Consider the following 102921-nt stretch of genomic DNA (forward strand, 5'->3'; position numbering starts at 1 on the left):
GTAAATCGATTGGCTTCCATAGCGCCAACCAACCAACCAACCAACCAAAACAAGAAACAAACAAGTTTAGCTCCTATAACCATAACTCATGTTTCCAATTTAAAATTTATTTATATAAATGTCATCATATTTACTTATTGTTTAATGTAAACCAGATTGTAAATAAAACTTTGTAAAAAAAGCCAAACCAACCAACACCGACAGACAGAAGAGAGAAGACAGAGATAACAAAAACTACTAGCCCTAGCCTAAAAGAAGAGGGAAATATTTTATTTTATTAGGTTATTTAATTTATTTCAACTTTGTTCCTTTTGATCAGTTTCATGGTGCATTGTTATGGAGGAAATATACAAAAATGCAAAGGGCATCTAAACGCTTTTAAAAGTAAGGGGGGGGGCGGTAATTTATCTGGCGTTGCGTAAGTTACTGGAATATTAATTTTAAAATTCCTCCGTAATTTAAGTTCTTATAAATTTATCATGCTGGTTATCAGCCTTACTGTAATTGGATTATAAACATTTTCAGTGGCAAATTTCATGCCATTTAAAACCTCGTTTAACCAAATAATACGATCTAATCATAAACAATAACTTGTCCCCTAGTTATATAACCAAACAGTAAAGCACAAATCAAGAAATTAACCCTAAAATAATAGAAACAAAGTTTCGTCGACACTATCGCCTTTGTGTCACGTACATGAACTAGACACGAAAAACGTGCTTCAAAATTTACAATGGGATGAGAAGTCTACTTGTGTTGGTTAGTCTATGGTAGAAATTAGGCTTTAGTTATGTAGATGTATGACAATCTGTTTTAATTAATTGTATTAATCATATGACAACACCCATTTCACGTACATGATCAACGGTAAATAAATCATTTCATTTCATTATAGGTTGCCGACTGCCGTGCTTGCAACACTACTTGCGACGTTGCTACTTTGAAGGCCGCATCCTGGAGTTAAAGGTGGCCGTGGTTACTGTAGGGGTTCTCAAAATCAATTGTAGTCTTACGTGGTTGACTGAATATCAAATATCTGTGATTTCTTTGATTTTGAATGTCCTTGACTTAATTTTCGAGTTAACCAATGAACTACTGACAAATTTTACCAGTGTTTACAAGGAAAGGAACTGTCAGTTCAGTGTCAGTAGACATTTCAGTAACCAATAAGTGACTCTGACTCTGACTGACTAAACTTTAAACTTAGGTTTGTGGTGTGGTGACCGATGTCAAAATTTGAGTTTTCTTTAGAAGTGACGGGCTATTACTCCTCATTAAATAATTCGCAAAAACCCGACTCTTAGGCTTTGAACAATTTTATCTTCAACACATCGTAGTGTTTGTGTTCCCCTTAATATGAGAAATTTTCAAAATAGTTGTTCCTACAGGATTTATTATTGCATTGGTTTTTTGTTTTGTCTGCTATCAATAAACAATGTTTATGGTAAGATTAATATTTATTTAATACAATATTTAATAATCTAGATAGCCTAGAGTAATTAAAAAACAAAAGCTTCATTAGGTTAGGTTGTAAACAGAACGTGGTTGTGCTTAGCCCATTATTAGCCTACCATGACAGAAGACAGAACTTTTTATGTAGGCCTAGGTACAACTCCGCCGGTAAAACATAGGCCTATTGTTAATATGTTATAGTATATTACGGTACTAGTCCTGAAAATTGGTGTTTACCCGACAAGTGTAGTCGTTACTGAGTCCCGTAAACACATTTTGGACGAGTTACATAGGCTACGATATTTTACGCCATAAGCCTTAACTCAATAACTCATTTATTTAACCAAAAATAACAATTACATGCATTGGTCATGTCATTTAGCAAAACATACAGTTTCTTGACTTAAATAAGAAATAATAACTGTTCTTTTTTTTACACTAAGGATACCTATGATCAAACAAGTTTGATAGTTTATTTTAGCCGTCAGCCAGGAACTTACGGACGCTGTAATAAGCTTTTTTTAAAAGAAAAGATTTTAGGGTTTTTTTAAATTTCAGATGGTTTGATACTGCTTTGAGGTGAGAGGGAAGATGGTTGAACATTTTTATTGCATTATATCGGAGATGGTTTTGAAAGAAGGAAGTGTGTTGTCTAGGAACTGGGAGGGTAATTGTGGATCTCAAACTATAATGATGGTCTGTTGGAGAGTTAAACTTGCCAGTGTTTTGGTGCAGAAAGGATAATGTCTTGTAGATGTAGAGACATGGGAACGTTAATATTTCGGATGATAGAAAAACTGGTTTACAAGTCTGACGTCTATTCATTGAAAAGATGGCTCTGATTGCCCTCTTTTGAAGGCGGAATAAAATTAGAGTTCTTTTGTTCTCACACCCCCAGATAGGCAAGGCGTACACGAGATGAGGGAAGATGAGACCGTAATAAGCAGAAAGAAGGACATCGGGCTTAGATAGCTTTGCAAGGGTGCGGATGGCAAATATCCCTGAACTTACCCTATTGATGACGTATTGAATGTGGTCATGGAAATTAATCTTCTCATCTAAGATCAGCCCAAGAAACGGTGTCTTCTCTATTGGGTGTACTGGAACTTCATCCAAGTGAAAACTAAAATACTTAGAAGATCGATCAGAGATATGAAAATTGAGAAGTTGAGTCTTTTGAGAGTTTATCGAAAGCAGATTATTCTCAAACCACTGAACTAGCTTGTTGGCTTCAGAGAAGGTCAATTGCTCAAGAGTCTCTACATCAGGGCTGGACAAGGAAAGAGATGTATCGTCGGCATAAAGAATGGTCCTGGCCGATTCAACACCCAAGGGAAGGTCGTTAATGAACAGGAGAAAAAGTGTAGGGCCTAAGATGGAGCCCTGGGGCACACCTCTCGAGACAGGGAGCTCAGGTGAATTGAATTTCCGCAGAAATCCATGCTCATCGACTGACGATACCCGTACACACTGCCTCCTGTCCCTCAGGTATGACCTGAACCATTCTAACGCCAAACCTCTTATCCCATAGTTATGTAATTTTTCTATTAGAAGGTCATGATTAACAGAGTCAAAAGCTCTACTCAAGTCAAAAAGCAGTCCCGTGGAACAGTTTCCTTTATCAAGAGAGCAGACTATGTCATCAATGAGGGCAAACATTGCACTCGTCGTAGATCTATCTTTCACAAATCCGTGTTGGTTTTCACATATTATATTATGTTGTTTAAAAAAATTTGTCAAACGAATTGAAACAATCTTTTCAAAAATCTTCGAGATAGCAGTCAAAATGGATATAGGCCGATAGTTATTGAGGTCTTTTTCATCACCCTTTTTATGTACTGGTCTGACTATCGAAAGTTTTAAGGCATCTGGAAAACAACCCGAGACAAAAGAGAAATTAATCAGGTGGCTAATTGGTCCAGCTAGTAGATCTGACATACTCTTTAAGATTTGTACTGAAATTTCATCTGAACCAGCAGAATTTTTGTTTTTCAGAGAGGCAATGACTTCTTTTACTTCTTCCTTTGATGTTGGATGGAGGAAGAGTTCGAGCCTTTAGGTCGTCCTACCAATGCCACGCTTGTTTTCAATCCATTCTCTGAGTTATTAACATTGTCTTTGACAAAATTATCATTGAATCTGGAGGCAATGTGCAAGGGATCGTAAGTCGGCTCACCGTTATCATCTCTGATACACATTTCTTTAAAATCGTTTGATTTCTTTGGTCTTCTGCTATTGATGATTTGCCAGATTTCTTTCGCTTTGTTATCAGACGACTGAATTCTTTTAAATATCTCATTGGACCTCTCTTCTTTAATGACTGCACGGTATTTATATTTTAGTCGCTTATAATATTCCCGCATAAAGTGGGTGGACTCTAAGTCTTTTGTTTTCAAGTAGAGATCATTCAGTTCAGTCTTAAGCTGTAAAGCTTGTGGACTAAGAGTTAACTTCTGTACTTTCCTCTGTTTAGTCTTTTTTATGGTCTTAGGAAAAGATAAGTCAAGATAGTATTTTAACTTGTCAATGAACGTGTTGTATTTTAGATTCATTTCGTCAGAATTAAAGACATCAAGCCATTTCTCATAGGTCAGATAATATCTAAATACATTCAAATTAGCATCGTCAATCTTTCTAACTTCCTTAGACTTTATACGGTTATGGGTGGCAGGAATTGTTTCCACTATTATCGACGTAGCGTGGTGGTCTGATAATCCAGTTACTGTGACTGAACCTTTATTATTTCGTTCATTTGTGAAGATTGGATCTATAAGAGATTTAGAACACTTAAACTCCCTTGTAAAAGATGTTATCACATTGTAAAGGTTAAAAGTTGACATCAGTGACACAAAACGTTGACTTATAAAATTGTTTTTGGAAAGGTCAATATTGAAATCTCCCAAAACAACAGTTGAGCTGTGTTTATGAACATATTGATTTAGACAAGCTGAAATCGTGTCAAAAAACTTGTCATACTCTTTGTTAGGTGGTCTATAACCTGCAATAATTAGCATTTTCCCATTGTTTTCTAAGTTCAGTGACACTGCGACCAACTCACATACTCCCTCCATCACCTCACAATCAAGTTGTTGACATTTTATTTCGGGTCTGCTCCAGATGCCAACTCCACCCCACTTCTTAGTAGATCTACAAAATGCAGCTCGACACTCGTAGTTTTCCAAGCGAAGGTTCTGTAGGTGATTTTCTTTAAGTAAATGTTCAGAAAAACATATAAAGTCAGGTTTCTCTTCATCTAGAAAGATTTCAGTCTCGTTAAGTTTCTTAAAAAGACCTCTAACATTTTGGTGAGCCAACTTTAGAGATTTCTGCTGTGCCCTAACACCCTCCCGAGATAATGTGACCAAGGGACTCCGCGAGGTTTCAGGGCAGCTCCTAAAAAATTATTATTGAGGAAGGTGCGGGTATGATAAGTCTCTCTGTTAGGTGTAGAGGGGATAATTTTTGGTAAAGGTGTTCTGGTGAACTTTGAAGTTCGAGCAGTAGGCTTAGGAACTTCTGCGAAGTAGGCAGAACATAGGGAACAGTAGGGAACAGTAGGCAGAAACCTTCTGCTCCAAACTAACTTAACATAAAAAATCTATACAAATCCTAATATATTCCCTTCGACTAAAGGACTAACAATTTTAAGTAAGGTTATGTTTTTATTTATAACCACTCATTTCCAAAATAACTATTTAATCAGAAGGTTTCTGTCAGGTGAAAACCCATTACAGAACAGTATAGTAGGGAACTTGCGTAATGAAACCCCATTTGATTAAAAGCTAGCGGCAAACAGCTGTTTTCTGGACTAAGTTCTTGAGTGGGAAGCTCAGTAAAACAGTGTAACTTTGTGTGGCGTAATAGTATATTGTGTCCCTGAAAATATGTGCTTACCGGACAAGTGGGACCGTTCCCGTGCGAGACAAAGTTGAGTGCGGGATTACCATATGAGTCTGGTAAACACATTTTGGACGAGTGACGTAATAGCTATTTACCTTACAAGTGTAGTAAGAGCGTTTTTACATCAAGCAGTGATTAACTGCTTTAAATTACGTGATTAGCTTTTAATTGCGTAACGTGTAAGGTACAAGATTTTACCTGACCTGACAATATACAGGAGGTTACGAACAATATTTTTCATTATCCATTTCACTTGTCTTCTAACAGTAACGTTCATTTAGAAATAAAAGCTAGGTTAGGAAAATTCTTCAAAACATAAAAAATTCAACATAACAATTCATTTCTAGCGTTGAATGTCATTGGCTCCATAGAGGTATATTTTTAAAGCTAAGCACTCAATGTTATTTAAATGGGTTTCATTACCTCACCGAGTGAGTTTTTTTCAACTTTACATCACTCGAGAAGTAAAGAAGTTGTATACATCACGCTTGGGATAGGGAAGTTTAACATGGCGGGTTAGGTAAAATAGTTTACGCCGTACTACTAAATCTGTTCAAATCCTTATACTAACTTATATTACTACCAACTAAAGGACTAACAATCACTAGTCATAACCTCTAAGAGTGTGTGTGTCTTAAGTGTTTTTGTTTAATAACCACTCATTGCCAAATACAATATAAGTTATCAGCTGGTTGGTGTCTGGCAAAACTCATTACAGTACAGTAGTACCATAGACAAAAAGAAATAAATATACACTGTCAGCTGTGCTGCGGTTAGTGTATATTCCGGCGCCGACCGCTAGGGGTAATGTGTAATTATGGCGCACACCGCTGCAGCATCAAGCGCTAGCGACCGTTTCCATAACAACTTGGTAGTTGGGAGTAATGTTGCCAACTTTGGAGGAATTCCCCGGAATTGGAGTTTACCTACTGACTTATTTAATACTAAGCAATACATTAATTTAAATGCCATCATTTATTGTATTTTTTTTTAACATATATTTGTTATACTTTTGTAGTTTCATTACAATGATTCAAAGTTTTTCTTTACTAATCCATAATTTTAGGAAGTGGTTTATTGGAAGGTTTTGTTTCATATTTGCAAGGTTAAAATCTAATTAACCAGGGTGTCTAGTAGTCGGGGAAAACGGGAAAGTCAGGTATTAGTATTGAATTTCAAAATGTTCTTAAAAAGTTGGGATTTAGTATTTATTTTGATATCAAAGTCGGGAAGTTTAATGATTTTACCGCTATCGCGCTAGACACCGATCTCGTTTCCGTGACAGCGCAAGATGATGATGATGTCTACACGACTGCGGGAGATGTTCACCATTTTGCCGCAATTGTGGACGACGATGACGTTTCAGGATCACAGCATTCAATGATGATGTCTACACAGCCGGGGAGGATGTTCATGATTTTGACGCGATTGCAGAAGACGATAATAGCGATATAGTAAGCATTTAGTTTGCAAGAGTGGTAGTGCTGGTAACAGCTGGCGAGTAGTCGACGATGAAACCGAATAGAATACCGATAACCGATATCGAAAGGCGATAACGCTCTAGCGGGAGATCACAAAACCTTTCTTTGACAGTCTATATTTACTCTATTGTCTATGGTAGTACTTAATGAAACCCCATTTGATTAAGCTGGCGGCAAACCCCCTGCTGCTGCTGTTTTCTGGACTAAATCATAGCGTGGGAACTTCGTCAAAATAGTGTAGTGTGGCATAAAAGTATTTATTTTCATCTTGATCAATCTTAGTGATGCTTACTACGACTAGACTGTAATCTATTCAATGCATAGCCTAACTTATGTCATATTGTTTATTATCGTAATGCTGTGTAATCATGGGATGAGTTTGGTTAAGGTACTTAGTTTTTGTGTAGTGATATAATAGAGCGGGAATGAGTAGGGACCATGTTCCTCTTTGCTTTTTCCTAAGAACCCAAAAATTTATAGGCGAGCTGTATTTTTTCTAAGTTACAACAATGGTGAGCGTAACTTACCCACACTGTTCAATTTTTAACTAGGCCTAACCTACACCAATGATTTTGTGCACATTAGTTTGTTATGTTCTCATTCAGTGTATCAAAATAAAGATGGGATGAAATGATAAGCTAAATTAGAGTAGGCCTAAGTAACATACTGTTGGGACCATTAGGCTGTGCGCGCAGCTGGCTATGGTGTGAGAGGAGGGGGGATGATATTACTGGTTGTATAGGTACATTAGGTGGGGGGTCTGAGCCGAGCATAGACTAAAATGTGCCCAACAGTTCCATTCTAGATTACATGGATTGATGCAAGTGAATATCAACAGTTTTTGTTTAGATAATTTTGTAGCCTATGCATGATGGCTTGATGTACATAGTCGGATAAGTTTTACCCCTACCACTAAAAATGAGGAGTGGCCTTTGGCAGTGGCGTAACAGAAGGGCCTGCAGCGCGGGGGGGGGGGGCTGAGGGGGCCCGTGAACCGGAGAGCTGGAAATGGTAAGAGGAAACGGGCGAGCAAAGATGCCCGTGAGACGAGTGGGGCCGAAATATTGGAGTTCGTTCTTAATGAATCATTCAATAATTGTATGTATTGAACAAGTAGGCCTAATAACATTAATGTTATTACTAATATGTTGTTAACTTTGTTAGGCCTATTCAGTGATGACGAACTAAGGTACAAATTTGACGTTTTTTAATGTGGGTCATTGGTTATTGTGCAATCTTACTTTTGTCAAAGAGAAGTTTCAAGTTATTTTACTTCTCTGTGCTTTCGCACACTGCTTGGCCTATGCCTGCAAACATTATGGAACATTTATTTATACTAATACCATAATTTATTTACTACTACAGTATAATTAATTATGATGAATCTGTTTGATCATTGTATCGGTGCTCCAAAAATAACTCATGGAGGGGAGAAGGAGCTGAATCTCTTGAGATTGTTGCCATAACATCAACATATTTTGAGATCACAGTTACACTTATCAATTAACAATCATTGAGATGAAGATGTTATTTAAACATCATAATTTAAATTATTTAATCAAATTTTACAACCCTGACCGCTACAATTTCGCCATTGATATAACGTTATCAAAGAAATCAGCTTATTCAAAATTCCCACTAGGCCTAATCCGAACAGGGTTCAGTTCCAGTAGATCGAAATGAAAGGACTATAATTACATCTGTACCATTATTTGTTATCTTCTATATATATAAAATCCAATGTATGTTTGTATGTTTGTCCTTTATGGACTCCAAAACCGCTCGACAGATTGTAATGAAACTTTCAGGCATTATTAAGCATTATTCAAGGATGGTTTGTGTGAAGTTTGGTGCAGATCCGTCAATAGGGCTCCGCCCCAGTGGCTCTGGAGTTTCCCATGTTAACCTTATGAGTACTCATATTTAAATGGAATTAAAGAATCTTAACAGCTGGTGCAACTAAACAATTTGATTCTGTGATGTTCGATAGCATTAAAAAGTTAATAGGTTTACCAACAGGGTGCAGCACTATATTTATTTTTAATTTATGAGAACAGTTAATTTGCAACCAAAAGGTGAGTGAGCGTAGCGAACGAACTTCAACCTGGAGGCGAGTTAGCGTAGCGAACGAGCTAACCTGAAGGCAAGTGAGCGCAGCGAACGAGCTCCAACCTAAAGGTGAGTGAGCGTAGCGAACGAACTTCAACCAGGACGTGATTGAGCCATGCGAACGAGCTCATCTTGAAAATGAACGAGCATGTGACATAAAACCACAATAGGACAGGACGACGTCTGTCGGGCCAGCTAGTTAAGAATAAAATCCAATTGATTACAGTTCAATCGCATACCTCTAAGATTTTTGGTTTTATTAGGGAAAAGTTGGAAAATGTTTTTACACAGGTGTTCAGCCTGTGCGGTGTGGGACTCAAAAGAGTTTAAGACCCATAGACTCATCCGAACTAAATTGAGTTTGCCTACACCGACAGGGTATCCAATCCGTTCTGGCCAATATTGTTAAGATCCATTAGGTGCTCTGAAAAAATGTATTATTAATGGTTTTAACCAGTGGAATTTTATATCCAAGTTCATAATATCTTTTATAAACTGTTCATAATAATCTATATTTATTGTACTCTCCACATTTTGTTTTGCCTAACATTGTAGCAGCAATCTCAGTAACAACTAGTTCTGCTTTGTAGTCATACACTCATATCACTGTTAGCTGAAGCATAAACCAGAAATCACACCTTTTTTAATAAATGTATTGCAGTTTAGGTGGAGATCTCCCAGGATTAAACCTGGCAGAAACATTTCAGTTAGAATTCACACCTAATTATGTTCCTCAGGAAAAGCTGGTGAATTTGTGACCATCGGTTCTGTTCTGAAGCTCCTCAATACTGACTACAAGGTCAGACTGCACTCGCACGATGTGAAGTACGGAACTGGTAGTGGGCAGCAGTCAGTCACTGGAACTGAATCTCAAGAAGATGTCAATTCTCATTGGGTCATTCGAGGTGAAACCAAGAAGCTAGTGTCTCGAGGGTAAAAATTATGATTTTCCCGATCCGTAAATATAATTAACCCTTACCGTACCTGAAAAAATATTTAGTATAATAGAACACATTTAATTTTTTTAATATTAAAATTAAAAAAAAATTTTTTATATACTTAAAAATCAACAATTAAGTTCTTAGAATGCAAATATTATTTTACTTTTAAATAAAATGCAGGTGTATGCGCACTATTCCCCAAATATCTGTACTGTAGCCTACATCAGATAAGGGTTTCACATTATAGTTTTACCATTTTGGCAAATTAACCGTATTAAGCTATTATCACAGGTCTTATTATAAGACATTAGCCTGGAACCGATTTACTTTTTAGTTTTTTGTTTTGAGGTACCCAGAGGTCAAAACACATCAAATTATCTATCCTCTAGCACATCACTTCCAAAACCTTTTTTGGAGGAATTTTCGGTGACCCAAAACGGGTATTCCCACCTAAACCTTTAACCAGGAATATACTCACTGTTTAAGAAAATGTTAAAAAGTTTCTTCTTAGACACAATATTTTTATTGACTAAACTGATTAAACGATTTTTTAGTTAAATAAAATGTTTTTCCTATATATTGCTGCACATTTTATAATTAAGTAAGACTGTAAATAGGCAGTTATGGTTGTCTTGTCGGATGTCGATGAAAGTCCAGATAAAATTAAACAGGCACTAAAGTAAAATATTAATTTTTGAAAAATGGTCCTCTTCCCGTTCCCTCTTCATTGAGTTCAAACCCGACCCTTTTCCCGCCTACATTGTTACTATCACACACTTAATGATCAACTTGCGCTAACAGTATCACATTCCTAAAATAACTCAGAAATGTTCATAAACTATTGTTCAAAGACCGGTCGGATTAACCAAATGTTATTAGGGTATGTGATTAAGGTTTGGCAGTTTTATTTTGATGTGCTAAAAATAGTTATTTTGTAATAAGGGTTAGCAAAAGGTTGGTTGTTTCAGTGACCCTGTGAAATGTGGAAGTGTTGTTCGGTTAACACATTTAGCTACAAACAAGAATCTGCACTCTCATCACTTCTCCTCCCCCTTGTCGGGTAACCAAGAAGTCTCGGCGTATGGCACTGACGGTGAGCTACATTTAACAAACTTGTAGAAACTTACAATATAGATATATAACTTATAGGGTTTCAGAAAAAGAGTGCTGGGATTTTAAACGGTCATTGCTTGCTAGTCAAGATAAACACTTGTATGTCAATTTTTAGTGAAATACCTATGCTTTTTTTGTGTAGCAAGGGAGGAAACGGTGAGCTAGACATGCGCCAAAAGATATGCGGTGACAGCCTGCAGTTGTGTGACTCACATGCCAGTCGGCAGTACAATACTTCCGGCTGTGATCTTTTGCAGAGTGAAATCGATTGTTAAATTAAATTTTAGAAACTTTGAATCCACCTGATGATAAAGCAATTTTGTTGCTGGTTTAATCTATTTGGTGTCAAAGAAAGTGTTTTGAAAGGTCACAAAACAAGTGATGACAAAGTTGAAGAAATCCGACGATCCTGCATTATTAGCAAGAAAAAAAAATCAATTCCCTGAAGTCTTTAGTAGTGTTGTATTAAAAAATATCTAAATCGACACTATACACCATGTTGTTCATAAAAGGTATAGACTTTGTGCCTACACAATTCATTTAAGGCATCAGATTAAACCTGCCGATCACCCTTAGCGAACAGACTTAGCCAGTTTTATGTTCATACAAAATTGATGACAATTTAAAATTTAATAAAACTTTCTGAATTATATTTAAGTATGAAAAAAATTAAATTAGTTGTTCATCAGTGACATGCTTCTTCCACCACTTGAGATTAACAATTTTTATCATGAAGCTTTTCTTCACAGGTGATGGTGACACTGGTGACCATTGGATTGTCATTTGTGACGGGGATTTTTGGGAGAGAGATGAGAAAGTAATGCTCAAACATGTTGATACAGATGTGTAAGTTTATCTATAAACTTAGTTTGGTGTTAATAGTTTTCTGGTTTATATTAAGAGTTTTACTCCCTGTTAAGAAATAATTACCTATTGAACTAGTGAAATTCATGGTGGAAGGAAAAAACATAGGTGTGCTTATTCCCATCATATTCTGACGTCACTCGGATTGCAAATAAAAGATCACCTGATTGTAACTGTCAAATTAGTAAATGTATTTGTTTTGATTTGGTTGTTATTGTTTTTGAGTGAAATTGGTATTTTTCAAGTAATGGCGATTTTGTTGAGTTTACAATGGGCACTTTGATCACGAATTGCACTTTGTATTTTGTCTACAGTTTCTGGAATGAGACAACTAAAGTATATTTCATCACTAGGGCTTAAAGTGGCTCTTTTCAACCTCGGAAAATGGGCTAGGGTAGAAAATACACTTTTGCCAGGGGGTGAAATATATATTTTGTAGAAATATCCCTACATAAATCCCAAAGTACCCATGAACTTTTGAGAAAACTAACCTTGCCTCTTAAGGTCGTAATTCCTTTCTAAAGGGAACTTTCCATATACCTACCTAATGTTAAAAATACCTCAGCTTCAGCTGTACTTATTATTTGTTTGTCATTCTTTCAATTTATTACCTTATTAAAATCAGGTGTGATTATTTGTTTGTATTACTGTATTCTGTTTTTTTTTCAGCTCAACTTAACCAATCAATTGTTTTATTAATACTTATGAAGTCAAACGGAGTGAAGCCCATGGGTAACAGCATAGACAAAAAGAATTAAATATAGACTGTCAGCCGTGCTGCGGTTGCCATGGTTACCATAGGTTCCGGCGCACACCGCTGCAGTTTACGTAGCGCGTACGCCGTAACTACGGTGGTGCTCCAAGCGGTGTGCGCCAGAACCTATGGTAACCGCAGCGCAGCTGACGGTCTATATTTAATTCTTTTTGTCTATGGTAACAGCTAGTTTGAATTAAATTCGAAACTGGCAATTGGAATAAATATTGGTGTTTTAGTTATGTTTACTTTGTACTATGCCCATAAATTCAGTTACATTTTTGTATTTAGCTAAAACAGTAAATTTCATGTAATTTATACTATCTTACATTTACATTGGCAATTGCATATTAAGAAGCTATTTACTTTTCTCAGGTATCTGTCTGTGACTAGCAACACTTACGGACGGCCAATCAACGGACAGTACGAGATCGTAGGAGTCCAATGGCCGAACTCTAACCCTGTGCATTGGAAAGCTTTGGAAGGACTGTTCATCCATCCTTCGGACTTCAATCCTAAGAAACAAGTCCACATTGAACATACGGAACTGTAATTTAGATCTGTAACCCTGCAATCTATTTATTGTGGATACCAAAGTGCACGGTGCAAGCGTTAAAGTGATGTACCTACAGGTAAAATTGTGATATGTTTCAATAGTGAATGACATTACCAGTAGAATGAGAACGTTTTGTATCTAGAACAGGTGGGATAATGATTACAAGCTGTGTATTATTTTCATGACTAACTTATATCAACTTTTAAAACGGTTGCAATACAACTGTTTTTTTTTTTTATCGAGCTACAGTAAATTTAATATTGAGTAAAAAACTGTAATAAATGTAGTTTGATTTTCGTAGGAGGATAAATTCTCCACTCTCAAGAATGGCTATATTATTTTTGTTTAATTCCTGGTAATTTTAATCTTACCTTATAATGGTCATCGTCTAAATTGAGACCGCCTAAAATATTTCACTTGTTCATTTACTGTACTGAAATATCAAAGTTGAAAATTTAAAATATCAATATAGAATAGGCATGACATTCCTTTTAAAGCTGAACTTGAAAGCAGTTATAAGTCTGGGTTCTTTTTTTGTGTGTAATATGTGTTTTTGTTGATTCTTTAAATGTAAATACACTATAAATATTTTAATTTTTTCTGTTTGTTTAACCTCTAATCATAATACTTATTTTGCCACAGATATTACATAGCATTAAATTCAGCTTTTTAAAAATATTTGTGACTAGCATATTAAGAGTGTATTTTCAAGATATACTGACAAAATTATAACGTTTATAAAATAAGAAATAACATAGACCTACTGCAGTCTGGAAAATAATTGTTCTGTACTGGGAGAAGACTTTGATATATTGAAACCTACTTTCATCACCATATTAACTAATTGTAGTTCATAATAATACAGATTAACATTTAGGGTCACTTTGAAAAATTGTAATCCTGACTCATAACAACACGGGTAACAGACCAATGAGGTTCAAAGATTTAGAGAGAAGAAGTAACATTGTAATGATTCAAACTTCAACTAATCAGCTGTTCAGGCCAATTTAATTGTTGAGTGGCACAATTAGTGTTTGGAACCATTTTTTGTTTCATCACTATCCAATGGCAATGAGAGGTTATAAACAAATACATAACCTACCTGTCTGAGGAGCTATGAACAGTGATTTTTAGTAATTAAAAAACATTCGTAGATAAAATAGTGTATGCAACCCGCGTAAATAGTGTTAACGACACTCGTAGAAGTTTTTAAGGCTCTCGCCAAGGCTCGTACCTCAAATTGTGTACTTGTGTCGTTAACACTATCTTTACACAATTGTTTACTATAATGTTATTGCTATGGGGGATAATAAAACTGTGGCAATTTGCTTTTTTACGGATATATTTTGATCAAACTTGACAGATTTATTCCTATCATCTTACTATACTATTAACAACTTAAAAAAAAAAAACATATTCTACTACCTTTCCCGTAGCAGCAAACCTAAATACTTATTAAATCTAATGATTTTAAAATTAGGAATAAATATTACTTGTATTGAAATATTGCAGTAAAAATCCAATTAGACTTATTGAAATTTGCTAGCCTGCAGGTTTGCTGCGGCGAGGGTATTTACTGTATTATCCAATAACTCCATTCCACACATTACAGGACATTCTCCTGGTCCTGTAACCACCCTATTATCAGAGCCAGTAAACTACATACATTTCGCTGAAACATTGTTTACGTGATTTTGTATTCCCGTGGCAGTTGTGCAAACCACTGTTTTTCCAGAGCGGCTCCGTCCATAGTCCAAATCTGTGTGAGCAGTTGCCACCCTCCTGCTTGGGTGGTGAGGACATATTCATTGGAAGGATATAAGGAGTGAGTGTAAAGACCAAGGACCAAGCTTTGACAAAGCCTGGCGCACACACACACCTGGAACAGAAATCTTTATCGAACCAACAAAGCGTGTTAACAATACTTTACCTTAATTTCTCATCTCTCATGAAAGGATTTCTTTAGAAGGTTAAAATATCTTTTTAATTTGACAATTTGAAAAAAGTGTTTTCATCACTCGTAACGAAAGTAACTATTTTTTATAACAGCTGACATTAATGAAAGTAGTCGGTTCCCAAGCTCTAATTTAGGGCGAGGGAAAATCGATCAGCTGATTTTCCCTCGCTCTCAATTAGTTATCCATTTATTCTCTACGCGCGCTAGTGTTTTGTAACGGTTTAATTTAATGATTTGAATCAGCTGTATGTAATGTTAAAAGTTGTTTTATTCTTTTGTTTTCATGTTTAAACACAATTTATTGAGAAATATACGCAAGTTTTCTTTTAGAAGATTTTATTTTATTTTGATGTTCAATCAAATTAATTGAGGAATAAAATATTTGTAATATTACTGAGGTCTGCTAATCTGTGTTTGTGTATTTTTGCGTCGTGATGAAAAGTATAGTTCATAACTCGTACCGAAAGTTATTATCCGGCACTTGCTCCATTATTCCCGTCCTCGGCTTCGCCTCGTACGTGAAAATAGCTCTCACATACTCGGCTTCGCCTCGCACGTGAAATTGGGGTTCCCTGTGTGAGGTGAAGCCAAACACAAAAACTTGACACGCGACGGAAAATGCCACTTTCGGTCCTAGTAATGAAATATACTATTATTTGGTGAGTTGGTGGCCTCGTCAGTTGCATGAAGAACTGTGCCTTAGCAGTGATGGGCGATCCCAGTAACACCACTTAAAACTTCATACCTAACACTGAAGATCACTCTAGTTTTGACATTTTTATCTTCAACCTACCTTAGTAGAGGTGGTGTTTCTTGTTATTTCAGTCATTTAAAACCTCGTTTAACCAAATAAAACGGTCTAGTCATAAAGATCAACTCACATCTTAGTTATATATAGCCAAATAGTACAGCACAAAACATGAAAATAACACCCTAAAATAATAGGGAAAAAAATTGTCGACACTAGTGATCGTAGCGTCACCAGCATGAACTAGACATGAAAAACAAGCTTCAAAATTTACAATGGGATGATAAGTCTTTTAGTGGTGGTTAGTGTATGGTATTAATATCATTTATTTTTTATATCAGCGTTAGGAGTTTAATTTATTTTATTGTTTGTCGTTAAAAAAAACATGTTTTTATATTTAAATAAAACGTATAGTCACATACTGGTGTTATCTTGTTAGGGTTAGGAGTCCAATTTCTTTCAGTCTTGGTTGTGTATTTTTCTAACCTTAACCAGGTACGTAAAAACGTTTTGCTTTCAGACCAATTCGTAAATTACAAGGAAAAATGTGGTTCGGATTCCACTATAAACTGTAGGTCCCTTAGTTGCCATTAGCTGTATGGGCTATTAATTAACAGCTGTGTCTAAGGAACATGTCGGCCTTAGTCACTAACAAGACTACAAGATCGCGCCACTCATCCTACACTCATCCTTCACTCATATTTGGGTTAAAATACGCACATAGTGGCGTCCCCATCTTAAATAATTGATATTGATATATATATATTGGTATCCAGTTTCAAGATTGTATTTTAAGTTTTGATTTAGGTTGTGAGATATAAAATTTCTGGTTTCCACCACTATTTCCTTGTACCACTTTACCTTGAGCAATTTGAGCTCATCAAGTGGCAGAGGAAGTATGGAACAGTAGCCAGCGATAACGTGTGTTCCTGACTCCACCAGACCACTCTGCAGTATCATGTAGGCTGTGGCCAACGCCAGTTCTATCACGTAGGCGGAGTAGTGTGAGTCGCCGAAGTCTAGCACAGCGTTGATGCTCCATTCTCCATCAATCAGCTGGCACAGTAGGTTCTGGTCGTGGATATCTCCGTGGATCATCCCTGAATGATAATCACATCACTTCATACAACATAATAATTCATTTTTATAGCCCCAGGATTGCGTAATATGACTAATAATGGTTAAAAACGTACCTTGTCAGACAATCCTTGTGTTAAATGTATGTAACAACTCTGACGGCACCTCAAGAAGTGGATCCTTTTGTGTGCCTGACGATGGTGGAATTTAATAACCACCGAAACATGTAGCAAGTTTATTATCGACACTATAAAACATGTCAAGGATTGTCTGACAAGGTACGTTTTTAACCATTATTAGTCGTACAACATAAGTTCTAGACGAGGATGAGCAAAAGGCTGTCCGAGATAGAAAGATAAAACAATAAACGGTATCTGCAAACTGACTCACACTGTCTTTCATCAGCTAGATTTTGGTAAAATAAGACTGCATTAAAATGGAACATTCTTCTAATTTTGTAAGGAAAAATGTTAAAACAATTACAATGGGTACCTAACCAGAAGGATTAGGCTTTTTATGGAAAGAACAAAAAACATTCTTTAATTTTAGAATTGTAATTGTGAAAGGATTGGGGGTTGAATAGTTTTATTTAGAGTTCAAAGGACTACAACGTACTAAAGTTTAATAATAATCTATGAAGCCTTTTTTTTATATCAGATATTTCTTTTATTTTATTAATTTTTACTTTATGGGAAAATCACCATTAAAAATCAAAATTTAAAAATGTCTGGAGATATCATGGATTAGTACCCACGAACTAAATCATATCGAACTCGAACGGCAGGTGAAGTCGTAGCTCTTCGCATCCACACACAGATGTCACTTCAAAAACCACTTTTTGTGTTCATGGGGATATTTCCACCCATAACACAAACTCAAAATATTGACAAAATCTATACTTTCTCCAATATGTTTGGTTAAATATAAGGTTGTCATTCTTACTGTTTGATGTTGCATCTCTATCTTACTTATTACTTTAAGGGTGTAACATAAAGCACAAGGGCCTAGGTTTTTAGGATTTTTTAGAGGATAGCAGGCTTACCTGAATGGGAAAGAGTCCAACCTGGCACGGGAAACACAAAACTTTACACTATATACTCAAATCATTAGAATATTTCACTGTCACTGACAGCATTTTCAACTAAGGAAGAGAGAGTTTTCTACATGTCCAAAATGGTGGCCAGTGAGTTATTGAGTCAGTGTTGCCAATAGTATGAATTCAAAAAATACAGTTTCAGTTTATGTTAGTCAAAGGTTATATACACTATACATATGAATAAGTATGTAATCCTGCTTGTTTCTTATTACTTTGATAATAGTATAGTTTTGTGTGTACAAAGCAGATGCTTAATTTCATACAAAAGAATCTTTTTCTATGAATTTTTTATAGTCAGCAAATTTGATGACTGTTGATCTATACCTGATTTTAGTGAACCTAAGTTTTTTAAGACTTGGTCTTTGAAACTCTGCACAACCTCTTTGACCATTTCAATCCTTTTGTCGGTTTCTTTAAAAACAAATAAATAGTCCTCGATTGTCGGCATGTTCTTCAGCATCCACAATGAAGAGTACTGTTTATAAGCTGGATGAGAGAAATTCTGGAAAATAAACATTGTATTTTAGTTTAGTGTGTATACCATGTTTCAATAATTTGTTTGTAATTTTTCTTAATCTAAAAAATGTGTTAGTAAGCAACGATTTAAGACAACAAAGATTCAATAATGGCATAGTTTGACTTAACTGCTTCATGGGAATCTGTTAAAAATTAATTTAACTGGGTATGAAGTTGCTTTTGAAACAATTACTTTACTTAATTGAGTTATCAGCCATACACAAGCACACACACATATTTATTTGTATTTGGCCTCTAAAGACAACGAAACAAAAAAGTAAATCGATCCTGGGTCTAAGTTTACTATCATGATTGATTTGTAGCAAACGGATTGATGTTTTAATTAATAATTGTAACGTCAATCAATCCAGTTGTGTATTGGAGGGACGTACGTTTCGACCTTTAGGCCATCTTCAGCCCCGCTGTTACACTAAGTTCCATCCTTAGTTGCATTGTTGGTGTAGCAACCGCGTCAAATATTAACAATTAAGAACATAAAAAACACAAAAACACGACATTGACGAAGACGAACACATATTAATAAAACTATCACCGTGCGCACGGCTGAACGGGCTCGGAACTGCGGCGGCACTGACTTGTCTAAGTGCCCTGCTTTAGACTTTGAACCATGACGTCACTCACTCCTTCTTGCATTATCTGTCAGTCGAATAATGGTATCATATACAGGATTGGCGTCTGAATGAATTCTTTCATTTAAAATATTTTTATTTAGCTTGAAACCCTTGTATATGGCCATTTCTTCTAGTCTGTCAAGCCGCTGTCCTTTCTTTTCCCTCGCTAAGATTTCCAAACTACTGCTTATATTTGTATAAGTGTGCCCCTGTTCACTTAAGTGCTCCGCATATTTTGATTTAATATTTGTTTCTGGTGTTCTACTAATATTCTCAAGCTCTTTAACATGTTCTTTAAATCTCAATTCAAAAGATCTGCCCGTTTGTCCTATATAAAATTGTACAACAAACAAACAAACAAAGGTTCAGGTGTATACCAACTTAATTGTAACGACTGCAACGCATTTTATATATGGTATTTTTTTTATTTTCCAATTTTTTGGCGCCCCCCAAAAAGCCAAATTGTCTCGTGCACTAGGCATGTGCCTATTCAGTAAATCGGCCCCGATCAGAGGCAACAAAGAATAAGGTTGTAGGTACAGTACTTTAATTTAATTATTTTGTACCTGGAGCACCAAGTCCAGTCTTGCCGTGTACACCCCAACATCAAAGTGGAATTTTAAAGTCCATGGTAAATCCTTCAACATCTTTCCATCCACAAACGTTAAAAGTCTAACAGCGTGCTTCTTTGATGGTTTGTTATCTGAAATGAAAGTTTTTCAATAACTGGTATATTTTTACGATCAAGGTAATTTTAGTGAAGAGAAAAATCAAGTTAAGAAAATAAAATGGTAACAAAGTAGCCTACATAATGCAATGTAATAAGTTATGTATAAATAAATGTCCAAGAAGTATATTACCTGTGCTTGATACTGAATTAAAGCTGGATTTTTCTTGATAAGGTGCTGAAAACACCATCAATGCTCTGACCCATTCGCTTTTTAAGTTCCTATTTCATTAAAAAATCATAAACTGTGAATTGAAGGTAATTAAATGAGAATATAAAGTTTTTTAAGTTTGATACATTTAGTATATAAGATAACATTTTAATATTCATGAACCATTTTACTCAACTTGAAACAACATGCAGACTTCTACAAGATTAATTTCAATAAAAATTCTCTACCTTTATTATTTTGAGGCAGGTCTTGAATACAGAACAATCTTCCATCCGTGCTTTTTTGAGGTTGTGGCGTTTGTATTCCATTGTTTCCTGAATAAAGCAAAATATTTAGAAAAATTAACTTAAACATAAAAGTGGACGTTATGCCAGATATGAAATTCTACAGCAAAGTTTCTTAAAAAATGGTCTCTAAACAGCAGAGAGGTCCTTATATTTTTAGGGGTCTACAAAATTATTTCTATTTCTTCAAAATGGTAACATAAAAGCTTCATGCTTTGGCCAATACACATTTTACTTTGTGTTGAAAGTTTGTACTTGGAAAGTTCAGATCATGCATAAAAAATATATTTTTTAAATTCGATGAAATTGACAAGACAATTAATAGTTTAGTCCTGCAAATAACCCTTTCCGGGATAGGTGGTTTAAGAGTGAGGCAAAGCTGAGCATGGAAAACAACAGAACTATCAAGCCTTGGAATGGAACTTAGTGATGACTAGTGAATAAAATTTTTCATCACGTTGCAAATAATCACACAAGTGTCTATTAATTCTCTTTATGCCACACTACACCGTTTTGACGAACTTTCCACCCAAAGGAAAACAGTCCAGAAAACAGCTGTTTGCCGCCAGCTTAATCAAATGGGGTTTAATTACGTACTACTATTGTAATGAGTTATTAATGGACACCAACCAGCTGATTATATTTGACAATGAGTGGTTATAAACAAAAACATAACCTCTCTTAGATGTTATGAGTAGTGGTTGGTTAGTCCTCTAGTCTATGGAAATATAAGGATTTGTACAGATTTTTACAGTTAAGTTAGCTTAGAGTAGTATGGCATAATAGCTATTTACCTTACAAGTGTAGTAAGAGTGTTTTTACATCACGCAGGTGAATGTTGTGCAACGAGCGGAAGCGAGTTGCATAATTTACCTAAGTGATGTAAACACGCTCTTGCGTAACGTGTAACGTACAAGATTTAACCTGACCCGACAATATACAGGAGGTTACGAACAATATTTGTCATTATCCATTTCACTCATCTTCTAACAGTAACGTTCATTTACAAACAAAAGCTAGGTTAGGAAAATTTTTCAAAACATAACAATAAAATTCAAGAGCACAGCTGATTTCTAGCGTTGAACGTCGTTGGCTCCATAGAGGTATATTTTTTAAGTTAAGCACTCAATGTTAATTAAATGGGTTTCATTACATCACCGAGTGAGTTTTTTTCAACTTTACATCACTCGAGAAGTAAGGAAGTTGTATACATCACGCTTGGGATAGGGAGGTTTAACATGGCGGGTTAGGTAAAATATGGTACGCCACTCGTCCAAAATGTGTTCACCAGACTCGTATGGTAATCCTGCACTCGACTTTGTCTTGCACAGGAACGACCATACTCGTCCAATAAACACCTATTTTCATAGGACTAGTAACGTAGTATACTATTAAAGCATAGCATAGTTTTACAATTTATATAAAAGACAGCTGTTTGAACAATACACAGTCTTAATAAAAGATAAAGAATAGTAGTGCTCAACCTGATGAGCTATTTGGGAATTTAGTTTTAACTTTTTGGGACAGGTAAAAGTTGTTTGGACAGGTAAAAATCACATGTTTGGATTGCAACGGAATGTGTATTTTACGGTTGTATCTTTGCCATGTGTAGATTGCCAAAAATGTAAATATAAACTTGTGATGGAAATATAGCATTTGTGATTGCTACTTATACTTACCAAGGTGTATCATAATTTCACACTGGGCTTGTACGCAATCTATTTTTTCGGAATCAGAAGAGTTCATAATCTTTAGGACATACCCATGTGGTGAAATATGTGGTATGTTTTTATTATTTGTGATGGATTTTGCCTGAAATCATCATAATGATTTAATTAGTAACTCCACAACATATGTATTTTTGTACATGAAGTACTATATTAAGCCGGGTTTTCCTAGGCGCGGAAGTGGAGAGCGGAGAGAGTAACGCGGAGAGCGGACTCCACTTGTCTTAGGTAATTTAATAATACTGTTTTCCTAGAAGCGGACCGGAACACCATATTAATCTCTTTTCCGCTCTCCGCGTTCCTCTCTTCGCTTCCACGCCTAGGAAAACCCAGCTTTTAAGTATTTTGAAATTTTGTTTTTTCTTCTGTTTTTAGCTAGAAATAGTGTGTTTTTTACTTTTATTGACTGGAATCTTGCTCCGTCTAAGCTCAAATAAACACAGTAACTATATTTTATACAAGTTGTAAAATAGCATTTACCTTACAAATGTAGTATGTGTTTTTTACATCACATCACGCACCTATATATTGTCGGGTCAGGTACAATATTTTTCATTATCCATTTCACTCATCTTCTAACAGTAACGGTCTTTTACAAACAAAAGCTATGTTAGGAAAACTCTTTAAAGCATAACAATAAAATTCAAGTGCACAGCTGATTTCTAGTGTTAAACGTCGTTGGCTCCATATAGAGGTATAATTTTTTAAGTTGAGCCCTCAATGTTATTTAAATGGATTTCATTACTTCACCGAGTGAGTTTTTGAAACTTTACTTCACATGTGAAATAAAGAAGTTGTATACATCAATCTTGGGATAGGGAGTTTTTATAAACATGGCGGGTTAGGTAGACTTCCTTAAAATCATAACTCTAATATGTTTATGAAAATATAAAGGACCCCAAAGAAATAATCATAGCTCCTGTTGAAAAAGAAAACTGGAATTTAAATGATAGTTTTACCCTTTATATAAAAAAATATCATAGTTGATTGTATCTATTATGAATTTTTATGAATAATAGGGCTAATTAATGACCAAAAAGTTATTACTGGTAATTTGTCTTGATCCTTACTTTCCACTTCATGACTATACAGATCTTAAATATTAGTCAAAAAAAGAGATGTTTTAACATAAAATGCTAATAAATAAGTTATTTAGTTTTACTGTTCATCAATGAATAACACGATTTTAATGTGCGATGAATGTAATCTAACTACTGCGTTTTAATGGGAAGTGAGCTGGTCTAAGTCTCGAGTTCAAAACCCGCCAATCACCAATGGATTTTGTCCAAGTGCACAACTCCTAGGCCTAGCCTGAAGTGAAAAACGATACCATGACAAAATATATGCTTGCATTACAGGACAAAATATATATAAATGCACCAACAAAGTTACAAATATTCTTACTTTTAAGTGGTAGTTTTTGTCATCGTAACCATCAAGTTCCTTAGCTTCACAAACATCAATGCCATAAAGATGCTCTGCCAGTGCGATTGCTTCTGCCAGTCTTATCTTAGGTTTGATCTCTTCACCTGGAGCTACAATTTGGTCTGCCATCCTGGGAGGGGAACAGATTTTAAAGTTATTACCTAAAAATTTTAAAATTTGAATAAAAATAGGGTAGCCTCTGGGGACATAAAAATTAATGGTAAATCCCTCCTGGGTCTTTCCATGCTGCCTAGTAATAACTTGTTCATCCCTATAAGGAAATTTGCTTATACAGTACAACTTAATTTTTAATTATATATAATTCATAGATTTTGAAAATACTTGTAGAAAGTTTAGTTTGTAACATTCCAAAACATTCCCATCCTAGTTAGAGAAAAACCATTAGAAACAGTAACTTATACAGTCACAGTGTAATTCTAGTCATATTAATAATCATAGTCAGTGAATTCATTAGTCTTACCCACTAGATGTCCTATCCAAAGAGCTTTGGTTCAATGAGTACTTAAACACAAGGGGTCTTATCTGCTCTAGATAAAAATTGTAAACAATGAAACTCAATAACACAGCTGTTATAGGGGAGAGATCAGCTGATAAGTGACAATATACTATGAGTGTGGCATTAATCAAATGATTGCTAGTCTCCCTTTTGATGCTGTCACTACATACAGGATGTTACTGAATAGTTTCCGGCTCTCACCCACTGAATGGGTCAAATACAACTCATCAAACTAGAAACTGAAAAAATTTGTTGAGTTATTAATCAGTATATCATTTGTATGTGTCTTGGATGATTAATTAATAATTACTGGTGGGCATACTGTAGTTGGTAAATAAAAAAGTTAAAAAATACATTTACCTACTCACAAGATTTTACTTTTTTTATTGTCCCACTTTACTCAGTACTCAGGACATGAAAATCCACAATATTAAGTGAACTTTGTCCTTGGCCAATCCTTGGTCTTTATTTTGACCATTTACTCAGTTATTTGCGCCTAAATAAATAACTAAAAACGGTTAATACAAATTAAGCTACAAGTTTAGCAATGGTTGATTAATAATAAATAGTATATATTTAAATTGTATTTGTAGTATAGTTGTATAGTTTATTTTTATTGTAAAAGTAATATAAGGGAAACTCGCGCAGTTAATTTTAACTTTTATCATTTAAATTTCAGAATTTCAATTTACTATGATGGAAATTTTCCTGAATACAGCTGTCCAAATTATGTAAACTATAAAAAAGAGTGCATACAAATTGTAAAATCTACCCTTAAATAAGAGTGAAACATTGAGTTGACGCCAGTGCACTCAAACGTCACCAACATGAAACACTCAACTGTTAGAAAGATATTTCCCTGTAGATGTGCAGTGCAGAATCCCCTTTATAAATTAAAATAGGCTCAGAATAAGCACAAAATGAATTAAAAATTGTTTAAAAATTAACATGGGCCTTATGGGTTGCTATGCTCTAGTGACCGAAAAACAACAAAATATATAAACAATAGAAAATCAAAACAAATGAGAAATACTAATTACATGTTTTATTTACAGCTTAGTGTGAAAATAGAGAAGTCAGTACTTACATAATTTTGGTCAAGTTTTCGGCCACTGGATGACCTCTAGTAAATATAAATTAATACTTCTTGACTAATGTAAACAGAAGTCAGAACATGTACTTTGAGGGGTAGAATTGATTCCCATTCTATAAATTTCAAAGGTTTGAATGGTTTTTGAACCATTTTACTTTAAAATGTAGGCTATTTAGATTCTATTCTACCATTCCAAAGATTTAAAGTTTACTCTGTTAGTTGAGGTCTAGAAAAATCATACTGCAGCCCTCGGTAAATTCAGTTTTTTTTTTTTTTTTTACATATCAAATATTGTAATTTATTTACTTATAATTTAGTGCCCATCTCAACTGAGGTGCAGGAACTAACTCATAAAACCAATTATTAACACATAGTTTAACTTGAATTTACAATAAAGAAGCCAAAAAGCAGCAACAAAGTATTGTGCAATCGCCTGTACAGTTGAAATTGTGTTAAAAAATTAAATTATATTCCTTTAGAATAAAAAAAAACCCACTTCCAATCCAAGTATGAGATGGAGATCCCATATAATGCTTCAGATCAAGCCCTATAGCTGCTTAAGGTGTTTCACTTAAAATATCTCACTTAAGCAAACCTGCAGACTTTAGACTAAGCAAATTTCCATTTGCCTCACACTTATTTTCATTTATTCACTATTGTTAGATTTTCACTTAAACATTTCCTTAAAATTACAGATGTATTCTCTATTTAGAAAAACTTCAGGTTTAGTGATGAGTTAATTGAGTACTTATATAGAATAGAATGAGCGTTAATATGTCTCACCATGCCGTCCTACAGTATAGCTATTACATTTTCTTTTCTGTATATCATACAATGTAAACGTGTGAAGCCTCTTCTGATGGGGTATTCTATGTATAGAGCAAAACTTGTCATAAGATAAAACAGGTTTCACAATCACTTCACTATTTCAATTTGAAATTGTAAGAAACAACTAATTCCTACAGTTACCTAACAATGTACATGTTCTCTCACTGATTTGAGTAAGCAAAGTGGCCAATTCGCTCATCAGTGAGACAATATTAACATTGTCTCACTCTAATTACTTTGTCTCACTCCAGATTTGCAACGTGAAGGCACGAAATAGTGAGCGCGTAACATGCAGGCAACGTCGTATGCACGCGAAATACGTTGGCAGCACTGGCTGTAAAATATCAGCTGGTCAGCTGTTGTACTGTTGTATTTGTCACTTCACGTTAAATGTTGTATTAAAAGTTTACTTCTGCGTAAAAATAGGTTAAATGTTTCTTCACAAATTTATTTGTTTTATGGTAACTGTAGGAAAAGTATAATGTGCAACTCGAGTTCAAAGTACATTTGCCTCACTCGAGAAACCATTTCTCACTCGCCTACGGCTCGTGCGTAAGGATTTCTCTCGAGTGAGTCAATTGCTCACTTTTCACACTAGTTGCACAAATAACTAATGTTTAGTCACCCCTTTTTACTCATTCAATGAATTCCAATTCTTTGATACCTCCGGTGCCAGCCTGCCAGTTTATTTCTTAGTAGAATTGAATTTTAAGTTTTGAGTTCTGTTTGAGTTTTGTACTAATCTGATTTTTACTTTCTCCCCCAATTAGTATATATGGAGGAAGTATTGTTTTCGTCAAAATTTTCGAGTTTGAGTTTTGAGTGGATAAATTTGTTTTGGGGCCCCCCTAGATCCAAAACAGAGGTTTTCAAAGTGATGTCTGTGTGTGTGTTTCTGTATTATGTGGATGTGTACAGAGCTACAGACCACACGTCCTGCAGTCCAATTTTGATGCAATTTGGTATGAACTACTGATAAAACTATTTTGGCACAACCACCTGCTATTCATAAATTATTATATTTCCGAAGTGTCCCAAGAGATTATTATACGTACATCATGGATTATACTTCTTAGGATAAGTATAATCAAAGGTTGTTATCTTCTGCAATATAGCTGAAAATGAAAAAAAAACAATCCAGATCCAAAATCCCAGTCAGTACAGTTCACTATATTAGATAGAAAAACTACAAAATCTAATGTCATTGTCATGTCATGTCATCATAGGCTACATGGTTATCAGTGATCACTCATCATAACATCAATCAACCAACTCAACTCAAATAAGTTGCGTGATTTTTAAACACTTGTGCGATTTAGTATTTTAAATGGACATTTTTTAAATAAGAAACTTAGAAGTGATCCATCACTTAGTTGGAAATTAATTCTTGACTCGGTATTGTTATTGATATTCGCTAGATAATTATTTGAGGTTAAGTTATATAAGTCAACTAAAATTCAAAGGTTAAGTTAGCTAATACTTTGATCAAGTTAGGTCAAACAAAGTGCAAATTAATTTACCCATTCATCAATTAATTACAAGACACTTCAGTGCACAAGCTACCATTACCATGTTTTCTTCAAAGGTGCTCAGTTCTGGCTTGCTTCAAAGTGTCAAGGTAAGGTAACTTAATAGCCCTAGTTCTATCAGTAACCTTTTGGGCTTCTTACATCCTTATGTTATGAAGCGTAGGCCTAACATATTCTGCTACAGAATTGAACTAAGTTAGGCTAGGCTACATTTTAAATTATGTAAGATTTTAAAAGGTGTTCGCCTAAAATATAATCTTATCGGGGAACTAATTAAGGATAAGTAGGCTACATAAAATGAACAACAACTTTAAACTCCAGCTGCCTCTTTAAGTTAAATTGCTATCTAGGCCTAGCTTAGTTTGTTTAAGTTAAGTTATGGTAGGCTACATCAGTTAAATATTTGATTCTTTCAGGTGTCTTCTAGATTTCAAAGTACTCTAATCATCGCCGAACACAATAACGAGAAATTAGCCCCCATAACGAGACATGCCGTAACTGCTGCTACCGCTCTTGGTGGTGAAACTTCTGTCCTTGTGGCAGGTACCAAATGTTCACAGGTAAGTTTTAAAAGGTGATTTGAAGCTCATTTTATGAGTGGCTACCTTAGTTAAGTTTATGGATGTGATGGTAGTTTGAGTTATGAGCTTATGAGTTTTCCTGAAATAGGCCTACCGGATTTAACAAGGCTATAAATAGGCTGTAATACTCCTCTGGCATGACATCATCATAGGCGACGGCAATGACGTAATGTTATTGTTTTAGTAATATTTTTGTTTTACAAGAAAAGGTTAAAACAAACAGCTGATCACAAACAGCAAACATTGCGTCATTGCCGTAGCCTATGATGACATCATGCCAGAGGAGCAGTACAGCCTGTTTATTTAGTGTTGCCTTGCTTTAACCAACAACAATTTTAGTTCCAAAATCCTCTGATCCCAAACATTTCTAGCACATGTACTATCAATTAAGTTAACTTATCAATTATTGTTTTGCAAATCCCAGCTAGAGGTGCTTATTTAAATCAAAATATATGAGTGAAAGATGAATTTAAATGGATTGAGATGATTTTGAACTGCTGAATTTTGAATTAGCCTACATAGGTAAATAATTCAAAACACATTACAACGCCTGCAACTTACTAGATTAAAGGGCTCTGCAAACCTGATTATGGCAAGTTAAGTCATCATAGCCTAATAAAAAAAAAAAATATATTACTATTATTGAATTATTTATTACAGTGTGACCAACTATTTTACAGGTCGCCGACGAGCTCAGCAAGATTCCAGGTCTGTCAAAGGTGCTGGTCGCAGAACACGCAGCTTTCAACGGGTTTCTCCCTGAGAGTCTGACACCGCTAATCCTTGCTACGCAGAAACAGTTCAACTTCACGCACATCCTTGCCGGTGCAACGGCATTCAGCAAGGGTTTGCTTCCTCGTGTTGCTGCTAAACTCGATGTCTCACCGATTTCTGATGTCATCGCCATCAAGGCCCCCGATACATTTGTGCGCCAGATCTATGCAGGTGAATTAATTTTGCGGAATAAAGTTTAAACCTTTTCAATAAACTGTATGAGTTAAGCTGTCAATTAGAGGCTCTAATACATATACGGGTAACTCTGTAGTTGTAGTGCTTGCCTGACTAAAGGCAGCCGGTTTTGAGATAAAGTCAGTAGGCCTAGCTTTTTGGTGGTTTGAAACTGAGCCCAGCTGTCCTTAATCTAGGGTTTTGAAATTTTCCAAAAATTGGATTTTTAAACTATGATAGTGGTTTAAATACCTTATTCTTGCAATCCAATTGTTGTCTTCACAACTAGTTTCAACCTGCTAGGAGGTCATCATCAGGTGAGTACAAGGATGATATTACTTCATATGAAGGTCGTCAGTAACAGTTTTTTCACATTCACACAAACACACGACGAATAAACACATAGTGCGCACACATATACGGCCGATAAAAACATTTAACTCGACAAGCGGACCCGTGTTGATAATGCGGAAGTTGCGTCTAGACTGTAGGGTAAACAGCTGGTCAAGCATCACGCGCATTTTCTTATCGCTCGTTGGTTTCATTCCCATTGTCACTGCCCTCCCCTTCCCTCTCCAGTATTTCTATTGCAGTGTTGTATATGACGTTTGAATTAAAATAAAGTTGGTCGTTTAAAACATTATCCATGTCTGATTTGACGGCTCTATATATCTCGAATTCTTCCAGGGTGTTAATTTTAAACTTGTCCTGTGACGTATGTAAAATTTCCATGTTTTCATTAATGCTGCTGTAATTATGCTGATGAGTAATTAAATGTTCGGCAAAGGTTGAAGTTTGTTTTGAGGTGGTCTTCTTTGGTACGTGCTCCTTAAAGCGTTTGGAGAAAGAACCTCCTAGCAGGTTGAAACTAGTTGTGAAGACAACAATTGGATTGCAAGAATAAGGTATTTAAACCACTATCATAGTTATTATTCGCAATCCGGAGGCTACTCACACCACAATGGATTTTTAAAGTTTACTAAAAAAAAAAAAAATGCCCAATTTTCATTAAAATCATCCTTTAGAGATATAAAAAAATATTTTTTAAAGTTGACTTGTACCTTAAGCATTGTTGTAGGATTAAAGATTACGTATGTACATGTTTAGGATTCCTCAGTAAGCGTAGGACGTATAGGCCTACACGCCGCAACAATTATGGTGATAATATTGGGAAAATCAACTTTGACAATCAGATAGAAGTGGAAAAACATCAAAATTCAAATCAATTTAATTTACCCCGACATAATTATTGATCCCGTAATTTAGTCATTATAGTAGGGCTTTGCCCTGCCGCACCTGGGGAAGGGTTAAAAACCTGTATAATTTAAATGACCATGTTATTCTTATGTAGAAGAACTGTTCTACTTTCCTTGTTTATGGATATATTTTGATCAAATTTTGCAAATTGATTTATTATGTGCTATACACCTACTAGGCCTAGGCCTATTAATATTTCAAACAAACACTGTTTCCTTCTCTATAGCAGAAAAAAGCAAACCTAGTTGAATTTAATGTTCAATTCAATTTGTTTTGAAATTGTCAATGTACAACATTCAATTAATTTGATATCATGGGCAATTACTTAAAATTCAACTTCAGAAATGACAAATTAAATGTTAACAAAAACCATCTTCTTTTCTTTATTTCATCGAACAACAACACTCTTCTGCTCACCTTTTCCAGACCTTTCTCTAGCATTTCAGTTGTCAAATCTTCCACTCCTAATTTATTCATTTCTTAAAAGTATTTATGACATAAAACAGTTTAACTTATAACAAGACTAATTTAGTACAAGCATTTATGCAATTGGCAAGATAACAGTTATACATTAAGCAACAAGCAAGTACGTTATAGCCTAAACAAACAACTTGTTGACAATGGAGGATTTAAAAATCTAGAGATACAAATATGAGCAACTATAAAAAGAGTAAGTTAAGTTAGTATAAAAGGCGAAAAAAATATAAGAACAAAACTGCCTAAAAGTGAGTTTGCATTGAATGTTATTTGAATAGCCTAGGGAATCAATCTGACAAGCTTAGCAAAATATTTTAGTCAAAATCCTAACGGTCAAATGGAAATTCGCTAAGTCTGCATGTTTGCTGCAGAGTCGGTAGGCCTGCTTATTGTTGTAAATCCAACACAAGAGATTTCTGCATTCATTTGAACTATTGTCTATGGTAATTACTGATGGGTTTTGTCATTTGAGGAAGCAGATAAGAGAGTTGCCTCTGTGATAAGAAGGTCAAGGTTTCCAATTGGTTTAATCTGTGAACCTGATGCTGAATGTAGTCTAAAGCAGCTATCAGTTTATTTCCAAACAAAGCAAAGCATTTTTTGCAGTAAGTTTGATCCATTGCACCACTGGCCTGTCAAACTAAAAATTATGATTTTCAGTGATTTTATTCTTCGTTTCTAACTTGATGTTGTTGGATAGAGGATTTTAAATGCTAAGTTCAAGTGTTCTTGACTCTTTTATAAAGCTATTTTTATTATTTCATAAACATGAAAATTCTTAATTAAATTTTGTAACCAAAGTATATTTTTAAAAGATTAAAAATAGGCTTATTGATATTTTCAATATTATACCAGGTTCTATAAATATATCTTCAATAGTTTTAAAGATATAAATTTATAATTTAAAAATACAAAATGACGAATATCTTGATAAAAGAGTTTTAGAAAAGTTATTGACTGTTATGGGTTTACACCTGTCATGCAGTTCCAAATTTTAACATGTTTTTGCGGAAAGCCATTGTAATGAAATGAAATGAAAATGCGTCTTTGTTGACCATTGATTGCCGTTGTGAAACACATCAGCCCAGGAGATACATCTGCTTAATTAGCTCCGCTGATGATTTAATCACATACATACACTCAACAAACAAAATGTATGGCATATAAATAAACAGTTTTACTATGAATGGCCTATCACGAAAATACCACATTGCCTGTTTTGCGAACAGGAACCAAATTGGAGTGAAAGCCATCTAGTTATCAGATTTCACCAGTTCAAAGATAACTTCCTGGTTCTTGGTCCATCTGATAGACTTGGTGGTTTTCTTCGTCTCCTCTGATTTGATCTTGGTCTTTTAAGAGCCCTTGTAGGCTAGCGGCCATCTTGGATAATTTCAAACAGCTGCTGAAGAGTTATTTATCGTCCAAAAATATTTTTTCAAACACCAAATTCATTATAATTTAAATATCTAGTACACAGTGGGATTAGAAATGGTCTTTGTGGTTTTGAATTGTTCTCCAAGGGAGTCCATGGAAGCTAAAGGCTATCTTGGTTTTGCCCGCCATAAGAGCAATGTTAATTTCGTTGATTTAAAACAGCTGCTGAAGAGTTATTCAAAAAATATGTTTTCAAACACCAGAGTGATTGTAATTTAAGTATCTAGTATACTGTGAAATTATAAATTGTCTTTTTAGTTATTTAATTGTTGTATGAGTTAGAACGTCTAGGCTCCAAGGACTCTTAAGTTTACCTCCTTTATGCACGTAAAGTGTGCAAGATATGTCTCACATTTCTCGCTGGTGACCCTGGGGTCGCGACCAAAATGGTTATGCTCCAGTTCCAACTTTGTTTCTTGCTTATCCGAGCTGCTATTTAAACAAGCTATATCTTAATATTTTCAAGTGCATGGTGCAACAATGTGTATTGTCATGTAACAGCTGATTGAGTTTGCTGAATTTTTAATTGTCAGATTGTAAAAAAAACAACACACAAAACAGTTTACAAAAATGGATTTTAAACAAGCTACTTTAATTGAAAATTCTAACCTCCTGAAGTAGGGAAATTCAATCACTCTTTATGATATGAATCTACGACTAAAATATCCCATATTTACTATGTTACCTTGCAGTTTCATTTATATAACTAGCTTGTTGTACCTGTTAAACTGTGTAAGTTTCTAATGGTAGTGAACATCATAGAACCTAACTTATTACTTTAGTTGAAAAATATGTTAAATATGAATACTCTTAAGGTTAACATTAAAAATTCCACTGGGGCGTAGTCGGAAAGAACTTTTGAGATAATAATAGGCTTATGTAAATCAGGAATATTAGCTATCATAATGCTGAATTTCAGCCCAATACAACCAGTAGTTAATGCGTCATTAAACTTCAGACAAACAAACACACAATATTTCACATTTATAATGTTAGTATGAAGTATGATAAATACATCATACAAACTTCGTAAGATACATTGTTGTAAAAACTTCCACTTTTTTCTCTTTTCAGGTAACGCCATTATGACACTCAAGTCCAAAGAAGCAGTGAAAGTATTGACGGTGAGAGGTACCAGTTTTGCCCCCGCAGATGAGACAGGTGGCTCCGCCAAGTCGGAGGCAGCCCCCGCTGGGGAATACGCAGCCAAGGGATCCGAGTTTGTCAAACAAGAACTTACTAAGAGCGACCGACCAGAGCTGACTGCGGCCAAGGTCATCGTTAGTGGAGGTGAGCTTGTGTTCCTACAGGGTGTGTACAAACTCCCTTGATAGATTTTGTGTATTGCAACACTTGCAAAAAAAAAGAAGCAAATAAATATACTTACGCCCCTTTATTTGCAAGCAACAATTTGTTCCGTAGGTCATCTTAAAAACAAGTCATTCCACCAAAAATTATTAATTATAAATACAGTAGACTCCCTCTAGTTCGGCCACCTCGGGACCAAACCACTAACCGGACTACAAAACTGCCGGACTAACTGGATGTAGTGCAATTTACATAATCAAAATACAAATAATAGTATTGCGCAATCGTGATATGTTAAGTCATTAACCTTGGTTCAGTAATAAAAACTAATGTTTAAAATCACGCTTACTCAAGCAAAACAAAAATTACACAACACTGTAACGCATAGGAATAAATCACATAAAGAACAGAGCAATAGAAAGTCTAGTACTGCAACTTCTGCTACTGTAGTCAGCATAGGCTACTACTTCATGTTGTTTCAGAACATAAGAATGTCAATAAAAACATTTGATAACTCATAAAACAGCATTAAATCATAGTAATTAGTCTTAAAGATAATAACGACAGTCGTAAAATAGGATGAAGATAACAATGGATGACGTAAAACACCGGCTTATTCCCTTTTTGGTTTCTTTTCATCCACATATTCAACAAGTTGCCATGGTTACTAATCACCCAATCACAAACTGAGATAGCAAGCGCACAGCAGACATCAGTTGTGTTTAAAGAGCAGATGATTGTCAGTGCAAGCAGATAGCTTGACCTTGAAGCTAACAATGGCTATTTCTTTGTTTTGCTTTAATTTATTTTTGTCAAATAAACCGTGGTGTTTCAAAAACAATAATGGGGGAACCTACCACATAAAAATTGCTTGTAGTAAAAAAGTATGAAAATTGCGTCAAATACAGTAGGCTACTTTTATTGATAATTATAACCTATTTGAGATACCTAAATCACTCTTATTATTAATCTACAATCAACCAATTTCCTTATAAATAATTACTAGCTCATCTATTTATTATCATTCATCAAATAACTTACTTAATCATTAATCAAACATAATGTTTAAAACGTATAAGAGTATTGTGTTATTCGTTTTGGTTCTTTAACGTATTATAAACCCTATTGAAATGCTCAATTTGCACACTTGGGTCTTATTATAAAATTACCAGAAAACAAAACCTTTTGATTCAGCATGTATGTAATAAAATGTGTTTGTGTAGGGAGAGGCCTCAAGTCTGGAGATAACTTCAAGCTGTTGTACGCTCTTGCTGATAAACTGGGTGCTGCTGTAGGAGCATCCCGAGCCGCCGTAGACGCAGGCTTTGTCCCCAACGATCTACAGATCGGCCAGACCGGCAAGATTGTGGCTCCCGTAAGTAGTTATGTCTCGCCAGTTGGATGAGCATGAAGTCTAGTGTTTGGATGTAGAAAATGTGTGGAAGAAGTGGTGGGAGTTCAGACCTAGTCTTATACATTTGCATAATGTTTTCCATGGTGTAGCCCAACTTTTTCAGCCTCGCTTGAAGCAGTAATCAAAGTTATAGGAAATTAGCTTGCAGATCGTGGTGTGACTAAACGAGAGGGATTATCGAATTAATTGGGGACGTTTCTTTAAGACCAGTAAGGACTACAGTCAGCCCTAAAAGTCTGAAACACAGTCTGGAAAAAATCAATCACAGTCCCAACGCAGTTTCTGCAATCTTTTACGGTGAACCTAGAATACAAATAATAGTAACAACATAATAATAATAAGTATTCTTGTAAAAACTAAAAAAAGGCTCTCACTAATATACTATTGATAACCATGGGAGATAAGTATTTTCCCCCAAACCTTGCAATTTTAGTTCTAATTGCCTGCTGGCCTAGCACCATTCTGTATGGCATTGGGCAAAGCGCTGTAAAAGGGTTAATTGGTAATAATACAAGGTTAAAATGGTCTGTTGTAACAAGAGTTTTCTTTCTTGCAGGAACTGTACATCGCTGTAGGAATATCTGGTGCCATTCAGCATCTGGCTGGTATGAAAGACTCCAAGACAATAGTAGCAATTAACAAAGATGCTGAGGCTCCGATCTTTCAAGTCTCGGACTACGGTTTGGTGGCAGACCTCTTCAAAGCTGTACCAGAGCTGACTGAGAAATTATAATATTTATATAGTATAATCTATGAATATAAAATATGCTCCTGAACAGTTCCAAAAACACTATTAATTATGTTTCCAATTTTACTAAATCAGGTGGAAAAGGTATTTTACACACCGATAAAAATTATAAACTTTTTTTACTAACAATATACTTCATGTGAGGTTCATTTTTTTAGCGGTTTTACTTATTCTGTTGAGATTTATTAGGCTTTTACTTCTATTTCTACTTCATTTCGAGGGATTATTTGGACTGTTTTTACTTTTCTTCATTGCTATGTAAAATGCTTTATGTGCTAACTTATATTGCATGTCGTTTGCTTGTAACTCGTGTATACATTGTTATTATTTTGTTTAGAGTTTGTCTAAGTCATCATTGAAAGTTTTTTTTCTGTAATCGATGGACTGTATACATAGCAAAACATTTTCAATTGTTGAAATATATTTTTATAGATACTTGTTAATTGTTGTACTGATTTAAATTCCATTTCCCTTCTTCATAAGACAAAATGACAAAATATATGTGGGACAGTGAAACATCTCAGTAGTTTTGTAGATAAATTGTCTCTTAAAATTCTGGATAGTTATTAAACTATTGTTAAATTTGTGTAAGGTTTTAACTTGTGTATTATATTACAAATGTTTATTTTTTAGCACATATCTTTGTTTGAAAAAATCATGAAATATTACATATCTATATGACATGTAATATAACAATTTTTTCCAAGTCAAGCCCACAAACTTGCTGTTGTCATTTGTTTAAAATTTCATTGGGAAAGTTTGATATTTTAGATATCTTAGTGATACTAGTATTAAGATTCATGAAAAATTCCAAAGTCTTTTAAGCATCACAATTATTGAAAAAAAAACAATGTTTGAAAAATACAAAATGGTTACTCTGTGTGTAACCATTGACTTACAGGGATTTAAATGTGATGTTTAAATTTGTCATGAACTCAGGAATTATACCTGAAAAGGTTGGTAGAGAGTTGTGAAACACCTGATATAAATATACAGTATGTGCCAAAATAAACAGTAGCGAAACTGAATAAAATATAACAATTGTCAATTTCTGCTGTTTATTTTGGCGCATACTGTATGAATAAAATAAAAAAAAAAAAAAACTAAAACTAGTATGGAATATCAACATACAACGATGCAGTGACTTGGAATCATCTTCAACTGACTTTGGTTACTATAGTCTGTTAACAAAATTTAAGTGGTTTAAGGGGAATATTTCCTGGAATTACCCACCAATTTTTTAGCCAAATTTCATAGTTGTGGCGGTTGTTTTATTGTTAGGGTGAAGTGGAGGTGAAGGAATCGCTTCCCCTCAAACCGCATAAGTTTTGAGAATGGACTATAGTAATTCTATATGGACCGATATCTTCACATATATCTAGATATAATCTCTTACTTTGTGGTGAGATTGCAATCTAACTTCCTTGGACCGAGTAACTGACTTTTTGGGTGTGGTCTTAATTATTGTTTGTACATGAAGCTTATAGCCTCATGCAGCCTAGCAGGTGACTAAACTTGAAGGTCGGGCTGTCTTCAGCCTTGGCCTCTTGTCGGTTGAACCTTTAGAGGATTTTACAATTTTACTATACAGCTAGAAGAGTATCTCCTGATGTTATCTGTATTTTTTCAACATAATATTAATCTTAACAGGAACATTTAATTTTGTGTAAATAATCAAACTTGAGGTCTTCCAGTGGTCAAAAACTCAACAAAAAATATGTAATGTTGGCCCACAGACTTCTCTATTTTCACCCCACGCTGTAAATAAAACATGTGAATTTCTTCCGTTGGTTTTGATTTTCTGTTTATATTTCAGTGTTATTTCGTCATCAGCATAGCAACCCATAAGGACCATGTTGGTTTTTTTTTTTAATTTTTAAATTCTTTTTTGAGCCTATTTTAATTTATAAAGGGATTCTGCACATATACAGGAAAATATCTTTCTAACAGTATGAGTAAACTTTCCCTGCGATGCAAACGAGCTGAGAAAAGATTTTTCAAGAAACATGCTTGCCTATTAACATATAGATGTAAATTAAACCTTTCTGCTGGAAAAATATTTTTTTATCTTAAAATAAAAATTTTTTAACTAAAAGCCAAATGATACCTCAATCACAAATTTGAGTCAATTTTTTATTTAATAATCTTCATAAATATATTGCAAGTCCTATGCCTTTCTTGAAATAAATAAATTACTCTTCGTATTGGAGAGTTAAGATGGTAAAATGGACACAAGACTGTTATGGTGGTACTAAATGTGAAATAAAAAAAAAAAAAAAATATGAAAAGAGGAGACTTGGAGACTATTGAAAACATCACAAAATAATAACTTGAAATTGCAAACAATACTATCATTAAACAAACAAAAGGTACATGTTAAATTTAGAAAGGTTAAATGACCTTGGAATAAGTGTATATGAATTAAAATTGAGTATTGCGTTATTTTACTTTGTTACAATTATTCTACAGGTAGTATGCTAATTGTTTGACACCCTCCAACAGTCCTAACATATCTTTCTATTATTTATTGATGATTCTGTCCAAAATCTTATATCGCCAAGCAATTTTCTTGATTCTCTTTCCCACCCCCCCCCCTTGTGAGCGCCCATGTACAGATTACAACTGGGGATTTCAAAGATTACAACACCTAACACAAAACAACAATCCAGACCATATGTAGGAGGAACTGTAGGTTAGATCAAGGTCAAGAGTGTAGGCAATATCCGGAATAACCTTCAGCTGGGAGGACATTGAACTGGCCTGAGTCTGACCAACACAGAAGCAGAATATTCCATACAACTTTTTTTAAATTCTGATCAATTCACCTTAGAAGAGAGTGAATAACAAACAACAATACACAGTTTCTAAATATGTCAAAGTACCCAGCACAAGTGTAAATTTATGTTACATTTTTAGGTTAATGTATTTAAAATTTAGTTTGCAAGTTTAGTGGTACTGTAAATCTTACTTTATACATGCTACGTTTTTGCATCAAACGTCAATCTGTCATTGGACTTTTAATAAATGGGGGTAAAGAAACAGCTGGTCTTTGTGTGCAAGATTTTTCAAGTAACCTCGGTTAGGAAACCAAACCTACGGTGCAGTAACCAATATATTTATGTTAATGTTAATAAACCAAAATAATACATGAGCATAGTTTCTTGACAACGTGTGTGTTAATGTTTAAAGTTAACGAGAGGTCGTCCAGTGGTCGAAACTCGACCAAAAATATGTAATGTAAACTTACTCACTTCTCTATTTTCACCCCACACTGCAAATAAAACATGTGATTGGAGTTTCTTCCATTTGTTTTGATTTTCTGTTTATATTTCGTTGTTATTTCGTCACCAGCATGGCAACGCATAAGATCCATGTTATTTTTTTCAAATTTTTAAACTCATTTTTTGTGCTTATCTTTGAGCCTATTTAAATTTATAAAGGGATTCTGCACACCTACAGGAAAATAGCTTTCTAACGGTATGCGTAGATTTACCCCACGATGCACACGAGCTGAGAAAAAAGGTTTTAAAGAAACATGCTTGCCTATTAATATATAGATAGATAGATAGTTCAAGAACTTTTTATTTTGTTGTTTGTATTGTGTTTTTGAAGTTATTAATGTGCAGTACACAACAAGGCAAACAGCAAAATAAAAAGGTAACTTGTTAAAATTGTTGATAAATTAAAGCTTGAGATAATGTCTTTGAACTGATTGTTATAGACATTTTAAAATACAGGTTTCAGGTTGCGATTTACAGTTCGAGCACTACAATTATTCTGGACCCTGAGTTGATTGGCAGCCACGAAATGTAAGAAAACTTCCTTGCAAAATCAGAGTGTGGTAAAAACACTGACCTTCTATCAACATGTATGTGCACAAAGTGTATGTGTGCATACAAATATAAAAATAAAGACACAATACTGTATATATATTTTTTTATATAATTCATAACCTGTTTGTTTGTTTTAATTAATAAGTGCATTCAGTTATTGGGTTTTTGGATAGTTTTTGTGTTGAAAATTATAATGTATATGATATATTTTTTAATATATCATTTGAATTTGATACATATATCAAAAATTAAATATTGAGTACTGTACTAAATGGGGCTATAAATAATTGATTCATGAAAAATATACTTTACCTTATTTTGTATTGTACCTAGATACGTTGTTTTATAGCCATTCAAGGACCACTTCCTAAGAGAATTTTATTTTATATACAAAATTAATCACTACAATATTTTATGAACATATTACTGCATTTAAAAGTACCTATAATGATTTAAACAATAAAACCTAAATGTTCTTTTATATCGGTCAAAAAAGTAATTCAAATAATGTTTAATTTTACATAATTTGATATTTAATGTATAAGCTTTTACGTTTTATACATTTACATTTTTATAACAACAATAATGCACACAGGTACCTAATTAATCAATTACATTGGTTATTCCTGAATCAAGTACAAGAAAAATTTAATCAATATTAAGAGTTTCTCATTTTCACATATTTATAAAACTTGTTTGATAAACAGGAAAATAATACTTTTTCTGTTGAATCCTTCCCTTACGTTTTATATTGTGGTTTTTTCTGGAGTTGTTAAACAATATTCTTTTCATCAAACAATTAACTGAAGAACAAGAACTAGTAAGTGTATGGTTTACAGCCAATCTTTTGTCAGTAACTGTAAGCTACACGGATAATCTCACTCCATTCTACACCCATTCTTCACTAATCTTTTGGTTAAAATACACACCTAGCTAGGTGGTGTTACCATCTCAATTGGTAATATTATAATTTTTACTTACTACTTACATACTTATCGCACATTAATACTTGATTTTAAAATACACTCGGTTGCAGCCTCATCTTAGACAGCAGAGTTTAAAACATGTGTTGTAAAAGCTTACAACAATCCTTTTATGTTGACATTTGCAGCAGTTTTCATGTTTACAAAACAAATATTATTTTCCACAATTATCAATTATCAATCATTAAAATGGGGACGTCACTTAGGCGCGTATTTTAACCCAAATATGAGTGAAGGATGAGTGTAGAATGGTGTGAGATGATCTGTGTAGCTTTGTTACTGACTAAGATCAGCTGTTTCATTAGCCAGGATCATTTATTTAAAGCCCAATAGAAGCTGGAAACATGTTTACGACACTTGTTTTATGTTGTGTTTTCAATTGAATGTTTACAATTTTTTTTGGCAACCAACGTTGTTTTGAACATTTTGCTGCAAACTCCAGGAACTGCTTTAATTGGTAATAATGCAAGATCATAACAATAAATAAAGTGTATCATATCACCTTTGGGCTTGGAATTCTCTAGATATTTTGTTAATACAATAATTGATTTTCATGCACATCCTGGACAGTTCCGGAGGGCGTTAGACGTCCTAGCCCGCTGCAAGGTCGGGCGGGGCGGAGCCCTATATAAGGTAGGCCAGCGGACACCTAATGTATTGTAGTTCCCTTGTACCAAGTGGAAGACATCCCAGATCTATCAACATGCAGGTAAAAACTTTTGTTTGTAAAAGAAATCCTAATACTAAAAAAAATATAGATTTAATAGAATCTCAAGAAATAAGTCCATATGTTTTATTTATAACATCTGTCAGATGACTGTTTATATTATTATGTTTTGTTTACTTTTTAGTTGAGTCTGAATTGTGAGTTCAATACATCTGGTTTTGTTAATTGTTTTGGTTTACTAAACTACTGGCGACGATGGGATACCGTTGGCATTATTAATTCTGCAAGCGATTAAAAAAAATCAAAATTGTGCGAGTTTGACAGTTTGCAGGATGACGGGAGAGGGCTCAAATTAAAGGTCTTGGTCCCAGGGGTCAGGAAAATAGCAGATTATGTCCACATCTACCAGAAAATAAGAAATGACAAAAAATATTTTCCATTTAAAATTGGGATTTAAAAACTTGAGCTTTGTTTATACATTAGACATCTGATTACAAATGTATTACCATTTTTATCCTACTTTTAATTATGTTGATAGAGTTTGTTAAGTTTTACTCATTAACAAATAATTTAGATAAAATTTTGCTTTTACAAAAGTGATCTAAAAATGATTAACTTACATTTTTAGAGCTGCTCGTGAAATATCATTTGATCCTTAGGTTGATTAAATACTGGTATAAGAATAATTTGTTTTACATTTGAGCTTTTTAGGGACTTATGTCCCTATATGCCACTACTAGAAATAACTTATATATTACCTGTACAATTTTTTTTCAAAAACATTTTAAAAATAAATTTTTTATATATTGGTTTTCTTATGGCTGCAATGTCAAGAATTTCTTCTCAAACAAATAAAAATTAGTATAAAGAAAAGTTATATTAAAAATAACTGAAGCTGGTTTAGCTATAATATTGACAACATTGTACACTTAATCAAATTACTTAAAAAGTAAAAGGATTTATTATAAGTAACATTTTTATAGGCTTGAGATTTGTTATTTTTTCTAAACAACAAATGCAATTTATAAACTTTTACTCTGGTTTTACTCTGGCAAAAATGTCATAAGTTTGGATCAAAAATTCAATTCTAAATCAATGCGTCATTTTTAAATACGGTATACATTTGCACTCTTTAAAATTGTATTCTTTAAGATATTACTGTAAAACAAACCTTTATTGCTTGATTTAAATAGTGCACATCCTCAACTACTTTAGCTTTGTAATCTGTAAGAAAATCAGCAAAACTGTTGTATAAAATAATATGAAACTTCATAAACAAAGTAAACTCAGTCACTAACAAACTCATGGTTAAAAGTAATATTGTCTGACTACCATAGCCCAATATCTAAATGCTACTTAAATTATACAAATCTGAAATTACCTTATATTTTTTCAATATTACTTCACAATTAATTATCATAATTATTCACATGATGTATTTGGAACTAAAGTTTAAAAATGGCAGACATTTTAATTTTCAAAATTTAAATTACAAGAAAATAGCTGATTGACTTTCTATTAAACAACACCAAGTTAAAACAGATTGAATAATAAATAGCTCGACCACAGACCGAACTTGTGTCCGATTTTTATGAAATATGGCAAGCCAGCACTAATCCATAGCGCATCTCCATACGTTTTATTACTTTTTTGAGATCTATTTTTATTGGTGATTTTCCCATGAAAACCACCAGTGTGAGTATATATTGTCTGCAAAAACGGCTCTTTTAATTTAAATTCAGTATGTTACAGTTCTTTTTACCTTGAACCAAATGGCACAAATCCCAACCCTGTAACAGTTACTGTTATTGTTTACTCCAAAGTATATTGCAATTACCATTAGTTTTACCTGTCAACAAAAAATAATTTACAGTTTAAAATATATTTTCCCATAAAAGTAGTAGGATGTTTAATTTTAATGTTATTGCGAGAAAATACACAGTTTCCTAATAAGATTTATTTAATTGCCCAGGTTGCCGCCTCTCTCGTTCTCCTGGCTTGCGTTGCCGCTGCCTCTGCCGCCCCTGGATACCTTGCCGCCCCCGCCCTAGTCCGCACTCCTCAGTTCGACTCTGCTGTCATCAAGAGTGACCGCCTGGGTGGTAACTTTGCCTACAGCACTGTCGAAGCTCAAGCTTACGCCGCAGTTTCCCCTGTTGTTTCCCACGTTGCTACCCCCGTCGCTGTCTCCTACCATGCCACCCCTCTGGCTGCTCCTCTCGCCCCAGTGGCTCCCATCGTCCCTGCGCACGCCCCTGTCTACAGCTACGCTGCTCACGCCCCTGCCTACGGCTACGCTGCTCACGCCCCTCTCGTCCTATAAACCGCCACCACCTCTGTACAGATTGTAAATTATTTAAAATAGATCTGGATTTTTATAAATGGAATTTTATTTCCCACATGGTTTCTGTTTATTTAAGTGTAGTTGGTATGTTTTGGGAGCAGGACTGGTCAAGGTTTGTATAGTGATGGTATTTTACGTTATTAAAATTACTGTATTCATTTTAAAAGAATGAATCAATTATCAATTCTTTGGCGAATTTGAAGCCTACAGTATGAGTTGCAAGTTGAGATTATCCGCTCTAATCTAAGATCATCTGCTTCAATGGTTAGGATCATTTATTAAAAGCCCAATGATGTAGGATGTTTAAAAATGGAGTTGTACATTGGTATGTAAAATAAAATAGGATGCTGGGCCCAGTTTCGAATCATAAAATCTACTAATTTTAACCTAGTTAGTGGCAAGTGGGGAGTGGGGCATGCACAATAAGCACCCTGAACACACAGTTGATGTGCCAGGACCCTGAATCCACCCCCCTTAAAAAATGACTTAGGAGGGCTTAATGCAATGCAATACTAACTTTAATAGAGTATTAAATTAATAGAGTCCAGTATGGACCCCTTAAAGCTTAAAAGGCAGTTGACCAGATCCCAAAATTAAGAGTACCTAAATAAATAAATAAAAGAATACCACCAATTACCATTGTACCTTTAAAGGTTAAAGGTTCTTTAAATGTTAAAGGTATTCTAAATAAACATCTATGAATGAACCTTGTTTCAAATTTGTTTTGGAAACATTTTATGTCTTACGCAATTTTTATTGAACCCAACAATTTTCAAAACATAGTAAACATGGTTTGGCTTATGCATATTTAAACGTGTCATAGGAAATTTAATCCAGTTAACTTATATTGTATCTTTAATCTTGGATACTTATAAGTGTAGAAGTGGTGTGTCTATGGTCATTTGTACTTAAAATAGGATCAGTAATGCCTTTGACTAAACAACATTGGTATTTAGTGTAGCAGTGTAGTGTACACTCTCCAGAGTTACATAAGGTTTGGTTAGCCAGGCTCAAGGTCGAGCTTCAGGAAGTAGGATCAGCTCTAAGCTGAAGCAGGGTCCAAGGTCAATGGGTGTGGTTGTGTGGGAATTATAAGTGGCTCTAGTAACTACCTCCATAACTGTACAATGTGCAGACACACCATGACTCATATGGGTGTATAGAGGGCCGGCAGAAAACTTCAGGGGCAAACATATGTTCCAGGGAGGAAGCTCTTCGCCTTCAACAATTTTTATTATTTTAATGTCAAACGCTAAAAACATATTTTGAGCTGTCCAAAAACTGAAATGATCTTTTAAAAAAATAAAAATAGATTTATCTATCCCTAAAAAGTATGTATGATGATTTTGAACTAATCAAACAAACATGCAAAATTGACATTATAAGTTACAATTAAATAATCACGCCTGAAGTAAATGTAGGTGAAACATATCTGTTCTACATCCAAACAAAAAGTATAATCTCTTTACTTATTCACTGATCACTGTTGCAAAAATGTATACAATTGATTTCAATATCTAATCCTTTTTGATAAGCAAGGTCCGATTTTGATTAAATTAGGTACATTTGTGAATACTTTAGCATGATCTCCACTGTTATTTTCATACATTTTCACATTTTGATTGTTAATGGCGATTTTCCTATTAAAACCAATAAGGTATAAAATACCAGTTAAAAAATGTTTCTATTGATTTTGATTCAAATTTAGTATGTTATACTCCTTTTGATTTTGAACGAAATGGCACCAGTCACAATGCTGTAAATAACAGATCAAAAGTGTAGTTACATTTTTTGTGATTTCTCCCCAAAAATCGCCCCCTTTTTTACACGATTTTGTGCCAAGCTAGAACTGGGAGAAAGTATGTGTCGGTTTGCCAATACTGTTTATTAATTTTGATTTTTAGTTTACAAACACTCAAATATTTTTCACCCCGGTCATGTATATTGATTGTGTACTGGGAGTGAGAAGTAAAATTTTTTAATTTTTGTTAATGAAGTTTTTATTTACAATCTGTTCTAATTTCTTTTATACTCTTTTTGTTTCATATATACCTTTATTGTTTTATTTACAACAATAACATTGTAACTAAACTCCAACAAGTGCACTAACATAAACATTTATAATAAACTTAACTAAAAACTATTTGGAAGGTGGATTGATGAATTCTAAGCCTATATGTAACTATTAAGCCTCTGCCAGTACCTATATTAATTGTGTAGTGGGAGTGGGAAGTACTGTGCAATGATAGATAACCAAATACAATTTACAAAACCACAATTTATTTTACAATATTCAGGTCAACTTTGAAGTAAGCTCAGGCACAATTTTGAACAAGTCGTCACAAATTCCAAAGTCAGAAACTTTGAAGATCGGTGCGTCCGGGTCAGAGTTGACTGCCACAATTGTCCGGGAATTGATCATCCCTGCCAAGTGTTGCACGGATCCGGACAAACCAACAGCAATGTACAACTCCTGTTGACACCAAAAAAGTCTGTCATCAAACTAATATCTTTTCTACAATTAAGTTGTCTCCTAGATATTGTCCGCTGTTTTCAAATGTTATTTATTGATCATTAGTAACACTTTGTTTACCTGAGCTAACACTTTTGTTTATGATCCGAGGTCCAAAAATCAGCTGTTTATCTGCATTACCTTCACTTAACTCTCAAAACATGTGTTTATATGGTCCAAATTATTTGTCTTTATCAATTAGTTATATATTTACACAGATACTGTATAAAAGGTTTAGCAAATTTCCCACATAGGGAATAAGCTATTACCGTAGTACTCATGGTAAGACCTGGACCCGGGACCGATTTAATTTTTGTTTTTGAGGTCTCTAGAGGCCAAAAACACCATACATTTAAATTATTATTTTCCAACATAAGTTTTGCACGCTCTCAAATCTTTGCTTGTACCAATTATTTTTATGGCGCTTAGCTCGGTAATAAGAAAATGGCTGTTTCTTTAAGTCCTTGACTATGAATAGAACATTATATTCTCATGTTAAGGTTGTAGCCCGTTTTAGAGTAAATATAGACTACTTCAATATAGTGCCAATTCAGCTACACTGGATTCAATTGCGCCAGTTCAATTGAATACACTGATTTCAATTTAAATTACTAGTTATAAGTTACTGTCAAATATACCAACGCTAGAACCAATAAAATATATGTAGAGTTATCTTAGACAACAGCATATTTTTATCTAACATCTATAGATTCTACTACCTATCACAGAGACAAAAAATTACGAGAAAAGAGAACAATTTCAAGCAATAGCACTAGCACACTGTTGGGTGGTTCATTTAAATATGTCCTTTTTAGTAGCGGTACACAAGGCTACAGCACTGCAGCCAATCCATTTAGATGAAATGCCCCCGGACTTAATCAGTATCCAGTAGCATTGACTATTGGCAGTATTCAAAAGTGAATGATTTAAAATAAGTATAGGGTTTTTTGTTGATATGTTAACTTTTATTTTGCAAATACTGTTGGTGGTTTATCAACTGTAAGTCAGAGTTTTTTCATCAATCCTTACAACTATTTTCGATAACAGCTGATATCAAATATACTGTGTTTCCCAAGCTATGTACCGTTGTTGTTTCCCAATTAAGCTCTAATTTAGAGCAAGGGAAACCGATCAGCCGATTTTCCCTAGGCTAAATTTACTTTTGCTCGCCCTCGATTAGTTCTCCATTCATCCACTATGCGCGCTAGGGTTTTATTAAGTTTATTTTAATGATTAAAATCAGCTTTTCTCATTGTTAAACAATATAAATGTATACAACAGGCATTTAGTTTGTTTTGCTGTGTTTTAGCATAGTGCTTTTGCTTGAAATTGCTCAAAATGTGTCTAACATTCCTGATGATTTGATACCAGAGAAATCAAGGGAATGATATGAAAACTACAGAAAGTTTACAAACTGGTGCAAATTACAAAATTGTAAGTCAACTAAAGTAATAACGGAAAGTAGTTCTTAATATATAAATCAATATATTAATATTAATAAACAAAACCATATACTATATGATAAATAGGTTTACATATGTTATAAACCCGACAATCAGCTCAAACTTTACAGAATATTGTTTACATTTTTCGGCGTGTATCAGCTGTTGTCAAAACATTGCAGTTGATTTATAAGGTATGTAAACCTATTTATCATATAGAATATAACAGCTCAGGAGCTACAACGGAAATTAATTTTAAACCATACGTTGTGAAGTCAATTTTCAATGATAAAGAATGGTCCAAAAACTATTTTAATACTACTGAGGAATCTGTATGTGCGCATTTTTGCGTTGTGATGAAAAGTATTGTTTACAACTCGTACCCAAAGCTATTTCCGACAATTTCTCCATTGGTTGGTGAAAATAACTCTCACGTGCTCGGCTTCTCAGCACACTTAAAATTTGGTTTTCCTGAGTTCGGCTTTGCCTCACATATGAAACTTGAGCGTGCACCAGAAAATGTGACTTTCTTCATTTTTCGGAAATTTGCCTGCTTTCTTCATTATATTTTGTCGTGGTGTTTCCGGGCCAATTGATTGACAAATAAATAAAAGGTTAAAATACCTGATTGTCACCTTGCGGTCCAAAGTTTCTTCATTAGAATAACAACTGTTAACCTGAAATATACACTGAATTTAAATATATAATCAATGCTAACTCTATACTTACCGGAGCCACAACTTGGCCTGTCTGGCCAACTTGCATGTTGCTTGCAGCAAATCCCTCATCTACAGCAGCTCTGGTAGCTCCCACTGCAGCTTTCAGCTTATCAGCAAGATCGTAGAGTATTTTGAAACTTTCTTTGGATCCAACACCTTTACCTGAAGTGATAATTTGTATTAGTAGCAAAATATGTACTGTGTGCACTATTGTTTGGTTGTGACAACTTTATTTATAAGACTAGTATCTTTACTCGTATTTTGAAGTGAAGTTTGGATATATAGACTCTTTTTTAAAGTCCTTTGAAGGAACCAACAAAACATATTGCTAGAACCCCAATTTCAAATTAAAACTTTTATTTTAGTTTGCAAAGAAATATCATCTTTATATAAACATTTTTCTGATTGGCATTAGAGGGGAACTGATGGGGCATTACTGTTCATTAATTACAGAGATTATATAATAACTAAAGATGTCCTCAAATAGCACAGGAAAAGTTGAATATTGTTGGTGATCTAGTTTTTTTCCCAGAATATGCGGCAAATCACCTTATTGGTTGTCACCAATAAACACACAGACAGACAGGAATTAATAAGACTCGTGTCGGCTCTGAAGGTCTATGGTGGGCTAGCAAAACTTAAACCTACGTAATGAACAGACGAAACGTTATTTAACTTGTATTATATTGAAGTAGAAGTATATCATATATTTAAGCCCATAACATCTTTAACTAGGGAAACAATTTCTATCTAGTAGCAAAAAAATTAATTTTAACAATCAGGCCCACCAATAATGGGGGGCGGGCCAACAAGGAGCCAGTGCCGGGCTTGGTCTAAAATGTAGTAGGGAGTTATAAGTGAGTGGAGTGGGTCAGCGGCAACGATATCCAGGGGCCCGAAGATTCCTCTCTGCTGTCATGTTAACAATTATTAGATGTTGAACACCATTCAATTAAATGAACTTACCTCCACTTACGATGACCTTAGCTGATGTTAACGTTGGTCGGTCACTTTTTTCTAAAATTTGCTCAACAAATTCTGATGTTTTTGATGTGTAATCGCCAACTGGAGCTGCTTCTACTGAACTGCTTCCTCCTTCCGGAGGAACCGGGTCAAATTCAGTCGCTCGAATGGTTACTACTTTCACTGGGTCTTTTGATCTTAGTGTAAGTATTGCTTTGCCTGAAAATAGAAAAAATATGCCTGTAAAGACTTTTTGAGGCGGTGTATGGGTACATTTGACGATTTTAAAGGGCTTTGGTCAATAAACAGCACAAGATTGACTCATTTCATGATTTACTTTATAAAAATACTGAAAACTACCCTGTCAAATTAATAATTAAAGAGTACGTAAACCACATTGTCATCCAACTTCAAAGCATTTGATATGAATCACCTAGTAATGTTTACCTGCATAAATCGGCCTCTCAAAAGTATCTGGACTTTTAATCTTAATAACATCAGATATCGGTGAAACATCTAGTTTCGCCCCAACTCTAGGCAGTAAGTTTTTCCCAAAACTTGTCGCTGCAGCAAGAATGTGCGTAAATTTGAACTGGTTGTGAGAAGCCATCACTAATGGGGTGATACTTTCTGGCAAAAACCCATTGAACGCCGCATCGTCAGCGAGCAACACCTTTTTCAACCCGGGAATTTTGGAAACTTCTTGAGCAACCTGTAACATATATTATGCATTCATTGTAGTGATATTTACGCAAAAATACTTCTGTAGGCTCATTTAGAATACGCCAATATTATTTAAACCGTATTTAAATAAAAAAGTTCCTTTTTACCGAATTTTCCATATAGGGCCATATGGTAAGACCATCAGTACCCGGACCCGGTACATTAGGGGACCCGGGATCAATCATTTTTTTCAGTTTGACACAGCTGGTCTTAGTAACAAAGCTAAGCAATGTATTACAACTCCATATTGTTTGTATTAATTGATTTAACACTGATATTTGCTTTAAAACACACACCTATATGTGGTTTACCCATCTCTAAATGGTAACAACAAAACAATAATTAAAATTGTCATTCATTGGCCACTTTAGATTAATCTGCTAAACATTGTTTTAAATAGAAATAGAACTATATAATGGCTAATAAAAAATAGAAACATACTCCAATACATTTTGTTCCTGCGACCAGAACTGACAAGTCCCCGCCTAGATTTGCGGCGGCAGCTACCGCTCTTCTCGTTACAGTTGATAATGTTTCATTATTGTGTTCCGCGATCACCAACGTATTCAGTAGGCCTGATGATGACTGAATAACAAAACAGAAAATAATAGTGAGTCATTAACATGATTGTAGAAACGCCCACCTTTTCAGTGTTTAGTCACCGCTGACATGTGAGGCTCCGATCCAGTGCACTAAAATCCAAAGTGAAGTGAAATATATACATACTAAAATTAGAACTATACTAAAACTATTTTCTATATTACCATACTCAATTCAGTTTAAAGCTGTATTTGAAACTATTGTATTACACAACGATTTTCTATAATCTTTGAGTCCAATCCAAGAGAACAATGTATGGCTTTTATTTTTATATGCTGACTACTACACTGCAGGGTTTCTCACATGCATGTGTTTTGTTTTTAATTGGTTGGACTAACTGCTTGGACTAAGCCGTACTGACACTTCTCTAATATGTAAACTAAGATTTGGTCATCTATACAATGCTATAAGGCTATTTCAATTCAAATTAAGAAGAGGGAATCTCCATATAGTACAATACGGCCGTATTGCACCGTATTGCAAGTGTAAACTTGGACAACTTGAAACAATAGAGCACATAATTACAGAGTGCCCGGCCTACAATAGGATGAAACAGCCCTTATGCAAAAATAAAACAGCAAATTGGAATTCACCAATCACCACCAACTATACAAACGCTCCTTATGGAAAAGAATTGCAAGCTATGGCCACCATTACTGAATTTTTTAAAAGAAACAGAAATCCAACTTTAACATATAATGAAACCTGAACTTTAAAAATTCGACAAGACATTCAAATTAAAAGTTTCCTAATTAGTATCCTGCTAACATTCTAAAAAAAAACAAAAAAAAACGGGAAAATTGTACTGATGAAGTAGTGTGATTACATGGTTAGTTAAATCAAGCCAGCTTTACAAGCAAACTAGAAAAGAAGAAGAAGAAGGTCTGTTTACTGTTTCTGTTTGTTTTCTGTTTTGTTTTGGGTTTTGGTTATTATTGTATTGGTTGGATTCGATTATTCTATTCATTCTATCTTCTATCGATCGTGAGGCGTGTGTGCGTTCTCAGTGACAGTAAACGATGATAAATAATACTATTTAATTTATAAGTTACTAAAACTGTGCTATTGATTTTCATGCAGATAATTTAGCTTGTATTTATACATCACACTTCTAAGTTATCTGTTCCGATTAGCAGTAACTTAAATCTTTTATAATTTATAAACATAGCCTACTTAGGCCTTATCAGCAAGTTTCATTGCCGGTATAAATAATTTCCCTATTGTATAAAAAAGTGTGGAACTAACTGAAACAAACAATGTCTTCCAATATTGTTCACTGTCAACTATGGATGGGAGGGGTAAGTGTTATACAAAACGATGCTAGCCTATAACATAATGTGATCAGGTTATGTCATTGCCAAAGGTTATGTTTAAGCATTCACATGATAGATATAAGTTAGGCCCTATTAATTAACTTAAGTTAGGGTAAGTTAGTGGGTGCATTAAGTGTTTTGAAGTTAGGTTAGATTAGGAAGGTATTGTGTAAGTTATAGTTAACAGGGTTTAAAAAAGCTACATCCGTACCGCTTTACCGCAATTGGAATATTGTGTTAGACAACGAGGTTGATGCTTGTATTTTTGAAATTGTCTCGTTGACATTGGATAAGTGCGTGACCAATGTAGTCCTATGCATTAACTTATTGTAATTCGAGTTTTTGGTGGGAAATAAATAAATTAACACATTTACTACCCGGTATATTAGGCTTTTTTGCAAAAATATAGCCCTGCAGCTCATTATAAGTACTGGGCAGTTAAGTTAAAATAGCCCGGCAGCACAGATATACGAGCCTGATGTTAGAATGTCCCCAACCATTGACGATTGGATACTGAAGTAGACTTCCCATCTGTATGGACCAGATGTTGCTAATGTTTTATGAAAATAGAATTTAGTTGGGTGAGCCAGTCACAGAATGCGCTAGTCTCTAAAATTCCATTTTCACCTTATTTTTGGTTGCTGACATAGTTAATTGGCTGTAACAGTTGCTGTAGCTCAAAATTAGTCATTCCATCAGTATGAGTATTACCTGGTAAAAAAGTTCATGTATTTTAATACAGAAATCAGTAATTCATAGCAGCGCAATCTGTCACAACTACATCGATTTTGATTTAAAACTGACGTCAATTTTAAGATGGGGATGATATGTCTAGTTTGGATTAATAGCCAACTAAATAGTTGATTATGAGATCCCGGTCTATTTCAGAGACTTGAAATTTTCGTATGGTGGCGGTATATTTAAATAAGTTACTGTAGTATACTGTATGCTTGGTCTCTGGGTTGTGCTGCCTGTCTATGCTGACAAAAGGCTAGTACATGTCTGCACACCAGGTCTGAGGGAGTGGTCATGGTACACAGGGGAGGAATTTCTTAGAGTTTATGTGGCTACCAGAGTAGGTGGGCCTACATGGCTAGCGAACATGTTAATAATAAAGTATCAATTGCTCAGATGCATATTTCCTGATCATTGCCTGACTGTCCATATACCGTACCTTCAGATCAGTAGATCTAGGTGCTCCTAAAGGCACTGTCCAATATATGTAAGCTACTTCTGAGCAGTGCCTGACCAGTAACATTCGAAGAAGTGCATTAGAAGTAGAAGCACATTCTTTTCAAAGCAATGCTTGTTGGAGTAGTGCTTTTTGAAGAAATGTCATGCATCGATTCATCAAGAATTGAGTACGGTACACAGCTAAGATATCTAAACAGATAATTTCTCAGATAATACAGAAGTGTATGTGATGCCTTTTCTCCTTTTTACGTTTACGTTGTTTCCATTTTTTTGGGAAAACTCTCCACAAAGAGGATGTTTGTCATCAGCCTAGTTTGTAAATTTTATGCGCACAAACTGTTTGCAAATAACTCAGTCCAGTATGGAATTTGTCCAGATTGTTTTCATACAGTTTACAAACATCCTTCAAACAATTTAGAAACATTTGGGAAACAGTAAGCAAACATTTTTCTGCAAATAAATTTCCTGGTGGACAAAGCTTTAGGGAGAGTCAAACTGAGAGCTGATCAAACCTAACAGTATACTCCACAAAAAGCTCAGGCTACTGGTATACCCAAGGCCAAGAATAGAAGTAGGCCTAGTTGTTCTAATCTTGATTCCCAAATCGTAGCACATTTCAGATTAACTACGGTAAATATTATAGTTTTTAGTCGCTAGCTTTTGTTGAATTACACTTCTTAATAGTGTTGTGAGTGAATGTTTGTTTTTTGTTATTACCGATTCCCCATATTCAGCCTCTGGGACTGAAATAGCTTAAGCTTAGCACCTTATGTGACCTCCTACTTCATATTGTCAACCACAGCATCATTTCTGGAGTTTTCCCTGATTGCTATAAGCTATCAAAAGTATTTCCTTTACACAAATCTAACGATTTCATCAATAAAAACAATTATCGCCCATTATCTCTGCTTAGTGTCTTCGCAAAAATAATCGAAAAAATAGTAAAGGATCAAATGGTTTCCTATCTTCAAACAAATGGCATCCTCAGCGAGCGTCAGTACGGGTTTCGTAGAGATAAAAATATTTCAGATGCTTTGTTTGATATAAATAAAGAACTTAATCGCGCTATCTCTGATAAAAATCACCCAATGTTAATATTCCTTGACCTTAAAAAAGCTTTTGATTCTGTTGATCGTGCAAAATTATTAATTAAAATGGAATTATTGGGAATAAGAGGCACCACTCTTAACTGGTTTAAAAGTTATCTTTCTAACAGAACACAGTATGTTTATATATGTGGTGTGAATAGCAGTAGAATGCCTGTAGACTACGGGGTGGTCCAAGGTTCAACTCTCGGGCCAATTTTATTCTTATTATATATAAATAACATCTCAAAATTAACTATTTTTGGTAAAATGTTTTTATTTGCTGACGATACCTTAATTTTCCTTCAGGGAAAGACTTGGCCCGAGGTCCGAGATAAGGCTATGCATGATCGTATGATTGTAAAACGATGGTTGAATCAAAACATACTTTCGCTAAATGTATCTAAGACCAAATTTATGCCAATTTCTATTAGTAAAAGTACTGAATTTAATTTAACTAATTTAATTATTCATAATTGTAATGACTATCGAAGTACTACTTGTTTATGCGAAAGCATCGATAAGGTAGACTCGTACAAATACTTGGGTGTACTTTTTGACGAGCGTTTGAAATGGAATATTCATACTACTTATCTCAGAAACAAAATTCGGAAATATATTTTTGCTTTCAAACAGATGAATGAAATATTATCAATAAAAGAATTAAAAATTGCATACTTTGCTTATGTCCAGTCGCTGCTTTCATTTGGTATTGTTGCGTGGGGTGGATGTTATAAAAGTATTCTTGAACCTTTAAATGTGGCTCAAAAAACCATATTGAAAGTGGGGTTTGGTAAATGCAAACGATACCCGACTGACGCTCTGTTTGGGGAATTGTCCATTCTCACTATTCGACAGTTATTCATCAAGAGCCTATTAATAAACATCTTTAAAAATCACACTAATATTTTTCAAGGAATAACTCACTCCCACAGTACCCGTTACTCCTCACGAGTAGGTATCTCATCACTTCAGATAAACTATACTTTTTCTAAAACAAACTCTTTCTATATTTCTAATGTTCTCTATCGAAATATCTGTAAATATTTTACCAATGATAATCTTTTTGAATTACCATCAATTAATGTTTTCAAATTAAGAATCAAACAATTTCTCTTCAGGCTTGGTATAGATGAGGCCGACGTTATCATCACAGCTGATTACCGGCACGTTTGACCCGAACCTTGCCCCCTCTATCCTGATCCAGCATTAATCCTAGTAGTCTAGTCCCCACCTGTTCAAAACTGTATTCATTGTAGATCTATTCAATTTTACAATTCATTAATCTCCTTTCTAAACTAATAACCTTTAAGCAACAGTCTAAATTCCATTATTCATCCTTTTATAGGCATAATTCCATATAACTTGGTTACTATAAATATTTAAATAGCAACCCAGCAGACGCACAGGCAGCACTTGCCTATGTCTGCTGTATTTCATACAATCAATTTAATTTAGTTTATACAGAAATGTTCTTTTTTATTCTTCGTCTTAGTTTTATTTTGTAAGTATTTTGTATTGAAAAGTGTGTCATTGTTTTCTGTATGTATTATGTGGAAATAAATAAACATTCATTCATTCATTCATTCATTCATTCCATTCATTCATTCATTCATTCATTCACCTTACAAACCACAATCCAGTATATAAGTTCATCAAGAGACTCGGTTTCAGTTTTACACACCGTCTAATTATGCAAGGTATAATTAGGCAACACCATTGACTATTCATAGAACTAGACATTCCATCCCTATGTTAAAGTTTTCACCAATTTTTAATTAATAGATGGACATGGTTGATGTGAGCCACCGACAGATTGCGCTGTTGTTAATTAATGATTTATTAGGAATATACAGGGTTTTAACCTAGTCAAACTGATGGGACGACGTATTGTAAGCCATAGCTTCTGTTATAGCTTACACAAACTATACAAACTATAACAAGTAGGTAAGAAAGAATGAGGACGTAAAACAAGGATTTTAAGCACTAGGCTAGTGGGATCTTTAACTGGCTCCTAGAATTACGCTCTTTTTTAGTAAAAACTTGGCGATAGCTAGTCCATATAGATAGGATTTCTACTTCATTATCCAAAAGTCAATGGTAACACACACCCAGATAGAGTTGTAGACTTTTATTTTGCTATCACAGCAACAAAGTCTGGGTAAAGGCTGTTACATCCCTACTTTGTACAGGTAAATAGGCTATTTCTTTGAAAACGCTTGTTTTTGAATATTTTGAAACAACTATACCCAAAAGGTTTTTAAATAAATAAAGGTTTTAAGTTAAAATGGCAGTTTTAGGCTTATTGAGGTTCATATTGGAATAAAGTTCAGGGTCCTTTTACTCGATACCATAGACCATTTAATTAGGAAATGGTTTGATCTGGCAGATTTCACAATCACACCACTTCAAAAAATACAAAAGATTGTCTCAGGGAAAAAAATAATTGTGAATCAAATATATTTTAGTTCTCTTTAGTTATTTGTTTCCAAGGTGATGAAATTACAAGCCCAAAATTCTTATTCTTAGACCTTAAATTTCTGTCATAATGTGAACAGATAAACCGTTTCAATGGCCACTGCTAAAGAACTAGTTGTGACAGAGACTCAAGCATCAGAGGCAACCAAGAGTCGAACTGAGGATCCCGACACAATCAGCGATCAACGACCATCTGTCTTGGAAAACCACGGATACACCCTTGGAAGAATCATAGGAACAGGCTCATATGCCACTGTGAAACTAGCAAGATCCGAGAGGCACCAGGATCAAGTCGCTATAAAAATTGTTTCCAAGTTTCAAGCTCCTAAAGATTACCTACTCAGGTTCCTTCCTCGAGAAATTGAAGTCGTAAAAGGACTAAGACATCCAAACTTGATTAAATTTTTACAAGCAGTGGAAACGACTCACAGAGTGTATATAGTCATGGAATACGCTGAAAAGGGAAGCCTATTGGATATCATTAGGAAGGAATCCCACATTGATGAGGATCGAGCAAAAAATTGGTTTACCCAGTTAGCAGACGCTGTCCGTTATTGTCATGATCACGGGGTCGTTCATAGAGACGTGAAATGTGAAAATCTCCTCATGGATGGGAGTTACAATTTGAAATTGTCAGATTTCGGGTTTGCTCGTGGCAATATGAAACCTCGCAGTGATGGAAGTCCGGTTTTGAGTGAAACGTTTTGTGGTAGCTACGCGTACGCCTCACCAGAGATTCTGAAAGGAATCGCTTATGACCCGATGCTATCTGACGTGTGGTCGATGGGAGTGGTGCTTTACGCAATGGTATTTGGTAAACTTCCTTTTGATGATACCAATTACAACAAGCTGGTTAAACAGGTTCAATCCAAACTGAAATTCCCCTCAGAACCGGTTGTATCAGAACGGTGCAAGACTATGATTGGGAAGCTTATCGCTCCTCTTAAAACTCGATTGAAAGTCAGCCAGATACCTAAAGAACCATGGCTGCTCGTTTCGACTGACACTGTTGACAAGGAAGTGGTGAAAGTGAATTCAGCCGGATCAGCATGATGAACTACAAGTTTTCCATTTGATAAAAACAAACTTAATCATGTTATTATAGTCTTAACATTTTTAATAAATTTTTCTAAAATTACAAATATGTTAATTCATATCAGTGGCTTATTAAAGTCAATGGATGCATTTAGCATTGGTTGATACTAAAATCTTGAGTCAGGATAAAAAGACTATTTTTAAGAAGAAAAAAAGAAAAGACACTCAACCACAGCAAAAAAAAAACCATACAACATTAATCAATGTTGTAGAGAAGGTATTCCTTGTGACATATTTACTCAGATGATTGTAAGTTTCATCTGCAGTTTTACAAAAATATTCAACTTTTAAACTAGTCAAATCAGATAGTCAGCTGATGTTCCTTGTAGGTTGAATTGGTTGTGTCAATGGTAAGTAGTGTTAAGTTACATCATTGGTAGGCCTACTACTTATAATAATTGGTAAATAGACTATACAATAATGGTCTGATCAGCTGTTTTTACCACCTTTTGAACCTTTGCTGGACATTGTAACAACCCCGATCGAATGCTTCTCATGCACTTTTTTCCCAAGCAATCTAAAACAAATCTCTCTCCCAAATCAAAATGGTCGTTGTTTTATCAATGTTTAAAAAATATTTTCATTTTATTTTAGGTGGAACCTTACATGAATGAGCAATTTATTATGTCTGCCTTCCAACGAATGGGTGAAAAACCTCTGAGCGTGAAAGTAATGAGGAACAAAATTACTGGAGAACTATGTGGCTATTGTTTTGTTCATTTCCAAAACGACGACGAAGCTATTAAAGCTATGCACAAATTAAATGGAAAATTCATCCCCAACTCTAATCCTGTAAGTACCTAACCTGTGTATACTTTGATAAGGGTAACAATGTGCTTTATAAATAGTAATACCATTATCGGTGGTTTGTGTTTTGTTAGGTTACAAATTTTACTGTTGAAATAATTATTAGCAACTTCTCGTACTATTAGAATGTAGTTTTAGTGTACTGGTAACTCTGAAGATGCCACACCCTTTGGCAAAACAAGAACTCAGGGCAACCAACAAAATAAAAGGTAACTTAATTAAAAAGTCCTTGATGGGTAACATTATTAGAAACTTGTCATTTAATACACTATAAATTTTGTCATTCCGTTTTTAAATCCCCATTTGTCCTTTAGTATTAACTCTAATCCTTTGATGACTGTGAATAGCAGGTTCACTACAGAAAGTATTCAGAAGGTTGAAAGGTTGAACCTGAAGCCATCAGCTGTCCCTGATGATTGGGCTAATAAATGGTCCTGGGTAAGAAACAGCTGGTCTTAGTCAGTTTCTCACTCCATTCTACTACGCTCAACCAGCTTGAAACTCATACATAGGTGTTCGTCTCAGCCTTAAACAATGATAAATGATAATTACCGGTATCAATCAAACTTACCGTACAGTCTACTGTCACAGTCATATTTTTCTCTACACTATATTTACATATAACAAACAAGAATGAAATGTGCTAAGTACTACACATGTTTCTTATCTTTGGGCATAAAATGATAGTGTATCTAAACCACTGATATAATTTGCCAGAAAATATCCATGAAATGTGAATTGTGGCTTTAATGAATTTAAAGATAAATCATTTTACTGTCCAATTGTCTCTTTGTAAAATAAAGGAAAAACAACACAACTAAAAATTTGTGTAAAAAACATTAAAATCATTTTCTTAACCAGTGCCTGCTAACAAATACCATATTGGAAACATAATTCAATTTGAGATGAATGTATTAGCATTACTAGGCTAATATGAAATGCAAAACTGTCAATGGTTTAAAATTGTTTCCAAATTTTTTTTCTATTTTACATTAATTGTTACAGTTTTATCTTTGTGGAAATTAATATTACAATACATTTAAGTCGTGATTTTGATGAAATATTTTTCTTTCATGTTATATAGGCCTAGTCAATAAAAGTTTGGTTTTTATTTTCAAAAATTTTTTTTTCTCTGTGTAAAGATTTTAATGATCATATGGTTGTCCAACAGGTGTTGTACAACAGTGTAAATATTTACTATTTTGTTAATAGAAGTCTACAACTTAAATACCTAATTCTGAAAGCAAGATTTATTTTTTTATTTACATTATTTACAGTATTAGGTAATTTGCTAAAAATTGTGTTTTATTAACAATCATAATTTTCAACAGTTAATTTATTGTATCAACAGACTTACTAAGGTAATTTAGACATTGAGAACCAATTTACATAAACATTTTAACTCTTTTGTTTGGGGGTCAGTGTTTGTGATTCTAATTTTAAAGCTTGGTAGTTCACTTTTACTCGTTGTTGGCACAAAATATGAAAACAAATTTATATTTGACCAAGTCTTTAATTCAGGGGATTTAAGTTAAAAACATACACCTTCAGCATGTGTAGGCACATTCATGATTGATAATATGAAATATTCTAAATTTCAATACCTTTTCACATGGTTTCAAATATAGTACCGGTAACCATCAATAATAGGAGTGTGTTTAGTATATTCTTTGTAATGTATGGATTGTTGTTTCCCAACTTAACTCTTCTCTTAAAATTGCAGCCATCTCGATTCCGCCTGAATAACGCAACTTCGAGCGGAAAAATGAACGTGAACATGTTCTCACTCTGGGTTGGAGATTTGTCTCAAGATGTTGACGACTATCAGCTTTACAAAGCTTTCGCTTCACGCTACCAATCAGTCAGAGCTGCCAAAGGTATTACGGAGGTTTATTTTTAGAAGTGACCTAATGCCAGTAGTTTTAGAGATAGCAATCATTCATAAATGCAGCCATATCTGGGTTATGAATGAAATTGATAATTTGTGTAATAAATTAGTCAAGCTTTGTGTGTATATAGCTAATTGTTATTTTGCTGTAGTAGGCCTAGTTTATGGTGTTACTTTGATTGCAATTTGGGGTTGTATTATGATTTGTCAGTAAATGTTGGTAAAAAGTTGGTCTCCACATCTACGCACATTTTCTGTAATAAAGTTTGAAATAAATGCTTCAACTTAAGACATAACCAGATTGTCCATTCTCATTTAAATTTTGTAGCCAGTCTCAAATTAAAATGAGGTTTAGCCAAGTCACCATTGTAGTATGCTGTTGTCAATTGGTATTTTCTGTTGGCGAGTCAGTAGCTCGGTTGGTAGTGCTCAGACTTCGGGCCCAAGACAGCGATGTCGTGGGTTCGGATCCTGGTACCTGCCACTACTTTTATCAACAGTTCACTCTTGTACTGTACCAACTCATCCCTTGCTTTGCTGGATTCTCACCAAACACAGTTCAGAAACCTATGTGGACAGGCAAATGTAAGGTTAAAGAGGATACCGTACAGACCTCTTTTTGAAAAGAAAAAAAATAGGTGCGGTGGTTTCTCAACCAAGCCAGACTGATAGAACAACTTACTATAAACGATTTAATATTTTGTTTCACATATATTTTCATTGTATTGTAAGACAAGAGAAAATACTATTTGGAAGGCAGCCCAATCTGTAAATGGTTCATTAAACTAGGTTTTATTTATTTGAATTTGAATTATGAATTGGATAGCTGGTTCATGTAGTGATTAATTTTACACATTCAAATTTCAATAATGAGAGTTCAATGAAGATAATAGATTTTGAAACAACAATATTTTGCGACATTATTGTACTATCGAAATTGAAAGTTTGACTGTTTATTTTATGTTGCTGTGAAATCGTTTTTTTAATTTTATTTTTGGAATCAGTTTTGCAAAAGCATGATGCTTTTGAATAAGATGAATTTCATTTATTTGTAGAAAATAATTTGTTGAAAGCTATTTTCATAGCTAAATCCAATACTTAAAAAAATACTTTAAGAAAATATCAAACTTTTTGTTGTATTAAAGTTATTATTAGGCCTATATAAGGTTTGTTTAGATTAATATATCATTAAGCAGATATACACAGTTACTTATGGTGACTTTAACTGTTATTCAGCCTGGTTTTTGTTTGGCAGTGGTGATGGACAGTACCGGCCATAAAAAAGGCTACGGGTTTGTCCAGTTTACCAATTTGGAAGAACAAAAGCATGCCTTGACCAACATGAACGGCTTCAAAGGACTTGGAAATAAACCTATCAAGACAAGCACTGCAGTACCCAAATCATATAAGTATCCTGGAAGGTAAGTTTGATAACTGTAGTGTAGACATAATGTTTCTGTATCTACCTTGGCTTATGTAGCCCATATTTTTCAGCTTGCTCTACCAAGGCCCATAACTTCCTCTACCGTGACTCATATTTTTTAACTTACCCTACCTTGGCTCATTTATTTCAACTTGCTCTACTGTGGTCCTTATTTATTCAAATTTATCTACCGTGGCCCATATTTTCAACTTTTTTAACAAGGACCATATTTTTCAACTTTGGCCCCATTTATTTCAACTCGCTCAACCGTGGTCGATGTTATTCAGCTTTATCTACCGTAGCCTATATTTTTTATGACTGGGACGGGTGATGTCGTCCTGTAATCCAGCTACTAGGAGGTCACGAATTGTGGATATTTATAGGCATGCACTGTGGGTGCGGTACTCCCTGGTGTGGATTAACGTCGGCAGGTGTGAGTACTACGACCATCCGCAGTACTATCCTGATCATTAGACCAATTCGTATATACCAAGGAAAAATGTGGTTCGGATTCCACTATAAACTGTAGGTCCCTTAGTTGCCATTAGCTGTATGGGCTATTAATTAACAGCTGTGTCTAAGGAATGTCGGCCTTAGTCACGAACAAGACTACAAGATCGCGCCACTCATCCTACACTCATCTCCTTCATACTTGGCTTAAAATACCTACTATGTATGGTCGCCATTTCATTGAACAGTATTAACAGTATAAATGTGGCCCAGGTATTACTTATTGCTTCCTTTACCCTGGCACAAGGGTCGCTCGCCGTCTCTCCTGATGTTTATCTTCTTCTATTCCCAGTACGTTAGCATTGGCTGGTGGTTACAGTGCTACTCAGGACTATAGCCAGTACTACGACAACCACAACTATTGGCAGAGTTACTCGTCGTGGCAGAGCTACTACGGTGGCTCTTCACCTGGATCACACACCGTTCACTCCAGCATACAGCAAGTACCATTGGAGTCTCAGACGCAGGTGCAAGATGACTTAGAGCTCATCGGTGAGTAAGATTAAGCAACAATTAGCACACAAATTGAATTTTAACTCCACATTTTCACCATGTGAAAAAATACATTTTTGTTTTTATTAGTCTCTTGACTAAATGAATATTTATTTATTTACTGCTACTAAATATTTTTGTTCATGTTCGGTTAGAAAATTTTCAATTTTAAGGCAATTTTCTATATAGAGAAATAAGCTATTAACGTAGGTCTCATAGTAAGACCTGGACCCGGGACCAAATTAATTTTTCGTTTAGATGTATCTAGAGGCCAAAAACACAATCCGCTCAAATTCATATATATGTGTGTCCGATAGCGTGATAACTCGAGCAAAAATGATCCAATTTCAATGAAATTTGGTACAAACCTATAAATTTACGTTTAATCCAAAAGAGTTGAGGAACCAGCATGATCGGATCATGGGAACGGGGTTTTCGATGAAAAATTCGCTTTGTCTGCAGGTTTGCTGCTGTATTTAATTTTATTGTTGACTTTAAATCGTATGATATATTTTAAGCATTCTTTTTATAATATTTGTATATTTGATTATTTGATTCAACACTTGTACTTTTTATTTAGTGAATGGAGAATGATAAGATTTGATTGGACATGTTGGTTTTACAGACCACAACACAACAACCGATGTGGAAGCGTGGAACAGAGAACTGATGGAGCGAGATTACAACCTGTGGGACGCCATGGAGAGTTCCAAGTGGCTTCCGTTGGAAACTTACTGTTAATTTATGACTTAACCCAAATTAAATCTACGTTTAAGAAATCAAAAATTTTTATGTGGGATAAATCATAGCCGTCTCTAGTAATAAGGCCGCGGCCTTCGATGTGGCAACGCCGCGACTCATCCCCACCCTGGTCCAACTCCGGGTATTGCCGCCAGCGTTAAAACGTGCAACATTTCGCCAAAACTGCACTTATTCACGTTGAAAGCTATGAAAATATAACCAGTTCAACAGATTAGTTTTTAGCATGAAATGCCGCTTACAATGTTTCAGATTGTATTACGAAATACTAATTAATAGCCTACATGTTTATATAAACGTATATTCACCACTTAATTCCAACCCTGTATTTATGTTGCGCATAATGCACAAGCGATATACATTTGTAATAAAAACGGAACCATGATTGAACCTAATGAGTTTATGAAAAAAATATACTATTACAAATAGGCCTAGGCTTCTCCTAACATTTTTTGTTATTGTATTATGAACTGGTCGTCTAGTGGTCGAAAACTCAACCAAAAATACGTAATTTTCAGACTTCTCTTTTAACCCACGATGTAAATAAAACATGTTATTGGAATTTCTTTAATTTGTTTTGATATTCTGTTCATTTTGTTGTAATTTCGTCACCAGCATGGCAGCCCATGCTTATTTTTTAGTGTATTTACATTTATATAAAGGGATTCTGCACGTCTACAGGAAAATATCTTTCTAATAGTATGCGTATATTTTCTCTGCGTTGCACACAAGCTGAGAAAAACGGTTTTAAACACGCTTGCCTATTAATATATGGATGATATTATAATTTCAAACTTAGTTTCGAGATATACAAAGCTGTTTTATATTCAGAAATTTTGTCATTAAATGTTCATGCAGAACTGTACTAAGGTAGAAATATTGCTACACCTCTGGCTAAATGCATAGGAAATGTAAGCAATACATACATATTATAATGTACAAAACACAACTGCGCAAGACTTTGAAAACATCTTGCCTATTTAAAATATTTCAAATGATCAGTATCAATAGTGTATTGAGTTTTCATTTTGATAATACATACAATTTGACATAAAATACAACAGTTTGTTCATACTATTACTATTAGGCCTAATATTTTAGTTTTATATTTTATTTAATATGTTTTGCTTTTAATAAGGTAGTAAATGTGTATTTTCTTAATCAGAACGTGGTACTTGATTAAGTTTAAATGTAGGCTATAGCTCTAAGCCCACTCATCTTTACGCGGACCTTCTAGAGGGAAGTAAAATAATTGTATATACTCCTCAGTTTTTAATGCTTTTGGGTGGTTATTTTTACACCCTGGCATGACACACTTATGAGGCATAACACACTGTCACTATGAATACCATATTGTCTCTAATTGTGTAAAACAAACAGTTTAATCACCGGTGATGCGCCGTCTGTATGTGCAAACTAATGGCGGGAGCCGACTGGACTATGCCTCGGATGCGACGTTGCCAGATTTCGCTCGCCGCGGCCTTATACTAGAGATGGCTGTGGATAAATCCATTACCACTTTGAACCTTCAAGCCTTCTGCTGTCTTCCCATCGTCATTTCATGATAAAGCATTCTTGGTGAGCAGAAATTGTTACTGAAAGGAGAAAATATACTTACTTTTTGCTTGCTAACATAACTGAACTTGGAATAAACCCTTCTAATATTTATTATTTGGTAGAAGTAGAAGTTTCATCCCCATTTTAAAGTGGTTGCCAGTTTTTAAATAAAAATGTATGTAGTTAAAGCAAGCCACCGAATAGTTGTGCTGATTTAAATTATTAATTTCTATAAAATTGAATAAGTGTACAAACCAAGTCTGATGAAGACGACTTATCTTAAGCTATAGCATATTTTATATCACATAGGGATAGACGGGATTGGATTTTTAGTTGGAGACGAGACTAGACGGGATTTTTATTTCTCATAAAATTTCGAGACGGGATTTCCCTTCTCGTACATAACGGGAAATGCACGTTTTGACATTTTAACCTGATTTTGTAACATTTTTAAATACCTTCTGATTTTTGACAGATGGCTGGTTAAATACACAAATAATAATAATAGACAAGAATATTTAAAATCTATAATTAAAAACATTTATATAAAAAAACAAAAATATTAATTAGGCCTGTCTTGTTAAAAATAACTCTTCTGCATAGGAAACATGGTGATATCAGTTAGGATATAGTTAAACTTTGAAAAATACAAAATTTATCAGTCTGAAACTAAACAGTCTCTAGTTAAATATAAAGTAAAAATTTTTCAGTCTTGTGTTATTTTTAGAATGATTTTGGAGTGACTTGTTTTGGCTATGTTAAAACATGTCTCACTCTGCTTACACTTAACAAAACATCTCATTTGTGATGTCAAAATTTAGGTGAGTCGGTGGATCAGTTGGTAGCATCACGGACTTATCAGTACAGTTCACCATCGTACTGTACTGGCTCACCCCTTGCTTTGCTGGATACGTTCCATGCACAGATCTGTAGTTTATGTGGATGGGCAAATGCAAGGTTAAAAGAGGTCCCCAACCTCTTAAAAAAAAATTAATAAAACATATAAAGCAATATTTACATGTTGAGAGTTAATTAAATAATAACACCTTCCCAAAGTAAACACAATAACGCTCCTGTATTACATTGACTTTCTGCAGGAGTTTTTAAAGTTTTTTTATCTTGCCTCAAAAATCTCAATTATAATTAAAATTTTGTCTCATAGAACAAGATTTAACATTTCCCAAAATTTTGAGACTTGTCCATCCCTAATATCACGTCATCTATCTCAGTGACAAAAAATAGGTAGTTAATAGAATTCTAGACACTAGCACAATCTGCGACTGGCTCACTCATTTATGTTCTCTTTGTATAAACAATTTGCCAATTTGGTGACAGCTGGTCAACATAAATGGGCTGTCTATTTCAGTATCAAATAGTCAATTCTGCTTGTCAATCATAATTGTCACTGACAAGTCTGAAGCTTATCAACAGAGAAGTAAGCAACAGAGTATACAATTAAGTAGTGTCTAGCACTAGTGCTGGTGTCCAGGACAAAGTTCAACAAAACCCCCCTTGCCCTCATGTACTATACAACCAGTGTTGGGGAAGCTACTTTTAAAATGTAGCTAGCTACAACTACTGCTACATTTCCAAAAAAGTAGCTTAGCTACAGCTACAGCTACAGTTCCGAAAAAGTAGCTAGCTACAACTACAACTACAATGAAATGTAGCTACAGCTACAATTTTAGCTACTTTTCCAAAGACGTTAATTTTTATTCCACGCACATTAGGTAAATGTAAAATTAATTGCAACTACATTTTTTTTTGAACAAACATTTAAAAAAATTTCAGTATTGTATCTAACATTACTAGGAAAACAAATTATTCCTAGATTGTATTTAATTTGTTGGCATTATAAACCTAACATTACAACAACAGAACCAAATAGTTGGGTGTCCCATCATATTTAGTAATTATTTTTAAATAGGCCTATTGCATTATTTTTAAGCATCTTAAAATGTAATTTTCATTAGGGTAAGTTCAAAGGACATACAACCAAACTATATTTTAAAAGCTAATTTTATTAATTTAATATAGATTCATTTATAGATGTTTTATATCAACAATTAAGACCAATAAAACTGCAAAAAGATTATTTAGAAATACTTTTTGTGTTACAGAGCCTAGCCTACTGAAATTGGAGTTTATTGCATTTCTTTACTTTTAATGTTAAAAACAACATTGCTATAACTTTTAAAGTGATAAATTTCTTATTCTACGAATAACACTTTTCAATGTCAAGAAATCGTCCTTTATTGTCATTATGCATAGGGCAAATTGTGCTTCAACCTAGTTGGTAGAGAAAACAGTATTCAGCAACTTATCCTGAAATCGGCTTTTAATTTAAACATGATGAAATTTTTAAAGTAAAAATAACATGTAGGCCTACTTGGCTATGTAACAAGTTGGCTATAGTAGGCTTGTTCTTGCAAGGACTAAACAGATATATTCATAATAATTGAACTTGGTATACGTCTTAAACCATAGCCTCAGTCCTATACAAGAGCTGTTAGCAGGAGCAAACTATGCTATTTTTTCAATGTAGGTTTCATGTTATATGGAGATTTTGTCATTACAATTATCATGTAGTCTAGGCATATCTTAAATCTCATCAGGTAATTTCCTCTTTGCTAATTTAGTAAACCTTTGAAAAATCTTCGTAATCTAACCAAGGAAGGGCTTGTGATGATAAACCACAATCAACAGCTGAAGCAAAGTTTGATAGACCAGCTTTCTCATTATTTCAAGGTGTGTTGGTTTCCATTAAACCCCAAGTTGAAGCATTATCGATATAATAAAGAAACTAAATTAATTACTAATTCCCCTGTCCTGTCAATCACTTGCAAGCATTCAATTCAATAGCTTCTCTTGTCACCGGTACCGTTTAAACGTCGTCTGCATCTAGCGATTTTATTTTATCTGACAGTAATCATAGAGTAAGTAAATTAAGGAAATGAGAGCCAAAAATGTGGATAACACTCATTTAATGGCCTCTATGTCCACACAACGTTGTAATAGGGAATGAAACGGCTGCAACCAGCTGTTTGAAGCCAAGAAAGTAGGCCTAATTTTTTTGAAAATCTCAGTTGGAAAGAGGTTGTTTCACGTAAGGTTGAGGTTATGATAAAAATCACTATCTCAAACAAATGTTAATGTAGCGAGAAAAGTTGCTAAAATTCCGCTACAACTACTTTAAAAATGTAGCTAGCTACAGCTAAAGCTACAAAATCTTAAAAGTAGCGTAGCTACAGCTAACGCTACAAAAAAAGTAGCGCGCTACTTCCCAACACTGTATACAACGCACAGAGAAGGAAGACCCTATGCGATAGGAATCTTCGCACGGTTCTCGCCTTTTCGGTTCTTCCTTGCTTGTCAAGAGTACATTTCTATATAGCTACCTGCAGACCCCACTGGAACTATTATCCATTATGTGACTTTTACCTGTAGACACCACTTGGACTATTATCCATTATGTGACTTTAAATGCATAGACCAGTATTCTGTGGCAAAGAAATTGAGGTTGAAAAAGTTAAGTATGTTCAATATTGGCTTTTGAAATTTTGTTTAAGTAAGTTAGTGGTCATCACCACTTAAGTAGAGCTTCTAGCAACTTGTACACTTCATACAATTCTTTCAAAAATGTGTATTAAAATATATATATATATACTAGCTGACCCGGCGAACTTTGTATCGCCTAAGTTATAGGTTTCCCCTAAGACAGACCGATGGAAAGAAAGTACCGTTACGTTTAATTTTCAAGATGATCTCGTTCGCATCGCTCAATCACGTCCTGGTTGAAGTTCGTTCGCTACGCTCTCTACACCTTTAGGTTGGAGCTCGTTCGCTGCGCTCACTTGCCTTCAGGTTAGCTCGTTCGCTATGCTAACTCGCCTCCAGGTTGAAGTTCGTTCGCTACGCTCACTCACCTTTTGGTTGCAAATTAGCTGTTGTCATAAATGTAAAAGAAATAATAGTGCTGCACCCTGTTGGTAATCCTTGTAACTTTAATGCTATTGAACATCATAGAACAGAACCAACTTGTTTAATTGAAACAGCTGTTAAGATTCATTAATTCCATTTCTCATAAGGTTAACATGGGAAACTCCAGAGCCACTGGGGCGGAGCCCTTTTAAGAATTTCGAAACGGGAAATAGTTTACGTCCGATTCGCATACCTACAGAATTTACACACCAAATTTCATAACGATCGGTGAAGTCGTTCCGGAGGAGTTTGCAGACAAACACTGTGACACGAGAATTTTATATATTAGATATAACTTACTTATTGACATTTTTGTATGCATACTACAAACTATAAATTGAATCATTCAGACTACTTACCACAATTAGGGGATCGAAAGACACAGGAAAACATACAAATAAAACATGTGCAAAGAAACGGTAATTATATAATATACAATATGATTCATATAGAAATTACAAACCCACGTGTTGTTTAACATTAACAAGACATTTTTACACACTTAAATATATGATAAAATTATAAAACCGAAAGATCGAATTGGCAACATACAAGATAACTTAGCGACCGTATCATACACTAGGTACATACATACAAGGTCAACGACCCGGAGTTAATACAATGTTTGTTCGATATAAAAACGTAGTGGATCGACAGTCATTCCCAATACAACTGGGAATATTACACATCGCAGTATGGATGATAGATGTGCAAACGTTCCCAACCAGTCCTGCCTCAGTAAAGACACAGCTTTGGGTGTGTGAAAAACGATACAAATGTACACAACATGCTAACACAAATAGAAACCCAGATAACACAAAACACATAAGATTGATCATGAGTACAGTGGGTGGGGAAATAAACCTGACATCTCAGAACTGAAAGTATATAAGGGGACACAGAGAAGTAAGGTACAGAGAAAACATCGCTGGTGTCTGGGACACAAAGTCCAACACAACTCCCCTAATGTACTACAATGCTCACGGTGGAAGAGGACGCTGTACCCTGTGTAATAAGAATTTCTGCACAGTACTGGCAGTTCGGGATCTTCCTTGCTCGTCATAAGCATATTCCGGTACAAAATACCAGAGCTGAAAGCACACGGCCGTCCCAGGATGCGCTGAGAATGATTCCCAATTTTTTGAATGAAAACGATCCCAATGTTTCCAATGTACCTTACTTCTCTGTGAAGGAAGATAATACAACATTAATGAACATATGGTTCATGGAAAATTACGAAATTCAGCCATTGTAGTGGAGGATCATCCATAACTATTAATTTATAAAATAAAATCATGGCCTTATATTTGTGAACGTACTTAATCTTAAAAAATGACCATTATGAATCATTAAATCTAGTTAAAGTGGACAGACTGTTATTCGATTTGAATCAAGAACAATTTGATAACCATGTCAGCATAAATTATGTTCTGAGCGATGATCCGTTATAAGTTAACACATTAATTTTTATCGGAATCACAACTTAAAGGATTAGAAACTACAAAAACATTTATGGCCTTTTATTTCTATATGGAATAAAACATGCCTTCCAACACTATTTGATTTAGGCCTACACTCATACCGCGAACATTTTTTTCTAGTATTCATGGTATAAAAACAAAAATATTTGCATAATAGCATGCTATTTATTCATGTTTTAAATAAAAAGATGGATACTATAGGTCAAAACTTTTTTATATTTAGTTTAATAATTAGTTAAAAAAATATTAGTTAATTTAATACTTAAATAGTAATGTTGGTAAATTTAACAATTGAATTTATGGATGATCCATACATTTGCAAGACTATTTTCTTTTTCAAGTCTGGCCGAACAAAACAAGCAGAGTTACACTGGTAAAGATTTAAGTTTAGAGTAAAATCAGCAGACCATTTACATGGGATTTCCAATGTTAAGGCACTGACACAACATAAGCTTTATGGGCGTTGAAAGAAAACTAATACTACAAAAGTTTGTACTGAATTACTAATGGGTTTTGCAGGGAATGAGATCTCAAAAAATAACACTAACTTAACAAGAATGATGCACAATGTTGCCAATGTTCCACAAAGACATCTTATATTTCGTTATTTTACAATCCGTAGTGCAATGGGACAATTTTAAACTATGTTATTTCTAGATGGACAACATTGGTTAACGTTATGAAATATAAACCTATGCCATGCATATATACACAGGGCCCAAAATGCCAAAAACATACTTATAAAATAACATAGAAAAATATGAACCAAAATAACAACACAAGTAGATAAATATATCTTAAAATAAAGTTAGGACAAACTGTAAAATTAATTTGGCAATTGCATCACCACTGTTTGAGGTAAGAAACTGTTTCAGCTTCTTTAGGCACCAATATATTGCTAATCAAAATGTCACCAAAATGAGTTAAAACTATAAAAATAATCTATGTTTAGAGCAAGCAAATTAAATGTATAACATTTTTAGAGGTGTGCAAGCAAGAGTTTTTTATTTGAGCTGAGTTTGAGAGAAACCAAAATCAAGGTTGAGTCTTAATTTTTTAGCATCCCAAGTTTTGTTCATAAAAGTTTTGTAAAACCAGGTTTAATTTTCAATTTGTTGTCATGTTTATATTATAAAAATTACATAAACAATTATAGGAACAATTTACCTACTTGAAATACAAGAAAAAAGAAAAGTTGGTACCGGATTAAAATTTAAAAAAAATTTCATAACAAAATTTTATTGTTTTTTTTCCTTGATAAATCACTCTACTCATCATAAAAAAACTAGCTGCTTACACACTTCTAGATACTCCGTTCACAAAATTTAAGCGGTTTGAGGGGAAGCGATTTCATTCCCTCCACCTCACCTTAACTTTGAAACAACAGCCGACTGCGGAAAATCTCATCTAAAAAAATACTACTGTATACAATTCCCAAATGTGTTTTTATAAATTGATCATTGCATATACTCATCATCTCTCCTTCAATATCTATTCTCAGTACTATTTTTTTATGATTGACAGGAAAATCTATAAGAATTAATTAAATTTGTCTTGTTTTAAACTAATTAACAGTTTAACTGTTCAGTGGCGCAAAATTGTTTAAACCGGATAGAATATTTGATATGTAGACTTACAAAAATAAAGGTTAAATTAATATTACATATTAAACATTATTTACACAGTAACATATCGATCCCAAAATAGTATCATAAGCTATTCTAAACTGAATATAAAAATTAAAATACTAAATTGTTCCCACCATCCACAATTAATCGTAGGTACGACTACTCAATTTCTAAAACTCAATTTTGATACCACAATTCACCACTTTGGGTAAAATAAGTTGAATATTTCAATGATGAATTTATTTTGCAAACAAGAAAATGAACCTAGTGGATCATCTTAAAAAAAAGAATGACATTCTAACAGACTTTTTCATTTACATCTACCTGATTCAATCAAGAAGCATAAATGAAGTATTACATCGTCATTGGAGAACAGAATATAAACTTTTTAAATGCACCTTAAACTTTCAGCATTTATATTGCAAATTCATTACACCTTTACGGAATCTATGATAGATTTTAACACATAACATAGAACAAATCCACCATCTCACTGTTCTACTTTTGGTAATGGAATGATCAATTAGCTACAACTAAACAGGTTAAGTAACCTAAGAAGTATAGTAGGCGGGTTAAAATAAAAATTACAATTAATTATACAATACAAAAATTACAAGTTAAGAACATTATGTTGGGGTACATTTTTATGCTGTGCTTTTACTGAGTTCGCTTAAGATTAAACAGGTGAATCAATTATTGGTTTTGGCATCAACAATTAAGCTGTGATGAATATCTGTCAATCGATATCCATAGTCAGCAAATGATCGTGGTTATAGGAAAATATGTGGACTGCAAAAGGCGGTGATAAGTATTGTACCCTTGTAGTAATAAAAATAGTTGTACAGTATTTAACAATACAATTAATAACACATTTCAGAGCGATGGGAAAGATCTGTTAAAAGTCAACAGTTCAATTCAGTCTTTTATCCAAATTGCAACAATCCAAATAATTGAAGGGACACTATATACCATAAATTACCATAAAATAACAACTTTGATAGTTTTATATTGGTTTTGAAACGACGACAATTAAAAGTTGTTCCATATCGGTTAGTAATTTAAATTGCAAAAATGTAAATCCTTTTGCTTCTAATGCAAAAAAAGTCAAATATCTTACTTTTATTATTCCAAGTTCAAGAAACGACTACCTTTTTTGTTCCCTGTGTTCTTGCAAAAACATCTTATCTTCTCAAGAACACAGGCAACAACAAAGGTTTAATGTTATAAAAGTCAATATCAATTTTCTTTTTCAAATGGGGCATTTAAAAAATTCCAGTATTTAAAAAATGGCACGTATTCTGCGAATAGGATAAACATTTATTGGTAGCTTAAGTATTATTTTCAAACAAATCTTCCATTCCGCAGTGAAAACGTGCTCTAAAAGGGTACAAACTCTGGGTGGGATGTCGGGATTATAAATTCACTCTTACTATTTCACACATCTGAAATTACTTACTGATATTGTATATATGTACAACTAATTGTCAAATGCAATAACCATCAGGCGTAGGGTTTTATGAGGACAACTTGGGAAAAAAGTAGTGATTTTGTGAGATTAAAAATCGCAAAGTAAAATTATCATTCACAACCTTTAGAATTGTTTTGTTGGAGTGAGCTTTGAGACAGCAATTAAAATGTATTGTAACATACTATTAGAAAATATAATTTAGTTATTGAAAAAAGTGTTAAATTGTTTTGAACAAGATTTGTAGTCTCACCTTAGTTTGAGACAAGCTACCTTAGTTGTATCACGAGAAAATTTTGTTTAAGAAATCAACCCAAATGGTCAAAACAAATATTTTCAAGCTACATACATCAGTTTCATTCAATTTAACTACTACCAGCCCTGGGACATAATTTTACACAAAAAGTAAAACTAAATAGGCTAACTTAACATTTTGATAGGACACAGCAACCTGATCAGACAAATGCAGTCAGAAAGTTTGAATGGCAGTATTGAAGTAGTACAATGTTTTTGGACTGATAGTAACTAAAGGAATAACACCATAACTATATCCTATCTCAGGTCAAGTTGAGGAAAGCTATCTGACCGTTAGGGTAGAATGAAACAATGGCTGGGTCCTGCGACTAAATCCCATTAATAAAAAAACCTCATTAAGTACATCACTTAACAGTGGAAATTTAGAACTAATAAAAAAATTTATTCATTCAATATTAAGAGAAAAAAGCATGGTATTGTAATCTAAAATGTCATAAAACAAACAATTGTGCTTGTCCCATATAATCAGCTGACTTACAAAGTGATGTAATTGGACAAATATGCAGTTAGTCATCACTTAAGTTGGCCAATTCACATAGGACTAACACAATACTGTAATTTTATAACAACTTAGACTACAGTTATGCCTACCTCGTTATTACAAATTAATGAAATTGAGTATTTTGTGTATGGTGACTTGTCTAATATGAGTCATTCTCAGCCATTGTTTTGTTCTACCTTACAGCAGCATGCCTAAACTTTATCTCGGACAGATTTAGTAAAAAAAATGTTCTTTTGTAAAGTTGCCCTACTCACCCCAGCCATGATTTGTCTGTTTGCATTCAATTTCGGCTATAAAAATATATGCGATTTATCCTAGCTAGAGGAGCTTCTCTGTGACCGAACTGTTGGTAGCTGAGCTCAGACTGAGTGTGGAGGGGGGGAGGGGGTCGTCGCGCTCGCCCGCTAGCAACTGTCAGTTGAGGAGCTCCACGGACACAAACTGCTTCAGTCGCTCCAGGTACTGAGAGTACAGTTCCACGTCGTTGTGACCCGCACCCTGCAAACAAGTTGTACAGCCATAAATCAGCTGATCGGTTCTTTTTTACTTTCTACCCCTATACAAGTATGTGGAGAATGTATTGTTTTTGTGGACGGTTTCGAATTTCATCTTTGGGTGGAAATATACCTAAACCCAAATAGTGGTTTTCAAAATAATGTCTGTGTGTGGATGTGTATGGAGCTTCAATTTATACCTGTGGTCCGATTTTGATGAAATTTGGCATGTAGGTATTTATCTATGGATTTTCTTATGTTGTACCTACTGTAGGACCTCAATATCTCTAAGCTGAAGGGGGAAGGGTTAAAATTCAATTTATTGAGGTATTGATTTCAGACAATTAAAAGTTACGTCATTCATTATGCATTAGGTATAGGAGCAGTATTTGCTATTAGGCCTATAGCAGGATTTATTCAATTCAATGCTAACCATTAGTTACAGGTCTTTTTTTAAAACCTTAAATACTTAAAAATAAAGTTTTCACTTTATCTGTATTTCCTATAGTCATGCAGCTTATATTATTAAATTATTTAACCACAAAAAGTAGGCCCTAATTATACATTGATCAAATAAACATACCACACACCTTATTTTTGTAAAAAATAAATATTTCTAAAAAACTTTGAAATTGAAAGTAGTCCTAGCATACTTTTGCACATAAAATGCATGTATACAACAGTCAAAAGTGTTTTATCATCTGAGGTTTCAATTGTGCTATCCAAGATCGATTGCAATCTATTTGATAAAGACTTGTAAATATTTCCTTAGTCACAATGTCAAAGTAAATGTTTCTGAAGATAAGATGTCATAAAAGTACAGTCATTCAGCTTATCACAATTAAGCCACATTATTAATCATGTTTCCGTCTAAACTGATTGTAATCACGGAAATGACTCAGTTAATCCCGTTACACCCAGTAGCTTAGATTGTTAAGAGAAAACGCCTACATTTTTATCTCATTACACAAACAGAGATATTGTGAACCATAATTCTGCTTGAAATTAATTGGCAATGGGATTAGTAGTACAAATCCAAAATACATGCAAATATCTTTTTAAATTTTAGGATAATAATTTAGATACTCTATCACTTCATTAATCATTGCTCTAAAAATTAGTAAAAAGACAGTAAACCTAGACTTACACCTGGCAAATCGTTATAGTCGGTGGTTGCAACGGGAACACAATAGTAGGTTGTTTGAGAGCCCAATTATTTTCCAGTTTTTGCAACTGACATAAATAATACATTGACAAGCAATAATTGTGCAATGTAGCCTACATAGAAAGTGTTTGACTGTAGATAATTGTACCATAAATCAATAATCGTTGTTTTAACAGTTTTTCGGTTCAGTATTTGTATATATTTGACATAAGAATATTATTTAAAAAGAAAATGTTAACAATCGGTCAGCTTATTGAGCTTACCTGTTTTTCAGGGTGCTGAAATATTATTTAGAAAAAAAACTACTTCAGGGTTCACACACAAAAATATCTCAAGTGAATTCCCTGACTTCCCCTGACCGTTTTCTGTTAATTTCCATGAACGAACACGCCATACTTTATGTACAGAGTTTTCTTAATATTTAGATATATGTTAAGTATTTATAGGCCTAGTTATAAAAAAAACTTTTACAATTTAATATGGCCTCCATCATCTCCATAGCCGCCCTTCCATCTCCTTTTTTAGTCAATTTCCGATATAGGGAACAAGCTATTACGCAGGTCTCATAGTAAGACCTAGACCCGGAACCAATTTAATTTTTTTGTTTCAGCAAATTTGTTTAATTAACAGTAAGCTAACACAATTTTTAATAAAAAACACTCTTAACCTTCCAGAGGTCGCGTCACGGAAGTAACCCCTAGGGATGTTTTATTTTCCACGATTATATTATTTTGAGTGGTGTCGGCAGAGTGAGTGTCACTGTACCTCATGCACCTCATTCCTAGAATAGAGTGAAGGTCAAAACTCAGCCCTACTATTTTATATTTGTTAGTTTTGTTCAGTTTTGTAAGAGACTGGAAGTAACTTCCGTGATTCAACCTCTAGTTTAGTGTGTGCGTTGATTATTGTGTGTAAACAATTACTGTAAATAATTTTTTTTTTTACGAATCATGTCATTATTTAGTAAATATATAGTTTTTACAAGATGAGTGAAGAAGTTAAATTTCGAATTGGAACACTCTTGGTGTGCTGAAAGGGAGATTCACAAACAACGTATGTACAGAGCCATTTAGTATTAAGATACCCATTATGTTTTAAATTACTTAAAACATCTGGTATTGAGATTGTTATCATCTAAAACCACATTATAGGACATTGTAGTAAAATTTAAATTAACTTCTTGAATATATTCTTGTAAAAGATTTCTTCATACTTTTATGTTAGAACAATTGATAGAATAATAGTTTAATTTTATATTTATAAAATCTAAATTAAGTTATTTTATAATTAAGAGTTCACTAAACACATTTTTGATGTTTAAAATTAAAGATAAAACTTTAAAATTTGTGCACTAAACTACAAATTTTACTTCATAAATGTTTGTTTTTATTGCCCTGGAAGTAACCTCCGGGTGCGCCCTCTCCCGTTTTGAAAACCATTGAAAGGCGCCCTCTGAAAGGTTCATTAACTTTTTTTCCTTATCACTTAGTTTAAAAAATTTATAAATATATACAATACGACTCTCTTCCACACACAGAGGTATTCCTTCTTTGTGGAAGATATTTCGCTAATTTAAAAAGCTTTTTTATATTTTTATGTTTATATTAAATTTTATATTAAATACCAAACAATATTGTAAACATTTCTGTATGAATCTAACATGATATATTTTGTAAATATTTTGGCGGAATAAATGCTATTTTGATTTGATTTGATTTGATTATATACTGTGTAGTAGCAAACCTAAGTAGGTACTTATTGCTGTGGCGGGGGTATTTATAAATACAATACTAAGCAATCAAATTCTAATACTTAGACCTACAACTGAAAATAAAACAAACAAAAAAATGTTTTAATAAAAATTACATACACCACATATTTTTAAAAACTTGGTACCTATCTCATTTCAACATAACTTAGCCTAATACATTATTCATCCAAAAAAATAACACAATCAATAAAAGTTTAATTAGTAAATTTCCCTGACTTAAAATTGTTTTTAAAAATTTTCCCTGGCTTGCGGCCTTTTCTAAAAACTTTCCCTGACCCTATACCCATTTCCCTAACCTTCAATGACTTTCCAGGTCCGTGGTAACCCTGTAATTCTTAAGGAATAATTTCTGAAAAAAATATTTCAAACGTGTCTTACCTCTACCCAGAGTGGTTCAACGGCCCTGGGACACCTTTCATAGATGGCAAGGCCGTGAGAGAAGTCTATAACCTCATCTTCTGTTCCGTGGATTACCAGCACCGGGGATGTTACCTTGGGGACCTTATCAATACTGAAAACATACATATAGATTAGTGTTACAGTAGCCTATAAGGTGCAGTGTTTATCATTAGAACTAAAGCTAGACTTAGGCCAACAATTGAATCCGTAATTTAAAAATGGAGTCGATTACACGCTTTGTTAAAGAGGAAAGGGGTTAGCAATGTCAGAGGTAAATATTTCAGCTAATGTAAGACCAAATGTGACACTGTAGGCTTATGTGTAAACTTTTGAACATTAAGTAGGCCCAAGTTTATCCCCCAATTTTCCCCAGTTGTAGGCCAAATCAAAACTAATTGTTTTATCAACAAGGTAACTTGGTAGCCTATTTAAAAATGAATAAAATGCTCTACTAAGGCTCTACTGTAACACAAACTATCATAAGGCCAGGGCCACAATGAGGCGGATCATCCGCGTGGCTTATCTTAGCACGAAGATAAGCCACGCGGTCAGTTTCCTGGCCATACGGAGCGGATGAAGAGCTTCCTGTTGGTTTTTCTCAGCCTGCGTACTGTATTAGAACATGGTTTAATTCACTTGCTGTAGTCATAGACGAAACACTTATATTAGTTTGTGCATTATAAGCGTGGGGTCCCTGGTTTCGCGATTAGTGGTCGGCGTGTGTAGGTACCAGTGTCTGTTCACTTCTGTATCTTACTAAGTTACTTATCTTATTATAAACAGTTGGTAAAAATTGAGCATTGGTGTGTGTGTGTGTGCTATGGCAAATTTTATTTGTACAGTACTTGGGTTGCAGTTTAACATCTTTTGCATTCCTTTGTTTACCATGGAAGCAATAGTCAAATATTATAGGTCTAAGTTTATACTGCACCCCTCTTTCTACGGTTAGGCCTAATTATTAAGGCAGAGGATACGAGTCCGGTAACCGGGCGTGGATTAGGCGTCCGGCAGTTACTGTCATACTTAACCTAACCTAACCAAACATGCTGATAATGAAAAAAATGAAATAAGGTTAAATTCTGTTCCTAAAATAAAATAATAAATGCCTCAAATTCTAACAAAAGATGTACAGTTAAGAAGAAATGGCATTCTAAACAAAATCTTTGATAAACAGTTAGTGTCACCGATGGGATTCGATATAGCCTATGTTAGATAGGCTACTACCCCTAGTAAGTTACATCAGCCGAGCCCTCTATCCACTTCACCACGAACACCGATGGCTATACGTCGTATCGTTGTGGTAATGGTGTTCCGGGCCCACACAACCCGGTGATATCACTGCCAGACGCCTAATCCACGTTCGGTTACCAGACGCGTAAGTTATCCTCTGCGAATTATTAAAGATCTTGACTAAAAGATCTAACGATGTAAAGCTATAGCATAGGTTAATAATTACCTAGGAAAGGCATCGAAGAACCAGGTTCTTTTAGTGTTCGGGAAGGCCACTCTCATGCCCGACATAAGGGGTGAATGAAGAACAACTGCACCAACTTCATATCTTGAAGCCAAATCCACTGTAGGAACAGTTCCTATACTCTGTCCATACAAAATAATGTTTTCTGGGCTAATGCCATATCTTGTTCTAAGAGTCTGCCAGGCAGCATCAATGTCAGCATACAAGTTTTTCTCAGAGGGTTTGCCAGTACTAACTCCATATCCAGAATAATCGTAGCTAAATATATTGCAGTTGATCCTTGTTCCTAATCCAAGGTAAAAACTACTCATCTGTCCCAAATCAACGGCATTTCCATGAGAAAATAATATTGTGAATCGAGCATTGGCACTGCATCTAACAAAAAGACAAGCAATCCTGTTGCCTCTCGAGGTACGAGCGTAGAATCCTTCTATGTTTTCTTTTTCTCGTTCGGAATATTGCCATTCTGCCCTATCCGAGAGACTGATTTGAAACTTAGATCCTGATTCATCTGACTGAAAACTATAGGTGGGATCAGGTGGAAGAAAAGCCAATTTTGCAGCGATTCTTGATGGACACGGAGGACAACAAAACAAGCAGCATAATTCACTTAAACTTAACCCGTTCATTGCTACCGATAAGTTCTACAACACCTAACCACATACATGAATGTGGCGTATTATATCTAAGTAAACTTAATTAATAGAACTGAAATAACCAACAAAAATAACTATTGTTATTAAATTAACAAGAACGACTCGCGCCTGACACTCCTAGTCCTACTACAGACCATTGTGGCGGCCATAGTGTATGTGTAGTGAGCATGCCAATGCCATTTTAATCTCAAATACAGAGTATTGTGGGACGTCACATTATCTAAATCGGGGAAGTATAGTAATTATATGTAAGAATGAATAAGTTTTAAAATAAATTCTATTACGTTGATTATAATAAACTTCTTTTATCACTAATTAATGGCTTAAGACTACTGTAACTGTTACTGTAATCATAGATAAAACCATGAAACATAGTCCCTTTGTAGATTCCCCATCCTTATAGAACAACTGAAGCCAATTTTATTGTTAGTTCCGTCCGGGTTTCTGTAGATGTAATGTTTTGTTTACAATGTGTTTCTTGTTATTTAAGTAATTTAAAACCTCGTTTAACCAAATAAAACTATCTAATCATAAACAATAACTCGTCCACTAGCTATATAACCAAACAGTGAAACACAAATAATGGGAAACTAACCATAAACTAATAGAAACAAATTGTAAATAAAACACGACATCTTGAGGAGTATGTTTTATATTATGGTTTTATCTATGATGACATCTACAGAAAACCGGACAGTACTAACAATAAATTTGGTTTCAGCTGTTCTATAAGGATGGGAAATCTACTAAGGGACTATGTTTTAACTTTGATAAAATTAAATTAAATTTAGGTGCTTTTATTAGGGTGTATTAAGGAAAGGGCTTGTGTTTTTAACCGATACACTATAATGTAGATACTAAGGGTAAAATCAAGCAGTCATTCCTTCAGTACTGTACTGGGCAGTGAAAAAAAACCAAAGCAGAAAAGCCAAACTCGAAACACGTCGTCAGCTATTGTTTACTGTTTATGTTTGTATTTTTATGTCGTGTATTGTCATGTTTGTACAGTTTTTGTCATGTGTTATGTTATGACGATTTAATAATAACTAAACATTGTTGCTACCAATGCTACCATGTGTTGATGCTCTACCATAAAATTGTCTTTAGTTGTTTTGAGCGTTGATAGGTTGATAGGTTAGTAGTTATTTAAGTAGTAATGACATGTTGGTGAACATTTTTGGTTAGGACTTTTATCTGCTTTGTGTGATAAAATAATATTCCAAGATAATATTCGAGAAAACATTATATACTTAAAATTCATAGCTCATTTTTTATTGGTATTAGGTTTCCACCAGATCCGTGAATGTTTAATGGTAAGTGTCATGATTTCTCATTCTAAAATCTAGATTAACTTAAAACATAGGTAGGCCTACCTATATTTTGGAATTTACATTTGTTTCTCCGAGAAATGCTCCTAGATGCTAGTTCTTTGTTCATCTGCCAGATAACCTTATTACCTCCTCCTTGGCCTGATACCAGCAAAGCTAGATAGGCTGCGTCATGAATATTTACAATAAAAAATAAAACTAATATTTACAGTAGGGCCTATGTACAGACTTCCGTTAACTGTCGGATTTTTGTATGGTCATTAAGACTAAAAAAAACTTAACTTAAATAATTAACTTAATTAGAGTCAGAGAATGGTTTAAGTGACTATCAGTCTGGGGGACTTTTTTGGTTTCAAAGAGTAGACCTACCTAATTTTACAGCACTGTGATGTCAGTCTTGCGGAATAATGGTTATCAGAGCTTAAACGTGAACTCATCTTCGGAACACCAAGATTTCTGTGAGTGTGTGCAAAGCAAAGTATAAGTCCACCTACGTGCAGCATTTCAACAATCTAATCATATTATTCCAAATGTTGTAATGTCATATGTGAGCCTAAATCTTTGGATTATATAAGTATATTGCCTTGGTCCTTTTAGCGAATTTCCCATATAGGGAATAAGCTATTACCGTAGTACTCATGGTAAGACCTGGACCCGAAACCGATTTAATTTTTCATTTTGAGGTCCCTAGAGGCCAAAAACACCATCCGTTCAAATTCATATATATATATATATTTATATCTAATATATAAAATTCTCGTGTCACAGTGTTTGTCTGCAAACTCCTCCGGAACGACTTCACCGATCGTTATGAAATTTGGTGTGTAAATTCTGTAGGTATGCGAATCGGACGTAAACTATTTCCCGTTTCGAAATTCTTAAAAGGGCTCCACCCCCGTGGCTCTGGAGTTTCCCATGTTAACCTTATGAGAAATGGAATTAATGAATCTTAACAGCTGTTTCAATTAAACAAGTTGGTTCGGTTCTATGATGTTCAATAGCATTAAAGTTACAAGGATTACTAACAGGGTGCAGCACTATCATTTCTTTTACATTTATGACAACAGCTAATTTGCAACCAAAAGGTGAGTGAGCGTAGCGAACGAACTTCAACCTGGAGGCCAGTTAGCGTAGCGAACGAGCTAACCTGAAGGCAAGTGAGCGCAGCGAACGAGCTCCAACCTAAAGGTGAGTGAGCGTAGCGAACGAGCTCCAACCCAAAGGTGAGTGAGCGTAGCGAACAAACTTCAACGTGGAGGCGAGTTAGCGTAGCGAACGAGCTAACCTGAAGGCAAGTGAGCGCAGCGAACGAGCTCCAACCCAAAGGTGAGTGATCGTAGCGAACGAACTTCAACCAGGACGTGATTGAGCGATGCGAACGAGATCATCTTGAAAATTAAACGTAACGGTACTTTCTTTCCATCGGTCTGTCTTAGGGGAAACCTATAACTTAGGCGATACGAAGTTCGCCGGGTCAGCTAGTATATATATATATATGTGTCCGTTAGCGCGATAACTCGAGCAAAAATGATCCGATTTTGATGAAATTTGGTACAAACGTGTAAACCTACGTTTATTTGAACGAGTTCGCGATCCAGCATAATCGGACCATGGGAACGGGGGTTTATGGGGTAAAAATGGGTTTTTCCCATTTTTTACCCTAAAAACAAAAAATTTTGCGATTTCTTTCTAAACCGTTTTGTAGAGCTTAAAAAAAGAAATAATTTAGTATATTGAAGCGCTGTTGTATGCCTAACGGTCACGGAGAAAATTCAAAAATAGTGTAATTAAAAGTTCCCATGTTATTCTTAGGGAGAAAATGAAAATTGTTGTAGTTTACTTGTTTATGGGTATATATTGATAAAATTTGGCAAATTTATTTATTTCATCCTATACTATTGACGTATGGTCAAAAAACACTTTTTACCTTCCCCGTAGCAGCAAACCTAAGCACTCGTTATTAAATCTTAGAATGTTATTTAAATAGGGAATAATATGTATTATTTATGGAAATATTTTAGTAAAAATGTAATCAGACGAGTTGAAATTTGCTTAGTCTGCAGGTTTGCTGCGGCGGGGGTATTTATTTAATCCCAGGGGTTGGGATAATTAAGTTCATGTTCTTAAAGGTTATTCTAGATTCCTCTGGGACTAGTTTTCATCAACTTAGATTAAAATTTAGAAATAATATAGGTTTAGGCTACTTGCATACAGGGCCTACATATATATGGATGTATAAAACTTTAAAAAAATCTAAGCTCTAATCATAACTTATATAAAGGGTAGATATAGGGTAACCTTGACGAGCAAAAAATTAAATAAAGCTATCGAGGCAAAAAATTAAATAAAGCTAAGTATGTGGCAAATAATATATTGCCCCAATACTTGAAAAACCTTCGATCCCCGGATTTTAAAAATAAACTGAGAGAGTGGCTGCTGGCAAGGCCCATGTACTCCCTGGACGAATGTTTTGAAATATGCGTCCAACCTGCCACCTAAACTGCAAAATGTAAATTTTTAAAAATATGTATATAGGTATGTTAATTGTAAATAGTTTGACTCTGTCTATTCAGCAAGAGCTGGTCATGTACGTCGAGGGAGGTAATTCAGGTAAAATATGAAGTTCTCAAGCCATTGTAGACCTGTAAACAAAACTAGAACAATTTCATCCCAACTTTCAGGACTGATGTTGGTATTTCATAACAAGTTCCAAAAGTGGCATTTTCCGGTAGGCCTACATTCTTAAGTTTCATGTGTGAGGCGGAGCTGAGCTTGTGAGAGCCAATTATTTGAGCAAGTGCCGGGAAATCACTTTTGGTAAAAGTTATAACGATACTTTTCATTACAAGGCAAAGTTGCACACGTAGGCTACCCTACAGAGTAACGGACCTCAGTAATTAAGAACAAATTAGGCCTATAATATTTCTCAAGTAAAATTTTAAATTGTAAAAATAAAAGCAAATTGGCTTTACAAATTTACATAACTAAAAAAGTTAGAAGTTCAAGGTAATGTTTATTGTGCAGTAAACAAACTATATTCAAAATACCCCCGCAGCAGCAAACCATTGTAAAAATCATATTTTTTAAATAAAATCTGTATCTAAACACAAAAAAACCTGTCACTCCCAAATACCCGTTTAATTGTTTTTTTCTCTACTATTGTTTTCTCATACACTTCTGAGTCTTACCATCATTGCAACAATTCATTTTCTATCTACAAAATACTCAACAATGCCAGTTTTAGTGTAGCGACATACGACACCTTCTCCTGTTAACATTGTTAGAGTTGCATGCTCAGGCCAATCAATAACAATGTTATCTGATTGATTAATTGCCATATCAATTACCAGCTTAAGGCTAATGAGTTTGTCTGGAGATAATGAGCAATGTTAATCTCTACCACTGCTGTAGGCATCAACTATACTTATCTCTTTCAAATCCTTTGTTTAACCATTGTAGACATTGTCTGTATCTCCTCTTTAATTGAAGTTAGCAATGAAGTTTAGCTAAGGTAAAAAAAAAATTGTATCAATCTAAAACATACTTTCTCCAATTAGCTTCTCAACCACCCTTATCATGAGGTGAAAATAACATAAGTTGGAATACATTTTGAACCATAATTTTTAAAGCAATAGGGATTGTACCGTTTTGTGTAAAGTTAAAAGTACTATAACATATTGAATTTTAATCAAACTTGTTTGAGCAGTTATTAAGAAAAACATACACACACACAGACATTATGTTCAAGGGGGGTCCAAAACAGAAAATGAGAAAACTCAAACTCATTTCAATCCACCCAAAACTCAAACTCAAAAACTCGGACGATAACAATACTTTGTCCATAACAAATTATGTTTAAGGGAGAAAATAAAACTGGAGGACAGAACGGTTTAGAATATTTTCTTTCTTATTTAGAATCAAAACTACCTTAAGCAAGAATACGCAAATACCCCCGCGTCATCAAAACTGCAGACTAAGCAAATTTACATTTGCCTGGTTTGGTTCTCATTTAAATAACATTAGGTTTAAAAAGTAAAGTACCCAGCCAGGTTTGCTGCTACAGGGGGGTCAATAAAGTGTGTTTTTTTAGTAAACCGCGTTGCATGTGTAATCTTTGGTAAAACATTAATAGCTTGGTATAAAATCTGCAGCTTTTTTGCACATAAATACCAGCTGTTTCCTTAATCAGTGCCACTTATTGAAAGTACGGATTCTTTAGACAGTTGTTATGAATAATTTTAATTTGTATTCTTTTGTATTAGCTTTTCATGTAATTAAGTATATATTCAGTCAAAAAAGGAAATCTCACACAAGACGCTAGACCAAACCATAGAAGTCTAGTTTTGCCCACACTAAAGGACTGAGTACCGGTAATAAAAAAAAGAGTCATCAAGCGTTATCAAACCAGTTCAAAAGATGATCGACTGCTATAAAACAAAAATTAGCTTTTTTCAGGATCGAACTGGCAAACTTCAACTACTTACAGGCAAGCGCTTTAATCGGCTAAACAATTAATTTGTCCAGCAACATAGGAACGTATTAACCATCAATTTGCCAATGAATGGCCTTTCACTGCCTTAGGACACATTGAACATAAGGTGATATAATACAGGCGTTTAAAGATTTAAATTGCTATGGAAGAGAAGTTACTCTCCAAATCTCTTGGTTTTATAGGTTCGCTTTCTGTCATCGTGTATGTATATTGAAACATAGCAAAATAAATGATGCAGGGTCGGTTTTAAAGATTTTAAAAGGACATTTTTAACACACGGCGCCGAGTAGACAATACCATCTCGACAGTGGAATACTCTTATCACGTTTTAGTAATTGCAGGCGTTCCCTGTAAAACATCGTTCTAGAATTATTAGTTAGTTTTACAATGGTTTTACACAATTGCAATCCGTGTCTTTACCTTCTTGTATCAATGTGCTTACTGTTATTTCAAATATTTTTGTCATTTGTGTAAGAATAAGACTTATTGTTTGTGCAGTTTGACACTTATAGTAGTTTCAAAACTGCAACATCATAAACAATCAGTTAAATAATTTTATAGAAAGAACATATTTAATATGCCGCCATTTCGTTTCCAAAAAATGTTAGGAAATTTATATTTGCTATGTCCATAAGGTATGGTATCTTCAGGCGGGTTTTTAATATTTTTGAAAATTTTTATTTTTATCGGGGATTTCCCCGTAAATGTCAGAAATTAACGCAAATCCACATTTGTACAAAAACAGCCTAAACGACTTTGATTTAATTTTTATGTTATATTTAATTTTACTTTAAGCTCTAAAGAAAACAGTACAACCCCCGTTACTGTAAAAATTAACTGTTAAAAAGTTATTACAACTTTTATTATTTTACCCATAAAAATCATAGTTAGGTTGTTGATCATAATAGGTTGTTGACAAGCTAGGGGAGAAAGTATGTGTCAGGTAGCTGATCGATACAGTTTATTATCTACCAAAAGCTACTGAATTTTCTCAAGACGAGACCGGTGTCATTCTTATTACTAAAAGTGCTTTAGCCATGCAGTTATCTTAAAATAATATTTAACATGAGAGGGTTTTGGAGCAGAAACCTTGCTTCATTCCTTGAGTGCATTCCATATTTTCATAACCTAAACTTGGGAGTATACTTAGGTACAGCATATCATCACAGTCCATTCATTAGTATCTGGGAATTGTGTTTAGATTAACTATATTTTCGGGTTTATTTACTCTCTATTGATCGACATACAGTATACGGCGTCGGTAGGCAATTCTCGTGCAGTGTCTATATTGCGCGTCAACTATTGCAGGCGTTCTCCGCAAAACTTCACTTTCCGCCAGACCTTTAAAAGTATCACTTTGTAGGCAACTTCTACTATTTTTGACTCAAATATGAATATAAAAGTAAATTTTCAACGCGTTAACTACGAAAAAATGTTTAACTTTTAAGGTATTTTATTATCAAAATATGTCGTTGTAATAATTACAGGGTTTTGTTATAATTTCACTCACACAAAATGTGAGAGAAACTTGAATGTGGCCGAGAAATCCTTAATTGCAATTTTCGCCATTTTGTAATTTTTGGAAATTTGTGATCATTTACAGAGTTAAGACTCCCAGTAAACTCCGTATGTAAAATTACTTAAGCTGTAATTTTCAAAGTAGAATATCACATTTTGAAAATAGTTTCCTCAATCAGGTTACTTTTATTATTACATATAATATTACAAACTAGTGTACATGTTGCTCGAATTCGAGCAATTGCAAAGTGTTACAGGATTTATTGTAAAACGAATAACAGGCATATTTACAATTAATTTAAAAGAGTCAACTCAAGATTACCGGTGTGTAACTCAGACCATGTTTACCTTCGTTATTGATAAGCCTAAATCATTCCGGCCGGTTTTCTCCTTCTCAAAATGCCTCGCTGTACAGGCAACACAGGTCATTGATAGAGGGCCAATTGAGAACGAAAAGTCGTTTTGGGGTAGTGTTAGGGTGCATTTGTAGCCAATAGTTGAGATTGTCCAGGGTCAGGTACTGACTGTGATGAGTTAAACCTATTACGCGCCACTGTTCTGTAGCTGCGGTCGTTATCACGATTACGCCTCCTGTCTATGTTTCGTTGTCGTCGCGTCGGAGGCATTTAAAAGAAGAAAAAAAATAAACAAATTATAGCTACACAAAACAACGATAAATGCACAAATTTAAGTTACAATCATGCTAACACGATCCGTCATAGCGACACAAAACAACGATAAATACACAAATTTAAGATACAACCATACTAACACGATCCGTCTTGGGGGTTATGTTTAAACAAACTCAAATCTTATCTTACTAATATTATAAATGTGAAAGTTTGTGTGTTTGTTTGTTTGTTTGAAGTTCTTACTTTACTTTATACTTTATACGTTCAATCACGCATAAACCACTGGACGGATTGGGCTGAAATTTGGCATGATGATAGCTTACATTCCCGATTAACATATAGGCATATTCTTATATCAAAAATCCTTTCGGGCTCCGCCCCAGTGGCTCTGTAATTCCCCATGTTAACCTTATGAGTATTCATATTTAAAGGGAATTAAAGAATTTAGTCAGCTGTTTCAACTAAAAAAAGTTGGTTCTATGATATGGAAAAGCATTAAAAAGTTATAAGATTTACCAACAGGGTGCAGCACTATATTTTTTTTGCATTTATGAAAACAGCTAATTTGAACTAAGCAGCAACAAAAAACTGTGATTCGCAATGAGAACTGTCAAAGTAGGATTGTTTACAGTTATGTTTATGTTTTTCATTTCATGAATAATTTGTGATATTTTGCAAATTGTTAATAGTTTATTTTTCTCTATTGTTTACGTGAAGTGGTAGAACATTATGGCTATGGTAGATGTGTAATACTATAGAATACTGTAAATTTAAAAAAGCAAATTTTATCAAACTGTGTCCTCCCTTATTGCAAACGCAAAGCTTGAGTATAACTGTAATAAGCATTTTATACTTATATTCCAACCCCGTACGAAGGACGGGTACTCTGCTAGTAGTAAATAAACGTACTCAATGTGTTAGTTACATTGAATTGAAAATAAATAACAGCAGTTAAATTATACAGCTGATCAAAATGTAAACAATTATGTTCTTCATAAGGATAACATGGGAACTTTCAAAGCCACTGGGGCAGAGCCCAAGGGACTTTTTCAAAAATGTAAGGCCAGTTTGCAAATCTACGCGACACGCTCTTTCCAATGAGACGTCAATGGATAAAATCGGTTAAGAAATGGCGGAGGAGTTCAACCGACAAAGTTTCATGTAGCGTATTAATTATATAGATAATGGGTTTTTAAAATTACTTACGGAATTCGTGGAGGTCTTATATTCTGTTGGAGTATTATGTCAGATTGGAACAATTAATAGTGTTTGTCGATGAATGTCACAGTATCATACATTGTACAATATTTAACACATTAATTTAACACCCAGCTTTTAAACTGCTGTGGCTTTTACTTCAAATAGCACAAATCTGCAATATAACACACTTTGTGACAATAGGGTGCTTAACATGCTGTCAACGTCAGCTTAATCGTAATTGAGTTGATACAATTGCGACGTTATTTATTCGATCCAAACTGAAAAAAAATTAAGCTAATTGAAGCATTATTTTATATTGATCGAGTGACTTTCATAGGTAACGTAATTTGATATTTTATGAGGAAAATCGCAAAAGTTGCAATAACTTTTGAACTGTACTTTTTACAGCGTTTGGGGTCCATTTTATTTAGTGTTGAAAGTTTATAGCATTGCTTACTAAATTTTATCAAAACTGTTCGAGTCATTTTTTTTTATGTGATTTCTAGTTTTTATGGGATTTATGGAAAAATCACCGTTAAAAATCTAACCAAGGTGTAGTCTGTACCCAAGGTTAGTTTACTCATCCACACGCACCTATTCATCACTCCGAAAACCCTTTAGTTGTGTGGGACCCAAAACGGATATTTCGACCTAAAACTCAAACTCGTAAATTTTTACCAAAATACTTCCTTTATATACCATGTATGCCTGTGCGAGTAAAATAATTTGAGCTGGTCCATGTGTATTCGGGGCATAAATTGGGCTAATTGGACATCCAAAACCAATGAGTCCGTCAGAGCAATATAGTCCACAAAATTTAATTTCCAAACGTGGTCAAATGTATCCCGCACGATTAACCTAGTTTGAAATTCAATTTTATGTGGATTAATTTTTAGTATTTCTATTTTGTTAAACGTCCCTCGTATACATCAAAGTCTATCTAAATACAGCAACATAGTTGTATGTGTGTGTCGATGGTACAGTGTACAGTTGCGCTAGATGTTTCGAAACGTGTGTTATGGTTGCACGGAGCAGCGCCGCCCCCATATAACACGATATATGGTAATGCACGTTGTGTAACAATATTAGGCCCCACCTGTACCGTACCCACGATCGCTGAATTAATTGAAAAGCCTGGGATTGTGTTTACGCTGGTTTTAGCTGATGCGAGATTGCCGGTATATGCAGTGTGTGCGAAGTAAGAGGGGGGGGGGGGGGGTGTGGGGGCATTTTTTTTTATTTTCCCATTATGTTGTTATTATATGGATGGAATGAATACTTATTCCAACACGATTTATTTACACTTATACTGTTAAGCTTTAGACAATCCGTATAGGCCTGATAATGAGTGGTGGAACTGATTTCAATCGACCGAAATGTTATCAAAATTCTATTTTAAATATTTATACCGTGTATATATATATAGTGTACTAGCAGAGTACCCGTCCTTCGTACGGGGTTGGAATACAAGTATAAAATGCTTATTGCAGTTATACTCAAGCTTTGCGTTTGCAATAAGGGAGGACACAGTTTGATAAAATTTGCTTTTTTAAATTTACAGTATTCTATAGTATTACACATCTACCACAGCCATAATGTTCTACCACTTCACCTAATCAATAGAGAAAAATAAATTATCAACAATTCGCAAAATATCACAAATTATTCATGAAATGAAAAACATAAACATAACTGTAAACAATCCTACTTTAACAGTTCTCATTGCGAATCACAGTTTTTTTTTGCTGCTTAGTTCAAAGCTGTTTTCATAAACGCAAAAAAATATAGTGCTGCACCCTGTTGGTAAATCTTATAACTTTTTAATGCTTTGCCATATCATAGAACCAACTTTTTTAGTTGAAACAGCTGACTAAATTCTTTAATTCCCTTTAAATATGAAATACTCATAAGGTTAACATGGGGAATTACAGAGCCACTGGGGCGGAGCCCGAAAGGATTTTTGAGATAAGAATATGCCTATATGTTAATCGGGAATGTAAGCTATCATCATGCCAAATTTCAGCCCAATCCGTCCAGTGGTTTATGCGTGATTGAACTTCAAACACACAAACAAACAAACACACAAACTTTCACATTTATAATATTACTAGCAGAGTACCTGTCCTTCGTACGGGGTTGGCATATAAGTTGAAATTGCTTATTGCAGTTATACTGAAGCTTTGCGTTTGCATAATATTATAAGTAAGATGTCAGGTAAAAGGTTAAAGTATAAGTAAATACATTGAATCGTGACGGAAAAATAGTAAATTACTTCTACTTCGATAAGTACGAAAAAAATAATTCTAAAAGATGATAAAATATTATTTCTGTTTACAATACACGAAATGAATGAAATAAAACAAAGAATGTCCTCACATTAAATATTCAAGCTCAGTCTACCGTAAACAAAACGCAGACCATTCATTGTGAGACTCGCGGCCTTGGTTGTTGTTTTGTCATCTTGAAATTCTCTTAGAATTTTAATAGCCTCTTTAAACACTGACTCGGATGCGAAACCACCTCAACTGAAGATAAATCATTGCCTTCCCAACTATCGACGGCGTCGATAATTTTTCCTGTAATTTGTTTAGAAATATTTGGTGTGTAAAGTGACAATGTCCTCCAGTATACAGGGTGATTGATATAAGTGTGCCAGCCATTTTATTCGAAAACCATAAGAGATATCAAAAAAAGTTAAATGGTAAGTGCCTTGGATTTTTTATTTAAAAAATTATAGTCAAGTCAAAAAAATTATTTTAGCCGCCATTTTTCCAATATGGTCGCCAACTTTGTTTTTTCTTATGGAACACCTTGTATTTCATGATGTATTCTGGTAGAAAATGTAATTTTAAGACGATTTTATTCTTGTAATTTTTTTCATAAACCTAACCGTTTCAAAGATAATAATGGTTTAAGATGTGAAATTTTGAATGGTTTTCGAATAAAACAGCTGGCATGCTTGCTTAGGCCTTTATCGAAACTCTTTCTCATGCAGAAATTTCAAAACTTTAACCATTATTATCTATGAAACGGTTAGGTTTATGAAAAAAATCACAATAATAAAATCGTCTTAAAATTACATTTTCTACCAGAATACATCATAAAATACAGGGTGTTCCATAAGAAAAATCAAAGTTGGCGGCCATATTGGAAAAATGGTGGCTAAAATATTTTTTTCGACTTGACTACAATTTTTTAAATAAAAAATCCAAGGCACTTACCATTTAACTTTTTTTTATATCTCTTATAGTTTTCGAATAAAACGGCTGGCACACTTATATCAATCACCCTGTATACAGAGATAACACATTAGCATAATCATTATAGATTTATTATATTTATAGATAAGCTGAATAAAGATTCAAGGCTAGTTTTTTCCCGTTTACAGTGAGATTTTTTGTTTGCTTTATTCATGCAATTTAACAATCTTAAAAACTATTTCTGTCAAATAAAACTACACATTTCTCTTACACATGGCTGGTACTAGAGAAAAAATGACAAGCACAGATCGTAAAATCGATGCTAAAATAACATAAAAAATTATGTAGACTAACGCACTCAAAGGTCACAATCGAGAAACATACTTCTAAGAAGATGTCTAATTTGACAATAGAACGTGAAGACTGATCTATGACACCGACACTGGCACTATGACACTTAAAGCCGATGACACTGTTTCGTATGCTAGATTTTTGCCTGGAACCGTTTTAAACGTTATTTCGGTCTAGTTCTAGAGGGTCGCGGTATTGTTTTATCACATGGATAAAGTCCATTAGGGTTTGGCGGGATTCAAACCCGTGATATCTAGGACCGAAGACCCACACTCTAGGATAGATCACACCAGATGACACTATTTGGAGTGTCAAAAAATATTTTGAAAACAACATAATTTTATATTTTTTGTATGGTATAATACCTTGTGAAGAGAAAAGTAAATATGTTTATTCACCAAATTTGTTTTGTTTTATGTTGTATGTTTTTGTATGGGTTTAGAAACAAAAACGTAATTTTACTTTTACCCAAAGATTCAGCTATTATTGTCGTCACAAGCTGATCATAACATAAAATAGATGCTTCCTGCTTTCTTTGGCCTTTTGAACATATTTTACCTAACCTAACTTAACCTAACCTAACCTAACCTAACCTAACCTAACCTAACCCAACCCCTCCTCCTCAGGTACCTGTGGAGACCCGGGCTCTTTCCATGCTTAAGATTAGTGAACCTTTTTGGGGATTAAAATTTCGGGCTCTTTTCATGTGCTCCGGTTAACAAATCCCATCGGTCACATTTCAGAGCGTTTACGATGTATAAATGTCAAGATGGATTAAACTCAACATTTTGTTAAAATGTTGTTGCTTCAAACGAAACGTATTACCGAACACAAGTTAGCCCATCGTTAGTTACTGGGTCAGTTAAATATTATTTTTGGATTCTCGCACCAGAACAACTAACCACTTGAGCCAGACAGACAGACAGACAGAATTAGGCATCTATTTGTGTCTGCTGGTTCAGCGATTAACAGCTCACTCACACACGCACACACTCTCACACCTACACGTGCACTACCGTTTAATACTACATTGACGGGTCTGACTCCTTTGACGGAAATAGCGCGTCACTTTTGGCTGATTTCTAGTTAGGTTTGTGTTTTCACTCCGAGGTATATTTTTGTTTAATTTAGTTGAGTATTGATTAATTTAATGTCCGTCCATGTAAAAGCGGATCAAAATGTGCAGCATATTGAATAATATTGTTTCATCTCATTTACTTTTATATTTTTGTTTCTGTTGAAAGTTTTATTAAAATCTATGTTCTCACAACAATACTAAAAGTTCTAATTACGTATAAAAATTCAGCTCACTAAATCTTTTGTTCGTACCAAATCTGTACACTTAAAGTTTGGGGTTTTAGGCTTGATGGATAGGTAATGTCAACACTGGGTTTCAGAATCGACCAATTTTCAAAATATACTACATGGGAATTGGGTGATTATAAATATAATTGCTGAAAGATATTTTAGCGTATCTTCTTTGATTTATTGGAAATCTCACTAGAAATAGAGAGTTAAGTAATAGCTTTCAGGATATTCAATGATTATTCATACTGTCAAAATAGGGGTGTAAGTAAAAAAAACTGCATAGGGCGTAACAATATATGGTGGTCTGTTAGAATGATTTGAGCACACTAATTATGAGTGTATGTTACTAGAATTAATTATGTAAAAAAATACATACACACCGACAGACTGGCAGCGAGATAGGGCATATGTTTATATGATATGTTTTGTTTGTTTTGACCTAAAGAACATGCCCACGGAGTTTCGGGAGAGAGTTTCGAAACACCCTGTATAGTACGAATATTCACAAAAATACCGAGAAATGCTAGTATTTAGTCACATACCGATGAATAACATCAAATACTTTAATTGCTACATCATAATTCAATATACAAAGTCAACTTACATTTTATTATGGAATTTTTTGACCAAAACTTTGGTTCTCTATCGCAGACCAAGATGTAGATCTCAGTTGACGATGACTTCACATGTTCGGTCTACCGTTTAGTCGCTTCGTCATTTCCTCCACGGATTACCACGGGTCTAGGAGTCGTTAGAGTTCAATCCGATCTGCGACGGTCAAATAAACAATAGAAACGACCAAAGCATCAATCCGAAACTTCAACACGAGAAGTGGTTCGTAGAAAGTGTTTCGTGTTTTTATCGCTGCAGGCAATGCAGTCAGTTCCCGTTAATAATTTCCCCCTAATGTTGTTTTTCACAGTTAAGTAAGGAAAATCCTGATTGTTAACGAGGTTGGTAGAACTGTTATTAGTCACTTTGAGAGGGATTATATTTTCCTACAGTTACCTGACAAAGCGGGCTTTCTTGTACTGATTATAGCATGCAAAGTAGCTAATATTGCATTTACTTACTATTGCCGCACTCATTTTACTTCTAACCAAAACAACATAAATCAGTGTGCTTTTAATAAGGCACTCAATACGTGTACGCTTGAAAATAAGCTGGCAACATAATTTTTAATCAAGTTAATCATTTACCTATCATTTTTGTAATATTCTTTGGCCTTTGGAATGAAAAAAATAAAATAAACATCAGCTGGTGCAGCGTTTCCAATTTTGTTCAACGCTTGGAATTAGCCTAACCTAAATCGTGTTAAATAGTGTTTGAAAGACGAATTATTGATTGGATTTTTAATATCTGTAGGGAAAATATAATGTGCAACGCGAGTGCAAAGTGACACTACGTGCACTAGTTACACAAATGACTATTTTGTGTGTTTGCACTTTTCTCTTTATAGCCAAATTGTGATTGAATACTTTTAATACTTTTTCTTTGAAATAGTGACCATACAAAGGTAAGTTGAAGATGTTGATTTTTTGTGATTATGTGGATACTGCAGTACCTCTTATGTCTTAGTAGGTTAGTAGGTAAAGTGTTCTCAAATTAACTCCTGTCGAGTAACAAACGATTTTCACTCGAGTTTGAAGTTAACCTCTTAAAATGGATCTTCTTGATAATGTTAACACAAAAAATCTATCTAAGTTTGCTGCTTTAATCCAGTGAAAAGTCAGTATAACTTATAATATCTAGTTCAATAATCATATTTCCCGTTAAACTACTCACGTAGGCGTTTCCTTTTTCCATCAGTGTAACTGCGTTTTATAAATTCAACTTCTCCTCAATATTACAATGAAAGATTCAAAAGTCCAAAGTGTGATTTGAAGGACGTGTGTCTTTAGTATAGTAGGACAAGGTTTATGATTAAGCAGTTTTACATCAACATGAAATTGTAGCACTAAACACATCACATTTGCAATACTAATTAGGTAACCGCAAACTCTTTCGTGCAAATGACTCATTCGTGCATTTCAGTGCGACCTTAGAGAAATTGACGAAATAATTGCAACTTAGTAGTTTGATTAGATAATCCTTATATATCATACGTGAAGGTGATTTCTACGAAACACTACTCCTCCGTTAATAATGGACGGATTTTTACAAACGACGTGTCAAAATAAAGTATTTTTTGTGTAGACGCCCCCTTTCATCAATTCCTGTAATAAAATTCCACGGGCTTTGCCCCACAGGCCATCAAAGTTGAGTTTTCTCCCATAAGATTAACATGGGGAATCTAAAAATTTAATAGGAAACTTTTTCCCCACTAATTTGAGAGAACGGCTGGCCGTAGAAACTTGGTAGATGTGTCCAAAGAAAGGTCTTGGTCTGTAGATGAGTTATCAAAAGAAAAACTAAGCAAAATTCCTTAGGACTCTGCCCCAGAAGCCTGATCCCTCCACAGAGATGTTTACATTTTGGCCATGTGAATAATATTTTTTAATTAAACAGCTGTTCATTTTTAAATTGTATTTCAAACAACATACATTTATTGGGAGTTACTAAATTCTACCCTAGAGTTCTAGATTCTATCAAATAAGTATTTGCAATGTTATTTTCTGAATTTAAAATTGATTTTCTTTTATATCATGTCATGTTTGCATTATAACGTTCTTTAGTATAATAATTCAAATAAGTTTGACAATTAATAACGCAAAGTTAATAATTGCAGTAAATGCTAGGAGCATTGAAACCAGATGAATAAATACATTTTTTTATTTAAAAAATATTCAGAATATTTTATCATATAAATGGACATTTAAGTTTGAAGATTTTACTTAGCTGAACACAACGGCGAAAACCCGACTCCAATAGCATGTTTCGTTCCGAAGTTACGATTTTTTAAAGTCTAAATTAAAATCAATGACATTCCATAGTAGAGATAATTTAAATACCCAAGGAAAATATCCCGAATGAATGGCGATAAGGGACCTTTAAACCCGATAAGATAACTGACACCTCATTCATTCGTTATCTCTTTAAATGTTTAAAAATCTACCTCAATTATTGTTGTTATTTTATCAATGTTCGCAATGCTGTAATTTTTGACTGAGTTGTCCGTTTGAGGTCTGGTTTGCGGCATTGTAATTTAGTAACAAAGACCTTTGATTTGACGTGCATATCGATTTGCATGAAGATTTTCTTTTGACCTAGTAGTAGTAATTGTCTGAAGGCATGTAATGTGGACGAAGATTAGTGAGCAATTTGAATGGTCATGCACAACAATATTGTAAACGATCACGTTGTCCATTGATGATAAGCTTCACTCACTTCTGGTGTTCTGTTGTGCCATTTGTCCAATAACTCTTGATGTACAGTTGATTTTCTGTTGGTTACTGTAAATTAGGTATTTTGTTTTCACCGAAATACAGTAGAAATAAACGTTATCAGCGAAGTGATAAATTGTTGTCCTATTAGCTTGACAATAATTAAGGATGAGCAAAAAAACAAATGTATACTGGGTGAACGGAGGAAAAAGTTATGTATTTTTTCGGGATGGATCTAAAGTTTCCAGTAATCTTTGAATTGTATTTCTTTAGAACGTTTGGGATTCTTTCACTTTGTTCAGGGTTAAATCATAGATTATATTATAATAATCCCAGTTGGTTAGTCTATCGTTAAACGGACTATGTACTATATTTAAATCAAAATCGTTTGTACAGTTAAGAAAATAAGATTTTTCATTATTTTATGGGGTTTTATTTAAAATCACTATTAAAACCTAAAATTAAAAATAATGAAAACTGACTGGAGTTACTATAGTAGTAGTAACCATATACCAAATTGTACGGACCACATGTGTATTCTTGTGCAGCACATATCGACTCACACAGACAACACTTCGAAGGGGAACCCAAAACTCAAACTCGAAAATCTTGGCGAAAACAATACAGTACTTCTCTATTTAGGCTACTATGTATAGGGAGATAAAGTATAATGTTGCAACCATTCCCTTGTTTACATTATCCACATGCCCGTCCTCCTGTATAGTGTGCCGTATTTATTGATATAACTGTAGTATAAGAAAGAGCCATTACTCCATTGCCGTTATTTTCCAACCCCAATTTTCTTACCACCGTGCACGGCTGTCAGTTCGCGTGCTGAGTTAAAGAACGACTTGGCCAAATTGGCTGTCATTGGCCACTTAGTGGAATCAATTTAACTTTTGCTCGCAAAAGCGCCCTTCAATGTTTGTTTTGTCGTTTCGTCTTTTCCGGTGATTTTTATTTATTTATTTATTTTGTATTATTATTATTTTTTTATTTGTGTACTTTACAATCTGTTCTATTATATATTGAACAATAAGTAAATGCTTTGTAATACAAAAAATTGACTTTGGAACATTAAAAATAGCTGTTAAGCACTCTCAACAAAAATTTTCAATAAAAACACTTTAAAAAAATCTGAAGGGCAGGTCCAGAATCGATGGCATCTTAAGTCTGTAAATTGTATCCATGTTGTTTAATAATAAGAGCTAAATGATTTTGATGAGATTCCAATTTCGTAATATATCGTTCACTTATGGTCATGATTCCGTCCTTAACTGTAGGCATCTTAAGGTCTTGATGTAGTGTTCTATTGCTGACATACCATGGTGCATTTGTTATCTTCCTCAGCATTGTCGATTGGTATCTTTGGAGAATTTCTATATTAGAAGTACTCGCCGAGCCCCATAGTTCCACTCCATATGTCCAGATTGGTTTCAATATAGTTTTACATAGCAATAATTTATTTTCTAGACTAAGTTTTGATTTTCTTCCGATGAGCCAATGACGTGGAAAACTTGTACAGTATCATGTTGCTTAGTCACGGTATATTTTTCGTTAGATTCATTATTGAGGATGTTCCTAACGGATTTTCAAGCTTTTCATTTTTAATTAAATCCACCTCTCAAAAAGCCTTGATATTTCTAAAAAATGTTTTACTAAAACACTTTATCGTATCTGTAGTATCATTGGTAGAGTCAATATATATATATATATATATAAAAGAGGATGTTTGTTTGTATATTTGGCAGTGATAAACTCAGACACCGCTGGACCGATGGACAAGAATCTTGGTACATACATTTCATGTATACACCATAAATTTCGTGATAACTTTCAGGGATTAGCCCCGGGACCGTCTTAAAAGGTACCCTTGCCAGGGATTTTGAAAGAATTTTAGTTGGATTTGTTTACTAACAAACGTTATGAAAGTTAAATTTAAAACTGGTGATGTAAATCAGTGGTATGTTTCGTTCTGCTATTTAATTGTATTTGTTTATATGAAGATTTGTTTCTTGGTACCATGTGGTTAATGAATTAGAACTTTGCTTATATTTTAAATGCAATACACTATATAAAATGCTGGTAATACATACAGAGATCTTAATTTAAATAATCAATAACTACGATTGAGCTTTGCCTATATGTTTCCTGGTAAGTGTGTTGTAACTGTTTCTCATAGTATATTTTAAAACCAAATTATTCTTTTTTGAATTTTCACCCCGTAGCGAAGCACGGGCAGAGCAAATAGTATTTAACACCACATTCCATTCTTATGTTAATTTTAGAAAATCATGTAAAAGTAATTGCTAGTTAGAAGCTATTTACAGTGCGTGAAAGTATTTTGATTCAATTACTAAGTATTGATTCACCCTGCGGTATTATTCAGTTGGAAGCTGCAGCAGTGCGAGGTGCTTATTTTCGTCACACCCTGTGTATCACATACGCGGCTGATGCTGTGTAAACACGGGGTATTTCTACCCTAGAGGGGTCGGTTAGCTGAGTGGACAGTCGTGTTAGAGGGTGAAATATTAGCTCAGACTATATGTGATTGGCCACTTGTATTACTGCGAGAAACGAAATAATTTTGGAAATCATTCGAGACAGTTAATAGTGTTGAGGTTCTATGAGGTTGTGGAGTGTAATTTGTGTTTGTTTTTACAGGTTTCGACAAAATCCAGATCCAAATATAAGGTATTGTGCGACTCAATAATGTAATTAACTAGGTTATAGTGGCATATTGATAGCATTGAGTTTTAACAGTGCGAGTAGATTTCTCTACCTATTGTAAAATTTGAAGTTTGTGTTATTTTTTCATATTGGTGATGTTTCGGTGTAGTGTCGACTATGGTGGTTATCTTTTTATTTTAAAAGATTTTGCTATATGTTATTTATTCTTGGTCACAACCCATGCAACAGTTCACAGATGGGTTCAAATAAACATTTACTGACGCTACAAACCAACGTTAAACAAAATTCGTTCAACAAAATATATAACACAGATAAATTCAACACAAATGTAAAATTCTTTACCCAAAGCGCCTAGAGTGTATGGAATGGAACAATGAACCTATTTAGTAGAATTTTCTTAATTTTAAATTTGAAAACATTCAATGTGAATTGTTTAAATTTATCAGGCAAATGGGTGTACAGCCTGCATAGTGTACATAAAGGACATTTTTTCGAATTTTGTTGTCCTATGTATTGAATTTGTATTGTTTTGGATAACAGTAGAGGTTTTTGTTTCTAGTTTAAATAGATTGCGTATTCATTTTAATAGTTTTGAAGTTTCTGGAATCAAATGAACTAAACAACGGAACTTTCTCTTTATAAATCGCCCGAAACTAATCTAAATATTGAATTCAGCTGAACTATAAGGTCGATAAATTTATTAATAGTATTTTATCATGCCAATTGAACGTTTAGGCTAAATAAGTACGTAACACTAATAAACGTAAATTTGACTATGTCACTTGAGTAATGTGACCTTGTATTAATTACCATTTTAATATAAAACATGAAACGGTCCAATTAAATATTAATTTGTTTAACCAAACGTTTTACATGTTTAGAAATCTTCAATCTCTTGTTGGTATCGCAACAGCAGCGTGATAGAAAAACACGTGGATACGTAAGGTCAAAATTGTTATCAGACTCGTACAAAATAGCAAATAGCAGCTACAAAACAGCTACAAAACCCAAACTTCTAGGGCCGCGAACCTGCCTTAAACCTTACACATGAAAAAAACATAATGTAACATAGTTGCTGATTCCCGATATTTTGTTTTCACAGTTTACTCCAATCTGCAGGCTAGTATCTGTAATGTGAAACAGGCCGGTACAAAACAGCCACATAACAGTTCGGAATAAAGATAACAGTAACATTGTAAGGGTTGACGACCACCGTAACCTATTACACACGAGATAACAGCTGTGTCCGGTGTGTTGTTTGGGTTGCTGTTAATCCCAAATTGTAAATGTAACAGCCAACCGTAAAAATCCACATTATGTAGCTAAGCAATATCTGAAAACGTACATGAGCTGGATCCGAGATTTACTTTTTCGTTTTTATGTCGCCAGAGGCCAAAAACACAGTTAGTTCAGATTCGGGTAAACTTCCGTATCTGTTGGCACAAACAACCGAATGAAAATATCGATCGATGTATCGATTATTCTATTTATCGTTTGGTTAGTTAGGTAAGGTTAACTTAACCTAATTAACCAAACGATATATTGAATGAAACAATCGAATAATCGATATTTTCACTCGGTTGTTTGCGCCAACAGTAGCGGAAGTCTACCTTCGGATTCATATATCAATTTAGGTACAAAAAACAAATATATGCTTATAATATACATGTACAGGTGGACAGTATAGTGTAGTGGACAGAAGTCGGCCGAGGCTACATTGGTATCACGCCGACACGGGTAGACTTCCGTATCTGTTGGCACAAACAACCGAATGAAAATATCGATCGATATATCGATCATTCGATATATCGTTTGGCTAGTTAGGGTAAGGTTAACTTAACCTAATTAACCAAACGATATATTGAATGAAACAGTCGAATAATCGATATTTTCATTCTGTTTGTGCCAACAGTTGCGGAAGTCTACCTTCGGATTCATATATCAATTTAGGTACAAATAACAAATATATGCTTATAATATACATGTACAGGTGGACAGTATAGTGTAGTGGACAGAAGTCGGCCGAGGCTACACTGATATTGCTGATATCACGCCGACACAAGACCTTCGGACGAACAAAGACACGCGCGTAATTGTGGGTGTTGCAAACAGTCAGTAGGCCAAAGCCACCGATGCATTTACAGCTCAAAGTCGGGGAACTTAAGGTCGCAGGATTTTCACTCTTGTTGGCAAAAGGCGTTCCTTTTATTTGGAAATTGAGTTTCTGTAAATTTAGTCGTAAGAAAGGATTCGTGACGTGTTTTCAGATCAAATTGACGTCACAGGTTTCATATTCTGCGTCGATCCAAATTCTCTAGTGGTTAGAGCGCGGGACTCCGGTTCCTGGGGTCCCGGGTTCAAAAACCAAATCACCAATGGATTTTATCTAAGTGATACTGCCGTAACCCCTAGGTCTAGCCTGAAGTAATGTGAAAAACAATTCCGGGCTCGTGCCTAGCGTCCTAGTACAAAAAAGTCAGTGTGTGTACGAC

General features: G+C 34.3%; 8 protein-coding genes across 9 annotated transcripts; 5 read left to right on the top strand and 3 right to left on the bottom strand.

Moving 5' to 3' along the window:
• Positions 1-1004: 1004 nt before the first annotated feature.
• Positions 1005-13764, top strand: LOC128996622 (stromal cell-derived factor 2-like). Its single transcript, XM_054422027.1, has 5 exons — positions 1005-1444; positions 9680-9875; positions 10852-10976; positions 11746-11842; positions 12990-13764. The coding sequence occupies exons 1-5, from the start codon at positions 1357-1359 to the stop codon at positions 13165-13167; spliced, it is 684 nt and encodes a 227-aa protein (XP_054278002.1). The 5' UTR covers positions 1005-1356; the 3' UTR covers positions 13168-13764.
• Positions 13765-14598: 834 nt separating this feature from the next.
• On the bottom strand, positions 14599-24066 carry LOC128996900 (hydroxylysine kinase-like). The gene is made up of 8 exons (XM_054422426.1): positions 24013-24066; positions 23511-23661; positions 22059-22191; positions 20323-20409; positions 19763-19899; positions 18373-18550; positions 16737-16975; positions 14599-15049 (listed from the first exon to the last, which is right to left on the bottom strand). Exons 2-8 carry the CDS (start codon positions 23658-23660, stop codon positions 14855-14857), a joined length of 1119 nt encoding a protein of 372 aa, XP_054278401.1. The 5' UTR covers position 23661; positions 24013-24066; the 3' UTR covers positions 14599-14854.
• A 3139-nt stretch (positions 24067-27205) lies between these two features.
• Positions 27206-36111, top strand: LOC128997140 (electron transfer flavoprotein subunit alpha, mitochondrial-like). Its single transcript, XM_054422724.1, has 6 exons — positions 27206-27587; positions 27915-28058; positions 28760-29024; positions 33273-33488; positions 34730-34881; positions 35477-36111. The coding sequence occupies exons 1-6, from the start codon at positions 27540-27542 to the stop codon at positions 35651-35653; spliced, it is 1002 nt and encodes a 333-aa protein (XP_054278699.1). The 5' UTR covers positions 27206-27539; the 3' UTR covers positions 35654-36111.
• Positions 36112-41069: 4958 nt separating this feature from the next.
• LOC128996923 (larval/pupal cuticle protein H1C-like) lies at positions 41070-43533 on the top strand. Its single transcript, XM_054422457.1, has 2 exons — positions 41070-41193; positions 43124-43533. The coding sequence occupies exons 1-2, from the start codon at positions 41137-41139 to the stop codon at positions 43472-43474; spliced, it is 408 nt and encodes a 135-aa protein (XP_054278432.1). The 5' UTR covers positions 41070-41136; the 3' UTR covers positions 43475-43533.
• A 2225-nt stretch (positions 43534-45758) lies between these two features.
• On the bottom strand, positions 45759-59085 carry LOC128997059 (electron transfer flavoprotein subunit alpha, mitochondrial-like). Its single transcript, XM_054422638.1, has 6 exons — positions 58998-59085; positions 50296-50439; positions 49579-49843; positions 49135-49350; positions 48179-48330; positions 45759-45968 (listed from the first exon to the last, which is right to left on the bottom strand). Exons 1-6 carry the CDS (start codon positions 59019-59021, stop codon positions 45789-45791), a joined length of 981 nt encoding a protein of 326 aa, XP_054278613.1. The 5' UTR covers positions 59022-59085; the 3' UTR covers positions 45759-45788.
• Positions 51436-63621, top strand: LOC128997062 (tRNA selenocysteine 1-associated protein 1-like). 2 transcript variants are annotated; one of them, XM_054422641.1, is made up of 6 exons: positions 51436-51752; positions 58214-58411; positions 60150-60303; positions 61570-61735; positions 62567-62739; positions 63365-63621. In XM_054422641.1, exons 1-6 carry the CDS (start codon positions 51711-51713, stop codon positions 63478-63480), a joined length of 849 nt encoding a protein of 282 aa, XP_054278616.1. In that variant the 5' UTR covers positions 51436-51710; the 3' UTR covers positions 63481-63621. The 2 variants fall into 2 exon arrangements, with proteins under 2 accessions (XP_054278616.1, XP_054278615.1); XM_054422640.1 differs by having other exon boundaries at positions 51439-51752; positions 62540-62739; positions 63365-63615.
• Positions 56550-57666, top strand: LOC128997060 (testis-specific serine/threonine-protein kinase 3-like). The gene has a single exon (XM_054422639.1). The coding sequence runs from the start codon at positions 56618-56620 to the stop codon at positions 57575-57577; it is 960 nt and encodes a 319-aa protein (XP_054278614.1). The 5' UTR covers positions 56550-56617; the 3' UTR covers positions 57578-57666.
• A 5822-nt stretch (positions 63622-69443) lies between the features above and the next one.
• On the bottom strand, positions 69444-80498 carry LOC128996603 (alpha/beta hydrolase domain-containing protein 17B-like). Its single transcript, XM_054422002.1, has 3 exons — positions 79713-80498; positions 78236-78368; positions 69444-74925 (listed from the first exon to the last, which is right to left on the bottom strand). The coding sequence occupies exons 1-3, from the start codon at positions 80357-80359 to the stop codon at positions 74842-74844; spliced, it is 864 nt and encodes a 287-aa protein (XP_054277977.1). The 5' UTR covers positions 80360-80498; the 3' UTR covers positions 69444-74841.
• Between the last annotated feature and the right edge of the window lie 22423 nt (positions 80499-102921).

Source organism: Macrosteles quadrilineatus, unplaced genomic scaffold, assembly GCF_028750875.1.
Source record: "Macrosteles quadrilineatus isolate MER2022 unplaced genomic scaffold, UCM_ALF_1.0 Scaffold_6__1_contigs__length_79288215, whole genome shotgun sequence".
In the NCBI taxonomy this organism is placed as follows: Eukaryota; Metazoa; Arthropoda; class Insecta; order Hemiptera; family Cicadellidae; genus Macrosteles; species Macrosteles quadrilineatus.

Coding starts and splice junctions, on each gene's coding strand:
- LOC128996622 (XM_054422027.1), top strand. CDS start 1,357: ATGAGAAATTTTCAAAATAGTTGTTCCTACAGGATTTATTATTGCATT. Junction 1,445..9,679: donor ATCAATAAACAATGTTTATG/GTAAGATTAATA, acceptor TATGTTCCTCAG/GAAAAGCTGGTGAATTTGTG. Junction 11,843..12,989: donor AAACATGTTGATACAGATGT/GTAAGTTTATCT, acceptor TACTTTTCTCAG/GTATCTGTCTGTGACTAGCA.
- LOC128996900 (XM_054422426.1), bottom strand. CDS start 23,660: ATGGCAGACCAAATTGTAGCTCCAGGTGAAGAGATCAAACCTAAGATA. Junction 22,192..23,510: donor ACAAAAACTACCACTTAAAA/GTAAGAATATTT, acceptor TGATGATTTCAG/GCAAAATCCATCACAAATAA. Junction 15,050..16,736: donor ATGAGCTCAAATTGCTCAAG/GTAAAGTGGTAC, acceptor TTTCTGTTCCAG/GTGTGTGTGTGCGCCAGGCT.
- LOC128997140 (XM_054422724.1), top strand. CDS start 27,540: ATGTTTTCTTCAAAGGTGCTCAGTTCTGGCTTGCTTCAAAGTGTCAAG. Junction 27,588..27,914: donor GCTTGCTTCAAAGTGTCAAG/GTAAGGTAACTT, acceptor TGATTCTTTCAG/GTGTCTTCTAGATTTCAAAG. Junction 33,489..34,729: donor CAAGGTCATCGTTAGTGGAG/GTGAGCTTGTGT, acceptor GTGTTTGTGTAG/GGAGAGGCCTCAAGTCTGGA.
- LOC128996923 (XM_054422457.1), top strand. CDS start 41,137: ATGTATTGTAGTTCCCTTGTACCAAGTGGAAGACATCCCAGATCTATC. Junction 41,194..43,123: donor CCAGATCTATCAACATGCAG/GTAAAAACTTTT, acceptor TTAATTGCCCAG/GTTGCCGCCTCTCTCGTTCT.
- LOC128997062 (XM_054422640.1), top strand. CDS start 51,711: ATGTCTTCCAATATTGTTCACTGTCAACTATGGATGGGAGGG. Junction 58,412..60,149: donor TCATCCCCAACTCTAATCCT/GTAAGTACCTAA, acceptor TTAAAATTGCAG/CCATCTCGATTCCGCCTGAA. Junction 61,736..62,539: donor TCATATAAGTATCCTGGAAG/GTAAGTTTGATA, acceptor TTCTATTCCCAG/TACGTTAGCATTGGCTGGTG.
- LOC128997060 (XM_054422639.1), top strand. CDS start 56,618: ATGGCCACTGCTAAAGAACTAGTTGTGACAGAGACTCAAGCATCAGAG.
- LOC128997059 (XM_054422638.1), bottom strand. CDS start 59,021: ATGACTGTGACAGTAGACTGTACG. Junction 50,440..58,997: donor CTGTGACAGTAGACTGTACG/GTAAGTTTGATT, acceptor TTTGTTATTCAG/TCATCATCAGGCCTACTGAA. Junction 49,844..50,295: donor CAGGAACAAAATGTATTGGA/GTATGTTTCTAT, acceptor TATATGTTACAG/GTTGCTCAAGAAGTTTCCAA.
- LOC128996603 (XM_054422002.1), bottom strand. CDS start 80,359: ATGAACGGGTTAAGTTTAAGTGAATTATGCTGCTTGTTTTGTTGTCCT. Junction 78,369..79,712: donor TTCTTCGATGCCTTTCCTAG/GTAATTATTAAC, acceptor GTATGTTTTCAG/TATTGATAAGGTCCCCAAGG. Junction 74,926..78,235: donor TTGAACCACTCTGGGTAGAG/GTAAGACACGTT, acceptor ACTTGTTTGCAG/GGTGCGGGTCACAACGACGT.